This window comes from Pleurodeles waltl, chromosome 6 (genome assembly GCF_031143425.1).
Source record: "Pleurodeles waltl isolate 20211129_DDA chromosome 6, aPleWal1.hap1.20221129, whole genome shotgun sequence".
NCBI classification, from domain to species: domain Eukaryota; kingdom Metazoa; phylum Chordata; class Amphibia; order Caudata; family Salamandridae; genus Pleurodeles; species Pleurodeles waltl.
The window spans coordinates 1,134,361,949-1,134,483,844 of record NC_090445.1 but is presented as its reverse complement, the minus strand read 5'-3'; the positions used below and the strand labels follow the sequence as shown (position 1 = coordinate 1,134,483,844).

General features: G+C 44.9%; 1 protein-coding gene across 1 annotated transcript; it reads right to left on the bottom strand.

Annotated features, from left to right (window-relative positions):
- Nucleotides 1-209: 209 nt before the first annotated feature.
- Nucleotides 210-90,245, bottom strand: YBX1 (Y-box binding protein 1). Its single transcript, XM_069240336.1, has 8 exons — nt 90,011-90,245; nt 80,800-80,863; nt 74,818-74,851; nt 68,283-68,372; nt 67,890-68,195; nt 66,930-67,012; nt 38,950-39,215; nt 210-559 (listed from the first exon to the last, which is right to left on the bottom strand). The coding sequence occupies exons 1-7, from the start codon at nt 90,105-90,107 to the stop codon at nt 38,981-38,983; spliced, it is 909 nt and encodes a 302-aa protein (XP_069096437.1). The 5' UTR covers nt 90,108-90,245; the 3' UTR covers nt 210-559; nt 38,950-38,980.
- Between the last annotated feature and the right edge of the window lie 31,651 nt (nt 90,246-121,896).

Here is a 121,896-nt window from a genome sequence, read left to right as displayed (position 1 = left end):
TAAACATAGCAACGATGAAAACTCTACAATGGAAAAAACAGATAAGTTGGGTTCTGCTTTGTATCCAAGAGCAAGTACTGTGATCCCTCTTTTAAGTTGGACAAGAACAGATTGGCTCAGCGGTTTGAGCAGGCAAGTGCGAAGGAGCCCTAGTTGATGTAGAATATAGCTCTTAAAGGCTTTGAAAACAAACAGATGAAATACAAGAGCATACTTTAAGACCTTTAATAACAGATGCTTGCAGTTTGTTGACATTTGAAAAAACGAGGTGTAAATTTTATACAAATTAAAAATAAGGTCGTTAAAAATCTGTTTGACCAGATAAAAACAATTTTAAAAACCTTTAAAAAAGGTATATTGAGAAAAAATAGGCTTTTAAAAAACAGGTTTGTCATTCCGAAAAGACTTTAGGTAAAAATAATAAAAATCCCATGTTGCATACATAATGCAGACAGTCTGATGTATCTGGTCAATTGCAGAAAGCAAGCACTTAAGGTCTTTAGTTCGAATTCTTTGTCCATTTCTTATTGCTGGAATTTCATACTTCTTGATGACTAAACTGTAGAGATAAAAAGGTCACAAAATAATTTAGTATATTAAATATAACTGTACAAAAACACATCAAGAGGAAGAAATAAATGAGTTACCTTTCATTACAGATTCTGATTACAGATCTTTCAAATCCACGTTTCAGTATGTTATTCTTTTCTAGGTATACATCTGGGCATAGATGTACTCTAATAGGTGGTTTTGAATTTCAGAGTCCCTATAGTGGATAACACCGTGTGCCTCAACTAGGAGGGCAAATTGCATCTGACTCAATGAAATATACCAACAGTGAAATGCAATACATGAATGTAACTATATTCACTGTTGTTAGCTGTCTTTGTTTTAGAAACTGTTGAAGGGAGTGTGAGCAAACGTTATCTGTGAGGTGGAATTGTGAGGCTACCTCAACAAAGCAAAACTTCTCCAAATGGCTTGGGAACCTGCAACTTTAACTCTCATCAGTATGCAGGTAGTGGTGCTTTGTGGAGGTGTGCACTGTTCTTCCTTGTTACTCTTTTTCAAATTTCTTGAGTATTTGCATGCAAGCTAATATCCTCTTCACCCATTAAAGTTAAAGCACTTCGCTTTTTTGACATAAGTTTATGGAAGAAACAAACCCTCTGGCAATATAAAATGAGTTACTTACCCGTAACTTTAGTCCTCCAGTACTGGAATCTTTCATAGATTCACATGCTTGAAACATTCCCTGTGGTTGAGAGTCCCCGGTACGTTTATATAAAGTAGCATTAAAATAGGCCTAAACCCAAAGGCCTTAGGTCCCTTAGTTTAGTATTCTATCACAGCATGACAGACTATAACAGTCTATAACAACCTGCCTTTAACTCTAGGAGATTTATATGTAGTCTTCGAAGAGGCGGTGGCCATTTGCCACTGATCTGTAGGTCTTGTAGAAATGCTCCCCAACCTTCTAACATATGTGGTGATGACCCATGTAGATGGCTGAGGTTGGAAAGAGAGGCGAATCAAACAGTGGTCCCCATGAGGCTACCAGTCCAGGGCTTTGATCATGAGTGGAGTAATCCTGACTTGATCACCGAAGCTGCCTGTGGCTTGAATCCATTGTAGTTTGAACTGCTCTTTGAGGGGGCGCATTTTTAGTCTGCAGAATGGTAGAAGTGGGAGGCATGAGGACATCATCTCCAATAACGACTTGTAAAGGCGTACTGAAATCTATTTTCTTCTTTGACCCAACTTTGCCAAGGCAATCAGCTTATGCTGTCTTTCAGTAGGGTGGCAGGCCATGTTGGATTTGGTGTTCAGGTTTGCCCCTAAGAAAGTTATCTGAGGCGATGGGTGAGGATTGGACTTTACACAATTTATGGTTAGGCCCAAGTTCTTGAGCTGGGGAATGCACTTCCTTGTTGACTTGCATGCTGCTGAGAGGGCCTTTGAGTTTACAAGCCAGTCATCCAAGTACGGGGGAATACTTGGGGTGGGGGTGGGGGGGGGGGAGGTATATTTATACTTTTTGGTGCAAAACCGCACTAACGCAGTTTTGCACCATTCTTGAGTGCCAGCCAGGCACCATATTTATGGAATGGTACAAGCCAGCACAAAGGGTAGGCTAGCATAATATTAGCCAGGTGGGGCTGGCAGTATGGGAGATGGGTTTTTGCACCCAAAAATTACGTTAGGCAGGTTAGAGGAAAAAAAAAAAAAAAAAAAAAGACTTACCATCCTAGTGTCGTTTTCTGCCGCATAACCATCCATACCACATGACTCCTCTCTTAGGAAAGGCAGGAGTCATGCCCACCACCCCAATGGCCAGCACATGGGACCAGGGTCCCCTAGGCATTGCCATTGCACCCAGTGCCATGTCGGGGATACCATTTCAGGACCCCCAATGCACTTAAAATAAAAAATAAAATAAAAAAATCTTTACCTGTACTTACCTGGGATGGGGTCCCCCAACCTCCGCTGTCCCTGTGGTGTGGGTGGGGGCATCCCTGGGGCGAGCACCTGTGGGCTTATTCCATGCTGTTCCACCATGGAAATTGGCCCACAGGTCCCCTAATGACTGCCCTGACCCAGGCGTTAAATAATGGTGCAAAGCAAGCGTTGCACTATTATTTGACCCCCGTGCGTGATTTTAGCACAGGGGGGATAAATATGGTGCTAAGGCCATAGAGTAATTTTTTGCACGGACGGAAGGTAGGTTTCCACGTCCCAAAAATTACTTTAACTCCATAACTTTGGCGCTAGACAGGTCTAGCGGCAAAGTATAAATATGGAGTTAGTTTTGCACTGAATTTGCGTTAAAAAAAAAAAAAACACCTGCAAATTCAGGGCAAAACAAGTATAACGATGCCCCTTGGTGTCTTTGGCTTTTTAACTGTTGTGCCACCGGTGCTAGGCACTTCGTACATATCATGGGGGCTGGTTTTAGACCGAATGGGAGAACTCTAAACTGGTAGTGGCTGCCTGCTACTGTGAATCTTAGGAACCGTCTGTGGAAGGGGTGGCTTGGGATGTGAAAATAGGAGTCCTTCAAATCTAGGGTGGACAGATAGTCTCCATGCTTTAAACAGAGGTAGATGTCCTGCAGAGTTATTGTGTGCAATGATTGTTTTTTCAGATAGGTGTTCAAATCTCTGAGGGCAAGGATAGTTTCTAGTCTTCATTTTTTGCAAATGAGGAAGAATCTTGAGTAGAATCCTTTCCCCCACTGAGACGGTGGAACTTTCTTTATTGCCCCTTTGAGAATCATTTTGTTGACCTCCACTTTGATTCGGTGGAGATGCTTGGGAGTAGATTTGCAAGGTGGCATTTGAAAAACTCTAGTGTGAGTTTGGATTAACCGGTTGCAAGATCCATTGGTCCAATGTTATGGATTGACACCGCTGGAGGATTGACCAGATCCTGCTCCCTAGTTTGAAGGGAACGGGGGTAGCCAGAGCCTTGAATGGATCGATTATTGTCTATGAGCGGTCTTTTCCTTGGCGAGCAGGTTGTGCTCTAGAGGCAGTTCTGCTGTAGGCTGCTTGTGGCGGTTGCCTCTAAGCGTATTGGTGCTGAAATTGTTGGGAGGTAGTGTATGAGGGGTATCTGTACTGTTGATAGCCTCCCCTATATAAAGGTATTCCACATCCTTTCATACCACGAAAGGAAAGCTTTCTAAGTTGTAGGGTTCCCTGTGTATCAGTCTTGACAGCTTGAAGAGCTTTATCAACATGTTTCCCAAATAGGGCTTGTCCATTAAAAGGAAAGTCTAGGATTTTATTTTGTACCTCCAGGTGAAAGCACGTGACCTTTAGCCAGCCTTGTCTCCTGAGCACAGCAGCTCCTGCTAGCTAACGAAATGAAGTGCTGGCATTATCCATCATGCAGTCACTCATTTCTGCTGATGTTCGCTCTCCGTCTTGTAAGATTTTCCTTGGTTCCAGCTTAGTGTCCTCCGGTAGCTGGTAGATATATGGGGCGCTGTCAGCCGATAGTTGCCTTTCGTATCTTCCTAAGACAAACAGAGAATTAGCAGCTCCTACAGTTAGACTTTATATTGAGGAGAAGCGCTTGCCAAAGTCTCCCTTCCTGGTCAGGAGGTGCTGAAATTGGTGTGGAAGGGTTCCTGGATCTCCTTTTGGCTGCTTTTGCTATCACGGACTCTGGATAAGGGTGACCGTTGAGCAGGCCGGGGCATCCTGCAGCGCTTTATATTTTTTATCCAGACGCAGGAGCACTGCCGTGACTGTTGCTGGATTCTGCATGACTTTCAATCCTTTTTCCCCATATATGACTGACTGTAGGCATGGATCGTACAGACTTTTGGAACTGTTCACTGAAGTTGTATGAAAATCAATCTATTTGCTTGGATGGCATCGGAAGTGCAAATCTTTTGGCAGCCCTTTCAAGCAAATTGTGAAACCCCTTGATGTCCTCTGGAAGCGAGTCCACTTTCCTGGGCAAATGAGATAATGGAGTTAGGAGGACATAATCATCCTATTCTGTGATCCTCTTGTAGCTCACCTTCTACATGCTCTTCTTCTGAGGTGTCCGTGTACTGCAACACGGCTGTAGAAGTTGTATGAATAGAAGCCCTGTCGAAGGAAGTAGACCAATGGAGTGGGGTGGTCACTTGAGGCATTGGAGATCTTGCGGGCGTAGTTGACTGAGGCACCTTTTCACCAGAGGGTGGGTGGGAATCTTTTCCTATAATCCACCAACATGACTTGTAAATCCGAAATTAGAGAGCTTGGCATATACAACATTCCCTCTTGATATGGCTGCCCTTGAGCTGTGAAACATTGTGGATCATAATCAACGTAGTATTCTTCCTCATTATCCTGATATTTTACATTCAGTTGAGAAGGACTATGCACTGTTCCATAGGCTCCCTCATCATCAGATTCATCATTTCCCTCCAACAGGTGGGCTGGTATCAATGGAGTTATCTTGCTTGGGAAAGTATGCTCTAGGGTCAATTTCCCCAATTCTTGGTTTTTTTCCCTCCCTTTTTTCACTTGTCAATGAGGTTGTCTACAGTATAGCAGGTGTACTCGTCCTTGGTGGACTGGGTGCCGTCAATGACACAGAAGAGATCTTTATCATCGATGGCTTAGTGGTTGAGGCCACTGTCGATGACGTAGTAGAGGCTGATCTAGAAGCGATGGTCACCATCAGCTTCGACGACGATAGTGTGTGTAGGTTTTTGTCGACAATGCCCTCGATGGCGGATAGTGCATCGTCACTGCTGTCAACGGTGGGGTCCTCGTCGACGGACTGCCAACAGGTGGAGCAGAGGAAGGCTTTTTGAATGTATGTGGCTCAGATTAGGATTTTGTTTTAGAAAAGCATTCCAAATGAGCCTGCTAACAATACTTGTATGATGTGGGTAGAATTAAATAGGTTTCCGATTGATTTTTAATCGCAAGGTGATTTCAGCACTCTGTGTGAAGAGTGTTGAGGGGTACTTTAAGCCAATTTTCAGCCGGTATGAGTGAATTTGATGATGAAACAAGTGCAGAGGCTAACATGCATGCAAGTAGTATTCTCAATTAATTGGCATAACCCTCTATATTAAACAAGAATTCAGATAATTTATTGGAGTATTCTCATTTGGAAGCAAAGCCATGGCATTAGGCATTCTCATATTGTCGATGATGGCCTTCTGGTAAATAACCCATGCATGATTTTCTGCAACTAATCTGCTAAAAGGCTTCACATTTACATTTTAAACACTAGCAAGACAAAACACAAGTTACTTGTTAAACAGTAATCCTAAATCCTACAAGTCTTCCATCAAGAGTATGCAAATTTCTGCCTTTCTTGTTTAAAACAATATTGTCTTAGTGGATTACAACTGAATTTGTTCTGAGGGTGAAGGAAACAACTTTATGTCTAGTTGCAGAGCGTACTCTGTCTGGCGACCTTGAAGAGAATGAATCAATCAGGCCTCCAAATGTATGCTTTATTTCCCTCTACGGACATCTATAGAAGACTAGGTGGCAGCCCTGCTGCAGGACTAAGAAAATGCTGGGAATGGGTGTCAATCAAATCTAGCCATACTTCTGAAGGACAGAAAAAAGAGCCCTCATCAGAGGACACTTGTAGGAAGTTGGCTCTGTATGCACTATTTCAAAGTAAGGAATAGTATGCACAGAGTCCAAGGGTTCCCCTTAGAGGTAAGATAGTGGCAAAAAGGGATAATACTAATGCTCTATTTTGTGGTAGTGTGGTCGAGCAGTAGGCTTATCAAAGGAGTAGTGTTAAGCATTTGTTGTACATACACACAGGCAATAAATGAGGAACACACACTCAGAGACAAATCCAGGCCAATAGGTTTTGTTATAGAAAAATATCTTTTCTTATTTTATTTTAAGAACCACAGGTTCAAATTCTACATGTAATATCTCATTTGAAAGGTATTGCAGGTAAGTACTTTAGGAACTTTGAATAATTACAGTAGCATATATACTTTTCACATAAAACACAAATAGCGGTTTTAAAAGTGGACAGTGCAATTTTCACAGTTCCTGGGGGAGGTAAAGTATTGTTAGGTTTTGCAGGTAAGTAAACCACCTACGGGGTTAAGATTGGGGTCCAAGGTAGCCCACCGTTGGGGGTTCAGAGCAACCCCAAAGTTACCACACCAGTAGCTCAGGGCCGGTCAGGTGCAGAGTTCAAAGCGGTGCCCAAAACGCATAGGCTTCAATGGAGAGAAGGGGGTGCCCCGGTTCCAGTCTGCCAGCAGGTAAGTACCCGCGTCTTCGGAGGGCAGACCAGGGGGGTTTTGTAGGGCACCGGGGGGGACACAAGCTCACACAAAAAGTACACCCTCAGCGGCACTGGGGCGGCCGGGTGCTTTGTAGAAACAAACGTCGGGTTTCCAATGTAAATCAATGGGAGACCAAGGGGTCTCTTCAGCGATGCAGGCAGGCAAGGGGGGGGGGGGGCTCCTCGGGGTAGCCACCACCTGGGCAAGGGAGAGGGCCTCCTGGGGGTCACTCCTGCACTGAAGTTCCGATCCTTCAGGTGCTGGGGGCTGCGGGTGCAGGGTCTTTTCCAGCCGTCGGGACTTTAGAGTCAGGCAGTCGCGGTCAGGGGGAGCCTGGGGATTCCCTCTGCAGGCGTCGCTGTGGGGACTCAGGGGGGACAACTTTGGTTACTCACAGTCTCGGAGTCGCCGGAGGGTCCTCCCTGAGGTGTTGGTTCTCCACCAGTCGAGTCGGGGTCGCCGGGTGCAGTGTTGCAAGTCTCACGCTTCTTGCGGGGATTGCAGGGGTCTTTAAATCTGCTCCTCTGGATACAAAGTTGCAGTCTTTGTTGAACAGGGCCGCTGTTCTCGGGAGTTTCTTGGTCTCTTGGAAGCAGGGCAGTCCTCTGAGGATTCAGAGGTCGCTGGTCCTGGAGAAAGCATCGCTGGAGCAGGTTTCTTTAGAAGGCAGGAGACAGGCCGGTAGGACTGGGGCCAAAGCAGTTGGTGTCTTCTTTCTTCTTCTGCAGGGGTTTTCAGCTCAGCAGTCTTCTTCGGTAAGTTGCAGGAATCTAAATTCTTAGGTTCAGGGGAGCCCTTAAATACTAAATTTAAGGGCGTGTTTAGGTCTGGGGGGTTAGTAGCCAATGGCTACTAGCCCTGAGGGTGGGTACACCCTCTTTGTGCCTCCTCCCAAGGGGAGGGGGTAACAATCCTATCCCTATTGGGGGAATTCTCCATCTGCAAGATGGAGGATTTCTAAAAGTTAGAGTCACTTCAGCTCAGGACAACTTAGGGGCTGTCCTGACTGGCCAGTGACTCCTCCTTGTTATTCTCATTATTTCCTCCGGCCTTGCCGCCAAAAGTGGGGCCGTGGCCGGAGGGGGCGGGCAACTCCACTAGCTGGAGTGCCCTGCGGTGCTGGAACAAAGGGGGTGAGCCTTTGAGGCTCACCGCCAGGTGTTACAGCTCCTGCCTGGGGGAGGTGTTAGCATCTCCACCCAGTGCAGGCTTTGTTACTGGCCACAGAGTGACAAAGGCACTCTCCCCATGGGGCCAGCAACATGACTCGAGTGTGGCAGGCTGCTAGAACCAGTCAGCCTACACAGGTAGTTGGTTAAGGTTTCAGGGGGCACCTCTAAGGTGCCCTCTGGGGTGTAGTTTACAATAAAATGTACACTGGTATCAGTGTGCATTTATTGTGCTGAGAAGTTTGATCCCAAACTTCCCAGTTTTCAGTGTAGCCATTATGGTGCTGTGGAGTTCGTGTTTGACAGACTCCCAGACCATATACTCTTATGGCTACCCTGCACTTACAATGTCTAAGGTTTTGCTTAGACACTGTAGGGGCACAGTGCTCATGCACTGGTGCCCTCACCTATGGTATAGTGCACCCTGCCTTAGGGCTGTAAGGCCTGCTAGAGGGGTGACTTATCTATACTGCATAGGCAGTGTGAGGTTGGCATGGCACCCTGAGGGGAGTGCCATGTCGACTTAATCGTTTTGTTCTCACCAGCACACACAAGCTGGCAAGCAGTGTGTTTGTGCTGAGTGAGGGGTCCCCAGGGTGGCATAAGCTATGCTGCAGCCCTTCCCTGGCATCAGGGCCCTTGGTACCAGGGGTACCAGTTACAAGGGACTTACCTGGATGCCAGGGTGTGCCAATTGTGTAAAACAAAAGTACAGGTTAGGGAAAGAACACTGGTGCTGGGGCCTGGTTAGCAGGCCTCAGCACACTTTCAATTCAAAACATAGCATCAGCAAAGGCAAAAAGTCAGGGGGTAACCATGCCAAGGAGGCATTTCCTTATACAACCCTCCCCCCAAACGAAAGAGGATGAGACTAACCTTTCCCAAGAGAGTCTTCATTTTCTAAGTGGAAGAACCTGGAAAGGCCATCTGCATTGGCATGGGCAGTCCCAGGTCTGTGTTCCACTATAAAGTCCATTCCCTGTAGGGAGATGGACCACCTCAACAGTTTTGGATTTTCACCTTTCATTTGCATCAGCCATCTGAGAGGTCTGTGGTCAGTTTGAACTAGGAAGTGAGTACCAAAGAGGTATGGTCTCAGCTTCTTCAGGGACCAAACCACAGCAAAGGCCTCCCTCTCAATGGCACTCCATGTTACACCGCAGTGCTTGCTGCGGCCGCGGGCTCAGGTTACCGCGGCGCGGCACGTTAATTTTGCCGCGGCCGACGCCCGGGCCGCGGTAGACGCCGAGGCAGACACCCAGGTCGCGGGGGTCGCCGCGGCTCCGGCGAGGGCCATAAAGGCTCCAGGGAGCCGGTCTGGGGGTCACGGCGCTCGCCGCTCCCCCTTTTTCAAGTTCTGCCTTAAAGGCAGACGCGGCAGAGCCTGAAACCCCGAGGGGGTTTCAGGCATGGCCGCACACAGCGCATTATGCGCTTAACATTTATTTCTCTTGCATGTATTCACCTGCCCACCACCACTTACCGATGTTCCTAGGACAAACCGAACCCTTACACTGGGGGTTCTTTATACTTGCCTTTTTTCTCTTCCCAGCATGCTTACCACTTCCTCTCTACCCAGCATGCATTGTCTAACACACATACCTAATTCATTACAGTTTTCTTTTCCCCAATCCAAGATGGCGGTGTTCTACTTCCTGTTTCCTCTCCAGGGGTATTTAAGGGGATTCCAACTGCCTGTTCATTGCGTTGCAACACTCCTTGGTGATAGTCACGCTCCTATTTGATATCCTTCTGCGAATCCTGTCTGTTCCTGATTTGCTTTGTCTTCCTGCCTTCCTGAACTGCGGTCCTAATACCCTGGTGTCCTCCTTTTCGTTTCAGGGAGTTCCTGTGGAGGTTTTTTACCCTACTGGGGTTTTTCCTCTGGGACTCCTTCTGGAGGGCACGGACTGTAGTGGTTCGCTCATACCAAACAGCACCGTGGCTACCGGAAGGGGTCGCCCCTACCTCGGCCAGAGCAGAACCCGTCGGAACAAGGACCGTTCCCCTACGCCTCTCCGCTCCGAGGGTAAGACCGTTGAGAACCGCGACAGATTGCAACGCCCACAATTCCTGTTGCAGTCCGGAACTATGGATAACCCAGTGGTAAACACGGAACCTACTAACCAGGACCTACTGGCGACGATACAACAACAGGCTCAAGAACTCCAGCAATTACGTACTGAGAATACTGTTTATCGACAAACCTTTGCCTCCAGGACCACAGATGTCCCTGCAGTAGCCGCCTCTACACCTCGATTTTCCGGGGATCCCACCATATTAAAAGAATTCCTGGATGCCTTAACGGTGTACTTTGCCTTTCGCCCCTCGCAATTTGTACAAGATAAGACCAAGGTGGGGTATTTGATTAGTGCCTTATCAGGACCAGCCTTGGCCTGGGCCACACCTCTAGTAACCAGAAACGATCCCTGTCTATCTAATTATTCCACCTTTATCACTACTTTTAAACAGATGTTTGAACGCCCTGGACTCGAGGCGTCAGCAGAAGAGGCTCTTTGCGAAGTCCAACAAGGGAGTCAGGATGTATTACAATACATCACCCGTTTCAGACAATTAGCTGCAGAAACAACCTGGGTGGAACGTACCTTGGTGACACTCTTTCGTAGAGGTCTAAGAGAGGACATCAAAGATGAACTAGTACATTCTGCCAGGATAGAAAACCTCAAAGGGTTGATGGACCAAGCACTAACTATAGAGTATCGGTTAAATGAACGACGAATGGAGAAAAAGAAGAGTCGTTTGCCTTTTCACTCAGTACCATCTCGTCCCTTCGCCCATCGTTCCGAGGAAGCCCGCCCTGAATCCAAAGGGAATACCGAGGAAGAGCCCATGCAGATTGACACAGCTCGCGGACCTCTATCCGCCAGCGAAAGGGAACATAGACGAAGGAAGGGGCTTTGCCTATATTGTGGTGCAGCTGGTCACCTAATTCGCGCCTGCCCCATTCGTCCAACCAAGCCCTTGGGAAACGCCAACTCCCGTCCCCAGTAAGAAGGGTGAGGACGGGATATCGTGATATAACTTCTATTTGCTCTTCCAGGGAGGAAGGAACTGCTCTTTTTCTCTTACCAGTTATCCTCCATTTAACTGATGGCCGTGAAGCAAGAACTTTGGCTTTATTGGATTGCGGAGCCAGTGGCCTATATTTAGATGAAACCTGGGCCAAAGAACAACAAATAACACAAATACCCAAAGAAATACCAGAACAGGTACATACTGTTGATGGGTCACTCTTGGCCTCTGGACCGGTACAATACACCACCCCTACTTTCTGTTTACAGTTCGGTAAACATCAGGAAATTCTCTCGTTTGACTTAATCTCATCACCACACCATGTCATGATCCTGGGAATTCCATGGCTTACACGGCACAATCCTTACATCAACTGGGAAACAAAAACCATTTCGTTATCCTCCCATTTTTGTCAACACCATTGCTATCCGGCCGGGGATTATTGGTCCCCAAAAAGTCTCTCAACAGCACCTGCCCAGGTGGGAGGATCCATTAATGTTCTACAGGGAGTTCCCAGACAGTATCAGGACTATATCGATGTATTCCAGAAGCCAGAAAGACCTGAATTGCCACCCCACAGAGAATACGACTGTGCCATTTCTTTAGAGCCAGACACTGTAGTTCCTTTTGGGCGGATGTACTCCCTCACCGAACCAGAGAAACAAATTCTGAAGGAGTACCTAGATGAGAATCTACAAAGTGGGTTAATAACTCCCTCCTCTTCACCCGCCGGGGCTCCTCTTTTCTTTGTACCAAAGAAAACCAAAGACCTGCGTCCCTGTATCGACTTCAGAGGGTTAAACAGGATCACTATCAAAGACCGGTATCCGCTACCCCTCATCAAAGACATCTTAGAAGCAGTCAGAGGAGCCAAGAGGTTCACTAAGCTGGATCTCCGAGGAGCCTATCATCTGCTAAGAGTCAGAGAAGGTGATGAGTGGAAGACCGCCTTTAGAACACCTTTTGGTCACTACGAATATAGAGTAATGCCCTTCGGACTCACTAATGCCCCGTCCATCTTTCAAAGATTCATGGATTCTATCTTTTCTGATCTTTTGCAACAAACAGTGGTAGTGTATCTTGACGATATCCTAATTTATTCGGTTCATCCAGAGGAACATTCCAAACACGTCCGCCAAGTCTTAGAAAGACTCCGACAACATCATTTGTTCTGTAAGCCTGAAAAATGCGAATTTGATCAGATAGAAGTGAAATATTTGGGATACTGTATAGACCAAACCGGAATTGCCATGGACTCAGACAAAGTACAGGCTATATTGAACTGGCCATCTCCTTCTTCCATCAAGGAGACTCAATGTTTTCTGGGACTAGCCAACTTCTACCGGCAGTTCATAGCAGACTTTGCCCAGAGAACCAGCTTCATTACTCAAACCCTCAAAAAGGAACACCTAAAGAAAGGTTTTTGTTGGACACCAGGCGCTGAGTCAGCTTTTCAGGACTTAAAGAAAGCCTTTAGTCAAGCCCCTATTCTTCGACACCCAGACACTAGCAAACAATTCATTGTTGTCACAGACGCCTCAGAAAGAGCCATTGGGGCTGCCTTGTTACAAAGACAAGACGATGATGACCTAGAACACCCTGTATTCTATCTATCCCACATTCTATCTGATTCTGAGCGAAACTATTCCGTGCTAGAACGCGAATTACTCGCCTTAAAGGTCGCGTGCACTGAATGGAGACACTTTTTGATGGGATCAAAGGAGCCCTTCGAAGCCCGGACCGATCATAGAAATCTACAGTGTTTAAGAAATTTCCAGTGCCAAAATAGCCGGCAAGCTCGATGGGCCTTCTTCTTCAGCCAGTATGATTTCTATATCACCTACATCCCTGGTTCTCAGAACATCCTGGCGGATGCCCTGTCCCGTCGTTATCCTGGGTGCGGTGATTCCGCGGTTCAAAACTTATTCGACAACAATAAAATCATAGGGGTAGCACAGACCTTTTTAGATCAAGTTAAGTCTGAATATGCCCGTCTACACGAAACAGAACTAAAGAGGTTACGTCCACAGCTGCACATAGATCATGACTACTATTATCATGATAAGGCCCTGTTTTTACCCACTAAAACAGTGCAAATCGAAGCCTTACACATGTGCCATGATTCTCCTATTGCGGGTCATCGAGGAGTGAAAGCGACTCAAGATCTTTTGCTTCGCTCTTTCTGGTGGCCAACTCTCAAGGCTGACACTGAGGCATATGTGTTATCCTGTCCTACATGTGCTCAAGCCAAGACACCCCGAACCAGACCTGTGGGCTTACTCCGCCCATTACCTGTTCCCCCAGGCCCATGGCTTACCATATCCACCGATTTTATGTGCGCCTTACCTTCCTCAATGGGAAACCACGTCATAATGGTAACTGTGGACTCCTTCACCAAGATGGCCCACTTCACGGCCTTGAGAAAGTTACCCACGGCAAAGGAGTTAAGTCAGGTCTTTACTCAAGAAATTTTCAGACTACATGGGCTACCCCAAGTTATTATATCAGACAGAGGTCCCCAATATATCTCCCGTTTCTGGAACCAATTCTGCAAGATCTTGGGGATCCAGGTGGCCTTGTCATCCGGGTTCCACCCTCAAACCAATGGACAAACAGAACGACTCAATCAGGGTCTCGAGCAGTACTTACGTAGCTTCTGTAACGCTACACAAAGTAATTGGGCTCCCTACTTACCGCTTGCCGAATTCTCCTATAATAACTCTCTACACAGTGCCTCTAAAGTCTCTCCTTTCTATGGCTCCTATGGTTTCCATCCCAGGGCCTTCCCAACTCCCCTGAGAGACAACTCCAACCTTCCCGCCATCTCCTCTTTCGTTCGACAGCTACGGGGTATACAGCGAATTATCCATTCTAACCTTGTGTCCACCAAGTCCCGCATGAAGACAATAGCAGATAGGAGACGCTGTGCGGCTCCTCTATATCAAGTCCATGATAAGGTCTGGCTCTCCTCTAGATTCCTACCTCTCCGACTCACCCAAAACAAATTCAAGCCCCGCTTTTATGGTCCCTTTCTCATTCTCAAGAAGATCAACCCAGTGTCCATGCGTCTTCGCCTACCTCGGACATGGAAGATCCACCCAGTATTCCATGTCTCGCAACTGAAACCTTACCGTCCTGATCTCTTTCATAGGCAGTTGCCCTGTCCCCCTCCTTTGTTGGTTGACAATGTGCCTGAATACGAAGTGCAGGAGGTCTGTGACTCTCGATTTTTCCATGGGCGCCTCCAATACCTTATTCATTGGAAGGGGTACCCTTTGAGTGAGTGTTCCTGGGAGGATGCCTCTTCAGTCCATGCTCCACTTTTAATCCGCCGCTTTTTTCGGCTCTTCCCTCACAAACCCGGGGCCTCGGGGAGGGGGCATACTGTTACACCGCAGCGCTCGCTGCGGCCGCGGGCTCAGGTTACCGCGGCGCGGCACGTTAATTTTGCCGCGGCCGACGCCCGGGCCGCGGTAGACGCCGAGGCAGACACCCAGGTCGCGGGGGTCGCCGCGGCTCCGGCGAGGGCCATAAAGGCTCCAGGGAGCCGGTCTGGGGGTCACGGCGCTCGCCGCTCCCCCTTTTTCAAGTTCTGCCTTAAAGGCAGACGCGGCAGAGCCTGAAACCCCGAGGGGGTTTCAGGCATGGCCGCACACAGCGCATTATGCGCTTAACATTTATTTCTCTTGCATGTATTCACCTGCCCACCACCACTTACCGATGTTCCTAGGACAAACCGAACCCTTACACTGGGGGTTCTTTATACTTGCCTTTTTTCTCTTCCCAGCATGCTTACCACTTCCTCTCTACCCAGCATGCATTGTCTAACACACATACCTAATTCATTACAGTTTTCTTTTCCCCAATCCAAGATGGCGGTGTTCTACTTCCTGTTTCCTGTTTCCTCTCCAGGGGTATTTAAGGGGATTCCAACTGCCTGTTCATTGCGTTGCAACACTCCTTGGTGATAGTCACGCTCCTATTTGATATCCTTCTGCGAATCCTGTCTGTTCCTGATTTGCTTTGTCTTCCTGCCTTCCTGAACTGCGGTCCTAATACCCTGGTGTCCTCCTTTTCGTTTCAGGGAGTTCCTGTGGAGGTTTTTTACCCTACTGGGGTTTTTCCTCTGGGACTCCTTCTGGAGGGCACGGACTGTAGTGGTTCGCTCATACCAAACAGCACCGTGGCTACCGGAAGGGGTCGCCCCTACCTCGGCCAGAGCAGAACCCGTCGGAACAAGGACCGTTCCCCTACGCCTCTCCGCTCCGAGGGTAAGACCGTTGAGAACCGCGACACTCCAACGCTGCTCCCTGGGGAGTAACCTCCTGCTAATGAAAGCAACAGGCTGGTCAACGCCATCATCATTTGCTTGGGACAAAACTGCCCCTATCCCATGTTCAGAGGCATCTGTCTGCACAATGAACTGCTTGGAGTAATCTGGAGCTTTCAGAACTGGTGCTGTGCACATTGCTTGTTTCAGGGTGTCAAAGGCCTGTTGGCATTCTACAGTCCAGTTTACCTTCTTGGGCATTTTCTTGGAGGTGAGTTCTGTGAGGGCTGTCACAATGGATCCATATCCCTTCACAAACCTCCTGTAATACCCAGTCAAGCCAAGGAATGCCCTGACTTGAGTCTGGGTTTTTGGAGCTGCCCAGTCCAGAATAGTCTGGATCTTGGGCTGGAGTGGCTGAACTTGGCCTCCACCTACAAGGTGTCCCAAGTAAACCACAGTTCCCTGCCCTATCTGGCATTTGGATGCCTTGATAGAGAGGCCTGCTGATTGCAGAGCCTTCAAAACCTTCTTCAGGTGGACCAGGTGATCCTGCCAGTTGGAGCTGAAGACAGCAATATCGTCAAGATAAGCTGCACTAAAGGACTCCAAGCCAGCAAGGACTTGATTCACCAACCTTTGGAAGGTGGCAGGGGCATTCTTTAAACCAAAGGGCATAACAGTAAACTGATAATGCCCATCAGGTGTGGAGAATGCTGTTTTCTCTTTTGCTCCAGGTGCCATTTTTATTTGCCAGTACCCTGCTGTCAAGTCAAAGGTACTTAAGAATTTGGCAGCACCTAATTTATCTATGAGCTCATCAGCTCTAGGAATTGGATGAGCATCTGCCTTGGTGACAGAATTGAGCCCTCTGTAGTCCACACAAAACCTCATCTCTTTCTTTCCATCTTTGGTGTGAGGTTTGGGGACTAAGACCACTGGGCTAGCCCAGGGGCTGTCAGAGCGCTCAATTACTCCCAGTTCCAGCATCTTGTGGACTTCCACCTTGATGCTTTCCTTAACATGGTCAGACTGTCTAAAGATTTTGTTTTTGACAGGCATGCTGTCTCCTGTGTCCACATCATGGGTACACAGGTGTGTCTGACCAGGGGTTAAGGAGAAGAGTTCAGGAAACTGTTGTAGGACTCTCCTACAGTCAGATTGCTGTTGGCCAGAGAAGGTGTCTGAATAGATCACTCCATCTACTGAGCCATCATTAGGGTATGATGACAGAAGATCAGGGAGAGGCTCACTCTCAGCTTCCTGATCCTCATCTGTTACCATTAACAGATTCACATCAGCCCTGTCATGGAAGAGCTTAAGGCTTTTCACATGGATCACCCTCTTGGGGCTCCTGCTTGTGCCCAGGTCCACCAGGTAGGTGACCTGACTCTTCCTCTCTAGCACTGGGTAAGGGCCACTCCATTCGTCCTGAAGTGCCCTGGGAGCCACAGGCTCCAGAACCCAGACTTTCTGCCCTGGTTGAAATTCCACCAGTGCAGCCTTTTGGTCATACCAAAACATCTGGAGCTGTTGGCTGGCCTCAAGGTTTTTACTTGCCTTTTCCATGTACTCTGCCATCCTTGAGCGAAGGCCAAGTACATAGTCCACTATGTCTTGTTTAGGCTCATGAAGAGGTCTCTCCCAGCCTTCTTTAACAAGAGCTAATGGTCCCCTCACAAGGTGGCTAACCTCTCCCACGTCTTGGTTTGTCCCAAATGCCCAGCAAGGGGAATATCATGGGCCAAGGTCAGTATGAACTCTCTGAACGCCTGAGGCACTACCACTCTCCTAGTGGCACCAGGTTTGGGATCTCTTGCCTCAGTGTACAGGAGCCCATCTTCCCAATAGACCCTATGTGTTCCAGTTTTCTTGCCATTGGACTCTTCAGCAGCTTGCTGCCTAAGGCCTTCAAGAGAGGGACAGGTTTCTTGCCCCTTACACAACTGCTCCCTTGAGGGTCCCCCTGGGCCTAAGAGCTCAACCTGATAAGGTTCCAACTCCATAGGCTCAGTTCCCTCAGAGGGCAGAACTTCTTCCTGAGAAGAGAGGTTCTCTTTTTGTTGTTGTGTTGCAGCTGGTTTCCCAGCTGACTTTCCTTTTCTCTTGGTAGGCTGGGCCCTTTTTCCAGACTCCAGCTCTACTTTTTAACCCTGTGCCTTGCACTGTGCCCTTGTCTTGACACACACCAGTTCAGGGATACCCAGCATGGCTGCATGGGTTTTCAGTTCTACCTCAGCCCATGCTGAGGACTCCAGGTCATTTCCAAGCAAACAGTCTACTGGGATATTTGAGGAGACCACCACCTGTTTCAGGCCATTGACCCCTCCCCACTCTAAAGTTACCATAGCCATGGGATGTACTTTAGTCTGATTGTCAGCGTTGGTGACTGGATAAGTTTGTCCAGCCAGGTATTGACCAGGGGAAACCAGTTTCTCTGTCAACATGGTGACACTGGCACCTGTATCCCTCAGGCCTTCTACACTTGTCCCATTAATTAAGAGCTGCTGCCTGTATTTTTGCATGTTAGGAGGCCAGGCAGCCAGTGTGGCTAAATCCATCCCACCCTCAGAGACTAATGTAGCTTCAGTGTGACACCTGATTTGCTCTGGGCACACTGTTGATCCCACTTGGAGACTAGCCATTCCAGTGTTAGCTGGAGTGGAGTTAGAAGTGGTTGTTTTCTTGGGACAGGCCTTGTCTCCAGTTTGGTGTCCAGGCTGATTACAGCTACGACACCAGGCCTTTTTGGGATCAAAGTTTTTATCCTTGTACCCAAAATTGTTTTGTGAGGAGGCTCTGGGCCCACCCTCCTGTGCAGGTTTTTGGGGGCCTGTAGAAGACTCTTTACTATTTTTGTTTTTGGCTGTCTCACCAGCCTTCCCCTGGGGAGGTTTTGTGACCCCTTTCTTTTGGTCACCCCCTGTGGAAGTCTTGGACACCCTAGTCTTGACCGAATGGTCCGCCTTCTTTCCCAATTCTTGGGGAGAAATTGGTCCTAGGTCTACCAGATGCTGATGCAGTTTATCATTGAAACAATTACTTAATAGGTGTTCTTTCACAAATAAATTGTACAGCCCATCATAATTACTTACACCACTGCCTTGAATCCAACCATCTAGTATTTTTACTGAGTAGTCTACAAAGTCAACCCAGGTCTGGCTCGAGGATTTTTGAGCCCCCCTGAATCTAATCCTATACTCCTCAGTGGAGAATCCAAAGCCCTCAATCAGGGTACCCTTCATGAGGTCATAAGATTCTGCATCTTTTCCAGAGAGTGTGAGGAGTCTATCCCTACACTTTCCTGTGAACATTTCCCAAAGGAGAGCACCCCAGTGAGATTTGTTCACTTTTCTGGTTACACAAGCCCTCTCAAAAGCTGTGAACCATTTGGTGATGTCATCACCATCTTCATATTTAGTTACAATCCCTTTAGGGATTTTCAACATGTCAGGAGAATCTCTGACCCTAGTTATGTTGCTGCCACCATTGATGGGTCCTAGGCCCATCTCTTGTCTTTCCCTTTCTATGGCTAGGATCTGTCTTTCCAAAGCCAATCTTTTGGCCATCCTGGCTAGCTGGATGTCCCCTTCACTGGAATTATCCTCAGTGATTTCAGAGAGGTTGGTCCCTCCTGTGAGGGAACCAGCATCTCTGACTATTATGTTTGGAGACAGGGCTTGAGAGGCCCTGTTCTCCCTAGTTAGGACTGGTAGGGGGGAATTTTCCTCCAAGTCACTATCTTCATCCTCTGTGTTGCCATCCTCAGAGGGGTTGGCCTTTTCAAACTCTGCCAACAGCTCCTGGAGCTGTAGTTTGGAAGGTCTGGGGCCCATTGTTATTTTCTTTATTTTACAGAGTGACCTTAGCTCCCTCATCTTAAGATGGAGGTAAGGTGTGGTGTCGAGTTCCACCACATTCACATCTGTACTAGACATTATGCTTCTAAAAGTTGGAATACTTTTTAAGAATCTAAAAACTAATTCTAGAATCTAATTCAAACTTTTACTAAACTTTTAAACTCTAAAAGGAAATGCTAAACAGGGACTAACACAAGGCCCTAGCAGGACTTTTAAGAATTTAGAAAAATAGCTCAAATTGCAAAAATCAATTTCTAATGACAATTTTTGGAATTTGTCGTGTGATCAGGTATTGGCTGAGTAGTCCAGCAAATGCAAAGTCTTGTATCCCACTGCTGCCACCAATGTAGGAAGTTGGCTCTGTATGCACTATTTCAAAGTAAGGAATAGTATGCACAGAGTCCAAGGGTTCCCCTTAGAGGTAAGATAGTGGCAAAAAGGGATAATACTAATGCTCTATTTTGTGGTAGTGTGGTCGAGCAGTAGGCTTATCAAAGGAGTAGTGTTAAGCATTTGTTGTACACACACACACAGGCAATAAATGAGGAACACACACTCAGAGACAAATCCAGGCCAATAGGTTTTATTATAGAAAAATATATTTTCTTATTTTATTTTAAGAACCACAAGTTCAAATTCTACATGTAATATCTCATTTGAAAGGTATTGCAGGTAAGTACTTTAGGAACTTTGAATAATTACAGTACCATATATACTTTTCACATAAAACCCAAATAGCTGTTTTAAAAGTGGACACTTTGCAATTTTTACAGTTCCTGGGGGAGGTAAAGTATTGTTAGGTTTTGCAGGTAAGTAAACCACCTACGGGGTTAAGATTGGGGTCCAAGGTAGCCCACCTTTGGGGGTTCAGAGCAACCCCAAAGTTACCACACCAGTAGCTCAGGGCCGGTCAGGTGCAGAGTTCAAAGCGGTGCCCAAAACGCATAGGCTTCAATGGAGAGAAGGGGGTGCCCCGGTTCCAGTCTGCCAGCAGGTAAGTACCCGCGTCTTTGGAGGGCAGACCAGGGGGGTTTTGTAGGGCACTGGGGGGGGCACAAGCTCACACAAAAAGTACACCCTCAGCGGCACTGGTGCGGCCGGGTGCAGTGTAGAAACAAGCGTCGGGTTTCCAATGTAAATCAATGGGAGACCAAGGGGTCTCTTCAGCGATGCAGGCAGGCAAGGGGGGGGCTCCTCGGGGTAGCCACCACCTGGGCAAGGGAGAGGGCCTCCTGGGGGTCACTCCTGCACTGAAGTTCCGATCCTTCAGGTGCTGGGGGCTGCGGGTGCAGGGTCTTTTCCAGCCGTCGGGACTTTAGAGTCAGGCAGTCGCGGTCAGGGGGAGCCTGGGGATTCCCTCTGCAGGCATCGCTGTGGGGACTCAGGGGGGACAACTTTGGTTACTCACAGTCTCGGAGTCGCCGGAGGGTCCTCCCTGAGGTGTTGGTTCTCCACCAGTCGAGTCGGGGTCGCCGGGTGCAGTGTTGCAAGTCTCACGCTTCTTGCGGGGATTGCAGGGGTCTTTAAATCTGCTCCTCTGGATACAAAGTTGCAGTCTTTGTTGAACAGGGCCGCTGTTCTCGGGAGTTTCTTGGTCTCTTGGAAGCAGGGCAGTCCTCTGAGGATTCAGAGGTCGCTGGTCCTGGAGAAAGCATCGCGGGAGCAGGTTTCTTTAGAAGGCAGGAGACAGGCCGGTAGGACTGGGGCCAAAGCAGTTGGTGTCTTCTTTCTTCTTCTGCAGGGGTTTTCAGCTCAGCAGTCTTCTTCGGTAAGTTGCAGGAATCTAAATTTTTAGGTTCAGGGGAGCCCTTAAATACTAAATTTAAGGGCGTGTTTAGGTCTGGGGGGTTAGTAGCCAATGGCTACTAGCCCTGAGGGTGGGTACACCCTCTTTGTGCCTCCTCCCAAGGGGAGGGGGTCACAATCCTATCCCTATTGGGGGAATCCTCCATCTGCAAGATGGAGGATTTCTAAAAGTTAGTCACTTCAGCTCAGGACAGGCCAGTGACGACTCCTTGTTATTCTCATTATTTCCTCCGGCCTTGCCGCCAAAAGTGGGGCCGTGGCCGGAGGGGGCGGCCAACTCCACTAGCTGGAGTGCCCTGCGGTGCTGGAACAAAGGGGGTGAGCCTGGTGTTACAGCTCCTGCCTGGGGGAGGTGTTAGCATCTCCACCCAGTGCAGGCTTTGTTACTGGCCTCAGAGTGACAAAGGCACTCTCCCCATGGGGCCAGCAACATGTCTCGAGTGTGGCAGGCTGCTAGAACCAGTCAGCCTACACAGGTAGTTGGTTAAAGTTTCAGGGGGCACCTCTAAGGTGCCCTCTGGGGTGTAGTTTACAATAATATGTACACTGGCATCAGGGTGCATTTATTGTGCTGTGAAATTTGATACCAAACTTCCCAGTTTTCAGTGTAGCCATTATGGTGCTGTGGAGTTTGTGTTTGACAGACTCCCAGACCATATACTCTTATGGCTACCCTGCACTTACAATGTCTAAGGTTTTGCTTAGACACTGTAGGGGCACAGTGCTCATGCACTGGTGCCCTCACCTATGGTATAGTGCACCCTGCCTTAGGGCTGTAAGGCCTGCTAGAGGGGTGACTTATCTATACTGCATAGGCAGTGTGAGGTTGGCATGGCACCCTGAGGGGAGTGCCATGTCGACTTACTCGTTTTGTTCTCACCAGCACACACAAGCTGGCAAGCAGTGTGTCTGTGCTGAGTGAGGGGTCCCCAGGGTGGCATAAGCTATGCTGCAGCCCTTAGAGACCTTCCCTGGCATCAGGGCCCTTGGTACCAGGGGTACCAGTTACAAGGGACTTACCTGGATGCCAGGGTGTGCCAATTGTGTAAAACAAAAGTACAGGTTAGGGAAGAACACTGGTGCTGGGGCCTGGTCAGCAGGCCTCAGCACACTTTCAATTCAAAACATAGCATCAGCAAAGGCAAAAAGTCAGGGGGTAACCATGCCAAGGAGGCATTTCCTTACAACACTTTTTAATGCTGCTCTCTATAGTCACACCTGTGAATTGTTTCCTTTGAACTGGAACAATTGTCCATTAGTGAAGACTTGGGATTTGGACGGTCATGCATGTCATCTGAACATCTTGCAGACCTTGTTGTAAGACTTGCATTTGAGTAGGGTGCCATCTACATAATGGTATACTATTCACTGCAAAAGTGTGCTACCACAACCGCCATCACTCGGAAAGCACATGGTGCCTATTTCAGGGCATTGCATTGGTAATACTGGTTGTTTATCACAAACCAAAACAAGCATTTTCAATGCAGTAGGTCTCACATCTGCTTGAGTTAGAGCTATTGGCATTGTAAATGCATAGCTGGAATTTTTTTGCCACATAAATTGGTCAACCCTGCTGCATACATTGGTCCTCTCTGCCACATAATTCCAGTGGCCCTGCATATAATTAAAACACTTCTATTTATCCACTTCCTCCATCTGCAGCAAAAAATTAAAATATTGCCATTGTTTATTCAATTTTTTAATAGTATTATTTTGGGCACCCAACTTAGTGTGGGGACCCAGAGATGACCTAAACAGAAAGAGCGTGTCATGCTGACCCTTTCGATGGGGGTCCCATTGTCCTAATACCACCACATGGTGAGTTATGGGCAAAAATATTTTGTAAAAGGAATACCTGCAAAGCATTATGGGTTAAGTTTCCGAGTGCAGCAAATACTATAGCAGCTTGACTAACGCTCACAATAGCACCAAGAGGGCACCACAACAAAAACAGCATTTGTAAAAAAAAACATGGTCATGCAACCATATCGTCAGCCCCTTGAAAGCATAACCACATGAAAACAGAACAGTAGAACGTAATGCAGTGTAACCATATATTTAGACCCTAGAGGGCATGGTGCATTATACATTTTCAGGCTTAGCAGGCCTACTAGAATAATATTGCAAACAAGTCCCTTAAAACACAAACTAAACCCAGCTGTAAAACAAACGTTGCAGCCATCAGAGAACTTAAAAATACACTGAATGGTGGGAGGGGTTATTTTGGGGTCCCCCCAACCTAGATTCCACTGCGCAATTTTTGCTCGCTCCCCAACTTGAAAATAAATAAATAAAAAAAAAACACAAACACCACAAAGAAACAGCGGCATGCCCAAAACAAGAAAAAGGAAGAAACATATAGCTACGCACAGCTAAGTGGAGATGCAAAACAAAAAAAGTAGTGAGCCACACTAAGGTATATGGCCGATCGTGCAATAATCCATGTAATCAGGGTCAGTCTCCAATGCGGTAACAAAGCAGCCTCAAGGTGGGACAAATGTAAAGCATTTACCCACGAAGCCAATGGAATTATGAAAGGCAGGCAAAGGAACGAACCCTCTTCCTGGTTGTTTGTAAGCTGCTGAAGATGGTAGTTTGTACTGTTGCACATATTGTGAACGATATTGCCCCTGAAAAGGTCGATCTTGCTGCCTATTGGATGGAAATACTCCTCGACAGGAAAAGCGCTCCTGCCCCTGCTCCTCGAAAGGGCTGCTTCTTCATTTGTAATGTTCCCAAGGATCTGGCGGTATCTGTGTTGTTCTTGACGGCTTGGAGAGCGTCATTGATATGTTTGTTGAACAATGCTTCGCCTCATAAGGCATGTCCAAGATTTTGCTCTGTACTTCTGGTCTGAAAGAAGTTGCTTTCAGCCAGGCCTGCCTTCTGAGCACAGCTGCTCCCACTAACTGCTGAAATTCTGTTAAGGAGATATCAATAGCGCAGTCTATTATCTCAGCAGGATCTCACTCTCCATCCTGGAAAATCTTTCTGGCTTCTTCCTTAGATTCTTCTGGTAAGAGATCTATAAACTGGGACATAGCCAACCACATTTGTCTATCCAATCGTCTTAGTTTTGCTAGGGAATTAGCTGCTCGGACAGAGAGTGCTGCCATGCTTGAAAACTGTTTCCCAATGGAGTCAAGGCGCTGCCCATCTCTATCCGGTAGTGTAGTGATAGGTGCAGAAGGGTTCTTCGAGCACCTTTGAGCTGCTTAACTGATAACCAAGTTTGGCTTGGGGTGACCTACTATGCATGCTGGTGCCTTATATTTTTTGTCCAGTCTGGGCATGACTGCTGATAAAGTGGCTAGATTCTTCATAGTAAGAATCCCCTCTTGCCAGATGAAATCTATTATGAGTTTTACCTTCACTGACTTCTTCATGAGCTCATTCAAGTCGTAAAGGAAGCAGTCTGCCTGCTTGGTGGTTAATAGTAACTGGAAGTGCTTCACTGCTCGTTCCATCATCTGGCTTTTCATCTAGCAGATGAGCTGGTTGGAATAGAGCTGTTTTACTAGGAGATGTGTGTACAGAAAGAATTACTTCCATTGGAGACATTCCGGGAAAATGACATGATGTAAGTAGGCATTAAAGGCATTTTTGTTGTCTCCTTCGACCGTGACTTGGTTTCTTTGGTGTTTCATCAGTTGCAGGCATTTTCGTGGAGGCTCTTTCTACACATGGTACACCGCTTTGGTTGTTTGTACTGCCGGGAACTGACTTATTGTCATTTGACTTGTACAGATAGGATTTGACACTAAGTTGGAAATACGGGTATCGATCTGTTGTCAGCTACTGAAAAGTAATTACCAAAGATTATTAAGGCATTTGGCGCCAATAAACTGGGGCAGAATGAAGTTTATATCACATTGGCGCTACTTGCAATGGTAAGCCTTGAAAAATTCACTATTATGACGAAATGTGTTGGCTGTGGCATTATCTTCATCTCTTACTTGGTAAATCGATGCTTCTAACACCAATAAAAGAACCTCACTCCAACAGGAGTCATGTGGATTAATGAATAAATGCAGACTGTTTAGGAGTACTGCGGTATCTCTAGGATCACATGTATAATGCCACCTCTGTGGTGCACTATTATATGGTTTTGGGTAGTAAAGCATAAGTTACCATCCAGCACACATTACTGTATTATTGCTTGTCCATTTATGATACTTGTTACAACATCTACTACTCAGATACCTTAAGGATGTGCACCCACTGATACCACTACTCCCTGGTGAAAGTATGTATTTTCACTGAGGAAATCTTCGTTGATGAGTGTCTCATTGACACGACTGTAGTCGATGGTGTCTTTGTCAACAAGGTTGTTGTCGATGGTGCTGCCGTTGAAAGTTTGTCAACGAGTCAGTTGACAGCATGGGCTTAGTCTTCATCGACGCTCTCTTGGCTGCTTTGACGCGGGAGAGACAGTGGGTTTCTCCGTTGACACTGCCGTCTGCATTAATCTGCAAGAGATTAAGGATGGCGATGCTAATGGAAACTATGAAAGTATCATCAGTGACGCTGCTGTAGTAAATGTCGACATATCAGTAGTGGATGTCGCTGACAATGAAGACATGTTTGATTTTTTTAAAGAAACAGTCTCTTTTGATAAAGGAAAGTGATTTTGAAGATTTTCTGAGAGAAACTTTCCTCACATCTGGTGTTGCAGGTTCTGAAGAAACCTTAGAGGAATCTTTTATTTTCTTTGCTAACATTTCCTCAGATGTTTTACTCTGCAGCTGGTGAGACTATTTAAGGGCCTTTCTGGCTTGTTCTGAAGGTTTGTGTTCCTGTGATCTGTCTCTCTTGTGGGATTTTTCAGTTTTTGAAGAATCACTCTATTCTTCAGAAACTGAGTGTTCCGTTAATTTAAGTCTCTGCAACCACAACAGCAGTCTTCTCTCTCTGTCCTTCAGGGTTTTCTGGGAGAAAGTGCAGCGGATCTTACAGTCTTTGACATTGTGCTCTGGACAGAGACAGTAAATACACTGTACAGGGTCCACTGAGTGTAATCTCTTTTTTCCACAGGTCTTACATAGCATGGCTTAAATAAATCTTTTTTATTTTTTACTATTCGGACATATTCAGAGAATTCTAGGTTGATATAAGATGAAAAATATATCTGACCTGAGAAGAATCTTCCTCAAAGTAGCTGATTTGAAGTATAAACTGAGCAGAGCTTAGGGAGACTCCCACCACACGACGTACAATAGAAACTCTGAGGGACTGGAGCCTCTGTGGTGAGGGTTCTAAATGATGCTGCCGACTGATTGGACGGACTTTGGGTCATTTTTAATGTTACAAAAAAACTGTGAAAGTGAATATCTAACACTGACTTCTATGCAGATTGTACTCTGTTTTCTAGGTTACCAGGGGACTCGCACTTCGTTGACGCGGAGTGATTCATACATGTGAATCTATGAAAGTTCCAATACTGGAGAATCATGCATATCAGACTAGGGAGATCAAGATCTCACTGGAGACTGTTTTTTTCCAATCTTCTTTGGGCTGGGTGTGACATTCTTTGATGAAGGAAGAGGTCGAGAAGGAGGTGAAGGTTATTTCTTGGTTCTTCCCACCAAAGATGTAGATTCTGGACACAATTCTTGGCTGAAAAAGTTGTAAAGGCTGCAGAGGCTCTTGAATGGGGTCCTCAAATGTAATAATTGGTCGCAAGGGCATTAGTGGTAGAGGGTGAAGTTCTGGAGTCACAGGTGGAAGTAAGGCCAGAGGAGGCTTAGTTATGCTCTCAACTGTTTTCCTTGTCAAATTTAACTGGTAAACCTCTGGTGTCCCCGCTTTGGGACACCAATGTTTCAATCCTTATGCCGGCAGTGGGATGAATGATGTGCCAGTCTTCGACGGTAATAAGGCACTGAATACGTTGACGCAGTACTCTTGACTAACATCTGGAACAATGACGTCAATTACATTTTCTGTGTCTACCTCTCCCCCTTAGGAAGTTGTTTTAGGGACCCCTCTCTCTTACAGAAAGTGCACAAGAGGAGCTTTCTTCCATCCTTTTCTTTTTCCTCCTCTCCCTCTGCTCTCATATCCTTGCACATCCATCCAAGCCTTATCCCTTACCACTTCTTTAGTGTCCTCTGGCATTTTCAGGCTTATGTCTCTAACAGTATATGAGCCTGGAAGATTAGGACACAAAGTTTTCAAAGGTCTGAGATCCTCTTCTTCAATTTCATGGTCACTTCTTAAACAGAGAAGGCATTCTGACTGGAAAACATTTCCAAAATGTAGGGCAATTTTATATCACCTGATAGATCAATCTAAAAGAATGTTGAGTGAAAAACAACTACATAGATGACTGAAAATTGTGTAAAAAAAGACAGATGCGTGAAAACCTCACATGTGCTCAGAGATCCTACTCACGGGAGTCAAAAAAAAGAACTGACTTTGTTAATCAGTTGCCAGTATTGAGCATCTCAGCTCTTGGAATCTTAGAGGGGCAGGATACATTTTTCTCAGCTTTCAATGTAGCCTATAAGGTTGCAATTTTATTCAGGGGTTATGACTAGCAATGAAGATCCTTTAATGTGGAACCCTCTTTTTTCTTGCAAGATGATTTCACTCCTGATGATGATTCTAAATGTTTCTTCCACCCGACTGTGCACAACAGGGATAAATGCAGCATAATTTGCCTTTTCTTGACACATAATGTAGTCAATCTTGCTGCATAATTTGGTCCACCTGCTTACAATATCTGCCTAAACAGACCTGATAGTGGCCAACCAGAGGGCAGAAGATAATGTAGATCAAATCTTCTATCCGCAAAATTCAACAGCCAATGTCTTCTCGTTTCTAGTTTCATTGAGTGGCTGATGTGTGAGCTGTAAAGGTTTCCATAATCATTTCCAAGAGACCTGTGAGGAGAGTCTGCCATCTCGGGAGGCTTCGCCTTCAGAAGTCAGTCTTTCCATTAGGGGGGAAATACTGGAATACCGACCTCCTGAGATTAGTTGCCACCACTGCCATCACCTTTGTGCAAAACTGTGGCACCAATGACAGGCCAAAGGGAAGAGCCGCAAATTGATAGCGAGTCAATACCACCTGAAATGAAAATGTCACTTACCCAGTGTACATCTGTTCGTGGCATCAGTCGCTGAGATTCACATGGTATGCATGAGCTCGCCATCTGGTGTTGGGTCGGAGTGTTACAAGTTGTTTTTCTTCGAAGAAGTGTTTTCGAGTCACGGGACCGAGTGACTCCTCCTTCTGTGCTCATTGCGCATGGGCGTCGACTCCATCTTCGATTGTTTTCCCCGCAGAGGGTGAGGTAGGAGTTGTACTATAGTAATAGTGCCCGCGCAATGAAAAATGTAAGTATGTACCTATTAAAGGATTAAGTAATATATATACAAATGTACAAAATTGAAGGTAACTTCTGAACTGCTACAGGCTTCCGGGGAGGTGGGTGGGTCCATGTGAATCTCAGCGACTGATGCCACGAACAGATGTACACTGGGTAAGTGACATTTTCAGTTCGATGGCATCTGTCGCTGTAGATACACATGGTATGCATAGACTAGTAAGCAGTTAGTTCCCCATAAGCGGTGGTTTAGCCTGTAGGAGTAGAAGTTGTTTGAAATAGAGTTCTTAGTACAGCTTGACCTACTGTAGCTTGTTGTGCGGATAGCACATCTATACAGTAGTGTTTGGTGAATGTGTGAGGCGTAGACCAAGTGGCTGCCTTACATATTTCCTGCATTGGGATGTTACCTAAAAAGGCCATTGAAGCACCTTTCTTTCTGGTTGAGTGTGCCCTGGGAGTAATGGGCAGTTGTCTTTTTGCTTTAAGGTAGCAGATTTGGATGCATTTAACTATCCATCTGGCTATACCTTGTTTTGATATTGGGTTTCCTGCATGAGGTTTTTGGAATGCAATAAATAGCTGTTTAGTTTTTCTGATGTTCTTTGTTCTGTCAATGTAGTACATTAATGCTCTTTTGACATCTAATGTATGTAGTGCCCTTTCAGCTACGGTATCTGGCTGTGGGAAAAAAACTGGTAGTTCTACCGTTTGATTTAGATGGAATGGTGAAATAACTTTTGGTAAAAATTTTGGATTAGTCCTTAGGACGACCTTATTCTTGTGTAGTTGTATAAAAGGTTCTTGTATTGTAAACGCCTGAATCTCGCTTACTCTTCTTAGGGAAGTAATGGCGATGAGAAATGCAACCTTCCAGGTTAGGAACTGTATTTCGCAGGAGTGCATGGGTTCAAAAGGTGGACCCATAAGTCTAGTTAGGACAACATTTAGGTTCCATGAAGGAACAGGTGGTGTTCTTGGTGGTATAATTCTCCTAAGGCCCTCCATGAATGCTTTAATGACTGGTATCTTATATAGGGAAGTTGAATAGGCAGTCTGCAGGTATGCAGATATTGCTGCAAGGTGTATTTTAATGGAAGAGAAAGCCAGGTTAGATTTTTGTAAGTGAAGCAAGTAACCCACTACATGTTCTGGAGTTGTGTGTAATGGTTGTATTTGATTAATATGGCAGTAGCAAACAAACCTCTTCCATTTACTTGCATAGCAGTGCCTGGTGGATGGCCTTCTGGCTTGCTTTATGACTTCCATACATTCTTGGGTAAGTTGTAAGTGCCCGAATTCTAGGATTTCAGGAGCCAGATTGCTAGATTCAGCGATGCTGGATCTGGGTGTCTGATCTTTTGGTTGTGTTGTGTCAACAGATCTGGCCTGTTGGGCAATTTGATGTAGGGTACTACTGATAGGTCTAGCAGCGTTGTGTACCAGGGTTGCCTTGCCCAAGTTGGTGCTATTAATATGAGTTTGAGTTTGTTTTGACTGAGTTTGTTTACCAGGTAAGGAAGGAGAGGGAGAGGAGGAAAAGCGTAAGCAAATATCCCTGACCAGTTCATCCATAGGGCATTGCCTTGGGACTGTTTGTGTGGGTATCTGGATGCGAAGTTTTGGCATTTTGCGTTCTCCTTCGTCGCAAACAAGTCTATTTGAGGTGTTCCCCAGAGTTTGAAATAGGTGTTCAGAATTTGGGGGTGAATTTCCCATTCGTGGACCTGTTGGTGATCTCGAGAGAGATTGTCTGCGAGTTGATTTTGGATCCCTGGTATAAATTGTGCTATTAGGCGAATATGGTTGTGAATTGCCCAACGCCAAATTTTTTGTGCTAGCAGGCTTAACTGCGTGGAGTGCGTCCCCCCTTGCTTGTTTAGATAATACATTGTTGTCATGTTGTCTGTCTTGACGAGAATGTATTTGTGAACTATTATTGGTTGGAAAGCTTTTAGTGCTTGAAAAACTGCTAGAAGTTCTAGGTGATTTATATGCAGTTTTGTTTGATGTACGTTCCATTGTCCTTGTATGCTGTGTTGATCGAGGTGTGCTCCCCACCCTGTCATGGAAGCATCTGTTGTTATTACGTATTGTGGCACTGGGTCTTGGAAAGGCCGCCCTTTGTTTAAATTTATGTTGTTCCACCACAGAAGCGAGAGGTAAGTTTGGCGGTCTATTAACACCAGATCTAGAAGATGACCCTGTGCTTGAGACCACTGTGATGCTAGGCACTGTTGTAAGGGCCTCATGTGCAGTCTTGCGTTTGGGACAATGGCTATGCATGAAGACATCATGCCTAGGAGTTGTAATATCATCTTTGCTTGTATCTTTTGTGTTGGATACATGCGTTGTATGATGGTGTTGAAATTTTGAATTCTTTGGGGACTTGGAGTGGCTACTCCTTTTGTTGTGTCTATTATGGCTCCTAGGTATTGTTGTACCTTGCACGGCAGAATGTTGGATTTCGTGAAGTTGACGGTGAACCCTAGTTTGAAGAGGGTTTGTATGATCTGATTTGTGTGATTTGAGCACTCTATTAACGAATGGGCCTTGATTAGCCAGTCGTCTAGATATGGGAACACATGTATTTGCTGCCTTCTGATGTGTGCAGCGACTACCGCTAGACATTTGGTAAAGACTCTTGGTGCGGTTGTTAATCCGAAAGGCAGTACCTTGAATTGGTAATGTATTCCTTTGAATACAAACCTTAGGTATTTCCTGTGCGATGGGTGTATTGGTATATGGAAATACGCGTCCTTGAGGTCTAAAGTTGTCATGTAGTCGTGTAGTTTTAGCAATGGTAATACTTCTTGTAGTGTGACCATGTGAAAGTGGTCTGATTTGATGAATGTGTTCACTATTCTGAGGTCTAGGATTGGTCTCAACGTTTTGTCCTTCTTTGGTATCAGAAAGTACAGTGAGTAAACTCCTGTGTTTATTTGTGTGTTTGGCACTAATTCAATTGCATTCTTTTGCAATAGTGCCTGCACTTCTATCTCCAGGAGATTGGAATGATGTTTTGTCAAATTTTGTGCTTTTGGTGGTATGTTTGGAGGGAATTGTAGAAATTCTATGCAATAACCATGTTGGATAATTGCTAGAACCCAAGTGTCTGTAGTGATTTCCTCCCATGCTTTGTAATAATGACTTATTCTTCCCCCCACTGGTGTTGTGTGGAGGGGGTGAGTGACATGTGAGTCACTGCTTAGTAGTAGGGGTTTTGGGGCTTTGAAATTTTCCTCTATTCCTAGGGAATTGCCCTCCTCTATATTGTCCCCGAAAACCTCCTCTGTACTGTCCCTGGTAACTGGACGGTGTTGCCTGTGAGGTGCTGGCTTGTGTGCTCTGACCCCGAAACCCACCTCTAAAGGGTGTTTTACGGAATGTGCTGTAATTCCCTCTGCTCTGTGGCGAGTAGAGTGCGCCCATGGCTTTAGCAGTGTCCGTGTCTTTTTTGAGTTTCTCAATCGCTGTGTCCACTTCTGGACCGAACAGTTCTTTTTCGTTAAAAGGCATATTGAGAACTGCTTGCTGAATCTCTGGTTTAAATCCAGACGTTCGGAGCCATGCATGCCTTCTGATAGTTACAGATGTATTAATTGTCCGTGCAGCTGTATCTGCAGCGTCCATGGAGGAGCGGATTTGGTTGTTGGAAATGGTCTGTCCCTCCTCAACCACTTGTTTTGCCCTATTTTGTAGGTCCTTGGGCAGATGGTCAATGAGATGTTGCATCTCATCCCAATGGGCTCTGTCATAGCGCGCAAGTAGTGCCTGGGAGTTAGCGATGCGCCACTGGTTTGCAGCTTGTGCTGCGACTCTCTTACCAGCTGCATCGAACTTGCGGCTTTCTTTATCTGGGGGTAGTGCATCTCCAGATGTGTGGGAGTTGGCCCTTTTCCTAGCTGCTCCTACAACGACAGAGTCTGGTGGCAGCTGTGTAGTGATGAAAGCCGGGTCTGTAGGAGGCGCCTTATACTTTTTTTCCACTCTTGGTGTGATTGCCCTACTTTTGACCGGCTCCTTAAAGATTTCTTTTGCGTGCCGGAGCATACCAGGGAGCATAGGCAGGCTTTGGTAGGAGCTGTGGGTGGAGGAGAGTGTGTTGAATAAAAAGTCATCCTCGACCTGTTCTGAGTGGAGGCTTACATTGTGAAATTGTGCTGCTCTAGCCACCACTTGAGAATACGCAGTGCTGTCCTCTGGTGGAGATGGCTTCGTAGGGTATGCCTCCGGACTGTTATCTGACACTGGGGCGTCGTATAAGTCCCATGCATCTTGATCTTGGTCACCCTGGCTCATGGTGGTGTGAGCTGGGGAATGTGATGGAGTTTGTGCTGGTGAGACGTTAATCACAGGTGGAGGAGAGGGTGGTGGGGTAACTTTTTTCACCACTTTTGTTTGTGGTGTTTGTTCAGTTTGGAACTCCAATCTTCTCTTTCTTCTAATAGGGGGAAGGGTGCTTATTTTTCCTGTCCCCTGCTGTATGAAAATACGCTTTTGCGTATGGTCTACATCAGTTGAGTGTAGCTCTTCCTCAAACCTATGCTTTTGCATGTGGGAGGTTAGCGAGTGCTCTTCTGTATAAGAGCCTGAAACTGGGTCGGTTGCAGTTTGTTTTGGCACCGAAACCCTGTCTGCATCTTTTTTCGGCTCCGAGGTGACTTTTTTCTTTTTCGGGGCCGAAACCTCTCGGCGTCGATCTTCTTCGGTGCCGCTGTCTCGGCGTCGAGCCGTGTCTACACCGGTATCTCGGTGTCGATGCTTGTCTCCAGCACTTTCTCGGTCCCGAGAAGGCTGCGTTCCGGTGTCTCGACCGGAGTCGGACGATCTCGGCACTGTTTGGGCCTTTTTCTGTGCCGACGGTCGGTCACCGAATTTATGGGTCGAGCCATGGCCTGGTGGCAGTGGCGTCCCCTGGGCCTTGTAAATCTTCTTCTGAGTGGTTTTCAACGTCTTACTCACGGTTTGTGTATCGTCGAATCCTTCGGAGTCCGATTCTTGGATCTAAAAGGTTCCCTCCTCTTCTTGTTCCTCGAACTCGCGGTGGGCTGTCGGCGCGGACGCCATCTGAAGTCTTCTGGATCGACGGTCTTGGAGTGTTTTTCGGGACCGGAACGCACGACAGGCCTCGCAGGTGTCTTCACTGTGCTCAGGTGACAGGCACAGGTTGCAGACCAAGTGTTGGTCTGTATAGGGGTATTTATTGTGGCATTTGGGACAGAAACGGAACGGGGTCCGTTCCATCGGCGTTCTTCTGCACGCGGTCGGGCCGACCAGGCCCCGACGGGGGATCGAAAAAATTACCCTGAAGGGCACCGGAGCTCTTCGATCTTAGACGCGGTGTTGAATCTAACTACGCCGATCCCGAACACAACAATACCGACGAAAATCTTCTGAAATTAGCTATCTTTCCGTTCCGAAACTCGGAGCGACAGGAACACGTCCGAACCCGATGGCGGAAAAAAAACAATCGAAGATGGAGTCGACGCCCATGCGCAATGGAGACAAAAGGAGGAGTCACTCGGTCCCGTGACTCGAAAGACTTCTTCGAAGAAAAACAACTTGTAACACTCCGGCCCAACACCAGATGGCGAGCTATGCAAAACATGCGTATCTACAGCGACAGATGCCATCGAACATTACCTTATTGGGTATGAAGAGATTGTCCTGCAACATAGGACCCCAAGTCTTCAAACTGGTGCTTCCCACCAATAGGTGGTCAGATGTGTGCATGTTTGGCTGGTTGTTTCTTGAACATGTAGTACGGGGCTCCAATACAACAATTAATCCCTTTAAAAGTAATGCTGAAATGGGCACCACAAAAGATCTTGAATACATATATCCTAAAATCAACAGGCAGAAGCTTTCCAAGAAGTTGATACTTGTTTGCAGTGACAGAATTCTTGACTTTAGCAAAGTTCACTGTATTCCTCCTCCGAGATAAAAATAACTCAAACAATGCCAAAATAAGGCACCATACAAGCTCTGTGAAGAGCTGCCACAAAGGAGAAGCCCTTGCAACATATACACTGCTTTAAGCCTGTCTTAATATTGGTTGGGTAAAATATATTTGTGCATTTTGTTGAAAATAAATAATTAACTGACTAAAGACTCTTGCAGGAAGGAGAGGCAGCAAAAAACAAACAATGCCCTAAAATTGAGCCAATCAGACAACAAATGGAGAAAACAGCAACTGGCCTCAGATAATTATGGTTGTAGAAGTAGAAAGTGGGTGCAGTACACAAGGAAGGACAGTAAAGGGTGATGTTTTCATAATTAAGGGACACTCATTTTGATGACAATTTCCATCTTACCTATATTAAAGTAGTTCCAAACCAGTACATTAATAAGAGAGAGACTAGAATGAACCCATTGGGTTTTCAAAAATAATATTGCTGGTTAAAGTTAATCTCTTTTTGATGCATAGGGCATTCTTTCTAGGCCAAGCATAACAGCACGGAAGCACTGCTTAGCGATCTGTTGTAATCTATTCTGTAGGCTTTAAACATGCCCATCTCACACCCATCACTTTAATTCGTTCCTGGGCTTGCCTTTCAGCAATCCCTTCATGTTGTTGGTAAATGCTTTACGTTTGTCCCGCCTTGAGGCTCTTTTGTTATGCCTTGCAGACTGACCCTATCACATGGATTATTGCACAACTGACTATATACTTTTGGGGTGGCGAACTACTTTTTTCTTTTGTCTCTCCCCTTTGCGCGTGAACTGTGTAAACTTGATTGGGGCACTGGAGCATTCGTCACATTGTTCACTCTGTTACCATCTGGAGTCATTTCCATTTTGCTTTTGTCTCTCCCCTTTGTGTTCCATGGCTTTCAAAAAACCGTTATAATTGGTAAATGCTTCACCCAAGTAAAAACACAGAAATCATAAAAGTGGCTTTCCCGGAACAGTGGGAGAGCTGATACTACAATATTTACTGCACTCAGGGGAAATCCCCCCTTAAAGCTTTGTAGGGCATTCTTTTACAAAACATTTTTGCTCATAACTCAGCCAGTGGTGGCCCTAGGACAATGGGGCAAACTTCAAAAACATTCACAACGTGCTTGATCTAGATCAAATCTGGGTCCCCACACAATGTAGTGGGGACCCCCCCTTCCACCATTCAGTGTCTTTTTAAGCTCTCTCATGGACTGAACTTTTGTTTTACAGCTGAGAATAGTAGTTTTGTTTTAGGGGTCTTGTTTGTAACATCATCGCAGTAGGCCTGCTAGACCTTAAAATGTATAATGTACTACACCCCTTAGGAGCTAAATCTATGGTTGTACTGCATTATCTTCTGCCATTTTGTTTGACTGTGGTTATGCACTCTAGGGGCTAACTATATGGTTACATGCCCATGATTATTACAAATGCTATTTTTATTGTGGAGTTCTCTATGGGCTGTTCTGAGCATTACAGTCAACATACTACAATATTCTAGGCACTCAAACTCACCCCATAATGCTTTGCAGTGCGTTCTTTTTTTTTTACAAAACATTGTTGCTCATATGGGACCACCACCAAAACGTTTACCAAAACATGCTCTGTCTAGATCAGCTCTGGGTCCCCACACTTGGTTACGGGGGACCCCAAAATAATAACCCATCCCACCCTTCAGTGTACTTTTAAGCTCTCTTATGGCTGGCACTCATGTTTTGCACCTGGGAGTAGTTTGTGTTTTGAGGGCCTTGTTTGAAAAAATATTCCAGTAGGTGAACTAGCCCTTTAGGGCCACTGAAATCATGTGGCAGAAAGAACCAAAATATGCGCCAGCATTGACCAATTTAGGTGGCAATAAGTCCAGTTATGCATTTAAGACGCCAAGAGCGCCAACTTAAGTGCAAACGCTTGTTTCCATTTGTATTAGGTCTACTGCTTTATTCTTCTATCTAGGATTGCCAGCCCTAGATATTCAGTCAACTTCAAATACAATTTCTTCAAGTTAATGTCTTTAACCTCTGTCTACCATTCCTCAGTCTTGGCACTATCTTTTTTTAGCAGATGTTTAAATCTCTTTTCCGTACTCATTTATTTTTGTAATTATTTTTTATGGCAGTCTTCAATAATGTTAAACAATGATTCCATAATAAGAGACGCTGCTCATACTGTGGATTCTACTGCTAAATACAAAAATGCTGTAGAAGAGGATAGTATTGCCCTGGGTGGTTATATGTCAAATTAATTATTCATGTAAACAAACCGTCATGAAAGCAATAGATGTTTAATTATATTTTGTCACAGGGGGCTTCTCAGTGTTTAGTAAACCTATTTTTTTTTTTTATAGCAACAGCAACCAAACGGAGGTATGATTTTTGACCAGAAAAATCAGATTTGATGAATGTAATATGCAAGTACAACATTTCTTTATGAATTTATGTAAGACTGAACTTTTATATGCACAAAAACTGCAAGAGTGAGGATCTTGAGAAACAAGTAGTTTGCGCCAAAATTCCTTCATGAAAAATGACTTTAGGAGAATATGTTTTATTTGATAAAAAGACGAATTTATTGGTGATGAGAGAAGAAGAAACATCTGCTATAACTGATTTTAAAAAAAACGTTACCATTGTGGGTGGTTACCAGAGCAAGGGGAATAATGATTTACTATTACACTATTTGATCACCTAAGGATCAAGAAACTCACTAAAGCACCTGAATCTAAACTCTGTATTCCTTTAAGGACTCTGATGTCTTCTGGGGTGTAGTATAATTGCACACCCCAAAATATTAAGATCTTCTTTTTGGGTTGTTCCAGAGTTAAATGGATGGCAAGTTGTTGTAGGTCTAAACCTCGATTTCCAAAGAAAGCTCCAGATTATTAAGTGAGACTGACCCTACAATAACTTTGCAATTATGAAAAACAAACAATTATGAAATATGATATTTTGCTAAGCACGTAAAGCATTATAAATTGGTGTACTTTTTACCACTAATTTCATACAACCGCAAATAAAGATTTTTAAGCAGTAAGGATGGATAGAAACCAAATGAAGTGGACGTTTTCCCAGAAAGATTGCAACGGTTTTTACATTTCCCTTGCAGCAAGCTCAGATTTATATCTATTTCCTACAGGAGAGTGAAACGTTATTGTTTCTCCTGCAGAGATTTCACTACTTCCCTGGGGGAACTAAAATATTAACCTCCCATCGTACATTTGTTTAGGCTGACCTTTTTAAAGCAGGGGTCAGGAAAATCTTTAAAAGTACCAGACTATTTCTCCTAGATCCAACACAGCCTGATACACTATATAATCGAATGTATGTAAAGGGTAATACAAATCCAGTTTCTCTTTAAGATAGCAGCCCAGTAATACCACTGAAGATTGAGAAGAGATCATTCTATTCTGCTAAATCTAATCTAATACACCCAAGGTAGTCAGTTTCTTATTCAGTTAAACAAACCTATTCAAAGTACACTGCAATATAATTGGATCATCATTTGAGAATGAACAATAAGCACAAGGAGTGTTTCTTCCTTCACCATGACATGATCCTCAATCATTCATAAACATTAAGATGGACTAGCAAGCAGGACACTCTGGAAAATGGGAAATTAGAGTTGAAGTCAGGTATAAAAGGTTGTGTGTTTGAGGGCGGTATGTTATGTCCTGGCATCAGAATATATTAATTTTCTTTTTTTACAAAAGAGCTTAATTCCACGTGGCACTGCAACAATAAAACCTGGGACATTTCCAAACAAGGCCCCACAGGTAGCTTTGTCTTCAGCTGAAATGGTTCTCACGTTTATTCTGGATATAAAGTGCATTTTGATACCAAATCTTTATGGAAGACATGTTCCATCTGATTTTCAGATGCTCAGACAGGAGATCGTGTATCTAGCGTGCTTAATAAAAGGGAGCTAGAACAGCAGAAAAAAACTATGATGAGTAGTTCAACAGCTAATAGCAATCCCAACAATGATTCACTTCTTAAGGTCTACTGACTTGATGACTATTTCAGACAACAACAAAAGTTTTTTCAGTCAGTGGCCCTTGTCTGCATACAACATTCACAGGCCACTCATAGGAATTTGACGAAGTGTGTCAAGTAGACTTGGCAGATTTAAAGGGCAGGAGTAAGACATTATTTGGTCTCAACTCGCAGTAGAGTCTCTGCTCTCTTGGCAGACTTAACACAGGCCCAAAAAATATGGCTCAATTGAAGAGGAGCCACGACTAGGTCTGGTGCTTAGCATGACAACCTTCAATTCAATGTATCTTTGTTCCTTCTCTCTTTCAATGTCAAGTTGAGATCAGGATGGCAGAACACACATTGAGAATGCCCTGGCGTTCTAATTTCATCACATTTGACTCTAAATTTAAGGAGACTGTTAAGGTGCTAGAGGCTTTTCTCTGGAAAAGCTGAATACAGAACGGAGGGAACTGACCGGACTGCTGTCTGCCAATCTTAAACGGGTACCACCCACAGTTCTCTAAACTCTTCCTCTGCGTTTGCAATGTAATGTTTTGAAGATGCCGATTGTCTTTTAATATTGTGTCACTCTTAACAAAAGGACTTCTCTTAATGAAAATGGATGATGCTCAAAAATCCTGCACCTATAATCCTACCTGAAACACTAAAAGAGTTATTCACCACTCATGTTGTTCTTACCAGATTTGTTAAGAGGCAGCTTCAATTGCTGTCTGTATGTAATAATGAAGAACCTAGAATGTGAAATTCAGCAAAAATAATACATACCCGGATGATGGTTGAGATGGTAAGCCGGTATTTACTCAGCACCGCCCTGCTCGGCCTCGGGAGCAGACGTGTTCTCAGCTGGAGGGTCGGCTGTCTTGGTCTCTTTGCCATCTTGTGGTTTAGGGTTTTCTGGCCGTCTACGCCTGTAGTTAAAATTACGACGATACCGACGTTGAGGTGCTTGCTGACTCTGGGTCCCATCCCCCTGGTTTTCCTTATCTTCTTCAATTATGTCCTCTCTAGATGGTCTTTGACGAGGAGGGCCCCTGTGTAAGGTTTAAGAGCAAGAAATGTTTCTATAAAAAGGTGTGCATGCAACCCAATAAGGTAATATATATTACAGATATATAAATATACACACATATATAAATAAATAAATTACCAATGGCGGTCACCAGTAGGTAGCTATAGTTAGAACCTAGTTTTCATAGGAAAAGTGTTTTTTTGACATGGCTATATCTGGCTAATCTTCATGAAATTTTCACCAAAAAATTCCTTGTTGGGTGTTGTTGTGCATTTAAAGTTTTAGGGTGATCTATCAAATTGGAGCTGTAAATAACAATTTGGGGGGGGGGTGTTTACAAAAAAGTGCATTATTTCCTATGACCGCAGCCCGAACCGCTGAAAGGAGTTACCAAATTTGTCAGGTAGGTAGCTCTTCGTCAAGAAAGCACACTTTTTCTTATTTGGTTTAAATCCATTCAGTAGTTTCTGAGATATTAAAGGAAAAAGAAAGTTAGATATCTGGGCTGGCCTATGCACAGATCTCATGGGGAGATCTGACTGGCTGTCAGCACATCAGCCAGAAAGTGATGGCAGCTATCTTGGGACCAATATACATGATAGCACCCCATAGCAATGCATTGCTGTGAATGGTAGGTTTTGTGGGTCACAAAAAACAAAAACGTATAAAGGGCAATAACAGATTTTAGTTACACTATAAATTACTTGTTGCTAAGGTGAATTACCCTTTGAAAAGGATTTCTGCTGGGATTCCGTGAATCATGATTTGAGAGAAAACAGTTTTCTAATGATTTTCCTATAGATGTTATGGAAGGTGCTCCAGAAGCTAAAATAAGAGCATATTTTCTGTAAATTCACAGTATCTTTTTCAGCCATATAAGAATGAAGTCCGACATTCTGAGTAAAACATGTACTTCCAGCAGAAGCAGCCTGTCAGTCTGATTCTCTTGTTTTCTACTGCAGCCTCCTAGAGTGTTCGAAAGAAGTACTAGAGCCTAACAGTTTTACTTATGACAAAAGTGTGGCAACCTGAAGCCATCTTGATTGAATTAAACTGGTAAAACTTAGAACATTTAATTTAGAAAGGAACAAAATGAGGGGTTTCATTGTGTGATAGAAATTAAGGTTAGTGCTGTAGAAAGAATAATTAGGACAATTTTAAGTGAGTTCTCAAATATCTCCCTCTTCTATTTCATTAAAACATTCTGACATGTAGACTGAAACATGCACTTTCAACTCCAGCAGCAGACTGCTAGTTAACTCCCTGGTGATCATCAGTTTACTACACTGCACTTCTAATGAGCAACTAGAGTGCTAACATTCTGAATTTATGCCAAAAATGTGTGGCGCACCTGACTGCTATCTTGATAGAAATTGAAGTGGAAAACGGAAAGCATTTTCAATTGAGGATACTGCAGTAAATGAGGAGATTAGAGAGCTTCATAACAAATGAGTCTCCCAAGATGGTCACCAGAGAAAAAAGGAGCCCAAATGTAGCCCAAGAACACCCCAACACCCATTGCTTTTGACGCTGCCCCAGATTTACAAGAATTCGTAAATATGAGGCAGTATCAAAATCTAACACCGACCCAAGGGTGGCGTTAGCGTGGCACAACGAGGAGGAATACTTTTATTCCTCTTCAGTTTTGCTTTATCCATGTGTGCTGCTTTCTGTAGCACACACAGAAAGAGCAAAAGGCCATGAATGAGTGTTTAAGTGCAGGAAGGGGCACCTTATTGCACGTAAACAATCACACCCCTCAACGCAGACACTCTTGCACTATGGCGCAGGGGGAAAAAGCAGGGGTGTGCTGTATTCTTGTAAATACGGCGCATCTCAGCATTTCAAAACTGGCGCAGCACCGCTGTGCGCCAGTTCTTGTAAATCTGCCCCTTAATTTCTTTGTTTTTTTGCAATTTTTTTATAGAGCACACTTGACCCGAAGGCATTGGAGTGCTTTACATGAGTATCAGTTACATTACATAAGGACATATTCCTTTTGGGCTTTAGGTACTGGGAGATTAAGTGATCTGCCAAGAATCACAGATGTCAAGTTGAAGCCGAAAATTGAACCTGGTTCCCTGGTTGTAAATTCTGCAGCTCTGGCTAAAACGCCACATTCTCTCCCCTAAGAATAACATATAATCCAGTGATCAACTGGATAAAAAACACATCAAGATAGCAAATAATTTAAAAGTGCTTTGTCGCTATTTGAACTCTGAAATGATGTCCTCATTTTAGTTTTTTAGAACACTAACCATAATTTCTATGGGAATAAGACCCTCTCATATTTATACATTCTATAGGAAATGTTTTAGGTATTACAGTTTTGATGACATCGAGATGACGTCAGGCTGGCCGCACATTGGTGATAAACATAGAATGGTAACAATCTTGCTGCTTATTAGAATACTGTGGGGCGGCAGATATCAGGAGCACGGACTCAGATAATTGAGGGCAGGGAGGAGGATGCAAGGCAACAAGCTGACCACAGTGGGCTGGTGGGAGGGGCAGTGGCAGCACAACGGACCATGGAGGGCAGGGGCAACAAACCAATCATGCAGGACAGGCAAGAAAGGTTGTGGCAGACCATTCAGGGCAGAAGGAAGAGGCAGTGGCAGTACAACCATACATGCCAAAAGACCTGAGTCAGGCAGGAGACTCAATGTTTTTAAGCCCAAAAGGGCTTTATTTTTACCTATCTCCTGCTTAAAATCTCCTCTTGCTCAATGTAAGTCAGTGGGGAAAATCATTTTTTTCAAAATCTACCTCTTACTAAGTTCAAAATGTTGGCATGTATGATACATTAGAATACTGAGGGCAGGTTGAATAGCAGGGGTGTGGAATTCCTACAGCCCGACGTCCAGGACATATTGGCCCTCATTCTGACCGTGGCGGTCGGCGGAGAGGCGGCGGTCGGACCGCGAACAGACCGGCGGTATTAAAAATGGCATTCTGACCGCGGCGGTCACCGCCGCGACCGACCGCCACTTCCCCACTCCGACAGCCACGGCGGTCATGACCGACGGGCTGGAGTCTGCGCACTCCGGTCCGGCGGTCGACCCAAGACCGCCAACGGTATCATGACCCTGCTTACCGCCGCGGTTTCTGGCGGTCGGGAACCGCCATGCGAACCATGGCGGTAGGCACTATCGGGGCCAGGGAATTCCTTCCCTGGCACTGATAGGGGTCTCCCCCACCCCCCACTGCCCCCCCGAGTCCTCCCCCCACACCCTCCACCCCCCTGCCACCCCCCAGAGGTGGTACGAACCCCCTCCCCACCCCCACCCCGACATGCACATACACGCACCCCGACATGCACACACCCCCAACATGCACATATACACACCCCCTACACACACACATACACAACGGGGACACATACCCGCACACATACATGCCGACATGCGCACCCGCCGAACTACACACATTGCCCATAGGCACAGCAGCACTCCCCGCCCGCATGCACGCACTCACACACCCCCTCTACACACTCACACGCACACCCCCATGCACGCACATATCACACAACACCCCCCCCACCCCCTCCCCTCACGGACGATCAACTTACCTTGTGCGTTGGTCCTCCGGGAGGTGACAGGAGCCATGGGGAGGTGACCGCCAACAGAAGACCGCCACACAGAAATGTGGGTCGTAATTCTGTGGGCGGTGTTCTGCTGGCGTGGCGGTGGAGGTTGACCAGTCTCCACTTTCCCGCCGACCGCCAGTGTGGCTGCTGGCGGTTTTCCAGCGGAACGCTCCCAGCGGTCAGAATGCGCACAGCGGCATACCGCCGCGGTCGGCGGTCTTCACCGCGGCGGTAACTCGGCGGTCTTGCGAAAAGACCGCCAAGGTCAGAATGACCCCCATTGTTTGGTGTCAAGGACAACACGTGTTCATGTTTATTTTATTCTTGGGACAAGTAGGCTGTTAGAAACGGGGTCTCTAGTTGGCAGTCGGTTTGCATGCTATCCAAGCAGGGACCCTCACTCTTGTCAGGATAAGGGAGATAACCCCTGCTCACCCCTTGATAGCTTGGCACGAGCAGTTAGGCTCATCTTAGAAGCAATGTGTAAAGCAGTTGCACATAACACAAGTGAAAACACTACAAAAAGACACTGCACCAGCTTTAGAAAAATAGCCAATATTTATCTATATAAAACAAGACCAAAACGATAAAAATCCAACACACAGTAATAAAAATATGAATTCTGCAGGATTTCCTAAAAAATACAGTTCCTTGAAGTTGATCGCTCCACCTGGGGCTATCACGGCGTTGTGACAAAAGGAACAGTTCAGGCCAGCCGTGGCGTCGCAGCCCAGCTACGGTGTCAGGAAGACTTGCAAACAGTACCTTTGGAATTGAAGGGCGTTGCGATCATAACAGTGAGCTCCGGAGAGCGGCGTTGCAGTGTAGGTTCCAGAGTCTGTGCGGGAGTCATCAGGCCCTTGAAGTCACACACGTTGCAGATCAAACCCCGGGCTGATGAAGACAGGAGTGCTGGTGTGAATGGCGTCAGGGCTGGGGTGCGAAGGCAGGAAGATCAGACGTGCGGTGCCTACAGGTCACGGTGCAGGCAGTGGCTCAGTGAAGGCGTCCAGCGGCATCGGTGAGACTAGGGCTGCGGTGTGAAGCGGGGCATGCGACGTGCGGTGTCACCAGGTCACGGTGCAGGCAGCGGCAGCGTTGTTGCTGAAGCGCTGTCATCTGTAAACCCAAGCCAGCGGGTGCTTCGTGTACCTCACAAACGGTGTCCACAGGCCACTGTGCAGGCAGCGGTGCCAGTGTCAGCAGGAGCATTGTCGTCAGGGATGCCCGGGCTGTGGTGTGAGCAGCCGATGCCGGAGTGTGGGGCCCACAGGACGCGGTGCGAGCAGCGGCTCGGTGAAGTTGTCTGATGTAGGAGGCTGGCCTGCCTTATAGTGGGTACCTTGTGGTACTTACACCTTGTGCCAGGTCCAGTTATCCCTTATTAGTAGAATAAAGGTGTTTCTAGCAGCTTAGGCTGTTAGAGGTAGCTATGGCAAAGCAGCTTAGGCTGAACTAGGAGACATGCAAAGCTCCTACTATACCACTTATATCATATAGCACAATATCATAAGAAAACACAATACTCAAAGTTACTAAAAATAAAGGTACTTTATTTTATTGACAATATGCCAAAAGTATCTCAGAGGATACCCTCACTTAGGAGGTAAATAATATACACAAATTATATGTACACAAACCCAAAACAGGTAAGTAACAGTAAGAAAAGTAGTGCAAACAATGTAAAATCACAATAGGATGCAATAGGTAGACATAGGTCTAGGGGCAACACAGACCATATACTCCAAAAGTGGAATGTGAATCACGAATGGACCCCAGACCTATGGGAGGTTGTAGAGGGTCGCTGGGACTGTGAGAAAACAGTAAGGGTGTCCAAGATACCCCACCCCAAGACCCTGTAAAGTAGGAGTCAAGTTACCCTACTACCCCAGAAAGACACAATAGTCGTGATAGGGGATTCTGCAAGAACACTGAAGACGGATTCCTGGACCTGAGGACCTGTAAAGGAAGGGGACCAAGTCCAAGAGTCACGAAAGTGTTGGGGGGGGGGGTCAGGAGCCCACTAAACCCCGGATGAAGGTGCAAAAGGACTGCCTCCAGGTGGAAGAAGCTGAAGATTCTGCAACAGCGAAAAGGGCTAGGAACTTCTCCTTTGGACGGAAGATGTCCCACGGCGTGCTGGAGGTTGCAGAAGTGTTTCCATACAGAAATACCGCAAACAAGCCTTGCTAGCTGCAAGAGTCGCGGTTGAGGATTTTGGGTGCTGCTGGGGACCAGGACGGACCAGGATGTCGCCCCTTGGAGGAGGAGACAGAGGGGGTGCTCAGCAACTCAGTGAGCCCCCCGCAGAAGCAGGCAGCACCAGCAGAAGTACCGGAGCAGGCACTTAGAGGATCTGAGGACATCGGTCTACTCAGAGTCACAAAGGAGGGTCCCACGACATCGGAGTCCAACTCAGCGAGTTGGGCAATGCAGGACAGAGTGCTGGGGACCCAGGCTAGGTTGTGCACAAAGGAATCCTTGGAGAAGTGCACAGAAGCCGGAGCAGCTGCAAATCACGCAGTACACAGGTTTGCTATCTGGCGTGGGAAGGCAAGGACTTACCTCCACCAAATTTGGACAGAAGGGCCACTGGACTGTGGGAGACACTTGGACCCAGCTCTTGTGTTCCAGGTACCACGCTCATCAGGATGAGATGGGACCCAGAGGACCGGTGATGCAGAGGTTTGGTGCCTGCGTTGGCAGGGGGAAGATTCCGTCGACCCACAGGAGATTTCTTCTTGGCTTCCACTGCAGGGTGAAGGCAGACAGCCCTCAGAGTATGCACCACCAGGAAACAGTTGAGAAAGCCGGCAGGATGAGGCGCTACAATGTTGCTGGTAGTCGTCTTGCTACTTTGTTGCGGTTTTGCAGGTGTCCTGGAGCAGTCAGCGGTCGATCCTTGGCAGAAGTCGAAGAGGGAAGTGCAGAGGAACTCTGGTGAGCTCTTGCATTCATTATCTGAGGAATAGCCCAGAGGAGAGACGCTAAATAGCCTAAAAAGGAGGTTTGGCTACTAAGACAGGAGGCTTGGCTACTGAAAGAGGTAAGCACCTATCAGGAGGGGTGTCTGACGTCACCTGCTGGCACTGCCCACTCAGAGCAGTCAATTGTGCCCCAACACCTCTGAATCCAAGATGGCAGAGGTCTGGGACACACTGGAGGAGCTCTAGGCACCTCCCCTGGAAGGTGCAGGTCAGGGGAGTGGTCACTCCCCTTTCCTTTGTCCAGTTTCGCGCCAGAACAGGACTGGGTGATCCCTGAACCGGTGTAGACTGGCTTATGCAGAGATGGGCACCAAAGCAATTCCAATGGCTGGGGGAGGCTACTCCTCCCCAGCCCTTCACACCTATTTCCAAAGGGAGAGGGTATAACACCCTCTCTCAGAGGAAATCCTTTGTTCTGCCTTCATGGGACTGGGCTGCCCAGGCCCCTGGGGGGGCAGAAACCTGTCTGAGGGGTTGGCAGCAGCAGCAGTGGAGACCCCAGAAAGGCAGTTTGGCAGTACCCGGGTTCTGTGATAGAGACCCAGGGATGCATGGAATTGTCCCCCCAATACCACAATGGTATTGGGGGGACAATTCCATGATCCTAGACATGTTACATGGCCATGTTCGGAGTTACCATTGTGACGCCACATATAGGTAGTGACCTATATGTAGTGCACGCGTGTAATGGTGTCCCCGCACTCACAATGACCGGGGAATTTGCCCTGAACAATGTGGGGGCACCTTGGTTAGTGTCAGGGTGCCCACACACTAAGTAACTTGGCACCTAACCTTCACCAGGTGAGGGTTAGACATATAGGTGACTTATAAATTACTTACGTGCAGTGAAAAATGGCTGTGAAATAACGTGGACGTTATTTCACTCAGGCTGCAGTGGCAGTCCTGTGTAAGAATTGTCTGAGCTCCCTAAGGGTGGCAAAAGAAATGCTGCAGCCCATAGGGATCTCATGGAACCCCAATACCCAGGGTACATAGGTACCATATACAAGGGAATTATAAGGGTGTTCCAGTGTGCCAATGAGAATTGGTAAAATTAGTCACTATCCTGCAGTGAAAATTTTAAAAGCAGAGAGAGCATAAACACTGAGGTTCTGGTTAGCAGAACCTCAGTGATACAGTTAGGCAACACACAGGGAACACATATAGGCCACAAACGTATGAGCACTGGGGTCCTGGCTAGCAGGATCCCAGTGACACATATCAAACACACTGACAAAATAGGGTTTTCACTATGAGCACTGGGCCCTGGCTAGCAGGATCCCAGTGAGAAAGTAAAAACACCCTGACATATACTCACAATCAGGCCAAAAGTGGGGGTAACAAGGCTAGAAAGAGGCTACCTTCCTACATCTGATGACTGCGCCGGTAAGACTAGGGTCGTAGTGCAAAGCAGGATAGTGGGGCTCCGTGCGGTGTTGGTAGGTCACGGTTCAGGCCAGCGGCTTAGGTGGCGGCATTGTGGTGGTTTCTCCTCAGCACAAAACACACAGTTCCCAGTGCTGCAAGTCGAGGAATCTTAAGTCTTTGGTGTCCCTGAGACTTCCAACAGGAGGCAAGCTCTACTCCAAGTCCTTGGAGAACTTTGTCAAGCAGGACACAGCAAAGTTCACCCTTTGTACTCTTTTCAGGCAGAAGCAGCAACTGCAGGCTAGTCCAGCAAAGCAACACAGCAAAGGGACAGTACTCCTCCTTCAGCTCTTCTCAAGGGCAGAGGTTCCTCGTGATCTCAGAAAGATTCTAAAAGTCTGGGGGTTTGTGTCTTCTTTTTATACCTCATTCTGCCTTTAAAGTTGGCAAACTTCAAGGCAAAGTCTCAAGTGTTTGCAAGATCCTTCCTTGTCCCAGACACACACCAGGGGGTTGGAGACTGCATTGTGTGAGGGCAGGCACAGTCCTTTCAGGTGCAATTGACCACTCCTCCCTCCACTCTAGCTCAGAAGGCTCATCAAGATATGCAGGCTACACCCCAGCTCCTTTTGTATCACTCTCTAGAGGAGAGGTGTGAACAGCCCAACTATCAAACTGACCCAGACGAGGAATCCACAAACAGGCAGAGTCACAGAATGGTTAAAGCAAGAAAATACCTACTTTCTAAAAGCAGCATTTTCAAACTCACGATCAAAAAACCAACTTCACTAAAAGGACGTATTTTTTAAATGACTCTAGTATTGGAACTTTCATAGATTCACATGCTTGAATACTTCCCAGTTGTCGAGATGGGAGTCCCTGGTGTAATATAAAAGATATGATTTAATGTATACATAAATTTCATGCATTAGGCCTTTAGCTTAGTAATATATCACAGTCATTTTGTAAAAAAGACCCAAACTCAAAATTCAACCTATCAGGTTGCACCACCCTCTAGAAGCCTCCTGTGAGGAGCTTCCTTCCCTCAGATTTTCCACCGCATGTCGTGCTGAGGAGTCTCCTTTGAGCACTGCTCAGTTTTTTCTCTCAGAAACAGATTTCAAAGGATTTTGAAATGTACATCTCTTCTACTGGTGCTTCAAACTGGCTGCCATGTCAGAGACACCAAAAAAAGGGGCTTTTCAGATCCTGCGCGACCTGTCTAAAAGAGAGATTATGGGCCTGATCACACCTTGGCGGAGGGAGTTAATCCGTCCCAAATGTGACGGATATCCCACCCGCCGTATTACGAGTCCATTATATCCTATGGAACTCGTAATACGGTGGGCAGGATATCTGTCACATTTGGGACAGATTAACCCCCTCCGCCAAAGTTGTAATCAGGCCCTATATGTGGATGGCCCACATGAAGATTGTATACACTGCTTATCCCCAAATCACAAGACCAGAGACTGCAAGGTATGTAGGAAATTTTCTACAAAAACTTTAAAGGACAGAGAAGGTTAGCTTCTTCTGTGGCTACAAAAATTGAAATCTGGCCAGCATCCGACGGAGACAATGCCTCATCTTCTATCTGTCATAAAGACGCCTGTTAAAAGACATAATGAGGGCTCAGATATTAAGGAACCTCCTAAAAAGGCTCCAAAAAAGTCATCTGAGGGCTCTTCAAAAATTTGCAGCCCTGCCAAGAAAATGCAGCCTGGCACTCAGATAGGGTCATACTCCCTCATAAGACCCAAAAGGAAAGTCCCCCAACGGCGCCTCTTCAAATTAAACATAAATTCAAGAAGCTAGGATTAGGATCTATCATCAACTGTGACATCAACCATAGTCACTATTTCAGTGTCGACGTCAGCGGCCTCAGGATCCTCATCAACGACGCTTTCGTCCTCGGCAACGGGGCAGCCCATCTAGTCGCCACAGATTTACTCGCAGTCGTTTCATACCTCATCTACGACCCTCCCATCGAGAGTCTCGTCTATAGACCTCACGTCAACGGCCCCGCCGACGATACCTCCGACGCCGCCTCAGTCAATGACGCCCCCATTGACCATACTCCCGTCGATGGCACCTCCACGACGATCGCTCCCACCGATTCTGCCTCTGCCGCCGACTACTTTCTCGTCTACGGCGACTCTTATCGCCGACGATCAAACAAACGCCTACAAAAAGGCAAAGACCATCTTCATTGCCTCTTTACCCATCAATGGAGCATATGCCCTTTACAAAGATGTCCAAGACTCATCTAATGCCATCCATAACATCCCCCTAGTAAGGTATCAAGGCTTTTACCATCACGCCTCTTGGATGATGATGATTCAGATGACGACGGTGTATATGGAGTGGCTAGAAGTCTATCCCAATGATGTGTTAAATGCCAGGAATATTCTGACAATGACTCATTATGACCAGTACTACTATGAACCACTTCCTCAACAACAGCAGCAGGAAATGGTATGTTTGCCCACCGGTCTGGTTTCTGATCTGTAAGCCATGCTAGCAGATTATAGAGAACGCTTCCACCCACAGCCTACAGTCATTCAGCAGACAGTTTTTTCCGCACCAAGTACTCCACAATTGCTACACCTCCAGGTACAATCTACCACTTAGCACATTTCTCTGCAGAATCTGCACGCACAAATCCATGCTTTATCAGATGATGACGCGGAAGTTGGAGAAATACAACAGAGGTTGAATGGGATGAATATATATTGCCAACGCCTGCCTCTCCGGGGCCACCTACTGTCGAGTCCCCACCAGAAGATATAGGTACCTTCCATAATCTATTGCAGAAAGCTGCAACACGATTTGAATTACAAACGCCCAAAGTCCAGCAAGATTGTTTCTTGTATGACTTTAAAGAGCCTCATAGGAAAGTCATCAAAACTATCTCAATAATAGACAAGCCAAAGATCCCTCCTGCAATCAATGACAACCTCCAAATACCGATTACCTCTCCTTTTTCACTGAAACACCACCTTCATCGTTGGCGTCAGATAACGAATGACAAGTGGGTCCTAGACATAATACGATTCGGTCACCTTCTAGAATTTATTCATATGCTCCCGGGGACACCTGCCTTCCAAGTACATCAAAGACATCTCCATCTTCTCAATCTAGAAACGGAGGTGATGTTAACCAAAGGAGCAATAGAATTTGTACCCTATATCTAAAAGGGAAAGGGTTTCTATTCTCGCTTCGTCCTAATCAGGAACAAATCTCGTCTATGGAGACCCATCCTAGATTTAAGGGAGCTGAAAAAGTACCTGAAAAAGCAGACATTCCGCATGGTGACATTGAATGACATCTTGTAGCTTCTCAAAAGAGCGGACTATATGGCTTCCCTAGACCTGCAAGACGCCTACTTCCACATACCCATCCATCAAAAACAGGAAATTCCAAATTTTTATGGTAGCCGGCAGGCACTTTCAATTCAAGGTGCTCCCTTTCGGGCTCAAGTCTGCTCCCGGGATTTTTACCAAGTGACTAGCCCCTGCTGCAGCATATCTAGGGTGCAAGTGACATCACATTTTTCCATACCTAGACGACTGGTTAGTAAAGGCTTCCGTCATCCAGTCCGCAAGCAGATCTCTCGAGGCGACCCTACTCCTTTTCAAACAATTGGGCATCACTCTCAACCAAGAAAAGCCCCTGCTCCAGCCATCCACAAATATGGTCTTCCTAGGTGCCATACTGGATACAGTCCAAACCAAGACTTATCCAACAGGGGACAGACAACACAAGCTAGTCAAGCTAGCGAAAACAATCCAAAAATGAAAGTATCTTTCAGTTTGACGCTACAAATCATTGCTGGAGATTATGTCATCTTGCATAAATCTTGTTCCCCACTGTCGCCTTCATATGAGTCTGCTCCAGGAGGGGCACGATAAACAATGGAAGCAGACACAAGGCCCCTTCGAAGACACAATACAAATAACCCCAATTATGACAGCTTATCTCAATTGGTGGATGATATCTGAGAACATTTCCAAAGGCCTATGGTTCTTAACCCATGTCCCGCCGCTAACTATTACAACGGACGCATCAATGATGGGATGGGGTACCTATAAATACAAGGTAGGGACTGGGAGATTATTGGTCCAGTGCACGATCTCCCAAACTAAACCTGTAATATCGAAAAAGGGGTGCACTGTTCCATAAGAAAAAGGGGGAAACAAGAAAACTAATCAAATAAGGAATTGGCGAATCAATACTGAGTAATCTCAGGAGGGCCCTCAAGCACCCACTAGGGTGACAGGCATCATCATCGGGCTCGCTCCTCACCAGACTGGCACTGCAATGCCTGGCGGACCTCCCAACATTCTGGGTGGCACTCAACCATTGGAAATTCGCTAGCAACGCGGGTCTGGGAACAAAACTGCGTGAGGAAAGGAGAGTGTAGAATAAGACAGAAAAATCTTAAAATTAGCTCTGAACCTGAGCCATTATTTTAATGTGATAGAAATTAGGTTCAGGCCAAGATTAAAAACAATAAATATAAGAGTGTTGCTGGAAATAATGTACCGTCACACTCTATATTTCAGGGAAGGTAGTTAGCCTAATCCTGCATGGTGGGATGGGGTACCTGTCTGCAGGACCGTCACGTAAGCAGCAAGTGCCCCCCCTCTCACACCAGTCTTCGTATCACCCTCCTTGAACTCAGAGCAGACAATACGACCACCATCCACTACATCAACAAACAAGGAGGGACTCGGTCGCATCTTCTATCCAAAGACGCAGACCATTTGGAGCTGGTGCATTCGACACTCAGTGCACGTAAAAGTGGAGCATCTCCCAGGACTGGAGAACACCACTGCGGATTCGCTGAGCAGGCTGAACACCCCCCCCCACGAATGGGAACTGAACCAGGAAACGCTGGACAGAATACTCCTCCAGTGGGGAAAACCAAATCTGGACCTGTTTGCGATGTCCCAGAACGCAAAATGCTGATTTTACGTAAGTTGGCATCACCAATGGGGATTGTGGGGAGATGCCTTTTCGATAGCATGGTCAGGGATTTATGCTTATGCTTTTTCTCCGATTCCCCTCCTCCCACAAGTGATCAGCAAAATCAAATCAGAACCCTGCCAAATAATCCTAATTGCTCCAGCCTGGCTGTGTCAACCTTGGTACACGGGAGCTACTACTGCTGTTGTCGTGTCCACCCATGAGGATAACACCGGTTCCGGAGTTGCTAACCATCAACCAAGTTCAGTTAAGACACCCAGATCCCGAATTTCTCAATTTATCTGCATGGATCCTGGATTCAATGAGTTTGGCCACTTAAACGTTCCAAACAACTCTACGGACATCCTTGCTAAGTCGCATGCAGATAGTACAAGTAAGACATACCAATTAAAGTGGGAACGCTTCTGCCTGTGGTGTGTCTCCTAAAACATGCACTACCTTTCTTCCACTCCGGAACAAATCTTACCTTGCCTAATTCATCTAGCACGCTCGGGCCTTGCCCATGCATCCATCAAGGTTCACTTGGCAGCCATTTCTAGATACAGAAGAATATGTAGTGACCATCCCTCTGGTCTCACAGGCTTCTAAAACAATTTTTGAAGGGTCTTTTTCGGTCCTTTCCTCCAGTTAAAGCCCCTCCTCCAGCTTGTCAGCTTAATACAGTCTTGCGCCAGCTGATGAAAGAACCATTTGAGCCTATCCATAAAGCAGACATCAAATACTTCACTTGGAAAGTAGTGCTCCTCTTAGCTCGAACATCTGCTTGTGGAGTCATCGAAATGCAAGCATTTACAATCCAAGAGCCTTTTCTACAGTCCTAAATGTATCCCCAAAGTACCATCAGACATTCATATTAATGAGCCAAAAGTACTGAATTCCTTCTTCCCACAACCTCAAACTGGAGCAGAAAGACCACTCCATTCTCTTGACTTGAAAAGATTCCTTAAATTCTACTTAAGCAGAACAAAGTCAATCAGGAAATCAAACCAACTCTTCATAGTCTTCAGTGCACCCAGAAGAGGGCATCCAGTTACTAAACAGACTATTTCCAAGTGTATTTCGAACACGATAGGCTTTTGCCATTAAAAGGCTGGTCGACCTTAGGACAATAGAGTACGTGCACATTCCACTAGAGCGGTTTCCACCTGTGCATTGTTCTAGGGCATATCCCTTCCAGACATCTTTCACGAAGCAATACTGCTTGGATGCTGAAACGCTCTGAGATGCAGCGGTAGGCCAAGCAGTCCTTAGACATTTGTTCCAATGAAGGTGAGACATTTCTTTATTCCCATCTGCTCCTACCGTTTAGTACCATGTTTTCTGTATAATAATTAATTTGCTTGTATAAATATAAATATCAGGCATGAGTTTATCTGAATGCTGATACTCTCTCATTTATGGTAGAATGCTGTTATTACAAATACAGAAAATCTGCTAGTCACAGCTTGCTATTCTTATTCAAGCATGTGAATCTATGAAAGTTTCCAACACTGGAGAACCACGGTTACAGGTAACTAACTTATTTCTTGTGAGTTCAGAGACCCCAAACTCCATATTTCTATCTGCCCTCGAAGGGAATCTGAGCTTTAAAGTTGTGTAAAGGCAGCCCCCATGTTAACCTATGAGGAAGATAGGCCTTGTAACAGTGAAACCCAAATTTGGGAGTATTTTACTGTTAGGACATGTAAAACACACTAATACATGTCCTTCCTTTAAATATACTGCACCCTGCCCAAGGGGTTACCTAGGGCCTATCTTGGGGGTGCCCTACATGTACCAAAAGGGAAGGTTTGGGCTTGGTAAGTGGGTACACTTGCCAGGTCGAATTGGCAGTTTAAAACTGCACACACAGACAATGCACTGGCAGGTCTACTAGTAGCATTTGATTTACAGGCCCTGGGCACCTCTGGTGCACTTTACTAGGGACTTACCAGTAAATCAAATATGCCAATCAGGGATAAACCAATCAACAGTACTATTTACCTACAGAGCACTTGCACTTTAGCATTGATTAGCAGTGGTAAAGTGTGCAGAAACAATAAACCAGAAAAAACAGACCTGAAGAAATAGGAGGAAGAAGGCAAAAGGTTTGGGTATAACCCTGCATAGAGGGCCATTTCCAACACAGGCCCAACTCCCTGCAGCACAAACCTTTTGGCTGCCAGTTTACAGGGAAAGGAACTGTCTGCAGTTGAGGCAATATTTGTATCCATATGTTAATGCTGTTCAAACATTTTTTGGTTCATTAATGTAAAGCCTTTATTGTTAGGGTGAGCATTCTACATAAACATTGTCAGGTCACACTGCACTATTGACAGTGGTTCCAGTAAAGAAAATTGAGAACACATGTTTGAAAAATTTAACAATATGAGGCTACATATAATGATCCCAGAATGCTCTCCAATTAGATGCAAATGCTTGCAAAAGCTTGTAAACAAGCTTGATTATTCTTTGCTTTCAAAATAAAATGTTCAGAAAACAAATACAAGAAGGAAAAAAAAAGGTTTTCTAGATAACTGTGAAATTTTAGGTACTATTTTCTTTGAAGTATCAGTTAGTAAACTGTGTTGATGCGTGCTAGTATTTCCCAAAAATATTCATAGAGTAAACATTTTCAACAAGATTATGGGAAACATGAAAATAAACAGGCGCTGGCAAAGCCAACTGATCTAACATTGGTGATCAGTCTTTTGGTTTTGCCAATGCATGTATTGTTTCGACATGGCTTTTGAAACACTTTATTGTTGTAGAGGCTGCCAAGCCCTCACCATTGTAACAAACTTTGGCAAAAAGCAAAACCAAAATGTTTGCCTCAAAAGCACCCGTTGCCACAGTAGTTCCTGGCACTGAACAAAACTACTTTGTGTTTCAATATGCTCCTTGTGGAAGAGCAGAATGCTATGATTCACAGTAAAGCCAGCCGATAGATAGAAGGAGAACTTTAATAAAAACAAAATGTCTTGGTTAACACCAGACCTAAATGGGGGCCCAACACTTCAAGTCACAAAAGTGCACCCATGGTATATGTATTTGCATTAGTGGCCTTTATGAATTCACAAAAGTAGATCAGGAAATTGTGCTCCTAGAACATATTTGTGAACTGTAATTTAGCATGGGCAATTATGCATGTGTAGATTTGCTCATGCGAACATCTATTGAGAGTTTACAAGTACACTTTCCCTCCAACCCTGGAAAAACTACTTTGGCCCTTGTCAGGAGTAAATTACCAACCTTTCTCACCCTAGGAAAAAATAGAGAAGTGCCTAGTAAAACATGCATTTCAGTAGGTTTGAAAAGACTCAAGGGCATTCCAGCTGTGGAACTATTGCTTACTGCTTCCTCCAGTCACAGTATGTACATCTGCGGAAAGATGGCAAAATAAGGAAATTGCTATAGTAGGGCTTGAAATTGCTATTTAAGCCCTACTATAGGTTTAGCCCTGGCATATTCAGAAATGCTATTATCCGCACTCTTACATAATGAGACTGTTGACATAATTTGTCTTCGCACTACATGGCACCAAAAGGACGCAATTTTTTTTTTTACAGGACAAGTAGATTTATTAAGCAACCTATGCAATGGACAAGTAGATATTTTATTAAATTCCACATCCCTGAATGGGAAAGGGGAATGGGCTCAGATAACAGAGGGCAGGAGGGAGATGAGCAGGGGCACTAAACTGACTAACAGGGCAGACATCAGGGGTTGCAGCAGCACAATACACCACACAGGGCAAGTGAGACATCAGTGCCATACAAGGCAGGGGCTGGACACAGAGAAGAGTGGGCAGGGGAAGCAGTGGTAGCACAATAGATCATAGAGGGCAGAAGGGAGTGGCAGCAAAATGGACCATGGAGAACAGGAAGGAAGGAACAGGGGTACGTAACTCAGACAGGCAGGTTGCAGGGACAGGCGTCAATCACCTGACCATGCTAGGCAGGTGGGAGGGGCAGTGACAGCTCAACTGAACACTCAGTAGATAGGAGGGGCAGTAGCATGTCCATGGAACATGACGGGCAAAAAGGAGGTAGCAGGGGCAAGCAAGCTAAACACAAAGGCTAAGCAAGAGGGCAATGATGGATCACGGAATTGGCAACAGGGGCAGGAGGAGTGGAGGAGGGACATCTAGCTAAATGGAGGGCAGTAGCAGCACATCGGCAGGAGGGATGGGGCTGGTGCATGGACTTGGACAACATAGGGTACTGAAAAGGTGGATGGGGCAGCAAGCTAACTGTTCAGGGAAGGCAGGAAGGGCTGTGGCAGAACAACGGCACAAAGGGCTTTAATGAGGGAGCAGGGGCATGGATTTGGATAATGGACGGCAAGGAGGAGGATGGGAGGGAGCAGCAACTTTGGGTGGGAGCAGCACAGTTCCAGGCCCTGCATTCAACCCCCACTCCCGTGAACTGCAATGGGCATTTCACTTATCGTCAGAAAACCCTTGAAATTCACTTTTAAAAAAACAAAAAAACTTGAAGGTTATACGGGGACATTATAGTTGGGTTCAAATTTTACATGCACAAAACCATATAAATGCAGCTGTTATACTTAGAGTTATTTAAAATAACTAACTCGTGCCCTAAGGTAACTATAAGAAAATTAGTTACTTACCTGTAACTGCAGTTCTCCAGTATTGGTATCTTTCATAGATTCACATGCTTGAATCATCCCCGTCGTCGAGGTGGGAGCCTCACGGTAAACTTCAATACATAAAGCAGTAAGTCAGTAAAAAGTAAAACCAGTAGGCCCTAGTAGGCCTCATAGGATATTTTACAGTCTATCCACTTTGTTTTGGGAAAAAGACCCAAACTTCAGTATCAACCAATCAGGATTCAGCCCCTCCCAAACATTCCCAACAGAGGCTGAATTCCCTCAGATTTTCTAGTAGGAGTGTGAAGTTTAATATCTGTATAATAGGGGAGCCTCTGAGGGGAGGAGGGTGGGTCGCATGTGAATCTATGAAAGATACCAATACTGGAGAACTGCAGTTACAGCTAAGTAACTAATTTTTTCTCCAGTATTGGATCTTTCATAGATTCACATGCTTGAATCAGAATAACGAGCAGTAATGTCTTCTTAATTAGTGAATTACATTGACTGTAATTTTGTCGGAATTTTATAAGTGATGTGAGTCACTTTAGTTCAGCTTTAAAATCCACGTAAAGATCTATATATATCAAAACATACACATATATATATATATATATATATATATATACATACACATATCAACACAAATATATATATATCCATAGACATCTGAATAGAAGAGCAATAAAAGCTTTGTGGCAGAAATTCCTGACACAATTTGTTTTGCTATTATTATGAAGTCTACTACAAGTTAAGAGCAGTATAACAAAGTGAACAATCCGAAGCACAAAATTAGAGTAAAACACACCGTAGCTACTAATGAGACTAAGAACCAATAACGAACATACCTTGAGTGTGGTGGGGGGGGATGTGTAAGAGGCTCACCTTAACGAAATAGATGCCTCAGCACTGCCTGTCCCACTGCTGTATCGACGTTGTTAGTTTCCTCGAGACAGTAATGCCTCGTAAATGTGTGCTGGCTGGACCATGTTGCTGCTCTACAGATGCTATGTAGTGGTACACCTGCAAAGAGTGCAGCTGAAGTGGCTACCGATCTTGTAGAGTGGGCTCTCACCTTGGTGTGGAGCGGTTTTCCTGCTTTTGAATGGCAGAATTGAATTGCCAGGCCAATCCATCTTGCTATAGTCTGTTTGGACACCACATGTCCCTTTCTTGTGCCGCCAAATGCTACAAATAATTGATCAGATTGGCGGATGGCTTGAGTTTTCTGTAGATAAAACTTTAAACATCTTTTAATATCAAGAGAATGTAATGTCTTCTCTGCTATTGTTTGCGGATTTGGAAAGAAGGTTTTTAAGATGACTGGTTCATTCAAGTGAAACGCTGAAGGAACTTTCGGGATGAATTTAGGATTTGTTCGCAGGATGACACCTGAGTTTGTGAATTGGAGGAAAGGCTGTTTGACAGTGAAAGCCTGAATGTCGCTGACTCTTTTTGCTGAAGTAAGAGCTAGCAGTAACGCTGTTTTCCGTGAAATTAATTTTAGATCAGCCTTGTGGATCGGCTCAAAAGGAGCTTTCATGAGCTGCATCAAGACAACATTTAGGGACCATAATGGTGGAGGCTTCCTAACTGGCGGGAAGGCCCGAAAAAGGCCCTTCATGAATTGTTTGACAATTCTTGTAGAACACAATGAGACTGTCTGGAGATCTGCGGTATCTGGAGATTGCAGCCAGATGTACCCGAATGGAAGAATATGCCAGTCCTGATTTTGCCAGGAGCAGGAGATATGGAAGTATCTGTTCCGGAGTAGAGGACAAAGGATGTATATCTTCTGCTACACACCATATACAAAAACGCTTCCATTTCTGTTTATAGGTTTTGTTGGTGGGGTCAGCTCTAGCTTTTGCCAAGATGTCTCTACACTCCTGGGAAATGTTGAGATTCAAGTATTCATTGTATTCAGGAGCCAAGCCGACAAATGAAGAGACGACGGATCCGGGTGTCTGACTTGTCCCTGGTGCATTTTAAAAAGAGTCGGACTCCGTCTGAGTCGTAGATGTGGTCGTTCGGAGAGCATGAGGAGCTCTGTATACCAGACTTGTCTGGGCCATCTGGGAGCTATGAGGAGAAGGCGACGCCCCTCCACCTTCAGTTTGTTGATGACCCTCGGAATGAGTGGGATCGGAGGAAAAGCCTAGGCATAAACTCCGGACCATCTCATCGAAAACGCATTCCCCCACTAATCTTTTTGGGGAAGCCAACTTGCGTGGAACTGGCATTTCTTGTTCTCGAGAGTGGCAAATAGGTCTAGGTTCGGTTTGCCCCATAATAGAAAAAGACTGTTGAGAGTTCTTTGGTCTAGTTCCCACTCGTAATAAGGAATCACTGTCCTGCTCAGGGTGTCTGCTAGAACATTGGTTTGTCCTGGCACATGCTCCGGTTTGAGTGAAATATTGTGCATGATCCATGCCAAAATTTGCTGTGCTAGCTGCGAGAGTTGTAGGGATCTCGTGCCTCCTTGCTTGTTTAGATAAAACATGCTGGTCGTGTTGTCTGTCCTGATTAAGACGCTTGAATTTTGTATTTTTGGCAAGAAAGCTTTTAGAGCTAAGTGTATTGCCTTGAGTTCTAGATAATTGATGTGGAGCTGAGTGTCTTTGACATTCCAGATTCCACTGATTTGCAGGTCCTGGCAGTGTGCCCCCCCATCCTTCGAGAGAGGCATCCGTTGTTACTATGTAACTTGGTGTTTGAAGAAGAAATAAGAGTCCGTTTGACAAATTGGTTAGAGTCGCCCACCACCTCATGGTGTTCTTCATTAGAGGCGTTATGCGGATCTTGTCTACGAAGGAACCGTTGACCTGGGTCCATTGTATGTCTAATTGCTCTTGCAGGGGTCGCATATGGAGCCTGCAATCTGGGACTAGCGGAATGCATGATGATATCATCCAGAGCAATGACTTGTAGATGCGGACTGAAACAAACCTTTTTCTGGAGAGGCTGTCTGCCAAGGAGGTTAATTTTTGTTTCCTCTCGTGAGATGGGTACGCTTTGTTGCGGACTGTGTCTAGAATTGCTCCCAAGAAACTTAATACCTGTTTGGGGTGGAGGTGAGATTTCTGGTAGTTGATTACAAACCCCAGGCTGTGTAACAATTGAAGGCAATAGGAGATATGACTTGTCACTTGCGATTTTGAGGGTGCCTTTATAAGCCAGTCGTCCAGGTAAGGGAAGACCTGGATACCTGACTGACGGAGATGTGCTCCTACCGGAGCCAACATCTTTGTGAAGATTCTGGGGGCTGATTTGAGACCGAATGGGAGAACCCGGAATCGGAGGTGCATACTTCCCACTCTGAACCTTAGGAATTTGCGATGGTTGCGATATATGGGGATATGAAAATAAGCATCCTGGAGGTCTAGGGATGCCATCCGATCCCCGGTATTTAACAGACGCAGGACATCCTGCAGTGATACCATCCTGAACGACTGTTTCTTTAGAAACTTGTTTAGTGCTCTCAAGTCGAGGATGGGACGCCAGTCTCCTGAGGGCTTCTTTACAAGGAAAAAACAGGAGTAGAATCCTCTGTTCTTTTGAGATAAAGGGACTGGTTCTACTGCTCCTTTTCTCAACATTACTCTTACTTCCCTGAGGAGTTGGTTCAACCTCGGAGGCGGTGGGCCCGATGTAGGAAAAATTGGTGGTGTTTGTGTGAATTCCAGAGTATGACCTCTGGCCACTACATCGAGTACCCATCTGTCCGATGTTATAGTCTTCCACATGGGGAAATAGGAAGTGATGCGACCTCCGACCCTCGATGTTGGTTGGTGGGGAAGCGCTGAGATGATCGGCAGGTCATTGCTTTCTGGCTGTATCTCTTCCTCGGGCAGCTCCTCTTCCTCTAGCTGGATGTTTGTAAGCTGCGGCCGGTGGTAATCTATAATGCTGCTGTTGGTGATGGTACTGATGTCGTGATCCTGTGGAGGAAGACTGATATTGTGATCTGTATTTTTGGTATCCACCTCGAAAGGAGTAATTACCTCTACCCCTTGCTCCACGAAAGGGTTGTTTTTTATATTTTGCCGTATCGGTATCCGTCTTGGTAGCCTGCAACATGTCGTCGACATGTTTACCAAACAGACTCTCTCCATCGAAAGGCATGTTGAGAACGCGACTATGGACTTCTGGTCTGAATGAAGTAGCTTTAAGCCATCCTTGTCTGCGCAGGACTGCTGCGCCAGCTAAATGTCTAAAGCCAGTGAGAGAAATGTCTATTGCGCTGTCTATAATCTCCGCGGAGACCCTTTCTCCCTCCTGCAAGACCTTTTTTGCTTCCACCTTGACGTCTTCTGGCAGTAAATCTAAAAAGGCAGACATGTCTGCCCACATCTGGCGATCGTACCTTCCCAGGATGGCGAGGGAGTTAGCCGCCTTAACTGTGACTGCAGCAACAGAGGAGAATTTTTTGCCGATATTGTCTAATCTCCTTCCTTCCTTGTCTGGGGGAGACGCAATAGGTGTGGAGGGGTTTTTGGAACGCCGCTGAGCCGCCTGTGATATAACAGTCAGGTTTCGGCTGTGAGACTAGACAGGCCGGAGAATCATCTGGGGCCTTGTACTTCTTCTCTAGTCTTGGCATTTGAGAAGGCACTGTTGCCGGGTTTTTCATTGCCTTCAAACCCTCCTGCCATAAGAAATCATCTACAATGGGTATGGCTCTTACAGATCTCTTTGATGGTTCTTTAAAGTCGTACAAAAAACATTCGGTTTCATGAGAAACAATTGCAAGTCCAAAACGTTTCGCCGCCCTCTCTATTAAATTATGGAAACCTCCTATGTCCTCTGGAGGAGAATCTACTGGACCTGCTGGCGGTGGAGATGGTGTGGGGACGAGATAATCATCCCATTCACTAGCCGCCGAATCTCTTAACTCACCCTCTTCCCTTTCGTCGTCTGACGAGGGGCAAGCTTCCTGAGTTTGGCTAGTTATCAGTATACTAGCCTGTGGAGTTTCCGAAAAATTCGAAGTCTGACGAGGTGTCTGGTAGCGCTCAGGTCTAGGTGGCGTGGACTGAGTTGATGGTGGAAACCTTTTATAGTAGTCCTTCAACATATACTGTAGATCTGCTACCAGTGTGCTAGGCATAGCGAGGGGCGATGGTTGTTCTGCCTGTGGATAAGATGTTGAGGCGTAACTAGGCTGGTAATGTTGATCCTCCTCTTCATCAAACTCTTGGCATTTGACATTGAGTTGGGACGGGCTACTAGCTGCCCCAAACATTCCATCGTTTTGAGAGTATGCATCATCGTCCTCATCCTCAAAAAGATGTTGTGGTGGATATGGCAACACTTTACTTGGCGAGGTATGCATTGGCAGAATATTGGATGCCTTGTCAGCCATATCAATAAGTGAAAGGGGTAAGAATCTGGTAGAGTCGTCCTGATGGTACGAGGAATGGTGTGGTGAAGTATCCAGGTAGGTGGATGGCTTGTACACTGTTAGTTGTGTTGACGATATAATCGTCGACGGTTCCCTCGTTGACTGTTCCATCGTCGACGGTTCAGACATTGACGGCGTCTTTGCTAACGGGTCTTTTGTCGACGGATCCTTTATCGATGGCCCCTTCATCGACGGGCCCTTTATAGACGACGGTCGTTTCGCCGACGTATCTTCTATAGGTGCCTTCATCGGCAGTGCCTTTTTAAACCTCATTGAGAGGTGCTTCGTAGATGGGAGTGCCCTGGTTGATTGGTGAACCCAGGAGGCCTCCGCTGTCGACGATGTGGTTGCCGACGAAGCTTTCTTAAAAAAAATTGCCGTAATTATCGTCGTCGATGATAACGGCGACGACGTCATAATCATCGGTGCGACCGGTGTTGTGAACGTCGACGATACTGTAGTCGCTGTTGTCATCGACACCGTCGTCGACTGGGTGGTCGTCGACGGTTGTTTTTTCACCGAAAAGAGTTTTTCTGGCTCTTTCTGTGGTGACAGAGACAGAGATGGCTTTTTTGAGGTGCTTTTTCAGTGCAAAGGCGTCGTAGGTTCTGAATGAACCTTTTTTGCCAAATGTTTAAATGTCTCTGAGTGGGAAACATCCTTTTTCGCTTCAGTAGAGACTTGTTTTGTCTTTTTGGGCACCTTCCTAGGTGGTTCATCAGACCCTCTACTTCTCTCACCTGTTCTTTTATGAGGGCGAGAAGTATGTGATGACGGTTCGCTGTCATCTGAGGAAGGATGTTCCATGGCTTTTTGCTTTTGCAGCCATAAGAGAAGTCTACCCTCACGGTCTTTAAGGGTTTTTTGACTAAAGGTGCGACAGATTTTGCAGTCTCTCACCTTGTGGTCTGGATGGAGGCAGTAGATACACTTCTTGTGGGGGTCATCAACATGCAGTCTCTTCTTCCCACAATTGTCACAGTCTCTGAACAGACCCTTCTTTGTCTTTTCAGACATAGTGAAGCTGTGGCTAGTTTCCTGAGAGAAAAAATAATCTTCAGTCAGAAATAAGGAAAAAACTGAGCAGAGCTCAGGGAGACTCCCTTCACACGACGTGCGGTAGAAAATCTGAGGGAATTCAGCCTCTGTTGGCAGTGTTTGGGAGGGGCTGAATCCTGATTGGTTGATACTGAAGTTTGGGTCTTTTTCACAAAATAAAGTGGTTAGACTGTAAAATACCCTATGAGGCCTACTAGGGCCTACTGGTTTTACTTTTACTGACTTACTGCTTTATGTATTTAAGTTTACCGTGAGGCTCCCACTTCGACGACGGGGATGATTCAAGCATGTGAATCTATGAAAGATCCAATACTGGAGAACTCAGACATTCACCATGCACTGCTAATTACCCCAGTTATTACATCATTCATGACATCTATAACCTCACTGAACATATCACTGTAACATTTGCAGTAAAGTTATTGATGAGAAAACTGTGAGAGTGTACGTTATAGTTAGCTTAGGGTCATAGTCATTTGAAATAACTCCAACTACAACAGCTGAATTTATATGGTTTTGTGTGTGTAAAATCCAACCGTAATGTCCCTGTAACCTTTTTTTTTTTTTTTTTTTTTTTGTGAGCATTTATCTCCTACTAGCGGTCACCAGTACAGTAGGTAGTTATAATTACGATCTAGTTTCCATAGGAAAAGCGTTTTTTGATTTGTTAATAACTTTGGCACAGTTTGACAAATCTTCATGAAATTTTCAAAATTAGTACACCACTCACTTAATTTGCTGTGTCGAACGTTTTTGGGTGATCTGTCAATCGGGGCATCGGAAAAAAGGGGGCCCCAAAACCCATTTTGCCCATGAAATTTCCCATAGTGACTTTAGAAACTACTACAGCCTCAAACAGTGGAGAGAATTACACCAAATTTGGCAGAAAGCTAGCTTGTGGTCCAGCCAGAGCCCTTTTTGTAATACAGTGTAAACCCATTTAGGAGTTATTAAAGCAAAAATACGTTTGTATACCTAGGGACGCTGATCCGCCGCAGATCCTTCATGGATCTAGGTGGATTTTCGGATCCATGTGCCAAGCAAGCTGTGAATGGCTAGCCGCAACGTGAGAAGAAAGCTGCAGCCACCATTTTGGTCATCGGGACTCTATTCCCAGTGGGGAAAATACAATTAAACAGTGATAGAAGGGGTCAGGGTAGAAGTACCCTGACCCCGTGAAGTCGAATGGAGGGGTCTGTGCAAGAAATTGTCTAAAAATTTTTTTTTTTTAACCATGTGGATGATCAGCGGTTCCAGAACCCAATTCAACCCCCCCAAAAAAAACACATACACTCACAGACCCACACACCTACTCACACCCCCACGGCCACTCACACACCCATACAGCCACTCAACACACCCACTCACAGACCCACATAATCACTCAGACCAACTATCTCACAAACCCACATACCAACTCACACATCTACACAATCACTCACACAGCCACTCAGACCCATAAAACCACATACACACATATTCACAGCCACCACACACACACACCCACAGCCACTCTCGCACCTACAGGGAGTGCAGAATTATTAGGCAAATTAGTATTTTGACCACATCATCCTCTTTATGCATGTTGTCTTACTCCAAGCTGTATAGGCTCGAAAGCCTACTACCAATTAAGCATATTAGGTGATGTGCATCTCTGTAATGAGAAGGGGTGTGGTCTAATGACATCACCACCCTATATCAGGTGTGCATAATTATTAGGCAACTTCCTTTCCTTTGGCAAAATGGGTCAAAAGAAGGACTTGACAGGCTCAGAAAAGTCAAAAATAGTGAGATATCTTGCAGAGGGATGCAGCATTCTTAAAATTGCAAAGCTTCTGAAGCGTGATCATCGAACAATCAAGCGTTTCATTCAAAATAGTCAACAGGGTCGCAAGAAGCGTGTGGAAAAACCAAGGCGCAAAATAACTGCCCATGAACTGAGAAAAGTCAAGCGTGCAGCTGCCACGATGCCACTTGCCACCAGTTTGGCCATATTTCAGAGCTGCAACATCACTGGAGTGCCCAAAAGCACAAGGTGTGCAATACTCAGAGACATGGCCAAGGTAAGAAAGGCTGAAAGACGACCACCACTGAACAAGACACACAAGCTGAAACGTCAAGACTGGGCCAAGAAATATCTCAAGACTGATTTTCTAAGGTTTTATGGACTGATGAAATGAGAGTGAGTCTTGATGGGCCAGATGGATGGGCCCGTGGCTGGATTGGTAAAGGGCAGAGAGCTCCAGTCCGACTCAGACGCCAGCAAGGTGGAGGTGGAGTACTGGTTTGGGCTGGTATCATCAAAGATGAGCTTGTGGGGCCTTTTCGGGTTGAGGATGGAGTCAAGATCAACTCCCAGTCCTACTGTCAGTTCCTGGAAGACACCTTCTTCAAGCAGTGGTACAGGAAGAAGTCTGCATCCTTTAAGAAAAACATGATTTTCATGCAGGACAATGCTCCATCACACGCGTCCAAGTACTCCACAGCGTGGCTGGCAAGAAAGGGTATAAAAGAAGGAAATCTAATGACATGGCCTCCTTGTTCACCTGATCTGAACCCCATTGAGAACCTGTGGTCCATCATCAAATGTGAGATTTACAAGGAGGGAAAACAGTACACCTCTCTGAACAGTGTCTGGGAGGCTGTGGTTGCTGCTGCACGCAATGTTGATGGTGAACAGATCAAAACACTGACAGAATCCATGGATGGCAGGCTTTTGAGTGTCCTTGCAAAGAAAGGTGGCTATATTGGTCACTGATTTGTTTTTGTTTTGTTTTTGAATGTCAGACATGTATATTTGTGAATGTTGAGATGTTATATTGGTTTCACTGGTAATAATAAATAATTGAAATGGGTATATATTTGTTTTTTGTTAAGTTGCCTAATAATTATGCACAGTAATAGTCACCTGCACACACAGATATCCCCCTAATATAGCTAAAACTAAAAACAAACTAAAAACTACTTCCAAAAATATTCAGCTTTGATATTAATGAGTTTTTTGGGTTCATTGAGAACATGGTTGTTGTTCAATAATAAAATTAATCCTCAAAAATACAACTTGCCTAATAATTCTGCACTCCCTGTATTCACACACCCACTCAGCCAATCACACACACTAACACAGTCACTATACAGGTTACAGAGACGGTACAGTTAGGAAACAGCATTAAAAACCACAGACATTCAATGAAGGAAAAAGGAAAAAAAAAAAAAAGGTTACAAGACCATCATAGTTAGGAATTAGAATATAAAAAAACCTTAGGAATTCACAAAAAAAAAAAAAACAACGGCTACAGGGTCAGTTTAGTTAGGTTCAAAATGTACACGTACAAAACCACAGAAATTTAGCTGTTAGAGTTAATTCAAGCAACTATAACTCGTGCCCTAAGGTAACTATATCAGGTGACCTTGCCATGTACTGCTACTTACAACACATACTACATCACTCATGACATCTATGAAATAATTGGTAATGTCACTAATAATTACAGTGAAATTATGGATGGGAAAACTGTGCATGGCGAGGGCGTGAGTTATAGTTACCTTAGGATACAAGTTTTATTTACTCGAATTAAATTACTACAACAGCTGATTTTCTACTATTTTCTACTATTTTGTGTATGTAAATTCTGGGCATAACTATAACAGCGCTGTAACCTTTGTTTTTTCATGTAAAAAAAAATATGTATATACACATTTATACACACACACAGTTATAAGGAAGGACTGATCACTAAATGAGCATACCTGCGAAATCGAGGTCTGTAACCCCTGAACATATTTTGTCTCACTGGTCTGCCTTGTTCTCCTGCACCCTGCGTATCAGCATCCTATAGAAAATTATAAATTACATTACATATACGATATGCAAGCAAGACACAATTAAGTCGACAGTGGTCATACATGATTGACAATTTTTTTTAAAGTCATTTTCTCAAAAAGTACTCCGAATCCTGCCAGGTGAAAAAACATAAAAATGAACATGTTAGAAAACCTTTTTTAATTTATGTTAATATTACTCCATTTTGGCTTTGCCAATGCAAATGTATAGGTTTAGCCACTGCTTTTTCAAAATGAGTAAAAACCAGGTTATTGCCAGCTGAACTAAATCTGGGGAGATGAGGGGAAAAAAATAAAATAAAATAAAATAAAAAATATTGCCATAATGTATATGTGTCGTCAAGCATGCACATATATGCGTCAATTTATTACAGCAGCTCTTCATAAGATAAAGGGGCAGGGGAGCTATGCAGGCGACAGTATCTTAGAAAACAAGAAGCTGCACTGGATGGGGAGTGGTGGGAGCCATGGATGAGCTGGAAGGGGTGTTGGAGGGGTGGAGCCAACAGGGAGAGCACAGTGGATCATGACATCAACAGGGGAAGCAGTACAATAGGGAGAGAGCAAGAAAACACATGCACTTCCATGGAGTCTTAAAAGCGGGAAAAAAAAAAAAAAAGCAGTTGCTTGAATTTAAACAGTAGGAGAAAGCAAGCCATCCGATGAAAGAATGGGAACTAAGCTTTGGTCCAGGGCAGGGCCCAATACAAGAAGAAGAGAAGCCATAGAATAGGAATGACAAGAAAATCAGCCAATGACACACATTGGGCTCATTCAAAGCCCATCGTGGGTATAGGCACTCTGCACAATAGACCTTTCGGCAACAAAAAGCCAAAGCTGTCTTTAGGACGGACCTGAAAAACTTACCTCTACTATCTCCCCCTGTAAAGGATGATGGGAATATTGTGGTCGACGACCATAAGGCCTTCGCATGTAGTAAGGTGGATAACGTCGCCTGCGAAATGGGCGTGGCTGTTGAAGACTGCCATCTTCAGGCGCACTCTCAGTCCCTTCACTTTTTTCTCCACTCTCACTGTTCTGGTAATTTTGCTGGTAATTTCGAGGAGGGCCCCTGCGACGGGGATAGCGTCTGTAATGGTTACGGTCTGCTGCATATTTACTACCTTGAACTGGAACGCCACCAGGACCTGTGACATTAGCTGCCTCTGCACCCTACAAAATGTTGTTTCATTAGTATTAATTAACAACAGTTCAATATTGAAGTTACAAAAAACCACAAACTTGCAAAAAGATATGTACCTTTTCTCCTTCCACCACATCAAACTCTACAATTTCTCCATCCCCTACACTGCGAAGGTACTTCCTGGGGTTATTCTTCTTGATGGCAGTCTAAGAAAAAGAAAATGGAGTTACCAACAGCAAAAATGGGCATAGCTTTGTTAAATATTCACACCAGCACTTCCAGTAACACTAGATATTTTATTTACCTACAATCATGCATGTTGAAAATGTTGTGGTTCTTTCTGATACATCTTATAACGGTTGTCTTTTCATCAATACTGCAGTTGTGGTGATCAAATCTATCCTTAATGTAACAAACTACACAAGCTCCAGGCTTGTCAGAAACCTTAGCAAATGCAACTTAAAAAAAATATACTAACTTTTGTGTTCTAAGAAAAAGCCACAGAGACTAAATTGGAATGCATGTCCTGTTAGGAAGTAAAGACACTTCGATTTCATATTACAGAATTTGGATTCTTATCTACGGTTCAATTTCAATTTCCACATGTAGCCACAATGAAACAGGAGTTGGCCTGTTCTAGAATGTCGTGATTTAGAGAGTCCTAAGTGTGCTGAAACTGAAGTAGACTCGGGGAAAAGATAACATTATTTTGAAGGTTAGGAATATAGAGTTCTATGCTCTCTCTTTATTCACAACTAACTGATGGCTGTGAGGATGGAGAGCACTTTTCAAAAAATAAAATTTTACTTTTAAAGTTACTTTCTCTTGTTCTCCCTTTTTTGATGTTACCTGATGATGTTGTTATTTTTTAATTTAATAATTTCCACCGTTGTGGTTACCTTTCAACCATGTGATGGGGTAGAAAGCTGCAGCTACTTCGATTAATTTCAGGCCACTACCTTCAGGAAGTGTCCACACGTCTGTGCAGCATACATTCATACATGCAGTCTCCTATCCCTGTATATGTGCCCCATAGCCAGTCCCTAGTGAAACAAGCATTTGGAATGCAATAGTCTGGTGTTTGCTCGAGTTAGAGCTCATAGCGTTGTAAATTACTGACTGGACTTTTATTGCCACACAGACTGAAAATAAAAGGAAGAGAGCGAGGGTGAGCTGGCCCTGGAAAAGCCCCCCTCTGCTGTTGGTTTATGTTTACAGAGGGAGTAGTAACTGAACAAGCACCCACACTTTTGAGGTGAAACAGGCAAATGCCAAAAAAAAGTCCCTTACAGCAGAGATAAACAGGACATAGCGTAATTACACAGTACTTTGTGCTGCTCCCAAAGTGAAAAAAGGCAGGACAAAGAGGCAGAACTGACTACTAGCAAGCAAGGATTTTTGAAGGACACTGCAACTAACAAATGAGAACGCTGGAAATCACTCTATAGCAGGGATACTCAAAGTACGGCCCGGGGGCCGCATGCAGCCCCCTGATGTTTAATTGCGGCCCCCTAGTGAACAGTAGCACTCAGCTGCTGTTCACTTGACAGAGCAGGAACAAACAGAAAGCTGCAACACAAACCGCTATACTTTATTTACATGTTAATTAAAGTAACAGTAATGAAGAAAAGGTGAAAAGGTTTCCTAGAAGAATAAGTTACTTACCTTCAGTAACGCTTTTTCTGGTGGATACATTAACTACCTGTGGATTCCTCACCTAAAGAATTCTCCCCTCGCGCCAGCTTCGACGGAAATTTCTTCTAGCTCTGCACGTCGACGATGACGTCACAATAGCCCAACTCCACGCGACGCCGTCATCTAGGCAATAAGAAGCCCTCGTCGACGTGCAGACAGTTACCACAATTTTTTACGTGCCTTAGAGGCGAACAGGTGAAAATTTGACCTTGAAGAGAACATAATCACATCCAAAGAAGTGAAAACGCAACATTTATTACACTAAAAATAATAAGAAATTAAATATGTCAGTCAAAATCAATTATGAGTACTTGAATTATCAAGACCAGAGAAAGAAATACATATATACATGCTATAACTAAATGCATGAATCAGGTATATATATATATATATATATATATATATATAAAAATATATATAAACACACACACACGACAATTGGCGCTCACCCGAGGATTTCATGGAACAACCATTCAGGCAACGGGGAGGTAGGTGGGACCGTGAGGAATCCACAGGTAGTTAATGTATCCACCAGAAAAAGCATTACGAAGGTAAGTAACTTATTCTTCTGATGGATACACCTACCTGTGGATTCCTCACCTAAAGAATAGAGTTCCAAAGCAGTACTACCTCCGGAGGTGGGTGCCCGAATGGTCAAACAAAGAAATCCTGCAGCACTGAGTGAGCAAAATGGCCATCCCTCCTAACCTCAGAATCCAAACAATAATGTTTGACAAACGTATGGAGGGATGCCCAAGTTGCCGCCCTGCAGATGTCAACCACAGGAACACCGAAGAGGCAGCTTTAGCTCTGGTGGAATGAGCACGAAGCCCCACAGGAGGTTCTTTCTTTGCTAAGGAATAACAAAGCTTAATACAGAGAATGACCCACCTGGATAGTGTTCTCTTGTGGACTGCTCTGCCTTTCCTCTTCCCCACGTATCCAACGAAGAGCTGATCATCTTGCCTGAACTCCCTCGTCCTGTCGACAAAGAAGCTCAATGCTCTTCATGGATACAGTCGGTGGAGCCTCTCTTCCTCCTTGGATGTATGAGGCGGTGTGTAAAAGGAAGGGAGAGTTATAGACTGCCCCAAGTGAAAGGGTGTAACAACCTTCGGGAGGAAAGCCGCCTTGGTCCTTTACACCACTTTGTCTCTAAAGAAGGAAAGGTATGGAGACTCTACACTAAGAGCCTGAAGCTCACTGACTCTTCTGGCCGATGTTATGGCTACCAGGAATACAGTCTTAAGAACCAGCAAACGCAAAGCACAAGAATGCATTGGTTCAAATAGCAATCCCATTAGAACTGTTAATACCAAGTTAAGGTCCCACTGTGGCATAACAAACGGTGTGGGTGGAAACCTATTAGTGAGACCCTTAACAAACCTCTAAACAATTGGAGATTTAAACAAAGAAGGTTGATCTGGGAGGCACAGAAAAGCCGACAGTGCTGATAAATAGCCCTTAACTGTGGCAACTGCACAACCCTTCTGTGCCTAGGAAAGAGCAAATGATAATATATCAGACAAGTGAGCCTTTAAGGGATCAATTCGGCCCTCTCCACACCGACGTAGAAATTTAGCCCATCGATTTGCATAGATCAATTTGGTGGACTGTCGCCTGGCCGATGAAATAACATCCACCACTTCCGGTGGGAGAGAAAAAGCACTCAGATTGCCCCGTTCAATCTCCAGGCATGAAGGAGCAGACTCTGGAGGTATGGGTGTAGAATCTGGCCCTGCGACTGCAAGAGCAGGTCCACCCTGTAAGGGAGACGGAGCGGAGGGCACAGAGAGAGTTGGAGAAGGTCTGTATACCACACCATTCTTGGCCAATCCGGGGCTATCAAGATGACCTGGGCCCGGTCTTGGCGGATCTTCCTCAGAACTCGAGGAATCAGGGGTATGGGAGGAAACGCGTATAGCAACTGACCCTTCCAGGACATCTGAAACGTGTCCCCCAAAGCTCCTTGCATCGGATACTGGAGGCTGCAAAATAACGGGCACTGCGCGTTCTACTGAGTAGCAAACAGATCTATCTGCGGACACCCCCACATCTGGAAGATGTAAAGAACCAGATCCGGATGAAGACGCCACTCGTGGTCGACCGAGCTGCGTCGACTGAGAACATCCACACGTTCATTCAGCGCTCCGGCCAAATGATTTGCTACCAAGCAGATCTTGTGGTCCTGAAGCCAGGACCAGAGTCGAAGAGCTTCTCTGCAAAGAAGGTACGACCCCACTCCTCCCTGCTTGTTTATATACATCGCAGTAGTGTTGTCCGTCAGAACCTGGACTGACGGACCGCGAATGGAAGGGAGAAAGGCCTTGAGAGCCAGACGTACTGCCCTCAATTACAACAGATTAATGTGAAACTTCTGTTCCACTGGAGACCAAAGGCCTTTGACCTCCAGGTCCCCCAGATGAGCTACACACCCTAGAGTGGAAGCATCCGTTACAACTGTGGCCACCGGCGGAGACAGCGAGAACGGCCTTCCTTGCGACAGGTTGCCGATCGCTGCCCACCACTGAAGATCCACTGCAGTGTCTCTGGTGATCGTGATCGAATCCTCGAGATCCCCTTTGTGTTGAAACCACTGCCTGCGGACGCACCACTGAAGAGCCCTCATGTGCCAGCATGCATGAGTGACCAGCAGCGGCCTGTAAGCCTTGAAGAAAAAACACTATTCGAAGGCACGGAAAAAAGGGAACTGACGTCTGCACGTCGACGAGGGCTTCTTATTGCCTAGATGACGTCATACGCGTCGCGTGGAGTCGGGCTATTGTGACGTCATCGTCGACGTGCAGAGCTACAAGAAATTTCCGTCGAAGCTGGCGCGAGGGGAGAATTCACAGGTAGGTGTATCCATCAGAAACCTCTCTTTAGAAACACCTTTAGTTTTAAAGACATCTTGCACCTAACATGCCGAAACTTGATCAACTCTACAAACTTTAACACACTATATTTTATCAACATGCATGAGCATTTTACCTTAGAAGACCAGATTATATAGTTGCATTAGGGGCATTAGCAGTGACAGTTTTCAAACATGAACTTGCCGCCCCCATTTGGAAAACAATGCCATTATTGTCAGGTGCCCTTTGTGCGTAGTCTTGTTATATAATTGGAACAACATTCTAGTTTTGTACAGCACACATCCTGAATTCAGATGTGTCAAGGGTCTCTTTTATGTGGTAGTGAAGAAAAGGGAGGTAAAGTGAAATTAACCCAATTGCCTAGGATCACACAATTTGGTTAAGTGGGGGTGCTAGGACTGATAACCAGGTTTTCTGTTCTCACATTTTGTAATTCACCCACCAGATGAGTGTCTCTTTCCCTCTCATGTTTAACATTAGATCTTAATGTTTTGACTTTAATTCTAGGGGCATGAGAATAAAGCATTGATGGCAGACAGAAACCATGGGAAGGCTCATTTTGTTGTCCATACCATGCAACAGCTTCGCGTCCCCCTACGCCAGCCTTTCATCACCCGCAACCCTCTCAGTACTGGCATCTGTGCAGCCCTCAGGCATGAAAAAGACAGAACTTTCCTGCCCCTGGGGAAATGTTTGCGAGTACCCATGCTCTATAGTATACATAAAAGTATACAGCATGCCGAACGCTAATGCTCGACCTAAAAAAAGATTCCCCCATGTACAGGCTTAATATGAACTTGTACTACTCCATGGACTTGAATGGGAGGAAAATGGGCCGCTTGAAGAAACTGTACAACAGAGTTAGCCCTAATTTAGCACTGAGGGCTCCCCAGACCAGTATTACCTGTCGAAAGGGATCTCCAACTGGTACATTTTTTTGCTTAGATTCTCTTAACACTTGGCCTGCTGTTTCATGTAAGAGAACGTTGCTTTAACCTCAAGGAAAACTACCAGAATGAACTGGTGCAATTGAAAAAGAATGAAAAGTCTTTAAGAATCCTTGAACATCCTGTCCCATGAGCGTACTACTGAAGACTGAGAAAGGAATCATGCAGATCTCTGGAATATAATTCAGAATGTGCAGCACAATGATCAGGGCTGGCTATGATGGAGGAGCTGGTGTGCCACTATTGCACCTATTGCTCTAATTCCCCAGCGAGGCTTCCAGGACCACCACGAATTCACTTCCAAAGCCTGGCCAGAAGAACGATGGACAACGTTCTTGCAACTAGTTATTTGTAATACTTGTGCAGGGCCAATTTGATTACTGTTTCTAATGATGAAGTCCTACGCCCCAAAGGGGCTGATGCACGTTTACCCTTGGATGACTGTTTCTCTGAAAAGAGATGCTGAAGTAATGGAAGTCAGATGTTGCTACTGGTTAGTGACGATGTCATAGGTTAATGCTGCACTATTAGATTAAAGGCGGAACAGCTGAAAGAAGAAAGGTTTGGAGGGAACAAAAAGTCAAAAACAAAAAGAATTGTGGGGCACAGAGATAGGGTACTGCATTAGTTAGAATCGCTTAGAACAAGAAGCAGGTTCCAATCCACACAAGTGAGCAAAAATAACTAAATTGTAAAAAGCAACAGGTAAGTACATGACATAATAGTAGTAATGGGGCCATCTCACTAACTTCTAACAATTAACAACCATATCAGCACTTGGTAACGGGGACTGGCAAAGATGGGCCTGTGCCTAAGCAACAGCTTGAGGCACCTTCTGTAATCCTCAAAGCCAAACTCAGTGTGGGAAATAGTCCATATTCCAAGACTTAAATCGGAAATATTTTCGAAGATAAAGAATCCATATACAAGAAAGCATCTAATAAAAATCGATACACTCATACAGATATCTCCAAACCACCCGTAATAAAAGTATAGCCAGGTCAGCAGGATTGCACACCAAGGACGGTTAACCTCTAGCAACAACTCTGTGGTGCAAACAAAGACTTGCATTTGAAATTCTCTCAGACAGACAGACAGAAAGGTGGTAGTAACAAGCTATGTAGTTAAAGTACCTGGTGTACAAACACGTCTTCTTTGGTGTCATTCCTGAAAAGATAAATAAGATTTGAAAACTTTGTCTATTTCAAATGCAAGAGTTTAATCTCTCCATTAGTAAAAATAATATCATACACTCCATTTAAATTCATGTGTTAATATGTTTTTATCCATCACATTCAACACTCTGCGGCACAAATTTGTTGCCTCACTGGAGTAAACAGGCTTGCTTTCCTGATGACTAAATGTATTGACAAAGGCAGTAGACCTCCCACTTTTTACACAGTCAACAATTTGACAAACCCATATTTATCAAAAAGTCATGCAATGCAACTAGCAACTTTGCAGTGCTGCGTGAAAGGTTACAAATGCATAGTATTTACCATTATACAGCGCATTGCTGTCCTTCCCTAGCGCACTCTGAGCTGCCTAGTGCCAACACAGGTACCTTTGCTTCATGTTGAAAGGGTAACCATGTTTCAGACAGGATTGCTTTTGTGCAGGAAGGTACACCATCATGCACAAAAACAATCCTCGGAGGCATTTCCCTCTTTCCAATTGTGCTGCAGAATACAGCACATTTAGAGAGAGGAAATGACGAGGAGAATTAAAGATATTTCTCCTCATTGTGCTTCTGGTAGGGAAGTGAACAATTCGGACGCGTTCCTATGTTTACCAAAGTTAGTTAATCTGGAAACATGTCAAAATCCATGGGTGGATGTATGGGAACGTCCATGCTCCACCCATGGCACACCTCTGCCTAAGAGTAACTCTAGGCAGCGATTTGCACTGCCTTGAATACTCTAAATATGTCAAGCCACTCAGGGCCACGCAAGGTGGCCTTGCATGACTTGATAATTGTGTTTTAACTGCAAGAGCAACCACTTCTTGTTTGAACTCCTTGATGGGGAGCTATACAATGCTTAACGCTATGCGAACTCTGGACACAGACATCTTGTTCAGGTAGTGCAACAGGTCGTTTTCATTGTGTAAATTTGTAATTATATGTTTAGTATCTAGCTTTGTGTGATGAAGTACTTTTTCTTTTTAAAAGTAAATACACTGGACATTGATTCTTAAAGAATTATTGTGTACTTTGCTGAGTTCTTTAGAACTTATTTAATCCCTTTGGTTGCTTTAATTTGTTCTTTAGCCTTTTGGAACAATGCTACTCGCATTCAATTTCTGATGTAGCCAAGCAGTAGCAACTCCAATTTTCCCCTTAAACTTCGTGAATGTCCTGCGTCATTCTTATTTTCGATTACTAATAAGCTTTTGTAGTGAAATGCAGATAAAACAATGGGGTTGGTTCTAAGGAAACATCCTTAAACATGGACCTCAGTTTGCTATTCACTTGGTCTTGGCTGACCCCAGCTCCTGGTACTACAATAGAAAATGTTGGTGCTCACTGATCTTACCTTCAACCTGCATGCTTACTACCTTTTGAGAGCGAAAGGAATATTTCTTGTCTAGGAGTTGAAGAGATAGTGTTGGTGATCTAGACATCTGTCTCATCCGGTTTGGATTATAAGAATGAAGTTTTGTTTCACTTTCAGACTGCAGCGGTCATGTCTGTTCCTTATTTTACCTCAGCACACTTATGTTGAATCCCAGTTGACTTCTTCCGCAAGATACCAGTGAATAAACACAACTTGTTTGAGGCACTCTGCACAGTGCACATGCTCGCACTGGTCTTGGTATCTCCGATCTCGGCTTTTGCCCTACCTGACCTTTACCATCTTGAATTCCTCCTCTCAGGCACGCTTGGTTGTGCTCCTATTTATTACAGCAGAACAGGCAGACACTTTCTTGGTTCTCTCTCCTTTGCCCAATACATAAGAGGTAAAAGGCTCTTCCCACGTAAGTGAAGTGAGTGTTGTGCCTGTGAGGATGCAGACTGCAATAAAAATGCAGTAAAAGAAAAAAATATTCCAATAAGTTCATTTTTATATTTCACTGTTAGTAAGATAAGAAAAATATTATTCCTCTGCATGTTGGTAATGATCCAGCATGGTGATTATATTACATCTGCTGTTCTCTGAAATCAACACACTTATTGAGTATGGGGATGGTAAGGCTAGATGAACCTCGTCAACAATTTTTACACAGCAGATTTGAGAGTCAATGTTCAAGCACTAAGAATAAAAATACCTTTACTGAATCTGAGGGGAGCAGTAATGTCTCTGGGACAATTGAGAGGGACCCAGAGATGGCATCCTATTACTAGGAGTATCAAATTAATCATTTTCTTCTGTTATATGAATATTGAGGAGAAACTGATAGGACACGCAAAATCAGGAATAGACTTCTGAGTTTTTGTGTAGGAAACAATGGTCCAAGGTCTATGATTACTCTAACTGTACAAAACATCTATACCTTTAACTGTCTAGTAAAAACAAAGGCAAAATATATTTTAAAAAGCACATTTAAAAAATAAAATAAAATAACACAACACACAGGAGGTCCGAATCTTGGAAGGCCAAACTAATTATAATAAGGGCAATTATAGTTATAACTTTCTAGGGCTATTCAAATATAAACTTAGGTAGATTTATTAAGACCAGGTATGCACTGTCCCACCAGAAGAAAACAAGGGCCACAACGGAAGAGTAAAGCTGAGAGAAATTACAGAATCTGAACTTCTTACAACGCATTTGAAGTAAACATCAAGCACATTATTATGATATTGCTAAAATGTGGGAGACAACATATTTCTTGATGGATGGCCAAGCTCAAGACCTCTAGCTGAGGGCCAATGATCAACAGTTAAAATGATCAGGAATAGACGGATGTTTTACTTGCATTCACTGCTGATGACTGAACTGAACCCAGGTGGAAAGTGGAGTCACAATGTAGTGAGGTAGAGGTGGCCAAAGTCCACCCGCCCTCCTTCTTTGTGGTGTTAATAGACAATGGTCTGCCCATGGATGAAAATGCCTGGGCAGCAGCATTTCTAAAGCATGATGAATTTATAACTCCTAAAAGCAAAGCACATAAGTGGGTCGTTCTAGAGGTCAAAGGAGGGTAGTGGTGGAGTGTTGCTCCTCAAGCCTGCAGTATAGCATGGCCTAGTAGCAAGTTGGCGACAACAGGCAGTGAAGCAGAGGTGGATCACCCACTGCCGGAGTTCAGAGGAACCCAATGAAGTAGTGGTGCTGCAAGATCAATGCCTTCATAACTCCATGAGAGCTCTACAGTGGAACAGTAGGAATTACCAAGTCCAATGCTGAAATAATGCGTCGACCACACTGGTGAAATCATTTTGGTTGTCACTAGTTTCAAATGCTGAAGACGCTCAAATTGTGGCATCTCTTTCCAAGGTCCAGATTTCAGCGACACTTTGTGGAACTGTATGAGTGCTGTGAGCCTTAAATTAAATTCCACAAAAACGGAAGTGGTTCTTTTTCGAAATAATACATCTTTCCGGTCCCTTTCCTGGTGGCCAGACATATGTGGCCTCCTTTCGAACCCAGTTAAGAAGGTAAAAAACCTTGGGGTCATGTTAGATGAGATACTCTCTTACAAGGAACAAGTCAACAAAGTCATTTCATCCTCCTTTTTTTTATCTTAAGAGCTATCAGGAAAATCCAGTTGTTTATTCCTGCGGACCTGCAAAAAGTAGTGGTCATAGCCCTGGTACTGTCGCTGACTGACTACTGCAATAGTCAGTATCAAAATCTTTCATAAACCTTGTTCCACAAACTGCAGATTCTTCAAAATGCAGAGGCACGGCTGCTACTAAAGGTGCCTAGATGGCACTCTGCCTTGCACGCTACCTGTAGATTGCACTGGATATGTTAGGAAACGTATTATCTTCAAGGCCCTTTGCATCGCTTTCAAGTCCCTACATGGGGCAGGACCACATTATCTTAGGGAAAGGTTTTGCTGGACCTCCCCTCCAAGAGTGCTTCGTTCAAGCACAGCAAACAACCTGGTTGTGTCTCCTCACAGACTTTCCTCTTGGGGTGTGAGACGTTCTGTGGGGTGCACAGCTCGAACTGGAATCTTCTTCCTTTAGAAATAAAATCTGCTATTTCTTTACTGTCCTTTCGAAAACTCTTAAAAACTTGGCTTTACTGCCAGTGGTTTTGTCCGTAATGATTTGCCTTGACATCGGTCTAACTTCGAGCTGCACTCAAATCAAAGTAGGAGAGACATCAGGAAGATGCCACTCTGCTGGACAGCCTCCATCTCCAACCCAGCAGCAAGCAAAAGATTAGCTTGCAAATAGAGGGCTATAGTCCACAAAGTCCTGCAATAACACAAAATAATCCCTGGAGAGTAAGGAGAGTTTATAAATAGTTGCTCCTGATGCTAGATAGCATCGGGGAAAGGGAGGTTCTTAAGGAAAGAATGCATAGGTGCAAAGCAAGCAAAGCTGCACGAACATCTACAAACCAGTTTCCTATAAGTGGCTCTGTATCCACGGATTGAGAATTTGAGAATGTCATGGTATAGGAGTACCCAGGGTTTTTTTCAAATAGAGATTTTGGATTAATACAGAAAGCTTTCTACCTCACATCCAGCTTTCTCATTTTTGGCTAGGGTATTACCCTAGTCACATAAGGAGTTCACTTGTCACCAGTTTTTAGCAAATCACAAGACAGGAAAACTCCTTCTATGTACATGAAGTAGAGGGTATGATCTCTTGTAGACTAGATCTTTGGTTCATTTCCGTGAGCTGTGAGTGAAATGTCATGTACTTATAACCCTTTTCTTCCAGTCGACTGTCTAAGACATAATATTGCTCTAGTACATGGTTAGGTCATGTAGTTTATAGGGAGTTTTAATACCACAACTGGCCTTTTGCCCGAGAGCAAAATGAGTGAGTTTACTATGAAAGTCCATAGTCTCTTACAGAATTTTAAGTGATCTTTGGATGTCCTAAGGTCCAAGATCAGAGAGCTCCAATTCGGTCTACCTATACCGAGCCATTAATGTAATGAGACAACAGATTTTTAGTCTGGGGGATCCCAATTGTATGGATTTTGCTTATAGGACATGATTTGGCAGCAAGTAATCAACATCTTGTTATGTTAAAACCACACCTTCCAACATCGTCCTCTACAATTGAAATGTCAATCGCCTATTTTGCGTTTTAGAGTGAAGCAAGATAACTTATTACTTGCTGCTGTTTTTAGGTCCACAAATTAATGGATAAGCTATACAAAGGTCCCTCCTTCATTAACCCTCTGATGCCCACTAAAACTCGTTTTGTAACAAATTTCCCAGAAGCTACGTAAACCAAAACAATTAACCTCTTCTTTCATAACATTATTTTAGGTGGATACATAATTGTCACAGTTTATCGTGTAATCCTATTTGTTGAACCTGTGGTGAATACTAAATTCAATACTACTGTAACAAATGTGATGAAACTTTGAAACTCAAATGTAACTGGCCATTCTACAAACTGATTTATTTTAATCTATTACTTCTAATTTGGGTACATTGAAAAACTGACTGCTTATGAACAGTGGATGTTTTGAACAGATGTGATGTGTATAATGATGTGATGTATTAAAGTTGAAAGTTGTAAAGTATTTGGTCGGGGGTGCAAGGGTGAGTAAGACTGTGACATGTTTAAGGGGTGCAGTACCATTTTGAGAAATCAGCATTGGCTAGGACCAAAACAGTGGATGTAAAAGTCTGCATGGAACCAGGGACTGAATAATAGTTGCAAAGTTGTCGTATCGGAAATTGAGGAGTAAGATAAAATCATAATTAAGGAGCATTTCACATGCTTTATGCTTTACTACAGCGGGTTGAAAAGTTGGAAAAATATATTAAGCAAATCTATAAGAGCGCAAAGTAAACCACTTCTGTCCTACTAGGAAAGTTGCATCAGGTCAACATCATCTAGAACAACACAAATAAAGATTACATGCTCTCACGGTATCGTCGTCTCCAAAACAAAAAATACATATGCTTCTAAAGATAAGTGACAAGAGAAAAAAAAACATCATTTCAGGCATTTGAAAGTTTCATTTCCAGCTCACCTATTGATGAAACCGTACCCATTTCGTACATTAAACCATTTAACGGTCCCCAAAACCTTTGTTGCTGAAAGGAAACAGATTAAAATCAGTTGCAGTACACCAAAATTATAGCTCCACGCGTTTTCTCAGCTTCATAATTAACAGCAAAAAATCTATCATTTGTGTGAATGTAGTCATATATGTCTGACCATTTTAAAGTAGTAGTTTACATTCAAAACATGACGACAAAATAGGGAAGAGCTCTTAGAGTTCACTCTCACAAAATACCTAAAACTATTTAACCTGGTATTGTATACTATTTCGCACTCTATTTTTTTCTTTTTTTCCTGTTATTATCGAGGCAGATCTTTAATTTAGTGTTCTTTCTTTGATGACTGTTTATTCCATTTGCTGATGGTGACAGTTTTCTTCTATTGCTTCATGGTGCAGCATCTGGAGTAGATAGTTCCTTCAAATCCTTATGAACCTTCTGCATATCTACGGTTCAACTCTTCAATAAAGACCTCAAAAGTTAAACATTGTTCACGTTAGTCTTTTTTTTTTCCGGGACGCATGTGAACAATATTTGGGACAAGTTGACTCTACTCTTTACCTTTCTTCAAATCTTCACCATTGTGGCACAGCAAGGTTCTACATCAATGAAAGATATCCTATACATATTATTACTCCTTAAATTTTCACAACTTTTCACCTTAAGTACATGGTTTTGTTCTAGTTATATTGCCTTAGTATCTTTTCAGCGATCTAACAGGTTTCAAACACCTTGTCATGAACTCTGTTTCGATCAGCTTGAGATACTCTGTGCTGTCTCATTCTTCAAGCTTGCGCTACTCAAGAAAACGTTCACCAAAACGCACATTCATAAAGGAGAACACACAAAACGGAGTAGGCCTCTACTGCTTTTGTGAGGGTGCACCCTCTGTTAATGCAAGTTACAAAGCGTGTTCCGTAATTTCGTCATAAGCAGTTTGTAAGCACAAAAACATAAAAACATACTATGTTTGTGCCTGGAGCGTGTTTCTTTTAAACGCTGGGCAGTGTAAGCAAAATGAACCTATCACCCGTTTTTGAGGTAACATTCACAATTTTATCTGCACAGGTAAGATATTCACATTGGAAAGAAGAGTTTGTCGTTTAGTTTATTGATGCTGGACAGGAGACATTTGATAACCTACCTAAGGTAGGAGGCCCTTCGAGCCATTTTTTAAGTTGGAATGCGTATACGAACGTAGTTAAAGCATTGGAGAAGCGTTTCACAGAAGAGCCTTTTGTAGTGCTTGAACAACATGTGTTTTTTTTCTCCGAAAGGAAACAATCATATGTAGAGCCTAAGGACGACTATGTAACAACAAAGAATTCTTGCTTCTAAGTGTGAAATGTAGCTGCGTATCTCCGAGACCGGTTTGTTCTCAATTGCACATTCAAAAAGATACGACAACGTTTGTTGATTTTTATGCAGAAACAGGAAGTCATCTCTTGATAAAGTTTTAGATATTTGCAAAATGTATTGAACAATCTACCTCAGCTAAAGTTTTGGTGAAGATTCTTCCGATGTCGATGTAAAAGTCATGTTGGCAACAGTCCTGCGAGTGAAAAACTGTGTTAAATGCAAAAAGACTGGGAATTTTCAGAGTGCATTCATTAGTGTCAAAAGACCTGTAACTTTGAACAGCAAGTTGACAATAAATGAATGCTTACCATTGAGAATAATACAATGTGTTAACCATGGAACGTAACAAAGTTTGTCCTGGTAGTGATAAGTTTTGCTAAATGTGTAGAGCAGGGGGTCTTCAAACTGGGGGACTCCAAGTGATTCCAGGGGGACGCCATCACTAACATCTTTTGTCATTTATATCCAAGCTTGGGAGCATGTGTCAAAAGGGTAGGGACTCTAAATACTCTTCAAAACCACCACCCCATCACACTGTGAATACTTGTACATGTTAGTAATGCCTGTCTAACCAGAACAGTATGTTTGGCATCATGTATTTGATTTTATTTATAAAACGACAACAGACCTTAACTGCAATGTTTAATAAGTCTACACATATTTAAACATTGCCAATTTTATAGAATAATTGAGAGAAATTTGTAGGGCGGTTGGGGGTTGGCGTGGCATTAAAATGTTTCAAGACCACTGGTGCAGGTTAACATTCAAATTTTGGTCACAGTTTTACTGGAAAAGGGATGGAATTTGTACATGAGAAATGTACAGTCTCCTTGTTATCAAAGCAGGGAGATAAGCACAGCGTGCAATCAAAGTGCAGAATTAATAGTCCTGCCTAAGGACAAGCCTATCAATTGAAAATGTGCGTCTCTAATGGCAGTGTTCAACCATGCCGTGAATACTTCACTGGCCTCTGTATCACTCCACACCACTGCACTCTACTCTGCGCCACTCCAATTTACACCACTCCATTCTACGCCACTTCAGGCTATGCCTCTCTGCTATGCCCTGTACTATTCTACTGTATGCCAATGCACCCTTTGTCACTCTACTCTACTGCACTCTGTGCCACTGCACTTTACACCACTCCAGTCTAGGCCACACCAATCTACTCTGCACAACTCCACTCTACTGTACTCTACAACACTGCACTCTATGCCAATAAACTCTATGCCAATGCACTTTACTCTGTAATACTCAACTCTATGCACCTGCACGCTATGCCAGTTTACCGTACGCCACTCTAATCTGCTGTTCACCACTGTCCTATGCCACTGTACTTTACACTACTGTACATAATTACACTACGCAACTGCACTCTACCCTGCACTACTCCACTGTGCGTACCTTCACTCACACAAAATACCACTTTGCCCTATATCACTAACAAATCCACACATCACAAACAACACACAGCCTCATTATTATATTTAACTTTAACACCCTCGCTGCCAGGCCTTTTCCCCCTTCTGTGCCAAGCCTTTTTTTTGGCTATTTGGGGCAGTTCGCGCTTAGGCCTTCATAACTTTTTGTCCACATAAACTACCCACGCCAAATGTGCCCCCCCCCCCCCCCCCCCAAACATCCTAGGGATTCCCCCCGTTTGTGAGTTCCCCTGGAGGAGACCAAGAAATTAGGCAAAATACAGCTACTATTTCGTTGTTTTTCTCTTTTTTTTTATTAAATGGGAAAAAGGGGCTGCAGAAGAAAGCTTGTGGGTTTTTCCCTTTAAAATTGCATCACCAAAGGGTTTGTGGTGCTAAAATCACCATCTTCCCAGCTTTCAGGAATAGGCAGACTTGAGTCAGAAAACCACATTTTTCAACACAATTCTGGCCCTTTACTGGGACATACCCCATTTTTACTATTTTTTGTGCTTTCAGCTTCCTTTCAGTTAGTGACAGAAATGAGTGTGAAACCAATGCTGGATCCCAGACAGCTAAACATTTCTGAACATTAGACAAAATTCTGAATTCAGCAAGAGGTCATTTGTGTAGATCCTTTAAGGTTTTCTACAGAAAGTAACAGATAAAATAAAAAAATATTGAACTTGAAGTGGAAGAAAAAAAAAAGCAATTTCTGTCCACATTTTCTTATATAACTTTTTCCAGCTATGGCAGATTTTTGAAAGTAGTATACTGCTACGTCTGCTGGACTTTTCTGGTTGCTGGGATATTTAGGGATTGTAGGTTCATCAAGCACCCTAGGTTCCCAGAGTTAATAAATGAGCTGCACCTTGCAATGGGTTTTCATTGTATGCCAGGTATACAGCAGTTCATTTGGTGAAATAGAAAGAGTAAAAAATAGGTATCAAAGAAACCTTTGTATTTCCAACACGGGAACAAGATAAGATGTTGAGAAGCAGAGGTTATTTGCACATCTCTGAACTCCGGGGTCCCAATACTAGCATGTGAATCACAGGGCATTTCTCAAATAGACATCTTTTTTACACACTGTCTTACATTTGGAAAGAAAAAATGTAGAGAGAGACAAGGGGCAAAACACTTGTTCTGCTATTCTGAGTTCCCCCAAGTCTCCTTATAAAAATGGTACCTCACTTGTGTGTGTCGGCCTAGTGCCTGCGACAGGAAACAACATGGACACATCACATTTTTACACTGAAATCTGATGTGTTTCTAGGAAAGTGCCTAGCTGTGGATTTTGGTCTAGCTCAGCGGGCACCTAGAGAAACCTACCAAACCTGTGTCTTTGTGAAAACTAGACACCTAGGGGAATTCAGGATGGGGTGACTTGTGGGGCTTTCACCAGGTTCTGTTACCCAGAATCCTTTGTAAACCTCACAATTTGGCCAAAAGAAAAAAAAAAGGGAAAAAAAACACTTTTCTTTCACATTTTGTTGCTGCAAAGTTCTGGAATCTGAGAGGAGCCACAAATTTCCTTCTTCCCAGCATTCCCCCACATCTCCCAATAAAAATGGTACTTCACTTGTGTGGGTAGGCTTAGTGAACCGTGATAGGAAATGCCCCAAAACACTATGTGGACACATCAAAATGATCAAATACAAAACGACCGGTTTGTGTGTGTGTGGGGGCGCTGCGTTTTTGGTCCTGGGCTCAGCAGCCATCTAGGGAAACCTACCAAACCCAGACATTTCTGAAAACTAGACATCCGTTTTCTGAAACACAATTTTCACAGATTATTGTTAATACACTATTATAGTTTTATCAGTAAAGCTGCAAGTTAGTGGGAATGTTTTTGAACATTGCTTGGAAATTTACTGTCTGTAAATGACAGTGCGCTACCACATCATGCGTTAGTAATATATTTATTAACAGTGAGAGTTTAAACATAATCTGAGAAACACACCTGCCCTGATTGCAAAGCTATTAGTAAACTATGAGGCAAGCCATGCATGGATCATGTGTACCCTATATGTGGCTAGATTTATTATACATGGTGCAAACGTTTCGTGTATTTAATCAAACAAAAAAATGATTTTTTTTTTTTAAAGCAGAAATGCTGAACTTTCATATCTGAAGGTGCACTCATATACGAGAATGAAGAAAAAGGAGACTGTAAAATACAATATTTGCCTGGGATCACACAATTTGAGACCTGTTTCCGGGTCAAGTACATTACAGTCAGGTCGAGTAGATTATTAAAGCTACTCGACCTGCAGGTCAATCCTTCTCAGAAAACCATTACATCTATATCTCCGCTCATGACCCCCTAAAAACAAAACATAACAAACACATCAAAATCTCAGACACACACACACAATTTCAGTCACAAATTAGAAACATTACACCCACCCTCCTGACTACACAAATAACTCACATCCTAAACCGTCTTTACTCCCAAATTTTCTCTTCAACAACACTTAACACAAATACACCAACACAACTCTCACTCACCCGGCTCTCATCTATTGCACAATTTACAGCCTGTGAACAAGAGCCACGTGCTCCACCACACCCCTAACCCACACACCTTACACCCTAAACATGTGCAATCAAAATAAAAACATGCCTCTCTTCACAACTTTGCATCCCCGTGTCTATTACACAAGGACACTCTACAAAAAAGAACAAAAAAAACAGCTCACCAACTCACTCTCATCCAGCACCTACACACATACCATTCTAAGCCTGCTGGACGAGGAATATGATCTAGAAAAACAAAACTATTGCTATCCTCATACAGCTAATGGCAACTCTAATGACACACCTGCTACAAATTCAAAAATAATGCTCACTCTTCTACAAAACAAAGTCACACCACCAAAACACAATTTCGAAACAGCATATTAATAAATGCTTGACTGCTCTCTTAAAAAATAAAAAAAAATAAGCAACACATCTACAACCTACTCACTGATGCACAACCTGACTTACTCTTCATAACTGAATCATGGTTGGAGATGACATGGCCCCAATATTTCATGAAGACGTTCCAACAGGCTACCAAACGAACACTAAATCGTACAAGCAAAAGAGGAGGTGGACTAGTTGTTATATTCAAGCAAACAATAAATTTCACCAAAGCTGACAACGTTTCTATACACTGTTGTGAGGCCTTCATCACCAGATGCAACCCGACACCAACTTCTTCTTGTAACTTCCTTCTCCTTTACAGACCATCAAAAAGCAATTAAACTTTCCCAGGCACATTTCTAGACAGTTTTAAACCTTGTAACACTGCACCCCAACCTATGCGCATTCATGGCAACCTAAACATTTGGTTTGACAAACTGAACATGCCTCATCCAAAAACCATCATCACTGGCCTAGTAACAATGAACTTTCTTCAGATCGTACTCAAAAACACACACATTGCGGGACACATTCTAGATTTCATTTTTGCTAATCCAGAACTAATTACCTTTCAAAGGATTACTCCAGTCACATGGGCAGACACACAAATAATCCTTAAACTGGAAAGCCCCAAAGACATTAGAAACTCAAAAATCTTCAGTTGCCTCAGAGCTGTTGAGCAGTGGATGTCATGGAGCCATCTCAAAATGAATGCTTCCAAAACTGAAATACCAACATGTGGCGATTTGAAACATTATGACCAACTCTGCGCCTGGTGTGATGATTTGGGGCCACCTCCGAAAGCATCCAAGGAAGCAAGAAACCTTGGAATTACCATGGATTCCAAGTTATCACTGAATGCCTAAGGGGACAAATTAGCAAGATCAAGCTTCATTACTATGGAAACTCTGCAACGCATTCTCCCCCACTTTGGATTTCCACTCAAGGTCCAGGCTACTATCTCTTTTGTACTGTCCAAACTGGATTATGCCAATGGCCTCTACCACGGATCCTCTTTTCATCAGGAATAAAATCAGCAAATACATTCAACAAAGAACCCTCCACTCCAGATTGGCAGTGTGCCTCAAAATCCCACTATAAAAGAAAAAGAAAAAAACATAGGTGGCACTTCCTTCTCCATCCAAGCAACCTAACTATGGAACTCATTACCCCAAAACATAAGCTCCATGGATAACTATTTTATCTTCAGAAGACTACTCAAGTGTTGGCTGTTTCCTACTTAGCCACCATACTCAAACACTAATAAGCAGCATATCCATGTGTAAACATTTATAATTTGATTGTATGTAACCAGATATGTGTGTTTTTCTTTGTACAAATATGTACAATAATTATGGTTTTAAAACATACATATAGAAATAATTATATGCTTACTATGTATATAGGGCACTGCATAGTTGCATATAGGTTATTTGAATAGATGCTTATAGATCTCAGCTTTATTTATCTATCACAATAGTATCATAACTTTTTCTACACGTATTTCACGGTTTAAATATTGAGGAAAATATAACATTTTTAAAAACATTAGTTATAAAAAGTCACAGATAAATAAGCTTATAGCAGAACACTGGAAAGTCTGAGTTTATAAAATACAATGTTAAATCTTGATATATTATCTTCCTTATACGCGTATACCCTTTCTATGTACTTATGTATCTATATGTATTTATTTACTCCTACTGTAAAAGAAAAAAAAGAAAAAAAAAAAAAAAGAATTTGACTCTATCCAATGCACTACTTTTATGTCTCACTCTATACCGCTCTCAACATTCCTCTGCCTCCACTCTGACTCTTCCCAAACCTTATTCTATTACTATGATCTCCAAAATAACCCTTTATAGTCTCTTACCGGCTGTACCCCTCACTGGATCACCCCAAACCTCAGTTTACTACTATGCTCTCCCAAACTACTCTTTCTAAATTCTTCCATCGTATCCCTCCTTTGACTCATCCCAAACCTAATTTTAATAGTATTGTCTCCCTAATCCACTCCTAAAGACTCTTCCCTCCTCCATCTCTCCTTTAACCTCATCTTACTACTATGATCTCCCAAATAACACATGCTAGACTCTACCCTCTTTTATCCCAGCATTATCCTATTCTATCCAACAGACTCCGCTCAAATAAACTCATATTTTCCTATACTAATCCACAACAAATCCTTTTTGGGTTCTGGAGCAGAGTACTACTCCCTGAAAAGCGCTTCAACACCTTGTCAGGGGTAGTAAGTGCTATATAAATACAATTTCGAAAAGAAAGGGAAAAAAAGAGAGAAAAACAGAAATAGCCATTTCAAGAATATTGTATATACCCTGTCGCTTTGGCATACTGGGAGGCAAACTTTACAAATTAGTAAAAAACATTTTCTTGGACAGTAGATCTAAATTGCTACATTTTAAATTCTAAAGTGCTTTTTTATGCTCTTGACAATGAGACGGTTATATGCGGAGGAATATGACTCTTGCAAACCTGCTCTGAAAGGCTAATGTTCTGCCTTGGGTTTCGCGCTGGCAGTAACATATAAAATTACGGTTGTATTTTACTGCCCAAACCTATACAATTACCATGGCACTAATCTCTTCCCCTCTAACAGATTTGTAGGGTAATGTGGCTGAAACCCATTCTACAAACCGACAGCCTGTAGCCAGAAAAGGAAGGTGCCTGAAAATATATCGAGTTGAAATGAGAATTTTCTCTTGTCTTATGATGTATTGTGCGAGGGTCTTGATTGGGAATTAAGGCCCCAGCATTATTTCTTTTAAACAAATTGTGCACTGCCTACTCATACGTGACAATCGCGTGTCATCAAGTGTTAAGTCCTGTGCGTTCATTATAAAATGCTATTCATGGAGATGTAGTTCAAGTTCATTTCCGCTCAGGGGAGCACGCTATCGGGCAGCCACTCCAATTCGGAGGCGCTCTCACAGCGACGAGTGCTGAGGGGTGTCTGCTGCACTCGCGTCCAGCTCCACTGCTGGCTTGGCACGCGTTTCGAAGAACCCAATGGGAAACACATGGTCACTGATGTGATGCGGATGGACCCGAAGAGGACCTCTCCACCACCCTCCCCCAAACACTGGGAAGAAGGACCACTATCGCTGTGGGTCTGCTACAACGCGCACTCTGAGGATGTGCACTGCCTCTCGGCTGGCACCGTGCACTGTTGATAAAAGAGCCCGCCTCCACGGAGAAAGAATGAACAGCACCAGTCTCTGCACACAAAAGGATGGTGCGGGGGAGGCGGACATTTTGTCTCGTGCGAGGGTCCTTATAAGCCCCCACCTCCTCCTGTCGCGCGCTTTTCTTGCCGCTGCAACGCGCGCTCACCTGTCAGGCCGGAAAGACCGGAGCTGTAGGTGATCGCGCACTGATCCAGCGGGTATCCAACACTTTACTTTGTAAAGGTGTTCACTTTCAGCTTATTTACCCACACGAACCCCTAGATATGTTTCACCCCCAACCTCACCGATGACCTTCTTGTCCCCCGCGGGGGCCGCCGGAGTCAGGCCGGCCTTGATCTCTACGGCCTCGGGCTGCTGCTGGGTGTCGGCCTCGCTGCTCATGCTGGTGTCCGCGGTGGTGACTTGACTCCTTCCCCGGGGGTTGATGGTATCAGGCCGGCGGTGGCTGCTGCCTTCGGGCTCCCTGGCGTCCGCTCCCGCTGCCGATCGAACTACCTTCAGATTCCAACAGTGGGCGGGTTAACCCCGGCAGACAGCACGCCCACTCACCGACCAACAATTGGACGCGAGGGAAATCAATCGGCGAATCCCATCGCCAATTCGACAAGTCTTATATCAATCAGCATGCGATGCCTGGTTTCATTGGATGGAGTGACAGCGCTGCCATCTCGTATAGGGAGGCTCACGCCGCGTGATGGGCAGTGTCTGTCCGTTGGATGCTCAAGACAGGGCCTGTGTCAGGCGCGCTCCCACCGGAGCTGGTCTCTATGACCGAACAATGGGTACTCCAGCCAACTCAGGCATAAGATTTGTGACGGCACGAGATGTCACCGAAGGGCGTGACCCCTCCCGCCCATACACAGTATCTATCGGGTAGAGGAGAGGAGAAACAGCACTGGGCTGACTCGGTTTCAGGCCTAATCCCATTCTCCCTATCAAAATGGCCTATAATCTGAGACAATTCCAGTCGTCCAGGATCGACAGGACATAGCTTGCTAAAACGATGTGGCTCTGATCCCTCCCGGCTCACTTCTGCATCCGTCCATCTCTCATAGTTTATGCCAAAGACACGGACCATTCTGTGTAATGTAAAGGCGGTATCACGGTGGGACCCCCTGCTTTTTCATTTGACACTAACAGTAGTGTATCTCTAAATGATGTTCCCCATAGAGACTAGGAAGCCGCTATTGAGGCGTTCTATAACACAGGTGTGCCTAGACCAGGTTCTGAACTGTGGACGCAGAAAGGGTACCCCATCATCGCGACATTCTCCCACTCACAAACCAAGCGTGGTTTACATGGTTTCCGGACCCCACAGTCCTTATTCTTGCCATTGTATCTTGGGTGTCAGTGTCAACCCTGCCAAGTGTCATGCAACTGTTAGCACGTCAGACCTTATTAAGTAAACTTACAAGGGGATGCGAATAGTAATAGTTAGTAAAGTTTAGTCAGTTTATTTCCCTTAAAATAACAAAACTAAAGTCATGTAGATTAGTCTCAAAATCCAATGAAAAATATAAAAACAATACTGGTTGACCAAAGCAGCGGAAGAAGCGCAACCTAATCAAAGCTTGAATCACAACACATTCAAGAGGTACAGTGCAAATTGACAGCAGAGTCAGCTGCAATAAAGATATAGTGTACATTGAATCCAGCAGGATAACTCGTCAATCATTTGTCCCTGAAATTCGTCAGTAAGTTATGAATACCCTTAACTAACACCAAATTAGCATCAGCATGTTGGGCTTCATGCAAAACAATTTAGAACACAAATTTAGGAAACATCTAGCTATGGATCTGTCAAATCAGAGTAGTTGGTACCTAAAAAGAAAATGCATAACAGTCACATCGTCATATCTACCTATCCTCGTTATGGGTCAGCAAGCAGAATCAGTCTTCGTCCTCAGGTCAACAATCGATCAGCAAAGTATCAGGCTCTCAGTTAGAGAGTATGAGCCCAATGGCAGAATCTCGAATCTCTTCTACAGTCTCCTCTTCTCAATCTCTCAGAATTAAGTCTCCTGACAAAAATCTCTCTCTGTAGTCTGCCTATTTCTCCTTTGTCGCGTTGTTCTATCCAAGTCACATAAACGATCCCCTAATTACTTATTGGTCACTTAATCGTACATTTATTTTCTACCCAATAATAATTCTATACCAAATCTATGAATTCGAATATTTCTCTATTCACACAAAGTTGATTGGTTCACTTTGCGATGTCCTCATCATCCGGCATATCAGGTAACAATACTGTTGCACTTTCAGCTCCATTCAGTGTCTTCATTGTTCTTTGTCCTGGGAAAGTACATCTCACACACATTACATAAAATTTGTTTCTCTCTCAGGAACATCAACAATCAACATTATCACGAAAAGCCTCTGTTGAGCACTTTAACAAGACAATGGACATTTTCACAGTTTCATTCACTCGATCAGCAATTATATGAAACGCTAAGAAATACTGCTTCGGCATGCAGCATGGCAAGACTAGGCCAAGACACTCGCTAAGTAAAGGCCTACAATTAATAAGCTAAAACATACTTCAGAACCCTAAATATGACATATTACTACATTAATCTAGTACATTTTCAATATTTCATAAACATTATTCATTAATTAGTAAATTTCGTGAACACTGGTAGTCATTCTTCGAAGTAATACGTAAACACTCATTAATAATTTCTGGTTAAGGCATCTGCTTTAGCACATCTCACATGAGAATAGTACATTTCTGGTAATTTCCCTGCAATGCCTGAGATTGTCACGCAAAAGAATCGTGGTCTGAACCGCTGTAAATCTTTCTAATTACAGTTTCTTACTTTGCTAGGTACACTCAGAGTAGTGTTTATCAAAGGCCACAAGGTGGCGATGGTGTACAATGGGAGGCACAGCATTCTAAATATATTAAGATATTTATATGGTTCCCTCATCTTCATTGCTGGATTTTGCTTGCCAGAAAGCGTCACTCATAGTTTGTGAAATGTCACTCATAATTACACTGAAATTATGAAAATCTCATACATAGCAATCTGAAACCTTGCCAGCTATGCAGTGTCACTTGCTTTCGTGGGGTAAGCGATAATATAAATGTGTTAATACCCCCTTCCCTGCCACCTAGTCCACAGACTTTGTCCCCTTGAACTGCCAGGTAACCACAGGCCCACCTGTCTCACCAGGGGACACACACTGTCAGTATTAACATTAAACCGTGGACAGTGAATGAACTTCTACGGTGTTCTATTTGTCCTTGTTGCATGTGATATTGTAAGGTTGACATTATGTTTGCATTACTGTTATTGACTTTGTTAATAAAATGTTATGTTATGCCCTTTTGGTGTTCATTCCCATTCATCACTTTTGTGTCTGCGTGCAATTTCTCTCTCAGGCTGTATTTAGGATGTTGGGGATCAGGTTGGGTTTTGACAGTTGGCATTCTGTGTGGCACGCACTATGGGCTGACATTAAATTTGTTGTGCTCCTTGCAGTGGCTTCCTGTCACTACTACAATTGCCCTTTTGGCGACACGGATGGGACGCATGGATGCATTGCCTCTCCCATTTACCAGTGAATCTTTTGGCTCCCTGTCTTCCAGTTAGTGTCTTGCTGCTTCCATTATCTTTCTGCAGTTCACTTCCATGAGACGTCTGTGATGAGAAAGAAGCTAAATTCCCCTTATATACCCCTAGACAGGAAGTAGAAATACCACCATCTTGGATTGGGGAAAAGGTCATGATTAATGATAGAGAACATGTGCCTAGAAAAGAAAAGCAATGCATGCGGGGAAGAGAGGATGTGAACAGCATGCTGGGAAAGGAGAAAGCATGCATAAAAGGAAATCATGTGCATGCAGTCGGCTTTTGCCAGTGTGACCGGTAAGTGAGGGCAATGAGGGTTTCCAGAACATGTATAATGCACCAGAGTGTTAAGCGTACTGAATGCGGTATGCGCGGCAGGTTCGAGACCCGACTCGGAGTTTCTTCCCAAGTGCCTTGACTTGAGTCGCGGCCTCCCCCGCGGCCTGCTTGCGAGCCGCGGCTTCCCCCGCGGCTTGCCTGCGGGCCGCGGTGTCTCCCAAATGCCGCACCGTGGCAGCCCGTGCTTGCGGCCACGGCGCGACATACACAGCTCTGTGATTGTGGCCCTGTCAAATCAATAGGTGAGGATAATGTGCTAATTCATTCAAGCGGTCCTGAAGGAGAGGTCGGTATAGGCGCACAGTGAGCGCCCACCTTTGATGCAAGTCTGACTATAAGGGGACTCTCCCTCTCCAGGATACCAGAGGCCATTAGCCTCGAGTGTTAGGGTCCTCCCCAGGTATTCCCTTGGTTAAGGTAGGCCCTTCCTCACCCCCTTTTCTATTGTGATTATTTCTGCAGTGCTTAAGAAGCTTATGCAACAGGGATCCAATGCCCTGATGAATGCCCAGAGACCCTCCATAGCTCAATTACAAGGGCAGAAACATGTCGGCTACATCTTTTAGATAGGTGACCTTGTGAGTCATTGCTCTCACACTGGTTCCCCATTTCTTTTTAATCACACCACACAGAACCCTCTATTAAACTCACCTGGGTATCTGAGTAGGTGTTTTTATTTCCCTAGCATAGCTGGATCCCCTTTTCCAGAAATTAAATTAATTTACGCACTCCCTCCTGTTCTTTTAACAGCGAGGTTGAGTCCGCCCAGGTGGCATTGTCCTACCTGGGTGGGGCTAGGTGGTCATATGATGAAGCATGACACTATATAGTGTGTGAGACCACTTAGTCTGTAAAGGAAATCCCCCTTACAGACCTTACACCACTCCACAGCTCACTTACATTTCACCTCTAGTCGAGGTATACGAGTGGTCTAGTGTCACAGTTGATACACTATCGACCTATTTACGTTACAAGAACCCCGTACTCTCATTTGTGATTTAGTATTGTGTTTTGGGAGTTCAGTACGGTGTGTGTCCTTTTTCGCTCCCACATACTCTCCCTTTGTGTAATGTTAATCCTCCAGTGTTGCCAAGTCCACCAGGGGTCTGTACACGGGGGTATGTCCCCATCTCCTATTCATCCGCAGCAGTAGGTATCTAAGGGACACAAGAGTGAGGAGGCTGTCACAAACTTAACATTGGAGCCACAACAGGAGTTAGCAATCTGAAAACTTGTAATGTTTCAGTGTGATTAGTCCAGTATGTGCCTATTTCTCCTGTGATGCAGCATGAATCCATAGGGCTGCCCCCCCAGAAATGGCGTTTGCCTGTCCTGTGTGGAGGGACAGGTGGAAGTGAGGTAATTCCGCTGACGATGTGCGCCGTGGCGGGAGGCGGCCGGGAACCACCAGGCAACTCCTCATTGGTTATAATTGGGCCCTATGGGTTACAGTGGCCAATGGTAATCTACTTTCGCGGTGACGGTATGCACCGCCACAGATGTGACCTCCATTTTCCATCATATTCCTCACTTGCTACCTGACCTTCCATAGGAGAGGACCTACACCGCATGTGCTGCTATGACCTGTGCCTGGAACCTACCATGGCCCGTGTGACTGGGGAAAGGGCCCCAGCCTTCACTCTGGAGGAGTTGGAGAGACTGGTGAATGGGGTCCTACCCCAGTACGGACTGGTGGATGGGCCTCCAGACCAACAGGTGAGTACTCTGTGGGCACAATGCATGTGGCATGAATGCATGGAGTGTTGTGTGTGAAGGCCTTGTGTAAGGGGGGTGGGTGGTTGTCCTCTTTGCGGTGCACAGCTTGTGTGCTAGGCTATGTGTGTGCTAACGGTGATGTAAACGGGTATGGTGGGCCATATGTGTAACAGGCTGGACTGTTTGTCTAATGGTGTTTTCCTGAGTGTATTGCCTCTGCAGGTCAGTGCCCATCAAAAGAAGGGTATATGGCGTGCCATCGCCAAGGAGATGCGGACCCTGGGGGTCTATGGAGCACCAACTGTCGGAAATGGTGGGAGGACCTGAGACACTGGGCACAGAAGACAGCGGGGGCCCAGCTAGGGATGGCTTCCCAACGAGGCAGGGGTGCCCGTCGATCCCTGACCACCTGATGGCCCGCATACTGCCGGTGGCCTACCCAGAGCTGGATGGGCGCTTGAGGGCATCACAGCAGCCACAAGGGAGTGAGTACAGTGGCTGTCATTGCAACTTACACCTGGTGGGGTGGTATCCGGGTGGTGGATGTGTGTTAGTGGGTTCCCCTAGGTCAGGCCAGATATAGCAGCGTAGGGCCTCTGGTGGCTAGGGTTCTGAAGGGATAATCCTGCCTACCTAGCTTGTAAGCATCCACTACTGGTCAGGGCTGCGTGGGTCCCAAGTGTGCTGCAGTTGGCAGTGTCTGCCCCTTTTCATGCTATGGTTGGTAGCGAGATCAGTGGTGGTGCAATGCAAAGTGCCTAGGCCTACTCCCTGTGTGTGAGGGTGCTGTGTACCCCAACGGTGCTGTTGGTGCAGCCATTGACCCAGTGTATCCTTTGTCTCTCCCCCCCCCCCTTCTTGTTTTGTCATCCTGTCCTTATGTGCATTAGCCTCATCTGGTGAAGGAGCAGAAGCACCAGCGATGGAGGGTGCTGTATCCCACAGTACCCAGGAGGCAGAGTCCACGACGCTGAGGACACCAGTGGGACGGAGGGTGAGGGGAGCACTACGGCGGAGACTGGAGGGGACAATTCAGACATAGATACCTCCTCCGATGGAAGCTCCCTGGTGGTGGCGGACACTTCTGTGACCACCCCAGCTACAGGTACAGGTACAGCCGCCAACCGCGTACCAGCACGCCCTCCCAGCAGCCCCTCATCGAGTTGCCCGTGCCCTCTCACCCAGGAGGGTGGGCATCTCCTTCGCCACAGGCACCTCAGGCCCTGCCCCATTTAGCCCTGATTGAAGAGGCTATTGACCTCCTGAGATCCATCTTTGTAGGGCAGTCAACTATTGTGCATGCCATGCAGGGACTGGCCGCCCAGATGCAACAATCTAATGCATTCCTGGAGGGCATTCACACTGGATTGGCAGCCCAACAGAGATCGATTCAGGCTCTGGCCTCCTCTCTGATGGCAGCCATTGTCCCTGTTTCAACCGTCCCCCCTCCAACTTCCACTTCCCAGTCCCATTCTCCTCTACTCAACCGATCCCAAGCACACAGCCAGAAGAGCATGCACACAGGACAACACCCACGAGTGTCACAGGCAAACACAAGCACCACACTTCATCCTAGAAGCACTCACGTAAACACCATACAGTTGCAGACACTACAACATCCACTGCCTCCACTGTCTCCCCTCCACCTCCTCCCTCCCAGTCACTTCCACACTCACACCTGCATGCACTACATCATCATCCACTACCAGCTTCATCACCACACCAAGCAGAACACACACCTCACAGACACCTCCACAACATCCATGCACACGTCCCCTGTGTCCTCTCCCACTTTGTCTGTCCCCCACTCCAAAAGTACACAAACGCAAGCACTCAGACACCCAACAGCCATCCACCTCACAACGGCATACAGCCCATGCACCTGCACCCAAATCCAGCAGACAGACACCTCCAACAACTACTCCCTCATCCTCCACTCCCATTCCTTCTCCATCTTCCCGCCCCAATGTCCCTAAGAAACTTTACCTATCCACCATTGACCTCTTCCCTACCCCTCCCCTCGTCTGGCACGTCTGGCCAGGGTATCAAAAACCAGCAAAGTACCTCAGCCACACAGTCCACGGGCCCAGTTCCATCTGCACCTGCTCGTGGTGGAAAGGAATCCAGGCCACATATACTGAAAGCAAAGCAGCCTGCACCAGCCAGCCGACAGGGGAAGGAGCCTGCACCAGCAGGCAAGAAGGTCAAGGAGCCTTCACCAGCAGGCAAGAAGGGCCATGAGCCTGCACCAACAGCTGTCACGGAGCCCCCACCACCAACCATGCTTGTGCATCCCTCCGAGGGTGCAGGGGTGTGCAGGTGCCTCCCACCACCACCAGCACCACCACAGTGCATCCATCTGAGGGCGCAGGGGATGTGCAGGAGCCTTCCACCACCACCAGCACCAACACAGTACAGCCGACACCGCAGGCGGACGCAATGTAATCCTGCCTCCATGGGCTGCTGTGTGGCCTGTCCACTCCAGAACCAGTGGCAAGTCACCCACCTGAGAGACTGTGGCCTATCACTCCCCAGGACCAAGCACAGGGCATGGTGCCCCCTCCACAACCAGTGGGCAAGTCACCCACCTGAGAGACTGTTGCGTATCACTCCCCAGGACCAAGCACAGAGCATGTTGCTCCCTCCAGAATCAGTGGGGTATTCACCCACCCGAGAGACTGTGGCCTTACGCTCCCCAGGACCACTTACAAAACTAACTCCAGAAGATGGAGAGGGTCCAGAGGCACTATCTTCCTGTATAGAATGCCTGGTTCATTAAGTTTGTGTGGGAACTTTGCCGGAGGACATGGACCCAAGTCCTCCAAAGAAAAGATAAACTGACCAAGGAGAGTGGTAAAGTCCCACTGAAAAAAGTATTTTGAGTCCAAATGCCTTAAATTCAGTAAGTTCAAGTGGACAGGATTACAAGAAGCGTCGTTGTTGATCCAATTTTACTTGTTTATTTTGTGTAGAGAAAACAAATAATTTCCAAAATAAGATACATCAGAAATGAATCCAGAGAGGAAACATAAGAGTCAGCCAACACGTGTTTCGCTCCACCAGGCGCGTAAGCCGGGGCTTTCTCAAGGCTGAAAAAAAGGGAAACAAAATCCAGCTAAAGATGATTCAATATTATAGAGAAGAATTATTAGAATAAGGCAGCACCGAAAAGTGAAAAATTCCGGAATTCGTGCAAAGGAGTAATTCCTCAGGTTCACTTAATCCCAAGAGATGATGGTACATAAGAACAATGCTGAAGAAAGGTAAAAATAGAGATCGATCCAAGGTTTGAGTTACTTATTAGCTATTAAAATAATAATGAAGATAATTAGAGTGAATGTGTGAGTAAGTAAGTAGGCAAGTGAATTCTGAAAAGGACGTGGTAAGTGTAACCTTACAATTAGGAACAAAAAGTATATGGAGGGTGAATAGTCAGACAGTAAACTCGGTTAATGGTGCCTGTGATTAAAATGATTTATTTAAAATAAAGAAGTAAAATTGGATCAACAACGACGCTTCTTGTAATCCTGTCCACTTGAACTTACTGAATTCATGGCATTTGGACTCTAAATAAAGACTTTTTTCAGTGGGACTTTACCACTCTCCTTGGTCACTCCCCAGGACCAAGCACAGGGCATGTTTCCTCCTCCAGAACCAGTGGTCTTGTTTCCGCTCCTGGCTGAGGTGCCATCCCCCACTGAGGTGCCTGCCTCTTTGCCAACTGATGCCCCTGCAGTGTTCTCTCCGTGTTGATGCAGGTGACAAGTGGGACCTTGGACTTTGGCCTGTGGCGATGTGGCCCATGCGAACTGAGTACTGGGCAATGTCCCTTTTTATGTACATTTGTAGATATCTGTAAGATTGGCTAAATTATTATTTAGACTGTTTTGATATTATAACACTCACTTTAGTAAATTAATTTTGTCCTTGCATTATTCTGCCGATTTAGGGGGATTGACTTGTTTTCTTGTGCATCTGTTGGATGTATGGTGTGTGTGTGTGCATGGGGTGTGTGTTGTGCATGTGTGTGTCACTGCTGTTTTCCTCCCCCCCTCCCTTGTGTGCTAGGCGGCTGTACTCACCGTTGTCGTCTTCGCCCGCGTTGGTGTTTGTGGTGGAGCAGAACATAGAATATCATCGGAAATACATGCAGTTTGGGTTCCTCCCTGTGTCTCCAATGGTGAGTCTTTTCACTTCTGTGCTCTGTTTCCGCCAGGCTTTTGATGTCCTTGGTACCGCCCCAGAAAAGGTGGCGGACTGTCTGGTCTTAATATGGTGGACGGAACTTTGTCTGTAGGTGGCAACTGACGTGGTGCCTGTTGTTTCCGCCCCGGCGGTCGGTTTGGTAAATTTTCTGTCTTTCTGAGATCTTCCCGCCATGGTCATAATTTGTCAGTAGTTACCGCCAGCCTGTTGGCGGTATTACTGCCACTTTATCACCGACCGCCAGGGTCGTAATGAGGGCCTGTGTGTATTCCTGTAGGTGGCAGCGAGGCTTAAGTGCGCTAATCCTCCTGGCACCTCAGTGATCCAGGGGAGGGAAGGGTCTGCTCCCCTGAGCTATTCCGATGCTTCAATGGGCCGCCCGTTGCTGTGGGGAGCCCCGCACGCCCCAAACGTCACCTGGTTTCCCTAGATCAAGCCCAAGGCCCCCAGCTCAGTGTCTCCCCAGCTCCGGTGGTGGGCCTGTGCTTGGTTCCTCTTGTCCTGGGTTCCTGAGTTGCCTCTTCTCCACCACTCTTGCAGGTCTCAGTGCCAGGCCCACACTTACTTGTGGGAGGCAGCAACCAGCCCCAGGCAGTTCCGCGATCCGCGTCTCTCACAGGTGTGGCAGGTCACATGGCGGCACACTCTTCTTGCCTGTCTCCTCCTCACGCCAGTCCACGCCTCATGTTTCTTGAATTGCACCTGTGATGGGGGCCTCTGTTATTTCCCGATTAGGGCAATCCTTGTTGCGATGAGGGGAGGGCCGGGAGTCTCGCAGTGCGCCCATCCTCTTTGTTTTATCGGCAGCTCTTGAGGCGCGAGGCCGCAGCCTCTGCGATGCGTGCTGGCCCCACCTCTCTCCACCCCTCCGCGTGGCCTGGGGTTGCCCGTGCAGCACCGTGGGTGCCTCAGAGTTGCCACCTCCCAAGGGGCACAGCGTGCGGTCCGAGGTCAGATGATGGAACATATTTTACAGGGGATTCAGCCCGCGACCAGTGGGAGCTCTGCTACAGTGCGGCTATTACAGTCGACTGCTAGCCCCGCCCCCCCTAGGTATTACAGTTTTGATTACATCAATATGATGTTAGGCGTGACACACTTTTGTAATAACTATAGAATGTTAGCAATCTAGTTGTTCATTAGAATACTGTGGGGAGGCAGAGATAACGGCTAGAGACTTGGATAATTTAGGGCAGGGAGGAGGGTCCCCACACTGGGCAGGCGGGTGGCGCAGTGGCAGTACAACTGATCATGGAGGGAAGGGGGATGGGGAAAGGGGAGCAGTGGCAACCAGCCAACCATGCCCAGCAGGCAAGAGAGCTGTCACTTTAAAAGACCATTGAGGACAGAAGGAAGAGAAAGTGACAGTACAACCATACATGCCAACAGACCTGATTCATGCAGGAGACTCCCAATGTTTTTAAGCCCAAAAGGGCTTTATTTTATCTGTCCCCCGCCTAAAATCTCCTCTTTTTCAATGTGAGTCAATGGGGAAAATCATTTCCCCAGGGCTCCCCCCCCCCCAAATCTTCCACTTACCAAGTTAAAAAATGTTGGCAAGTATGGTACATTGGATCACAGAGAGCAGGAATAATGGGACATGGACTTGGATAACAGAGGGCAGGAGGGAGAGGAACAGGGGCACCAAACTGACCTTACAGGGCAGGCGTCACGGGTTGCAGCAGCACAATACACCACACAGGGCAAGTAGGATGGCAATGCAGCACACATGACCATGGAAAGCAATAGGCTGGGGAAACAGCCATGCACATTGACAACAGAGAGCAGAGGGGAAAGAGGCAAGGGCAACAAGTTGACTATACCGGACAGACAGGAGGGACAGTTACAGCATAACGGACCAAGAAGGGCAGGAGGGAGGGGGACAGGCACAACAGCAGACCAGGCAAGGCAGAAGGGAAGGGATAGGGCCCTGCACATGGAAAACAGAGGGCAGGAGAGACAATCTGACCACGGAGGGCCGGTGGGATGGGCATTGGAAGCCCAACACACCACCGAGGGCAACAGTGCTACTAAATTGGCATACTCACAGACAACAGAGGAAAGGTAGGAGGGGGTCAGAAGCAGCAAGCTGACAGCAAACAGGGCAGGTGGGAGTAGCTGTAGCAGCATAGAAGAGCATGCATAGCAAGCGGGAGGGTTAGTAGTAGCACAACGACCATGGTGGGCAATAGGGAGGAGGGGGGGGGCATGCAGAAAGGACCTTGGAGGAGAGAAGGGAAGGGTAGGGCTGAACACAGACAAGATAGGGTAAGAGAGGGGGCTTCACAGCAGACCACGCAGGCTAGGCAGGAGGAGCAGTAGCAGCACAACAGAGCATAAAGTGCAGAGGGAATGGCAGTAAAGTGGACCATGAAGGACAGGACGGAGGAGGTAGGGGCATGGCACTTGAACAGGCACGGTGGAGGTGGTAGGGACAGGCAGCAGCCATATGACCATGCTGGGCAGGTGGGAGGGGCTGTGGCAGCTCAACAGAACACTCACAGTAGATAGGAGGGGCATTAGCAGGTACATGGAACATGGTGGGCAAAAAGGAGGGAGCAGTGCCATGAACATAGACATTGAACGGCAGGGGAAAGGATCGTAGGGGCAGCAATCTATGCACAGAGGCTAAGCAGGAGGACAAAGTTGGGGCATACATTTAGGCGACGGAGGACAGGAGGAGTGAGCAGGGACATTAAGCCAAATGGATGGCAGTGGCAGCAATCGGACCATGCAAGGCAGGAGGGAGGGGGCTGGTACATGGATCCAGACAACAGGCTAGGGAGGAGGTGGATGGGGCAGCAAGCTAATGGTGGGAGGTGGGAAGGGCAGTGGCAGAACAACAGCCACACAGAACTGTATTGAGGGAGAAGGGTCATGGATGTGGACAGTGGATGGCAAGTGGCAGGAGCAGCAAGTTTGGGTGAGGGCAGCACAATACCAGGCCAAGCCCTGCAATCCACCCCCCTCCCCCATGCATTGCAATGAGTATGTTAACATTAGAAAAACCCTAAACATTCACTGTAACTGAGTTACAGGGACATTAAAGTTAGGTACAGGTTTTACAAGCACAAAACTATAGAAATTTAGCTGTTAGAGTAATTTCAAGAAACTATAACTCATGCCCTGAGGTAACTGTAATTCTCACCCTTGCAATGCACTGCTAATCATCCTAGTTATTACCTCACTCATGACATCTTCTGTGACATCATTTGTAATATCACTGTGACATTTGCAGTAAAATTATTGATGAGAAAACTGTGCATGGCAAGAGCGCAAGTTATAGTCATACCTTAGGGCACAACTCCAACTATAACAGCTGAATTTCTATGGTTTTGTTTATTTATGTATGGATATATATATAATACGTTTTTTTTCTTTTCACTCAAAAAAACCAAAGGTTACAGGGACGACATAGTTAGGCTCACATTTTAAACGTTAAAAACCCTAGGAGCGAGTTATAGTTACCTCTGGGCATGAGTTATAGTTACTTGAGCTAACTCTAACTACAACAGGTGAATTTCTGTGGTTTTGCACATTTAAAATGTGAGCCTAACTATAAAGTCACTGAAACCTTTGATTTTTTTAAGTGAATTTCTATGTGTTTTGAAAAATTCTATTTCCTAACTATATTGTCTCTGTAACCTTTGGTTTTTCCAATGATTTCTATGTTATTTTTTTAACATAAAGTAATTTTCATTCCTATATTTTAATCTACCCACCGCCGCACACGGCCTTCTGCCGTGGGCAGTGGGGTTGGCCACAAGGCCTGGCCTGCGGCCAACCCCACTAACCACCCAACCCCATGCTGGGCAAGTCGTTTGGCAATCCACAGCGGGAATTGGCAGCAGGTCTGTGTGCTCTCCCCCCCAACCTCCTTTGGCCGATTTCTGGTTCCAGAGACCCCATCCCCCGGGGTCCAGCGTTAATAAAAAAAAATTGTGGAGAGGACTGCGTGGCCCCTCTCCCTGGGCTGACCTCTGCCCTGGGGACCCCATTCCCCGGGGTCTGGCCTAAACATATTTTTTTTTTTTTTGGGGGGGGGGGGCTGCGTGACACCCCCTCCCCAGGCTGATCTCAGCCCCAGGGACCCTACCCTGGGGCCCCGCCATGTCACCTGTGGGCCCCCTAGGGCACCCAGCCACAGTGTTGGGGGCCCAGGGGGGCCTAAAGGCCCTGCGGTCCCAGCTGGCTCCCCACTTCCTGTGAGAATGCATCATTGATGTCACAGAGAGAGAGCTGCTAAACATGCACCTCTTGCTCTGTGAGAGCAATAGTTTCCTCTGTTTTCCTGCCTGCATCTCTGCAAGTAGAGAAACAGTGGAAATATCAGTTTCCAGCAAGTGAGAGTTGTTTGACAGCTGGAACACAAAGTGTTTGCTCTGAATTGGCGGGAACTGTAAAAGCTCCCGCCAAGTCAGAGCAAACAGCTTTGTCCCAGGGATGGGCACCTGGAGACATAGTAGGAGCTGGCCCTTGGGGGTAGGTATCTCCAGTGCCATCTATGGCTCTTCGAGGGGGGGCCCCCTCCAACTTAAACATCTTCCGGGGAGGTCATGGTACCCAGGGCTGGGGTGGTGGCGGGTGCCCCCCCTGCATTTCATTGGAAAATCTGCCCCGGGGATGTGGCGGTCCCCATGGCTGCGGGGGACCCAGGGAGCTCCGCCACATTTCATTACACATATTCTACCCCAGCAAGGTGGCCGCCCTCAGGGCTGCGAGGGGGCCCAATGGCCCCATGTATTTCATTTAACATGCTGTCCCTGGGAGGTGGCTGTCCCCAGGGCTGCGGGTTGGGGAGGAGCTGACATGGTCAGTGACATCCCTTATGACATCTCAAATTACATCACTCATGACATCATCCCGTTTGTGTGATTGTTCTGTAAAGGTTTCTGAGACTTTAAGATATATAATAAGCTGCTGTATAAGTTATTTAATATTTCTTTTGTAGTACCAATATGTGATACTAATTGTAACGTGTGAGTGGTTGTATTACTGTCTGTATCAGTGTGTGAGTGGGTGTCTGAATCGTTGTATAGGTGTGTGACTGGGTATGTGAATGACTTATGGATGTGTAAGTGGATTTGGGATTGTTGTATAGGTCTCTGAGTGGATGTGTAAGTACCTATGTAGGGATGTGAATGGGTGTGTCAGTGTTTTTGGGGAATTGTGAGTGCTGTGTCTATCAGAGTGTGAGTGTATGGGTATGCGAATGAGATTGTGTGTTCTATATTAGTGTGTGAGTGGGTATGTAGCTCTATCAGTAAGTAGCTGTATCAGTGTGTGAGTGAGTGTTTTAGTAGCTGTATAGGTGTGTGAGTGGGTGTTCAAGTGGCTGAGTATGAGTGGGTTTCATAGAGATTTAATGGGTGTAAGAGTGGTTCTTTGTGTTAGTGGGTGTATAAGTGGGCGTACAAGTCTGTAACTGGGTGTACAAGTGCATGTGTGGGTGTGTTAGTGAGTTTGTGAGTCCTTGTGTGGCTGTTAGAAGGTGTGAGAATGGTTCTATGGGTCTATGAGTGGGTGACCAAGTCTTTGTGTGCTTCTGTCAGTGGTTGTATAGGTGTATCACTGGGTGTTTGAGTGGTTCTTTGGATGTCATCAGTGATATTATCAGTGATGTAATTTGAGATGAGTAATGTCGCTGACCATGCCATGAGTAATGTAATATATGAGGTCAGTAGCAGTGTATTGCAGGGGCTTAAGTTATACTTAGGTGAGGTAACTATAACTGCGGAATTTCTATGGTTTTGTACCTTTGAAATGTGATTCTAACTATAACGTCCCTGTAACCCATGCTTTTTTCAGTGAATGTGTGTGTGTGTGTGTGTGTGTGTGTGTATTTCAAACCACCACTCCGTTTACCAGAGCAGGCACACTCTAAGATCAATGTAAACTATCCAACAATGCTAATCCATCTCCTTTATTGGTGACATACAAACTCAAACACCCAACGTGTATCGGTGGACACACCACCTTGATCACAAGTGATTGTTGAAATACCCACACCCCCTTAAAAAAGACAAAACCTCATCAACATTAAAACAGACAAAGTTTCCCACCAGTATCGAAGACATCAAAAACAGACAATACAACTAACAGAACAGGGCTTTTTTTGGCAGCCATCTTGGAAGTACAACTCGTATGAAATAGAATTGCTACATTATTCATTATATATTCAAACCAATTGGAGCACAATACTTCATTAACTTTTTACATATTTTAGATCTGAAACATAGCTATCATTAATATAGTTTTTACATATTTCTCAAATTTTCCATATTAAATACAAACTAAAAAGGATATCTTATCTCTTTTGCTCTGCTGTATGATTACTCTTTTGAATGGAGAACATGAAAGTCCATAATGGTCGTCCAATCCATGTCCATTGTTTGGTTGTGTGAGTGGTTCTGTGAATGTCATCAGTGATGTTATCAGTGATGTAATTTGAGATGTCATCAATAATGTTGCTGACCATGTCATGAGTGTTGTAATATGTGAGGTCATAAGCAGTGCATTTCGGGGGCTTAAGTTATAGTTAGATGAGGTAACTATAACTGCTGAATTTCTATGTTTTTGTACCTTTGAAATGCTAGCCTAACTATAACGTCTCTGTAACCTATGCTTTTTTCAGTGAATACACACACACAAATATATATACATACACACACACATATATTGCTGTTTTCTGCACTTGTGGTATCACTTCCATTCCACTGATACTGTTTACTTCTTACTTCCCTTGCCAGCTCCACACCCACCGTGCACTACTGCAACCTATGTCTTTGGGGTCTACACACTATTAAAGGTAAGTGCACTGAATACCGACCCTGCCTTTCTTTCTTGTGCGCCATAATTAGAGTCAAGAACGCTTTAGCAATGCCAGCAATCTTTCTGGGCTACTGAAGAACAATGGTCCCACTGGATCAGGAGTTTGGAAATGCACCTAGTGTCCATAAATGGAATTGAGTACTGTGCTCAGCGCCACCAAGCATTTTTTACAATTGTTTGGGTGCAGATGGCAGAGAATTGTTTGAGAGTATGGTATTTGTTGAAAAACCTGAAGGAAATGAACACTGGGATGTATCCACTGAAGCTAAGAAGAGAATGGAGGAACATTTTGATACAAGAGTTAGCATTATAGTGGAGCGCCACAATTCTTATTACAGACAACAAGCTCTGGGCAAGACAATTAAAGCATATGTTGTAACCCTGCACATGTTAGCATTGACTTGTGGTTTTGTTAACACTGGTGAAACAATCTTGGACCAAGAGGTCATACACGCAACATGTGTTAAGGCACCAGAGAGGTTGCTATGCCTCAAAAACCCTGGTCTTTTGAAGATCACCAGCACTATCAAAATATGTGAATGCTCAGTCAAGGGAGGGAAGATGTTTAAGAAACCAAAAGAAGACATAAGTATGGAAAGAGAGCTAGTTTTGCAAAAGCTTAGCGCAAATGACAATCCCAAAAAGGTCATCTCCATTAAGAATGAAAACCGAGTGGAAACTGATTTTGAGGACCACTTAGAAGACCTTGTTCTTCTGGTGACCATCCTGGACAATTTTAGTGCTACGGATCAACCCAGAGGCATCATTCAAGTAAGCCAACATGATTTCATGATCTTAGTGGCCACAGTTTCACACTTCACTATGATATCCAAGGAAGAATATGATAATCTGCCAAGATTATGGTTCGTCCCAGAAGTGTCACACCTGGTGTCCTATTTTATAGGAGGCATGAAATTAACTTGGACGACGTGTTCAGGGACAATCTGACTTCAAGAAAGGTCTACCTCTGTTACAGAATATATTGTTGACAAAGGTGTCAACATATTATGTTGGTTGGAGCAGCAGAATTAATGCATGTTATTAAATGGATTCAAAGCGGCTTACATTTTCAATATCACTAGTGTTGACCTCAACAATGTTTTACATGAATTCTAAGCAGTCTTCTCTAATTCTTTAGAACAGGTGAGGGGATTACAGCATTTCATTACATTTAAGGATCATGCTTTGCCAATAAAACAAAGTACACAACATACCAGTACACTGTTCGCAAGAAACTCAAGAAAGTATTAGATAATTATCTCAAGGAAGGTGTAGTCGAACCAGTCTTCTTGGTTATCACTAGTGGTTGTAGGAAAAAAAAACAGAAACATCAGGCTATGCATAGATTTAGGACAATTGAACAAGTAAACTGTGGTTGAAAGTCAACCCCTACCGCAGAGCCACAAAATGTTAGCTACCTTAAGCAATGCTAAAGTATTTTCGACTCTGGATTCCAGTGCAGCATACCCACATGTTGTACCTCACAAGGATTCATGTGAGCTTATTTCATTATGTCCAGTGGGGCATACAGGTGTTATTGCATGCCCCTTTTGTCTCAACTTGATAATTTTTCAGAAAGTGATGAACAAATTCTTCACAAAATGAGGGAGTCTTAGGGCCTCATTATGACCCTGGCGGCCGGCTGTAAGCTGGCGGTAACACTGCCAACAGGCTTGGGGTGCCCCTAGGGGCCCGTTCACTGCCCATAGGCATGGGCAGTGCAGGGGCCCCCGGGCATAGCCCCGTCGCTCATTTCACTGCCCGAATTGCGGGCAGTGAAATGTGCGACGGGTACTACTGCACCCGCTGCACATCAGCATTGCCGCCAGCTCTATTACGAGCCGGCAGCAATGTTGATGTGACTTTTCCGCTGGGCCAGCGGACAGTAACAATGTTACCGTCCGCTCGCCCAGTGGAAAAGTCGTAATAGGGAGCCAGAAATACCACCAGCACTGGCAGTATTCTGGCCCCCGCAGCCTTGGCGGTCTTTGGATAAGATCGCCGAGGTTGTAATGAGGGCCTTAGGGGCATATTTATACTGTGTTTGCGCCGAATGTGTGTCCATTCGGCGCAAACTGTGCACCATATTTAAACTTTGACGCCCAAGCCCGTGGACGTCAAAATTCCTCTGTGTGCGTCATTTTTTGGATGCTGGAAACTGCCTTGTGTTAATGATATGCAAGGTAGGCGTTCCCACCCCAAAAATGACTTTAAGGCCTGTGCGCCTTATTTATACTTCTGCGTCATTTTGACGCACAGGAGGGGGGCGGGCCTTAAAAAACGGCCCACAGTCTGATGTGCGCTGTCTTTGTACACCTGGGTGAGGGCAGGCGTTAAGGGACCTGTGGGCTCACTTCCATGGTCTCTGACCATGGAAGGAGTCCAAAGGTGCCCTTCCCTGCCCCCAGGGACACCTTCTGCCACCCTCGCCCACCCCTGGAGGACACCCATGGATGGGGGGACCCATCCCAGGTAAGTACAGGTAAGTTGAGGTAAGTATTTTGTTTTATTATTTTTAAAGTGGCATCGGGTGTCCTAATTTGGGCCCCCCCTACATGCTACTGTGTCCTGGGCAAGGGGGCATGACTCCTGTCTTTGCTAAGACAGGAGTCATTTCAATGGGGGTTGTGCGTCAAAAAATGGCGCAAGTCCGGTTTGAGGCATGATTTTTGCCTCAAACCTGACTTGCACCATTTTTTGACGCACAACCCCCATTTTCCCCTATGCCGGCGCTGCCTGGTTTGAGTCATTTTTTTTTTTTTACTCTGACCAGTCCGCAGCGCCGACTAATGTCATTCCTTAAATAAGGCACCCACATGGCGCGTAGGAATGGCGTTAGCCGGCGGTTAAAAAAATTACGCAAACCAACGCCGGTTTGCGTCAAAAAGTATAAATATGGGCCTTAGTGTTTTAAGACAATGTACTTGTGGTCTCTAACAATCAGGAATGTTATTTGGGGAATTTATGGGAGGTCCTCAGAAGTATACAAACAAGAGGCTTGACTGACACCGAAAAAGGAAAAATGCAAATTTTTCAAAGTTAAAGTGGGAACTTAGGCCATGCCATCAGTGCTGATGGTGTAGTGCCCAAACTGAGCCTAGTGTCTTCAGTTACCCAATCACTGCAATCCTTGGGATTGTGTAAGTTTCACTCCAGATTTATCAAGAACTTTGCTAACAAAGTAGATCCCATGCACCAGTTAACCAAAAAAGAACAAAGAATGCACTTAAAGTATGCATGTCCTGAAGGGAAAACTGCAAAGGGAACCATTTCTGCAATCCTTTGACAAACGTTTACTTTCTGAAGTCACTTGATGCCAGGCAAGTCGGTTGGGGTGCCATGCTAAGCCAGTCTGTACAGAATGGTGATTGCCTCAACTCCTTTTGCCTCTCGCAAACTGAGGGGTACAAAAATTAAGCACTTTGTAATAGAACAAGCACTATTGCCATGTTTCTGGGCCATAGCACAGTTTAAGAGCTGTTTGTGGGGTTGGTAGTTTCAGATCAAAGCTGATCACAAGCCCTTAGTGAGCAACTGAACTGGCATTTTACTTAGATGAATATATATTTGAAATTGAACTAACTCCTTGAAAGCTCAATGTCCACACTGATTTTTTGTTCCACTGGCCATTTGAGGTAATGTCTCTAGAGGATGAAGAGAATGATAGCAATTATGATGTGGCCATTGCATGCTTATTAGAAAAGGTTTTTGCTGAACTCTCTGACTAAAACTGAGTGGATGCCTGCCATTGTCGAAAACTCTAATTATTCAAAGGTATCTGCATGATTATGAGTGACTGGTACAGGGTGAAGGGGTTGGAGGTAAATCTTAGACTGTATTGTAGGATGAAAGACGAGTTATCCATTGGCAATTGTTAGAGTTGACTTGCCAGTTGTTCCCATTGATTAAGACCATACCTTATTGTTTTACTTTATGCAGGGCACCTCGGTATGACTAGTATCAAGAAAAACGATGAATCAATTATTTGTGGCGGGGCCTGGATCAAGATGTTGAAGTGTTTGGTAAAAAGTGGCAAATATGTATGGAAGCAGACAAAACCATAAAGGCGCAAACTAGTCCCCTTAATCCAGCTCCACTTCCCTAAAGACTCTGGCAGAAATTAGGTGCTGACATGATTGCGCCAAGGTATAACATATCCTGAGCAACGCAATAGTTACAATTGACTATTTTAGTAAATGGACTGATATGAAATTCTTTGAATCTCCCACTGTGAGTAAACTACTTTAATTCACCCTGCAGGTGTTTTCTAGGGAAGGATTTCTCTTAGAAATAGTGTGTGACAACGGCACCCAATTCCTTTCTTTAAAAATGTCTGAAATTCATAGCACATACTGGATTATTTAACTGGATTATTTAACACAAGACCTCTCTATAACATCCCCATAGGAATTATCAAGTAGAGAGAGCCAACCACATCATAAACAAGGATATACAATTAGCCCCGAATGAGGAACCTACCTGTTCGGAATGCATTATAAACCAGTCTGTGGGCATATCATACTGCTTCTCCTGGGATAACTGGCAGGACCTCATATGAATTGCCGAGAGATAGTTTTGCTTGCACTAAACTTCAGTCTTCATGGTCACAATTTTTGAGCCACTTACCAATGACATATGGAAATGTCAGCTTTAAAAACCTTTTAAAAACCCATTTTGGTGGCCTGGCAAGGATGCGGAAGCAAGACGTTTTGTCAGAAATTGTGACGATTGTGCCAGTTGCGATAAATATTTAAATGTTTTACACCCCATGTAAGGAAAAGCCTTCCTTTGCATGTTCACTCCTACATTTGTGGACTGATGCTGCTGTTTTTTTTTGCCTGAAAATGCACTGAGCCTGTTAACTAGAACTCAGTGCCAGCTTTCTAACTCCTTACAAAGTGTATGTTGTATTGTTTACCCCATTCGGCAAGTGTCGACTTATGTATACGTTCTAAGTATATGATACCAAGGGCATGTAAGGCAGAATGCCATCCCATGGCTGCAGCACTGATTGTGCCACCATGTGTGTGACAAAGTACAAAATTGCTCCCAGCCTTCCACTGCAGCTTGGAAGAGCAGTGGTTACACTGCTAGTTTGACCTTGCCATTCAAACTAATGGCGAAGCCACCTCTTCCCTTATTATGATATGTAGGTCTCCTCTAAGTAAGGCCTATAAAGGCCTAGGTCAGAGTGCTCTGTATTATTAATTAGGACATATATTTTCTACACAAGTCTTAGAGGAACACCTCTAAAGTTTTGTTTTGCTGTGCAAAATTTAGTAGCTTCAATGACTAATACAGGGTTACCGACTGGCGCACCATCATGGCTAACTTTTGGATGGGGCAATCTAACTGGGTACTGTAAGCTATCAAATTAATTATGGCATTAAACTCAAACTGATTCCCAGATCGAATTTAATGTCCCTATAATATTTCAATTTAGAAAGTTGCCACTCTGTGATCCAGCTGGTCCAGTGACCTCACGTGCGCTGGCCAACAGAGACCTTTGTGCCCACATAGAGAGCAGGTAGAAATACTTTATTTCGGCCATTGGCCATTAAGTAACACAATAAAAAAACAAGTTAAAAACACATACACTAATTCAGCAAAAAAATACAGAAATTCAGCAATCTTATATACAAGATAGTTCATGGGGTACTCCGTGACTGGCCTGAGTACACTTTGAAAATACACTAGCACAGACAAAAACCCGAGGTGGTCCACAATGTCAAGAGGTACAGTTCATGCATGTCGCAGTACAGTAAGAATGTGTTTGGGGAGTAGTGTGAATAACTTCCACGCTTAGGAACAGTAGCAGCCTGCTGCAGGGTGAGGTGTTACCGCCCCCTTTCAGGAAACCACTTAGGGTGGTAGCCCAAAATGTAAGCTTCATAGAGGAAGCCGCCTCTGATGGGCAAATCGCAATCACACTTCTGAGGGTCTTTCCTTTGTTTAGGCTGACAGGCTGGTGACAGGGACAGAGAGGGGAAACCAGTGCCCAAACTGTTTTTACAACAGGCGTGTAGCTCACAGGTAGCCTAACCTCTAAGGTGGGCTACCAAGCTCCTAATAGCCAAGGAAGGGTGCCAGCACCTTAGGAGAGGGCACAATAGTGCACTCTGTCAGAACCAGCTCCCAACCCAAGACCAAAGCAGTGTCTCAAAGGGTCAGTTGGCTGACACCCTGGAACCAGCTTCAGGGACAAAAGAGCTGAAGTAGTCCAAACAGGCAAGTCAACAGCCACTTTGAAAGAATCACCACTCACTGCCACTGGGCACCCCAAGAGACTGATCCTCAACCGCCAAAGGATGCACCAGAGTCAGCTGAACCAGAGAAAGTTTTGTCAGAGTCCAGATTGGTCACCCAAGAGGGACACCAGCCTCCACCAAAGGACCTTGCTTTGACTGCTATGTTTGGAGAAGGCAGCCCAGAAGCAACTAGTCTTCTACTGTTTCCAAGAGGACTTTGTGGGACCGCACCACTGTGGTCGAAATCTCCCCACATGACCTGTGGGCAGAGGAATCACCACAGGGGCACCCCCATCGACCACACAGCCACGGAGCATCTTTGAGCATCTTTTCATCCTGTATCCTCAGCATGAGAACCGCTCCATTAAAGTCTATGGCGGAAATGCTGTAAAGTTTGGAACTGGACTAGATAAAAGCTCTGGTGGCCAGGGAACTGTCCATATCTACCCCATTGCCCAACTCCTCCCCCCCCCCCCCCGGGACTCCATCCTGTCAGATTTAGTCATCCAAAACAGGTGGGAGTAGCCAAACTAACTCTTTACAAACTTTTCAAAAGTTTTCAATCTTTAAATTGGCCAATGCTGGTTTGCGGCTGAATTAAAAAGTAATAAATCTTTAAAAATGTGTATCTCCGGAACCCTCCGGTGGATTTTGCTCATCTTGGTTTCTAAAAATCAATAAAAAGATAATCTATTTTTATAAGGGTTTGTTGTGTTTCTTTCATGTTGTGTGGCTTTCTTATTTACTTGTCCACTACTTTTAAATGCTTTACATTAAGGGCCTGATTTAAGAGGCCCTAGCACCACCTTAGCACCGCCATAGCATCATTTTTTTTACGCTAAGTTGGCGCTAAAGTGTTTTTTCACACAAGCCATACCCTTGCGCCACATTTTGCCTGCACCAAACATAATGTATGCAAGAGGGGCGTTCCCCGTTAGGGGGCCGACAAAATGGTGCAAGGAAATCTAAGAGATTTCCTTACGCCATTTTTTTCGGCATTTTAATGCCTGCTCAGAGCAGGCGTTCAAAGGGGGCATGCCATTGAATACGATGGCCCCCTATGTACTCTGCAGGAGTAGCGCCAAAATGTTCGCGCTACTCCTGCAGAGTACATCAATAGCGTCAGGAATTCTGACACTATTGACCTCTACCCTGCGCCATGGTGTGCCTTATTTTAAATACAGCGCACACATGGTGGCGTTAGGGGGGCACTAAAGGGCATGAGGAAAGTGGTTCTGTACTGGGAGCAGCACTACTTTTTATAATCAGCCCCTAAGTTCCTTTGTTCGCGCTTTGCTGCTCATAGCAATTGCTACCCATGGTTGAGCTTAAGGTTGTTCAAACGAGTTTGACGGACCCAAGACAGTTTTTGCAGGTGTACTGTACAGTTAGGGTGCACAGCCATATCATATAATACACCCAAATCCTCACATCCCTCTGTTGCAGCCTATCACGCAGAACAAACATGCATGGCAAAAACTCGGGTTGCATATAATGCGTCCGTTCAAGAAACTTCATCCTCTACTAAAATTTAGATTGTTCAAATAGATACCATTCCAAATGGCCTGCAATTAAGTTTGTGGATGCAATCACCTCTTCTGTTGTAATCGAGCTTTTGATGGAAATATTCAGTAAGGAAGGTTGTTGAGAAACTCTTGTCACTGACAATTGTGTGTTATTAAAACTACATGAAATGCCTCCATTTTGGGTGGCACTAAGCATCACTCATATCACCACTGCCTTATATGATCCCGAGTGTAAAGGGCAGGTTGAGTGGTTCCACCGCTACCTTCAGAAGAGTGTACATCTTGCCTTGTCTACTGTAAGATCCACTATGAATGATGAGCTGTGGTCTTATCGTATTTCACCCATTTCTTTGACAGAGTGAGTCTCCTCCTTTTATTTAGAGAATGACTACTTCTTTCAGATTTAAGCCCCTGGTTGTTGAAGAATAGGGGCCAGACTTTCAAGGCCGTAGCACCACCAGAGCGTCACTTTTTGAGACGCTCTGGGGACGCTAACCATTTCTCCAAATTTACAAGGAGGTACAATTTTTGTTGCTTTACGCCGCCCTGTAAATATGAGCCCCTCCGAAGTAGTTTTCTGCATCAGAAGGGTGTGCAATGGGGGTTGCAGTGGGCGTTTTACTGCAACACTAATTGCTTTTGATGCTGCTCCAGATTTACAAGAATTCGTAAATCTGAGGCAATTCCAAAAATCTACCACCACTTCTAGGGTGGCGTTAGCATGGCCCAATGAGGAGGAATTATTTTATTCCTCCTTGTTTTTTTCGCTTTTTCTATGTGTGCTGCGTTCTGCAGCACACATAGAAGAAGCAAAATGCCATGGATGAATGTTTATGTGCAGGGAGGGGAACCTTCGTGCATATAAACAGCCCCACCCCTTAACACAGGCACCCTTGTACTATAGTGCAAGGATGCCTGCATTGGTGCAGGCTGCTTAATTTAGCACAGGCATAGGGGGAAATGCAGGGATGTGCCATATTCTTGTAAATATGGTGCATCCCTGCATTTCAAAACTGGTGCGAAACTGCTCATATAGGTGCAGCTCCGCGATGCGCCAATTTCTTGTAAATCTGTCCCTAAGGTTCTGCCCAGCATGACGGATCAAGATATAGCTAATTCCTGCAAAGTAAAAGTATAATAAATTACTGTCAACCTAAGTCCAGTCTTCTTAATGATGCCTACAACATGCTAAACCTGGAGATTGTCATGTTGGAGAATTTGTCAGGATTACTATTCCTAGACAAGTTGACAAAGGGTGTTCTACATTTCTAAGTTATTCAAAATTGTCAAGGTCAACAAGGGTAGTGTGATAATCCAAGATGGTGAATGTTGGAGCATTAGTCATTCGGTCAAGTGTGGCTGTGATGGCAGGTTGTTTGAGAATGATGAGGATGTTTTCAAGTACAACTGTACATGTAATGTTTTTTTAGCATTCACAGTATTAAAAGAACAGTCCTACTTCATAATAGACCAATGGGGAATATGTTGCAAATTCTTGTGTGCAGATGCCAAATCCTGATTCTCATGTTGATGACAGTTCCTCTGATGTTTGTATTGCCCACTGTGTTAAATTGTCTGCTAGTGTCAAAATCAAATCAAATCAAATTAGCTTTATTCGATTTTGTTGAAATCATAAAAGCACAAAAGACAGTAATAAAATATTTAAAAACAACAAGTCTCATAGAACTATAAGTATAAAATCTACCTCTCAGTCATTGATAAAATGAATTAATTTCCTATGTCTAAAAACACCCCATAGAAATTCAGACATGATATTACAAATATATATGGTTGGCAGAGACTGTAAAAACACATAAGCTGGTTGACATTGTAGCAAGTCCATAAATCTCAATAATGGCAGCAAAAATGTCTTTCTTGGCAAGTCATACAGTGTACATAATAAAACCGTATAAAAAGTGCTTTGCTCAGTAACCTTGTTGCACGGGCATATAGCCATAGATCTCAACCATTCATTTGTGGTTGGAAAGCTCACCAAATGGTGAAAAAGGTCTAACCTAAACCTGGTTAAAACAAATCTATGTTGTTCGTTGCTCACCTCCATTAAATATAATTGCATGCCAAGTGAAGTTAAGATCAACTGATTTTTCACAACACTTGCCTTAAGCAGTTCAGCAGATAGACTTAGTTCTTCTTTGTTTAGGTTTTTTTTTTGTAACAGCTCATAGAGTTTCTGGTTTGTAATAATAATCTTGATGCCCCAGATCACTCATAACATTTTTTTATGTATCCTAACCATTGTAATCTTCCTGCATGAGAGGACCTAAGACAATTCCTCTATAATCTCTTGGTTCAGCTTGGTGTACTTGGAAGTCCATATCTTGTGCCATAGCAGGATCGGTTGTATTTTAACTAGGTTGAAAATGAGCGGAACCCGTAGTTCAGAGTGACATACATGTGATGGGCTACTCTGTGGGAGAGAGAGAATATACTTCAAGAAGGAATGCTCTATGAGCTGTAGGGAGTCATGGTTTACGTGTCCCCCAAAGGCCTGCCCCCACACAGGACCATTGACATACATTTGGCCTTGTACACTTTTAATATCTCTCTAGGGGATTTATTTCCAACCTTGCAAGCAAAGTTGTACAAGGCTGTAACAGTTTTCTGAAAGTGTAGCCCTCATGTTCTAATTGCCATCTGCCATGTTCCTTTTGAATTGAACATAATCCCCAGGTAGGAAAAGAATGTGACAAAGTCAATTTTAGTGTCTTTTATCATGAGGCTGGGGGTTTTCGGTATCACTTTCCCACACTTCATAGCAAATGTCTTGCTTTTGTTAACTAATAGCCCCAGTTCCTCTATAAAGCACACAAAGTGCATTAGTAACTGTTGCAGTGCAAGGGGGGTTCGCGCCATAAGACCTGCATCATCAGCATACAGTAGGGCAGGAATGGGCCAGGACCCTACCTGGGGCAGGGTGTTACAGTCAGCAGATAGTATATTAACCAAACTATTAATGTATAAGGAGAAAAGGAAGGGTGCCAGAACACAACCCTGCCTTACTCCCCTCTCTATACTGAATGGCTGGGTACATTCTTCCAGTAAACCATGTCGCACTCTGGCCCTGCAGTCATGATATGTTTGACTGAGAAACTGTACCATCGATGGGTCCACCCCCATGTTCTCCATATTAGCCCACAATTTGGATCCCTCAATCAAATGCAGCAGTAAAGCAACAAAGGCCAAGTACAATCTCCCTTGTTTGACAGTAGAATATTTCTCAAATCAGCATGCTTAATTTCAGACCCTGCTCCACGGTCCCTACTCCTTCACGAAACCCATACTGTAAATCCGATAAAACTTTCTTTTCCTGGGCCCATTCTTGCAATCTGTTTAAGACAACATGACCTGCCACTTTCAGCATCAAATCTAGGAGAGAGATAGGAAGATAACAGGTAGGGCTGTGTCTGTCTCCCTTTTAAAAAATTGGCACTATAATTGATTACCTCCAAGACCTCAATAGGCCAACTTGCCAACATGCATTCAGGACTTGAGTAAGAAATGGCCCCCAAAGGGACATGTTGGCTTTAAACAGATCTAAAGGGCTGTAATCTGGGCCCGGCACCTTGCCGGCTTTACTTGCGTTTAGGGCTGTAATGACCTCATCCAGGGTAAATGCAAGCTTGATTGGGAAGTTAACGGGGGTAATAAGTCATTGTCAGGCTCATCGTCTTCTGTCAGGCTTAACCTATCAGTTGGATTAGAATAAATGGTTGAGAAGTGAGAGATCCAGTCTCCATGATTGGGCAATTGGTCCTGAGTGGGTTGGTGGAGTGTGTCCAAAAGGGGGGAGAGGGTATTTTTAGAGTCAGCAATAGAAAAAACAACCACACCGGGGATATTGTTTGGGTGGAATGGTAGATCAAAAGGGGTTTCAGATGGTACTCCGAGTCAGTCGTTCTCATTTAAGGAAGAAGGCCTCCCTACTGAATAATTGGTAAACCTGGCCCCGTGACACAGGGAAAGCCTGGGATACTTAAACTGACTATAGGAGTAACCTGGGGCGCTTGTTCTTGCTTTTAGGTCCATCAATTTATCAACCAAGTTCCTGTCCTTGAGTGTCAGCTCGATCGCATCATAACATGTGTCTGGATCTGGCCTTCTAACTGCATTGATTATGTCCTCACGTATTATGGAATAACAGCCCCTCACATGGCGGATCCAATGGATCGCCTTGTTTCTAATAGATTCTCCCCCTTCCCTTTGGGCCGATAGATGTAATTTGGGGACGTTAACCATTAAGACAGTGTTGTTAGAATTGAACCGGTTCACAACAGACTGTCCAGCACAATTTGGGACATGATCTTTCATTGGTCTAGAAAGTTGGCGATTAATTCTTGGTTTCTCGCCCAGGTTTAGACTATTACGTGTGGGAACCTGACATGAGTTCTTAGTCCTACCACCTACTGGAAGATAGCCAGCATAGGGCACCAGACTGGCAGCAACAGGGGAAGGGGCGCAATTACAATTCTTATTATCGGTGTTCAAGGACAATTTGGGCAGCAGTGTGGGGGGACCTAAGGGATTAAGCGTGGAACTACAGTTGCAGTCCATAATGGACGTTGCATCTACAGGTGTTAACTGTTTTACTATTGCAATTAAAGAATTAACCATGGATTTAAGCTCAGACACCTCATTCTTTAGATCTTGTATGCATAAGATGTACTGAGAATTAGGTAGGTCTGGATTTACGTTTGTATCTACTGTGTCTACTATCCCACCCATCAGGCCACTTAGGTCAGGATCATCATGTAGGTCTGATATATTGTTTAGAGGGCTGAAGGGATTGGTGCATTGAAGATCATCACCATCAGCGCGTGGTAGCTCATTCACGGATGCTAAAGGAATGTGGATAATAGAATTTCTTGCTTCTCCCTGCCCTGTAGGAACAAGAACCTGTGTCCCGCATTTTTTTTAACATGTCTGGGATTTTCCTATGACCCTTCCTTAGCCTAACTGGGGAGTGCCTGCCCCGGATACCCTTCGGGGCTTCATCCGGGGAGGAAGTTAAAGTGTCCTCGCAATCAACCAAGAGATTGTCAATCCTATCCATTACACAGTTGCTTGTTGCATGCTTCTGCCTTTTGTGTTTTTATCTGTGTGCCACCCCAGCCCCACCCTCAGTCACTTTCCTTTTACCCATCACAAATGATTTAACCAAAAGTTAGGCACTTAAAGATGAGATAGATGAATGGAGCTGCACACAGAGGCTGCAACAATGCAGATGCACCAACAAAGCCTACTTGATAATAGATGTTACGGAGGTGGTGCGGCCCAGCCTCCTTCGGGCTCCGATGGGTGTGGACGGGCCCGGGGTTTACCTGGGTGCACACGCATGACTCCCACGCGGCGGTGTGTCCCCTCACGATTTATAGTCCTCGTTGGTTTGGCAAGTGGGAGCAGGTGTTGCAGAAAATGGCCGCCTCCTGGGGCCACAAAGCAGTCTGGGATATGTAGTCCTTCATGGCAAAGTTAGCGCTTCCCGTGCTGCAGTGTGCCCCCTCATGCTTTATATCGCTCGTTGGTTGGGCAAGTGGGAGCAGGTGTTGCAGAAAATGCCCGCCTACAGGGACCACAAAGCAGTCTGGGATATGTAGTCCCTCTTGGCAAAGTTAGCTCTAGAGTCATTACACCATCAGGGAGAATTCTCCAGGAATGATGTACATCACTTTATTATTCTTCCTCTCTTCACGTTTCTCCTTGTTGCATTGGCCCTTTTTCCCTTATTCCTCCCCCTTCCTTCCTTCAGTCTCACCTGGTTAAAACATTTGTCACCACACGTCTTCCTGGATAGTTCTGATTGTTGAATAGAGTTGCAGATGCTGCTCTCTGAAGGACTTGGAGAGGTTCCTGTAATCAAAGAAGCTAAAACGTTACCTGTTGGTTACCAGAAGAAAGTAGCTCAGTCATCCATTACATTTTTCTTCCTTGAACACCTAGCCTAAATGTCATGGATGCTCCACCTTGTGGTATTGTATCTAAAGGGACCAAAACTCTTTAATTTGGCAAACAAAATAACCACATTGGATATTCTTTCAACTATGCCCATGGAACAATTAAGGTGCACAACAAATTCATTCTGTGGTGGCCAGATGCCATAGCCAAAGATTTCAAAGACTGATACCAATCACCGGAGGCCAAAGGCTCATTCATAATATTTTAAAATACAGGATGCACCAAAAAGTAATTTTAGCACAAATATGCATCATTCTTATGTAAAATGTTTATTATTAAAGTAGCACCGGAAGGTCAACAAAAACTGTCATAAGTTAATGTAAAAAAAATGTACTACCAACACTTGTTTCTCTACAATCATCCTTCTCTCCCTCAAGCCAATCATACTAATAAAGAGGAACGTGGATACCACAGTGAAGCAGCCCTAAACAAGCCTAAAGCTTTTAATGCAGCCAAGACAATCAAGGTTTAACCCAATTGAGTTAATATTCAGAGCTACCAGCTGCCACAATCTGGTAGAATTTTCTAGTGTCCTTTTGTTCCCTAAAACAAATACCATTTAAGGGTTCCAAAAACTTTTTCCTGGTTCTACCTAAGCTATTTGGGACTCTCTCATATTTGTACATCCCATCTAGTCAGTTAGTTCTTTGATATGTGCTAAAATTGATTTATTTTCTTTTTACATTAATAATCAAATAGCCACATCATCTCTTATTTTGTAGTCCTGAATTTAGAATATAAAAGAACCAGGAGAATAGTGTTTTTAGTGGTTAAGAAATTCACGAGGTCCCAGTGTGTGGCACATTTGTTGTTTTATGGTACTAAAGAAAAAGCCTTTGTTAATAAGGTTTGGAGTAAAGAAATGGACCTGCACACTAGTGCTCTCCAAAAGGCAACAGAGTTTGAATCACCCACACTCTACAAAAATGTATTAATAATGGGACGGGACCAAGATGGCAGCAGGATAGGATGCTCTTCATGCTCCTCTGTACCAGCTGCTGAAAAGGAGATTCTACTCCTCCCTCCCCCGTGACGCCCCTGAATAGCATGCCCCCATTAATATGAAACTGAGCCCCTCCTGCAGCTGTGAACTCATAGACCAATATTAGGGGCAAAAAAACCTTGTTCCTGCTGCCTTTTGGCCCGACCGCAGAGAGTGGACTGGAATCAGCATATCAGGCGGCACCATACCTCAAAAATAGGGGATGAAAATGGCTTTTCACTGGGACAATTCAGGGACAGGTGAAAAGGTTTGAAAGATGGTCTGAGGGCCTGACCCACGTTGCAGGAAACAGCACACCCCATTGGGAACTTGAATACCTACTGTCCCACTAGGAGAACAACCAGCTTTAGAGTGAGACTGTGGACCAAGATGGAGGCCAGAAGCACAGGCCACATGAAGCTAGAGGCCCACTCAAGGGTGCTTTGTGGTGAGGATTTGGCTCAGAAAGCGCAAAGGATGAAGGTAAAACGTACAAACTGCGGGCTGCATGAATGAAAGGCCTGTAAGGACTCATAATACGGAGGCCAATGTCACCCGACTGTAAGCGCCACACAAGGGTGACATATATACTCCCTACTTGCACTGGGGCAGCTCATTGAGCGACATGCTGAACTGTTGGCGGCAACAGCAGCAGAAGTAGTGGCTTTGCAGAGGCCTTTGGTATGAAGCCAGAACACAAGTAAAAGAAGGCCACAACAGGACACTTTGGGGCTTATTTATGAGAGGCTTGTACTGCCCTCACGCATCACTTTT

Coding starts and splice junctions, on each gene's coding strand:
- YBX1 (XM_069240336.1), bottom strand. CDS start 90,107: ATGAGCAGCGAGGCCGACACCCAGCAGCAGCCCGAGGCCGTAGAGATC. Junction 68,373..74,817: donor AAGACGTGTTTGTACACCAG/GTACTTTAACTA, acceptor TCTTTTTCTTAG/ACTGCCATCAAGAAGAATAA. Junction 39,216..66,929: donor TACAGACCTCGATTTCGCAG/GTATGCTCATTT, acceptor AACCTTACACAG/GGGCCCTCCTCGTCAAAGAC.